At 37.9% G+C, this 116,380-nt stretch overlaps 6 protein-coding genes across 7 annotated transcripts; 4 read left to right on the forward strand and 2 right to left on the reverse strand.

The window, feature by feature from the left end:
- Positions 1–7,926: 7,926 nt before the first annotated feature.
- Positions 7,927–19,167, reverse strand: lta4h (leukotriene A4 hydrolase). Its single transcript, XM_081364390.1, has 19 exons — positions 18,954–19,167; positions 17,873–18,003; positions 16,853–16,973; positions 15,372–15,440; positions 15,114–15,218; positions 14,959–15,011; positions 14,404–14,476; positions 13,652–13,792; positions 13,279–13,302; positions 13,075–13,145; positions 12,442–12,553; positions 12,018–12,162; positions 11,672–11,775; positions 11,231–11,301; positions 10,980–11,034; positions 10,079–10,174; positions 8,737–8,819; positions 8,550–8,654; positions 7,927–8,309 (listed from the first exon to the last, which is right to left on the reverse strand). The coding sequence occupies exons 1-19, from the start codon at positions 19,107–19,109 to the stop codon at positions 8,189–8,191; spliced, it is 1,836 nt and encodes a 611-aa protein (XP_081220516.1). The 5' UTR covers positions 19,110–19,167; the 3' UTR covers positions 7,927–8,188.
- Positions 19,168–22,030: 2,863 nt separating this feature from the next.
- Positions 22,031–39,595, forward strand: elk3 (ETS transcription factor ELK3). Its single transcript, XM_081363803.1, has 5 exons — positions 22,031–22,404; positions 31,967–32,175; positions 32,472–33,239; positions 36,829–36,951; positions 38,566–39,595. The coding sequence occupies exons 2-5, from the start codon at positions 31,969–31,971 to the stop codon at positions 38,656–38,658; spliced, it is 1,191 nt and encodes a 396-aa protein (XP_081219929.1). The 5' UTR covers positions 22,031–22,404; positions 31,967–31,968; the 3' UTR covers positions 38,659–39,595.
- Positions 39,596–39,608: 13 nt separating this feature from the next.
- Positions 39,609–92,315, reverse strand: cdk17 (cyclin dependent kinase 17). 2 transcript variants are annotated; one of them, XM_081363801.1, is made up of 18 exons: positions 91,993–92,315; positions 65,223–65,371; positions 57,438–57,602; positions 53,457–53,504; positions 52,541–52,674; positions 50,257–50,382; positions 48,382–48,438; positions 47,798–47,912; positions 47,614–47,708; positions 47,463–47,525; positions 47,189–47,312; positions 46,252–46,372; positions 46,007–46,104; positions 44,312–44,417; positions 43,843–43,885; positions 43,464–43,554; positions 43,246–43,323; positions 39,609–41,382 (listed from the first exon to the last, which is right to left on the reverse strand). In XM_081363801.1, the coding sequence occupies exons 2-18, from the start codon at positions 65,347–65,349 to the stop codon at positions 41,345–41,347; spliced, it is 1,629 nt and encodes a 542-aa protein (XP_081219927.1). In that variant the 5' UTR covers positions 65,350–65,371; positions 91,993–92,315; the 3' UTR covers positions 39,609–41,344. The 2 variants fall into 2 exon arrangements, with proteins under 2 accessions (XP_081219927.1, XP_081219928.1); XM_081363802.1 differs by lacking the exon at positions 53,457–53,504 and having other exon boundaries at positions 91,993–92,283.
- Positions 92,316–100,217: 7,902 nt separating this feature from the next.
- teni.1 (thiaminase I, tandem duplicate 1) lies at positions 100,218–101,389 on the forward strand. The gene is made up of 3 exons (XM_081364271.1): positions 100,218–100,297; positions 100,406–100,709; positions 100,790–101,389. Exons 1-3 carry the CDS (start codon positions 100,254–100,256, stop codon positions 101,111–101,113), a joined length of 672 nt encoding a protein of 223 aa, XP_081220397.1. The 5' UTR covers positions 100,218–100,253; the 3' UTR covers positions 101,114–101,389.
- A 7,109-nt stretch (positions 101,390–108,498) lies between these two features.
- LOC308689399 (uncharacterized protein) lies at positions 108,499–109,669 on the forward strand. Its single transcript, XM_081363044.1, has 3 exons — positions 108,499–108,578; positions 108,687–108,990; positions 109,071–109,669. Exons 1-3 carry the CDS (start codon positions 108,535–108,537, stop codon positions 109,392–109,394), a joined length of 672 nt encoding a protein of 223 aa, XP_081219170.1. The 5' UTR covers positions 108,499–108,534; the 3' UTR covers positions 109,395–109,669.
- Positions 109,670–113,865: 4,196 nt separating this feature from the next.
- Positions 113,866–114,812, forward strand: LOC308689463 (uncharacterized protein). The gene is made up of 3 exons (XM_081363175.1): positions 113,866–113,937; positions 114,046–114,349; positions 114,430–114,812. The coding sequence occupies exons 1-3, from the start codon at positions 113,894–113,896 to the stop codon at positions 114,751–114,753; spliced, it is 672 nt and encodes a 223-aa protein (XP_081219301.1). The 5' UTR covers positions 113,866–113,893; the 3' UTR covers positions 114,754–114,812.
- Positions 114,813–116,380: the final 1,568 nt, after the last annotated feature.

The following is a 116,380-nucleotide window of genomic DNA, read 5'->3' on the forward strand; positions in this document are numbered from 1 at the left end:
GAATCGAGCGTCGCGCTATTCGCCGGTAAGTAACTGCACAAAGAGAATTTCTTCAGTAAATGAGTAGCTCTGTCAGGTCATTTAGGTTTTGTTTACATTCTGCTCTATTGCTGAACTCCCTCAGACCTTCAGAATCCTAAATCTTTGAATAGATCGCCACCAGATATTCATATTATAAAGTAGAATAATTAGGAATGGTGTTTCCCATTGTGACCCAAGCCGTCAAACCTACGTCATCAGGGAAGGTCCTCCAATGCAGAGGGGAGGGGCATTTTCAGATTTTGATTAAAGATTACAAAGCCAAAACATTTTTTTGTGTGGATTGACTTGCATGGATGAATTGTTCACCACAAAACGCTCAATTTAGGCAAACAAAGTGAATATGGTCAATTTTGATTTCATGTGGACTATTCTTAAAAGAATATTAAGAATTTAAACAAATTTACACAGCAAGAAGAAAATAACAGTCTATGAAAGAGGACAACTAAAAGAAAAAGTCTTGCTATATCAGTGCAAGTAAAAATTGTGAAGTTAGCTACAGTTTATAAAGGTATTAAGAGAATTGAACTTTTAAGCTCACATGTAATCATTTTACAGCTTAATCTTTAGATTCTAAAGCGTATTTATATTACCTTTATATATGTATTCCTTTAAACTGTGCGTAAAAATAATTAATAAACTAAAATTCTACATGTGTGATCGATTAATAGTTACATAAATAATATCTAAATCATGCAAAATTATCATTCTAAATAAGTGTTACTAAAAGCCAAACAATTTTGTCTTAAAAAATAATTTGCTGTTGTGACCTTTAATTTGTAGTAGGAGCAGGTGGAGTGACTATCGCATCAGACGTGTCACTTTGCTCACAGCTGATTGGTCCAATTTCGGTTTGAGATCTCTTACCTGGAACATAACCTGCCCCGGACCAGGTTAGCCGTGGAGTGTAAGTTACTATGGCGATGAACACTGCTAAAAGCCAAACCACTTTCATGGTGCCTAAAGCCCAGGGTTGGTGCAAACTAAACTGAAACATAGCTGGCTAGCCACCTAATCCGGCTTCATGGTATAGGCCCCAGACCTACTCTTACTGTATAGAAATGTTTTTTATTTCTACAAATGTGAAAAGCTGTTTGACATTGAAATATGCAAACTGATATTTACGCTAAATATATACGCTATAATACATTTATTATTATCATTTAAGTTATTCTTTGTATCAACTGTATCAGTAACTGTGTGAGATTTTGTTGTGTCCTATATTCCTTTTAAATCTTTTTGATACAGCATTACTATATACATATTTTAGACTATTTATAAATGCTATTTTTTTAAAGATATACAGTGTGTAATGACGTCTTTGTTTATGCCGTGACTCTACAGAATCAGTGATGTGTTGTGGAGCGTAAACTCAAATGCTAACGCAAACGCTAGTGCTACGGACACCACAGACCACTGCCAAACCAGGTGATCGCAGTTCACCATGTACACTTCTCCGAGGGAGACCGAAATCGTGAAAACCAACACCACATTCAAAACTAGCTTACCAGCAAACGCTAGTCCTGGCGCTCGCGCTTCGGACACCACCAACCACTGCCAAACCAGGTGATCGCAATCCATCATGCACCCTCCTCCAAGGCAGGACGAAAGTGCGAAAACCACCACATTCAAGACTAGCTTACCAGCAAACGCTAGTCCTGACGCCCGCGCTATGGACATCACAGACCAATGCCAAACCAAATCAAGCCCTGCACCAATTTTGACGAGTGCCGAAGTCACGCATAGCGATTTTAACTGCTATGGCATTGGCGGCAAGAGCATAACATTGAACCCCTCAATGTCCTTTAGGACTGAGCATGTCTCAAGTTTGTTACCCAAAACAGAGGCTTCGGAGATCCATCTCAACAACTTTGGCGGCAGATCAAGAATCATGAGTACACCTGAGCCAATCCACGGAGCCCGATCCAGAACCTTCTTCGCGGTGAAAGAGGCCAACTCGAGTTCGAACAGGACTGCAAAGGAAGACTTACCAAGAGGAAAGCGTCGCTCTCAGAAGCACCTGTGAGCAAATCCAACGCTCATCCACCCACTGAGACTCCAAGACCCCTGCGTCACCCAAGTCCACTGAGTCCCACCGGGTCACGGTCCCCGGCGATACGCCCCAAATCCTTGCCAAAGCCATCCTTCCGTGCTCAGGGAATAACGGTCCAGTTTTCTAGGAGAGGAGCCACAGATGAGGCCAGGCATAATGCACTAAGCAAACTAGGACTGCTGAGGGACTCATCTTAAACGCTCACATGATGCTGTGGCTCTGTGGTGTAGACAAGCATTTGAGAAGTTATAATTCAACCAGTGCTGGGTTGTTAGAAATTCTTACTGGAATTGTTGTAAGATTACTTACAATATTTAGTCTGCTACTGAACTACTTTTATTGACCTAACTCGTGAAAACAGGTAGATTTGAACAAGACAATATTATACCATATTGATGGTAAAACTCAAAGAGAAAGGACATTACATTATGTTAGGGTTTCCCAAACCAGGGTTTGTGAAGGAATTTCAGGGAGTATCTAAGTTCATGAAAAGTGTATAGTTTTTTGCAATGGGGGCTGAATAATTTCGATTGCAACTGTATACACACACACAAAACAATATTGGCATTACCTTGTTTGCAAGATGTCTAGTGTTCAGAAGGTCCAGATTTATGACCATCTGTTGGACAGCAGCAAGTCTTTTTGATTGAGTTTAGAGGAAAAAGTCACAGCTAACACTTGTTTGGACTGAGCTTGATTTGTCTGCTTAGGAGTTTTGAACCAAAATCAAGAATCCAATAAGTTCTGATATCTTTAGCAAACACAAACTCAGCATTCACATTCATCTCAGAGGTAATCGCTCAAGTTCTACATGTTGCTTTGGAAGCGCATGGCCTGGTTTCTGCCATCTTTGCTTCATGGTCACATGGTTCCACAACATTGTTTTGAGCCAATCACCAGAGTCCTAATTGTCATGTGACTAATCACTCAATATTTGAACTCCTAAAACAGGGGTCGGCAACCCGCGGCTCTAGAGCCGCATGCGGCTCTTAAGCGCCGCCCTATTGGCTCCCTGGAGCTTTTTCAAAAATATGAAAATGGAAAAAATATTTTTTCTTTTAATATAATTTCTGTAGGAGGAAAAACATGACAAACATTCTTAACCCTTTCGCACGTACGATCACATCGGTCGGTGTGATTAGAACGGTCAGTGCATGACGTGATCAACTGCTAAATTCAAATGTGCTCTCGCGTTGGCTGGCGCTGAGCCAGAGACAGGCGCGCTCGGCTCAGAGCTGTCATATATCAGTGTTTTCAACCACATAATGTTTATTTTAGGTTTCAGACATATAATACAAAAAAAAAATACATTTAGAGTTTGTAAAATACATACTGATGTTAAAGGAAGAGGCAATAATAACCATTCCCATTATAATTAGACACGTTTTATTCATATTAGATACACATTGTGTAAGTAACTTTAAAGTTTACTCTATTCTTCTCCCATTTCACCAGCCACTTACTTTTATGTATTTCGGGAGAAGTGGATGAATTCACGTGTTGTAAATCCAACAGATCCGACAGCTCAACTAACGCGATCGTTATAAAGGTGTTTAAACAACAAAACGCTTCCACTTGCATATATTTGACAATCGGAATATCAGATATTTCATGCCATATCTAACAAATTTGTGAATATTTTGAATAAAAAAGGAAAAATGACATAAAAGCAGATCATCATTCATTCAGCTCTGTTGCTGCTGCGGTGTGTCACGTGACACGCAATGACGCGTCACCATGGAAACCATAAAGTGACATTCTAAATAATGGTCGCCTTGAAAAACTCATGCAGGGGGGAATCAGTAGAATACTGAATACTGTCAGTCAGAATATTTTAAACTTACGTGTGAAAGGGTTAAAGTTTTTCAACGTTGTAAACATAATACACGAATAAATAAATCGAAACATAATACATTAAAATGATAATGGAAGTTAAACTTAAAGCACGATTGTACAGCAGATTAGTCACGTGATGCGTCATTCTCTCCAGGATGTGCTGCAGGGAAAATAAACATTTAATAATGAATGCTCATTATGTATTTGTAGCCTACTTATCATTTTGATACTAGGGGGCTAATAAAGCTAATATAGACACTTACAGCATGTGTTGCCTTCATTATAAGGCTTATAAGGCTTTTAATTTTTTGCGGCTCCAGACAGATTTTTTTTTTTTTTTTTCGGTCCAATATGGCTCTTTCAACATTTTGGGTTGCCGACCCCTGTCCTAAAACATTGTTACGATTCCTATACATCTACTATAATGTCATGATGACATATACTATTTATTATAGACTAATTTTATATCGAAAGATAAGTGCGCCAGGAGAACTATCAGAACTGAGTCGTCTTCGGTGGTTCAGTGGTAGTGGTACCGTCACTAAGATAAAAGGTTATCGGTTCTATTCCAACTTATTGTTGTTTTATACAATTTCAGACTCGGTTTCGAAAGATAAATGAACCAGTAGAATTGTCAAAACTGTGTTGTCTTCAGTGGCTCAATGGTAGTGGTACCATTGCTAAAACAAAGGGTTGTCGGTTCTATTCCAGCTTGTTGTTGTGGTTTGTCAAAAGACAAACATACCAGGAGACCTGATTTAATTGTGTGGTTAAGTGGTAGCGGTGCTGTCACTGAAGCTAAAGGTTCTGGTTCTATTCCTACTTGTTGCGGTTTTATACTCTGCTGTGATTTCAGACTCTGTTTCAAAAGATAAACGTACCAGGAGAACTGTCAAACCTGTGTTGTCTTCAGTGGCTCAATGGTAGTGGTGCTGTCACTGAAGTGAAAGGTTTCTGGTTCTATTCCTACTTGTTGCGGTTTTATACTCTGTTGTGATTTCAGACTCTGTTTAAAAAGACAAACATACCAGGAGAACTGTCAAACCTGTGATGTCTTCAGTGGCTCAATGGTAGTGGTGCTGTCACTGAAACGAAAGGTTCTGGTTCTATTCCTACTTGTTGCGGTTTTATACTCTGCTGTGATTTCAGACTCTGTTTCAAAAGATAAACGTACCAGGAGAACTGTCAAACCTGTGTTGTCTTCAGTGGCTCAATGGTAGTGGTGCTGTCACTGAGGCGAAAGGTTTCTGGTTCTATTCCTACTTGTTGCGGTTTTATACTCTGCTGTGATTTCAGACTCTGTTTCAAAAGATAAACGTACCAGGAGAACTGTCAAACCTGTGTCGTCTTCAGTGGCTCAATGGTAGTGGTGCTGTCACTGAAGCGAAAGGTTTCTGGTTCTATTCCTACTTGTTGCGGTTTTATACTCTGCTGTGATTTCAGACTCTGTTTCAAAAGATAAACATACCAGGAGAACCGGCCGAACCGTGCAGGCGCTGGTGGCGCAGTGGCGGAGTCATGGTATAACCTTCCCAAGGTCCTTGGTTCAAGCCCGGGTCTGGCGTCTGTACACCCAAAAAACCAAAGGGGGGGGTAGTGTGTGTGTGTCCCCCCCCCGAGGTTTCGGAGTGCCTGTCGCTGCGGTTATGTTGCTTCGTGCTTATTTTTGGCTACGTTTAATAATATAATAAATAAAAACCATAATTATTTAAAACCTTTATTTTTTATTTTTTTTTTTTTTTTGGGGGGGCGGGGCGGGGCGGGGCGGGGCGGGGCGGGGCGGGGCGGGGCGGGGCTTTTTTTTTGGACTTTGACTTTTTTCTTTTTTTCCTTCTTTTTGGACTTTTTGGATTTTGACTTTTTTCTTTTTCATTTTTCTTTTTTGGACTGACTTTTTTTCTGTTTCTTTTTTTTGGGGGGGGGGGACTTTTTTTCACTTTTGTTGTAACAACTACTAAGTACAACTACTAAGTACAACTACTAAGTAACAGTTACTTTTAAAAGTAACTAAGTAACAGTTACTTTTAACAAGAAACTAAGTAACAGCTACTTTTAACAACTACTAAGTAACAGTTACTTTTAAAAAGTAACTAAGTAACAGTTACTTTTAACTACTAAGTAACAGTCGTTTAACAAATACTAAGTACAACTACTAAGTACAACTACTAAGTACAACTACTAAGTAACAGTTACTTTTAAAAGTAACTAAGTAACAGTTACTTTTAACAAGTCACTAAGTAACAGCTACTTTTAACAACTACTAAGTAACAGTTACTTTTAAAAAAGTAACTAAGTAACAGTTACTTTTAACTACTAAGTAACAGTAGTTTAACAACTAATAAGTTACTTTTAACAACTACTAAGTAAGTTACTTTTAACAACTACTAAGTAACAGTTACTTTTAACAACTACTAAGTTACTTTTAAAGGTAATTAAGTAACAACTACTTTTAACAACTACTAAGTAACAGTAGTTTAACAACTACTAAGTTACTTTTAACAACTGCTAAGTAACAGTTACTTTTAACAACTACTAAGTTACAGTAGTTTAACAACTACTAAGTTACTTTTAACTACTAAGTAACAGTTACTTTTAACATATATATGTTAAGTAACAGTTACTTTTAAAAATTAACTAAGTAACAGTTACTTTTAACAACTATCAAGTAACAGTTACTTTTAAAAAGTAACTAAGTAACAGTTACTTTTAACAACTATCAAGTAACAGTTACTTTTAACAGTAACTACTAAGTAACAGTAGTAACAGTAACTACTAAGTAACAGTAGTTTAACAACTACTAAGTTACTTTTAACAACTACTAAGTAACAGTTACTTTTAACAACTACTAAGTAAGTTACTTTTAACAACTACTAAGTAACAGTTACTTTTAACAACTACTAAGTAACAGTTACTTTTAACAACTACTAAGTTACTTTTAAAGGTAATTAAGTAACAGTTACTTTTAATAACTACTAAGTAACAGTAGTTTAACAACTACTAAGTTACTTTTAACAACTACTAAGTAACAGTTACTTTTAACAACTACTAAGTAACAGTAGTTTAACAACTAAGTTACTTTTAACTACTAAGTAACAGTTACTTTTAACATATATGTTAAGTAACAGTTACTTTTAAAAAGTAACTAAGTAACAGTTACTTTTAACAACTACTAAGTAACAGTTACGTTTAACAGTAACTAAGTAACAGTTACTTTGTTACTTTTAAAAGTAACTTAGTAACAGATACTTTTAACAACTACCAAGTAACAGTTACATTTAAAAGTAACTAAGTAACAGTTACGTTTAACAACTAAGTAACTTTTTTAAAAGTAACTTTTACTTAGTAGTTGTTAAAAGTAACTGTTACTTAGTTACTTTTAAAAGTAAAAGTACTTTTAAAAGTAACTAAGTAACAGTTACTTAGTTACTTAAAAACTACTTAGCTTTTTAAAAGTTACTAACTTTTAGTTATCTAAAAGTTACTTAGATAACTCAGCTTATTAAAATTTATAAATTTATAATTCAAAATGTATTGTTTATAATTGTGTCTGTGCTTATGGATCAACTGATGGAAAGAACCCAGATCTTTAAGCAAGAAATACCTCAAGAGTTCTTTCTAGCCTCTCTTTATGATGTTTAACAGGCAGTTTATATGATAATGTTGTGTTTTATATTCTCTCGATGTTGAGTTGTGTTCTATATTCTCTCGATGTTGAGTTGTGGGTTCCCATCATTTTCTTTTTGAAAAGCAAGTGATGGGAACTTAAATGGGTGGGGAAGGGACAGGGAGTGAACATTTTTATATACAATTAATTTTAGAGAGTCCCCTGAAGAACTGTCCAAAAATGCCACTTTATGATTTGTTGAATTGTGCAACTTAAAAGAAAAAGAAAAACATACGCATGTTGAGCATGCAGTACGCATGTAGTACATCTGTTTATGTGCCATGCACCTTATTCTGTATCAAGACACAATTTTTATTGGACAATAGATAGAAACTTCTTGTACAGAGGAGTTTATTACAGAACATTACTTTTGACAAATCATATAAAGGGATATAGCAAGATATGCTGTTTTTTTAACACCAAACTGCATGATACTGAGCCCTGAGACTGAAACCTCCATCAAGACATTAAAAAGCCAAGCTTCGGCCAATGAGAAAAACGTTCTGCACATTAACCTGATATGCAGGTTTGCATCTGAGGACTAAGCTGAAGCACAGAAACACTGCCTGCGCATAAGACAGTCAGAAAGCAGCATTTTAGCCATCGATTTTCAGATCCTTGGCCACGAGCATCGCTGTGACGGGGTGCATTGCTCCACGGTGCTCCTTAAAAGTCTTCACTGCCTCGTCGCTGTACTTGGAGAAGTTGTAAACTTCCCTAAAAGGGAAAGAGAGAGAGAAGGGTCAGCAAGTGCACTTTTGAAATGGTCTTGAAGAGCTCTCGACAATTAAAAACAGAAGTTTAGGCAATGTTTTGTTGCTCATGTCAGCAAGGAAATTACAAAACTTTCTGTAACGTCCTGTTCCTTTTGGTCCATTTTTAACAACTGACCCTACTTATTGCTGTTGCTGTTTTTGGTCCAATCATGGACTTCTCAGAACAAATAAATGAATTTACTTAAAGAGCGGGCGAGTGAATTTCATTCTGCCCTGTTCGGTAGCCATCTTCAGCGCCAGGGGAACGGCTTCCTCCCAATGTGCCCTCACACAGACACGCAACCACCTGCATAAACACAAACAATTTGACATGAAATATTGAAATATGTGATAATCAGATCATTTAAAGAAACAGGTCTGCCGTTTACCTGAAGCGAACCTCTGAGTTTTTAACACTGCTCAGCTGGTAGACCTCCTGCATCTTCTTCACATGGGACAGAGGAAGAGGCTCCTACACAGAGGATACACAGAGGAAACAGACAGACACGTTACAAGACTACTTCTGCTTTCTGTTCCTCTGTCTTTTGATCTGAAGTGCTAAAATGTGTTTGATATGGTACAGCATGACTTAATCTGCAACAACATAATGGGGCATCACAGACTAAATTAGATCTTTAAATTTAATTTTTAAAAAGTTAAAAATGCAATTTAATCCATAATATACATCATAGTAAACATGTAAACAGGTTTACATTTAAAATGTAAGATTTTATGTGTGGTTTTATAGATACACTACTGGTCAAAAGTTTTTTTTATGTTTTTAAAAGAAGTATCTTCTCACCAAGGCTGCATTTAAAAAACAATAAATAAAAAAACTTAATATTGTGAAATATTATGACAATTTAAAATTACTGTTTTCTATTTTAATATATTTTAAAATGTAATTTATTCCTCAGATGAAAGCTGAATTTTTAGCATCATTACTCTAGTCTTCAGTGTCACATGATCCCTCAGAAATCATTTTAATATGCTGATTTTATGCTCAAAAAACATTATTATTTTCAGTGTTGAAAACAGTTGTGTAATTTTTTTTTTTTTTTCAACATTCTTTGATGAATGGAAAGTTCAAAAGAACAGCATTTATTTAAAATAGAATATTTTCTAACATTAGAAATGTCTTTACTGTAACTTTTGGTCAGTTTAACTCATCCTTGATTAATAAAAATATTGATTTATTTTATTTATTTCCCCCCAAAATAAAATTTAAATTCTTACTGACCCCAGAACGGTAGTGTTTAATGTTACAAAAGCTTTATATTTCAGATAAATGCTGTTCTTATGAACTTTCTATTCATCATAGCATGAAATAAAAATGTAAAAAACTGTTTTCAACATTGATAATAATCATAAATGTTTCTTGAGCATCAAATCATCATATTAGAATGATTTCTGAAGGATCATGTGACACTGAAGACTGGAGTAATGATGCTGAAAATTCAGCTTTGATCACAGGAATAAATTACACTTTACTGTATATTCACATAGAAAACAGCTGTTTTAAATTGAAAACTTTTTTTAATCAAATAAATGCAGCCTTGGTGCAGCCAAGAAGATGCTTCTTTTAAAAACATTAAAAATCTTACGATCTAAAACTTTTGACTGGTAGTGTATTTCATTTTATCTTGCAGATTCAAGACAAAACAGGATGCAAACAAGATATTCTGGTTCCTAGATATGATCAGGTCCCAGTTTTTTTAACTTATTTAGTACCTCTTGGAGTAACAGAGCCACAAACTCAATGAGTTGAGGAGAGTTTAATTGCTTCACGTCTGCCTCAGTGAAACTTGCAAGATCCCCTTCTTTTGCCTAAAATGCACGAACACACAGAGAAAGAGGAAGAGAGGGGTTTGTAATGTAATTTAATTTAGATGTAATTTAGAGAAGCTTGAAAACTTAAAGTCTTTGGTGTAGTGGGGTAGGAAATGTTTTTCATAAACACTTTTTGAATGAAAACACTGGCTGAACTTTTCACATCCTCATAGCAATCAATAATAGAAGTTGTCTAGATATATATATATATATAAAAACCTGTACATATATCTTTTGTGGAAGTCTCAGGACCAAAAAATGCAATGTTTAAATCCTACCTGCCTGCAAACATATTTCATACCTCAACACACCCTGCACTCACAGACACTGCACGTCACCAGCACGTTTCATAAGGCTATGCAGAGTTGTAGACAGTTTACAGTTCCTTCTGAACCAAAACAACAAGCTTATGCTGCATTCATGCCATAATTAATAGACTGCAACCCTTGACAGTCTACTCAGAGTTGTTCATGTCCTCAAACTCAGAATTATGCGTTTCTATGTCAACACTATCAATGGCGAAATGAATCTGCAGGAGTCAGGTGATACAAGTCAGAGCTCTAAGTTGTTTATGCTCATTATTTTGTAATGTTATGTGCTGTGAGACACGAGGTAGTTTAACGCCGTCTCTTGTGGCGCTTTGCAGACTCTGCTCTGGCTGTGTGCGTTCATGTGTTCTGGAGGAGGTCTGGCTTTGGAGACGCTCTGAAGAGAGGGTGGGATCTTATGTTTTCAAAGCTAGTTTTCTATTGCTAGCCTCTGGGAAGTTGCCTACCCTACCTTTAACAGGAGAAAGACTCACCTTCACCCATCTCTGGCACAGAGCAGTGCAGGCATCGGCCATAGTGGTGTCATACCTGTGCACAAAGAGGCCACAAACACATTTTTTGTGGACTTTCCAGAGACATAATAATTTTTAATGATTTCTGGTATTTCTATCCATGGGGGGACATTTTGTCCTCACTACATAGGGAATGCCTGAACCACACACACACACACACACACACACACACACACACACACACACATCCAAAAATGTGCTCTGGTGCTCACTGTGGTTTGACGGGGGGCATTCCTGGTGTGTGCATCCATGCATTCCAGTCCACTTTATTCAAGATGTCCACCTGACAAAGAGACAAATAGAGACATGAAGCACACAAAGAGATGGCATGAACATTAATTAAAAGAACAACAAAAAAAAAAAGCTAATGGGATTTTAATCAATTTTATAATCCAAAGTATATACTTTTTTTTTTTTTGGGAGGAAAATGTAACATCCAATAGAATCTTATTTGATTTTCACAGGATATTAGTTTTATCCCATCATGAATGTTTCTAAATGATGAGACACATTCCATTAGCAGCCTTTTTTGACAAAAAGACCTGGAACGAATATATGAGTATGTGTATTCCTACTTTACCGAGCTTTACTGGGCAACTTGCATTAAAAATGATGCATGTATATATTCAAGTACAAAGTGTATTAGTTCTCACCTTGTCTTTGAAGTAAGTGAACAGGTAGTTCTTCCATTCCTCTGTGGTTACACTGCCATAAGCAAACAGCTGAATGTAAGACTTTACGAATCCCATGAAGACCTCTATAATTAAAGGCAGAGACAGCTTGTTTTTCCTTTCATTTATTTATATATATATATATATATATATATATATATATATATATATATATATATATATATATATATATATATATATATATACACACGGTATATATTACACACAATATTAACATATAATAATTTAATAAATATAATGATATAGATTTCAATTCTGCAGCAGAATTACGAAACAACAGTCTGCGCAAAACAGCAGTGTTTTGTACCTGGACCTCCCATCAGTTCCTCCAGATGATAAAGCAGAGCGAATCCTTTCTCATAGGGCACAGAGGAGAAGGCTTCATCCGTGTTCACCTCATGCAGATTTGGGACCAGGTTTGTGAGGACATTATTCGCCCCAAACTGCTTCACCTACAAAATGATACAACAGTGTATTACTTTACCAGTAAATTGCAACAGGAATTTGCCAAATAGACATTAATCTTATGCCTCAATAACAAAATTGCAAGGTCACACAAAAATAGTCGACACACGATTTTTTTTTTTAAACGGTAAATTTCTGTGAGGATCAGACAACTATCCAGCATCTCTGCAGGGTCAGCAGATCAGAACATCATGTATGTGGGATATCTATCTGCATAAGCCAAGAACATGTTAATATTTGTCCATTTTTCTGTATGTGTGACTCACAGACTCTTGAAGTTCTTTCCATCCTCCGATGCCTTTAAACTGCCTGAGCTGTTCACTCTCCATACACCTGGCAATCATTCTCTCAATATACACCGTATGACCCTCGTTCAACCTGCAGAGAAAGCTCACTTGTTACAGATTAAAGTGGTCATATATTATAGAAAACAGGATCTATGATTAATCGAAAAGTTATTGAAACCTATATTCAGAACCTCTAACTGACGTAAAAGTCATGTCGCTGACAACGCCCTGAGGCCAGATCACTTTCACTTGGGTACTCATGAAAGTTTGTCAATTGTATGTGTTTTAAGGATTGCCAGTTTGAACATTCAAGCGAGTTTAGACCATCAGATGTGTATCATTATACTGAACTAATGTGCTGATATATTGTGGCACACAAACACTTACAGACAGTAGCTCGCACAGAGAAACATTCAGGTGTGTGTGTGAATAAGATTTTGATTTTAGGTCATATCGTCCAGCCATAGCCCTTTTAAAATAAAATAGTTCAGTGTACTTTGGAACAATGTTCTATTACAACCAAAAGAACATCACGGGAGGTGGAGACTGGGTGCATATTTAGCATATTCTGATATTTACATATGCAGGGAAAGTTTAATGTGTCGGACTGACCAGAAATGCTCCCAGGTCCTATTGGTCACCAGGTTCCCAGTCCAGCTGTGGGAAATCTCATGAGCGATGACCTGCAGCAAAACCATAAGCACAGAGCATGTTCACATTAGCAGAAGGTAAGTGACTTTATGACAAATATAACAACAAATGCTCATTAACCTAAAAATTTTTAGGTTTTAATAAAACAAAAAAAAGATGACTTACACCAGCAAGGGACCTGTCTCCAGCCTGAAAAAGAGCACAAGAATGATGTTACAAACACTTTTGTAACATTATAAATGCATTTACTTCACTTTTGATTGAATTGAATGTTTCTAATTATTTAAAAAATCTTATTGACCCCATACTTTTGAGCAATAGTGCATGTAATATTTTAATACATTTCTCTCTGCTTTATAAATTTTGCGTGCAGCTGAAGTAGAAGTAGACCACAAGTAGAACCCTTATTGACTGTGGTTGATGATCTGTTAATCTTTGATTGTGGCTTTGCATGTCTGTGTGGATGCATCTACTAACTGCAGAAGTCTACAGAGGTGCAAGTGCATACAGAACATGTATAAAGGGGAATTATACAGACCAGTAAAGTAGGGGTGACAAATGTCAGGCAAGGGTTCTCCATGCCCCCGTATGGAAAAGACGGAGGCATCACCAGGAGATCATACTGGCCCCACACATACGGCCCTGCCAGACTCTCAGCCGTCTTCAACATGGTCTCAGTCTAATGAAGCATAAGAGTAAAGAGTGTATCTTCATCTGTTAACCACATCAGATAGCAAATGTGCCTCATGTGTGTGTGGTTTCTAAGTTAAGTAGATAGTGAGCGCCTTTACACGCAAGTTCTTAATTCAATTATGCTTAGTAAGCTATGTATGCCATGTAAACGCCTTAAAAGTGCAATAAGTGATTTCTGAGAAACATCGTTGATATTTGAAATGAACCCCACACAAACACAGCCTTTCCTTCATTGCTCCGCCCCTAAAATGCACAAAGATGCAATGCAAGAGTGGATGTACTTCACAGCTTCACAGTAGAAGTGGTTCAGTCAAAACACTGCTTCTTTATTTAACATCACATCTCACAGTGGAATACCTGGGCTCAAATACACGCATGATTAGGTTTACCAGGGAATACCTTGATTTTTTTAACAAAGTCTTGTGAACGCAGTTTACTTATGTTGCCAGGTTATTGGTTTGCATGTAAACCAGGACAATGACTTAATTCAATAGGCTGATTTTTGGGAGTTATCAGCATATTGGTGTGCATGTAAACGTGTTCAAAGTATTTATCACAATCTCTTCATATGCTGAAAACCCAGAATCCTCATCTCACCTCTGAAAACTCAAACGCTGCCTCATCCATATACTCCTTCTCAGACCAAACTCTGGACCGGGGACCGATTTCCCTGAAAGCCACAAGCAATGATTATTTACACCTGATATGGAAGCCGTGCACAGAAATTTTAAATGTGAAAACCAAGAAGTTCACAAAATGAAGAAATAATGGGCTTCTGAGAAGCGGATGCTTTCTTCAGGCCACAGGCTGGTGTGATGTTCTTGGTGTGAAGTAAAATAAGTGAGACACATTTGTTTGCCCACATTGCAAATGCTTAAAGTGGCCATATTCAAGTCAATTTACAATGTAGGTCTACAATACACCAAATTCCACCCTTTTAAGGCCCTTAAAATTGCACCTTATTGTTCTTTTAAGACATCTATATCTAAATGGCCTCTTATGATTGGCTAACCTCTTTGGATGTGAAATAAGTAGCAATAGCCACAACTAAATGCTGAACACTGAATATGTAAACTTGGTGGTCATATGCAAATATAAGCATGACATACAAAAGAAAGAAGATGAGGGGAAGAACAACAGGAAAAGGATCACCTGCTTTCCAAAGCGCCAACTACAATGGCAATGAGGTAAGATGGCATGGAGACCTGCAAGAAAGAAATAGACATTTTTCATTTTTGATATATATTTTGAGATTTATTTAAATTTGGAAACCAACTCTCCATTGAAGAAGAGGAAGAGGAACTGACCGGCTGTCTGAAGCGATAGATGACCCGGCTGCTGTCGCTCGGATCTGGTTCCTGACCATCACGCAACGCACTCATCAAAGCCACCAGCTCTTTGGGGACAGACACCTGAGAAACAGTCAAATGTACCCAGTGTTACCGGCAGAACAACTGTGGATTTTAATTCGTATGATTTTCCTTTCAGTTTAGATTTTTTTTAGATTGTGGCAAGCACTTCATTGAGTGTATGAGTAGTTTTTTTTAGCTTTTCATGCATGTTACCTGGGCATAATATGTGTGCTTCACTGATGGAGTGTCCTGACAAGGCACCATGGTCCTACAGTGAGTGGCCTGTTTTCAATAGACAGAGTAAATGAAAAAGTAAGAGAAAATGGAAAACAAATCATACAATGGTTTAAAACTAAACATTTGAGATTGAGTGAATTTATATGGAACAGAAACCAAAAAAAGGGAAAATCCCATGTAGTTTGCTTATAAACTGACAACCACAACTCTAAAATATCAGACGAAAATACTGGAAAGTTTTAGGACTAAAAATATTATTATAAACAGTGTTATTTTAGTATTATTGACCCTGTTTACACCTGGTATTAAGATGCGTTTTGGTCACAAGTGACAATCCCGTTTACACATGGTGTTTTAATCCGTCTCTTCTGTCCACTTTCAACCACTTCTGTCCTGATTTCTTCGAGGGGAGGGTCTATGTAAATGTATGTTTGTTTTTTTTTCAGATCTTTCGATCTAATGAACAAAATAAGCTCACGCAATTTACATATGAACGTGGAAGGAGACGACGGAAAAACAAACAGAAAGCCGCAGCTTTAATTTCTGCTCTGAAAGCTGCAAGAACTTGCTTCCCATAATCTTTACACATTAGGTCAGTAGACGAAGTGTAGACGGTCTTTTGTGGCTGTTTGAACACATTTGACCACATGAGCGTTTACACTACCTCTGGAAGTAGTCAAAAGTAGACAAGCTCAAAACAGTTTAGAGCCCTTTTTTTTAGTAGATCAAGTTAAACAGAATGAAAATGAGAAATGTTGAAATAAACTTAAATAAAATAGTTTTAAGTTTTTATATATATATTTTTTTTGGTAACACTTTACAATAAGGTTCATTATTTAACATGAGTTAACTTCCTTAGTTAACATGAACTAAGAATGAACAATTCTTCTTCAGCATTTATTAAATCTTAGTTCATATTATTAATTAACATTAACTAATACATTATTAAAATCAAAGGTTGTATTTGTTGTATTTCAATGCACTGTGAACTAAGATGAACAAACAATGAACAGCTGTATTTTTAGAAACTAACATTATCAAAGATTAATAAATACTGTAACAACTGATTTGCTCATTGTTAGTTCATGTTAATTAATGCATTAACTAATAAACCTTATTGTAAAGTGTTACCATTTTATTTTATTTCAGTTAATATTTTTTTTATTTTATGGTTTTAGTTTTAGCACTGTACTTCAATTAAACACACACTTCTAATCAAACAAACACTTGGTAGAGATAGTTTTAAAAAGGTTTATATATATATAGTAGATCTACAAATGATAATGTCAGATGGGTTGTGTAATGGCTCTTGATAGACATTTCGTGATAAACTTGTGAAGCAGAAGAGCAATGTAACACTTTGGGTTGTACTGCAAGATTGCACAAATGAAACTGCACCAATCTTCACATGCACACACAGGGCGGTTGTGGACAGATGAGAGATGGCGAGGAGGTACCTGGCACTGGCTGAAAAGGTATGGCTGTTTCTTCCCAGCAGTCTGTATGGGGGACAGCCACTGCAGAGCTGTGGCACTAGGAGACGTCTCATATTCAATCTCCACAATCACGTGCTGCCCACTGAAACACACACACAGATAATTGCAATACAACTTAAAATAAAGAGGAAAAACTTTGCGCTGAGTTTAATAGGGCTGTCAGAGTTAATATGTGACCCTGGACCAGTCATAAGTCACACGGGTATATTTGTGGCAATAGCCAACAATACATTGTATGGGTCAAAATTATCGATTTTTCTTTTATGCCAAAAATCATTAGGATATTAAGTAAAGATCATGATCCATGATATTTAGTAAATTTCCTACCTTAAATATATAAAAAAATATATTTTTGTGAGTGAATGCAGCACAATCGTGAACAGAAATGGACAAGTTTAAAGGCGTTTTTCTCAATGTTTCGATTTTTTTGCACCCTCAGATTCCAGATGTTCAAATAGTTGTATCCCGGCCAAATATTGTCCTATCCTAACAAACCATACATCAATGGAAAAAAGCTTATTTATTCAGATTTCAGATAATATATAAATCTCAATAATAATAAAAAAAAATACCCATAAGACTGGTTTTGTGGTCCAGGGTCACATATGATAACATCTAAGATTAATTATATACATTTTAAGTCTAAAAAAAAAAACAGTCATTGACTGCAGGAAGTTGCTACAGGTTAATTGCAAATCTCTGTATATACATTTGATACACTAAATTAATTCTTTGCATTTTTTGTATTACATTTACTTAAATATTAATTACATAATAATTCAATATTTTTTCCTTAGAGGAATTTTTTTTTGTCAGATTTAGCTCACAACTTTGTTCACAAAGTATTGCGTGCATTTGCATGCATGTTTAAAGCCGCATTTATGTTGGCAGTGAAAATCATATCGGAAATAACTCGGATGTTTGAGAAAGAAAAAAAAAAACAGGAATCTCTTAAAGTACAGAACAAGTTTGTGGGTTTACCGGGACAGTTCAAAAGGCAGGGTGATCTCCAAAGGGGATCCTTTAAATTTATGCTGGGCTCCCAATGCAAACTGTGCAGCCTGGCCATTTGCAGAAACCTTAAAGATCTTCAGGTCCTTTGAGTCCAAAGTCTAGAAAGATAGCGAGAGAGAGAACATACTGTATGCCTTTATCTGTTAACAAAATATGACATTTAATGATATAATAACACAAACTGTCCATTTACTTTCTGCTTACAGAACACCTGAATAGTGTATCTGCATACAGATCACTATACAGACTGAAAGGACATTGTTTACTGAATGTTTTGGCAATGCCTTGCATGCTTTTTTGGCATTTGGTAGTAGATATACTGTACTGTGCATGTCACATCTTGTTAAAACAAGCCATGGGAATCCATTTCTTATATTTGGTTGCATCGCACAACCCTGAAATGCAAAATCCATGAAAATTCCTTTAGCAGTTATACAAGTACATATTTATCTGAAAGCTTCTGACCAGTTGCACCTGTCTGTCAAGCTCAGATAAAAAGTCCATCAATGTGATCTGACAGCTCCTGAAATCAAAGTTCAGCCATGTGAGGTGCAGTAAACCAGGTACACAGTCCGTGACTTAATACACCTCATTAATGAAGACATATATTTGACATAATTGGTCATATGACTAGCAAAGCATATTCGCAAGCATTTACAGAAGATGATGGTTGAATAAATGTATCAAATTCATAAACAAGAAACTTTGAATGCAAGTCATCAGGTTACGTGACGGATATCATCATTACTGTATCAAGTTCGGGTAAATATGTAACCTAGTCCTGATCTATTGTTACTGTATGACAGACAGTTTTGACATGTATCGCTAAATAACTAGTATCTATTTTAATTACTAGTATTACTAATTCAATAGCCACTAGCGGCTTTTTCACTTTGACTAGTAAAAATCTATTAGATATTCCACTTAATAAGAATGAATCAAAGCAACAAATGCCTAATAAAATCATATACAGCACACTGAATCTTACTCATGCAGATGTGTGATTTGCAGTGATTAAGTCAAGCAAACAGAATCATGAAAACTGTACCAGAGAAGAGAATTTATCCTCCAGAACTTCCACAGTCAGGGCGACTTTCCCTTTGAGCACATGCCTTTCAAAGTCAACATGGTAAATGAGATTTAAATGCTTGGTAGAGCACTTGGAGATGGAGGAGAACGAGCTGGGGTCTGACACAGGAGCCATGGCTGAGACAGAGAACAGTCAGCTCGCGCTGCCACTAGAGTTTTAACCATAGACAGTCACGTGATACCGGTTTAAACTGCATTGTTGGAGTTGTAGTTTTATATCCTGCTCTGCAAGAACGATGAACTACTGTCCTCTAGCGGCTGAGGGTGTTTGTACAACTTAAAAAAATAAATAAATAAAAAAAAACATTGATGTCAATCGTCAGCAGGGTAGTTGTATTATATACGGTGGATAATTTAATAAGGGTAGGCCTACTATACGGTTATCCGGACCACACGTGACCACACGTAAATGTACTATACGGTTAACCTAACCCTAACCCTACCCAAAATAGGTGTGGTCCGGATAAGTTTTTAAAAGAATGGAGTATCTGGGAAAAAAAAAAAAAAACTTAGGCAACACTTTATTTTATATTGTCCTTGTTATACGTTTCTGTAGTGATAACTACAAATTACGCATAATTGCATGCAACTAATCCCAAACTCCAATCCTAACCCTAACCCTACATGTATGTAGTTATTACACAGTAGGCCTACTTTAATGCATAATTAGGCTACACTGCAAGAGGCACAACTTAAAATAAAGTGTAACGCAATCTTACAACTGGTTACTTTTTTAAGGAAAATTATATTTTCTAGATCATAATGGCATTTTTTTATATTAGGCCTACTATTATAATTATTATTAATATCTCAACATGTATTTTAACTGTTAAAGGTTTTTTTTTTGCTTTTGCTTTTAAACAACTAAACAATACATGAACTGTTAAAGATATATATATATATATATATACATATATATATATATATATATATATATATATATATATATATATATATATATATACATATATATATATATATATATATATATATATATATACATATATATATATATATATATATATATACATATATATATATATATATATATATATATATATACATATAGAATTCAATTTACAAACATTCAGTCATCACAGTCCATAATATTTTCAGTCATCACAGTCCATACACAAATATTATACATCAAGTAATTACAAATAACGTAAAATGAATAACAAGTATGGAAATTAATAAATTAACAAAAAAGAAAACAGACTTACAAACTTCATTAATGATAAGGATAATATGATTTTTTTTTAATTGAAAAGGTTTGAGTATATATCAGTTATTAACATAGCTTTCTTTGTTTTTGTTTGTCTTTTTTTTTTTACCAAGTTAAGAGACTCAAAAATGAACTGTTAAAGATTGACGGCCGTCGGTTTTTGTAATGACGTGTACATGCGCTTGTTGTAATGTCTTCATCCTCCACTAGATGGCAGATCATGAACAGACATTTTGAAAACAGGGTACTTGCTAAGATCATAATTGTTTTCATATGCCCCTTAAAATCTCATGTGTGAACATCTCAAGTGGACAGATTCAGGCCTATTGATTAATATCAGCACTCAGCTAAATTAAAGCTTCAGTAAAAAAAAAAAAAAAAACAGATTCGTACTAAATAATTTAAAGAAGAGGTTAAGACACTGTGTGTGTGTGTGTGTGTGTGTGTGTGTGTGTGTGTGTGTGTGTGTGTGTGTGTGTGTGTGTGTGTGTGTGTGTGTTGTGTTTTGTGTTTTGAAGGATCCGGCTTCCTGTCAGTGGATATCCCTCCAGGAAATCGAAAGATGGTTCCACCCCCCTGTGGAGCCCCATGCCACTCATTTACTGAGAGAGAGAGAGAGAGAGAGAGAGAGAGAGAGAGAGAGAGAGAGAGAGAGAGAGAGAGAGAGAGAGAGAGAGAGAGAGAGAGAGAGAGAGAGAGAGATTTGTTGTACAGATATACTGTTTACTTTTATAGCCCTATGCATTTTATACATGTTATATGCTATATTCCTTATTCGCACTGTTGTAACTTGTATTAAACATCATGCTGCAGTGCATGTCTTCTGTTATGCCAATAAAGCATACTTGGCAACTGATATTTTTATATTTTTTTAGTTTGTTTAGCGGTCTGTCCACATGTCTGTTTCTAAAGTCTCCATGCTGTATAAGCAAATATGCTTAGGCTATGTTAATGCAAACTAAAAATATATATAATATACACAAAAACTGGATATTTGTGGGAAATAACCCTACGTTGCTTTTTGAAAGTGGGCTGACAGTAGGCTACAACTTCTAACCCATAACTGTTCTGCAGACATAATCATATCCCCAGGAGTAGCTACATATTAAAAGATATTAATTTAGCTTGAGATGTTTCGAGAAAAAAAAAAAAAAAAAAGATGTAAAACTTGAACACGTTTTTGCCTGACAGTATGTTTAAAGTAGGCTACAATAAAAATGTGGAAATCACTATGAAAAGTAATAAAGCCACCCATTTCATAAAATGACCTATATATTTTCTTAAAGAATTTATTATTATTTTTCTCCCAGATTTAGTTTTGAGCACCTTTTCTAGCAATTTGATCCCCAAACGTCAGAATCAGACACACACTCTCTCACTCACTCACACACACACACACACACACACACACACACACACACACACACACACACACACACACACACGTTGTGTTTTTATGTTTTATGGGGACTTGATTTTTATCCTCTTACACTAACCCTACCCCTAAACCTACCAATCACACAAAACGTTCTGCTCTTTTACATTTTCAAAAAAAAAAAAAAAACTTAATATGATTTATAAGCTGTTTTTCTCATGGGGGCCAATAAAATGTCTCCACAAGGACAAGGATTTCGAATATCGCCATCTTTGTGGGGACATAATGTAGGGTCCCCATAATGTAGGGTTTACCAGGCCCCCCAGACACACACATACACATACACACACAAAATGTGTGTGGAGGAAGGAACACGGGCTCCTCCCGGCGAGTCCCGGGCAGGAAGAGAATGACGTCAGTGTGCTCAGCTCTCAGCAGATTCAGGTTACAGTATTCTGCGTGTGCGCGCATCCGCGTCCGCGCGTGTGTGCTCGTGTTCTTGAATGTCGGATAGTGGCTGCAGGAGGAAAAGCGTGTTTACACAGACGGGCCGAGCGCCTGGGGAATAGCGCACGGCGAGAGGAAGTGAGCCGGCTCGCTGTCTGCCTGCACCAACTTCCTGCTCAGAGAGAGAGAGAGAGAGAGAGAGAGAGAGAGAAAGAGAGAGAGAGAGAGAAAACAGTCGGGATCCCATTACAGTCCGACTGAGAGCTGCCGAGACGGCCGACAGCATGGAAAAACAGCGCATTATACGGAATTCTTTTTAATAAAGTGAAAAAGGACCACAAAAAGCCCGACCATTACGCACAGGTATGTGGATAATCCATCCAAACTATCCGAATGTTTTATAAATGTATAATTACTTCACAATTACAATAAAAGGAAGAAACCTTCCAAAGTACAGGACTGAAACTTGATATCCTCAAAAAAGAATGAACCTATCCAAATGAAGGAGCTGTTTGAAATGTTCAGAAGTGATGTTTAAGACTTAAATGTATATAAGTGAACGAAATGTATGTGAAAAAAAAATCTCTTCTATCAATAATAGACACACAAGACACTTCAAGTATCCACCGTTCCCGTTACTTACGCGCAGTTTACGCACGGCTGATGAAGGTTTGAATACCTGTTGAGCTCACGAGTTCATGATGTATATCTCTAACATTTTTGTTGGTTGTACATTTGAAAGCAGGGCTGTTAGAAAGGGCTGAATTTTGGCTCCTGGCGCTTTAAACGTACTAGTAGAGTTTCTGGTTTGTCTGGAAACAGCAGCAGACTAATTGCCATGCGCTTCCGGATTGAAACTGGCAGCAGACAGCATCTTGAAAATGAGTCATTGGGGCAAACAAAGAAACTTCAGTTCAGCCCTATAGAGCTGATGTTACCCCTGCATCAGGATATGCTGAGGGTGATCGATGTTTGTGATCGCAAAAAGTCTTTGGACACGTACTGTAAGTCACTCATACACGAGTGAGACTTCATTAGATAGCAGATGATGCTAGAGCTTTCCTCAGAACTAACCCATGGTGTCCTCAAGTTCACCACAGGTTATTAACACATGAACATGCTCAACTATGACAACCAGAAAGTGTCCAAAAATACTGATACTTGAACTCTTGTTTTATCATTTAAAATAAGATATTTTGCTTTAATAGTGTGCTTGTGTCATCTTTCTTTAAAACGAATGCCACTTTCGTGGCCATTTCCTTCTGTTTTGGAGTTTTTGGTCACTGTCGCACTGTGTGTAAAGTTCCTCCTATCTACTTCCTGTATGGTTAGATTGGTAGATTTGCAGTTGTGCAGGTTTTGGTGTCTCCAGCTTACATTTAAAAACGAGTTATGTGATCAAACTATTTATGGTAATTAGTAGAACTATATCTCAGTATTTTAGCGTAATTAGACTTACTGTTCCTGAAATGGTTTAAAAGAGGAACCATCATTTCCATCAAACTGCCATTTAGATGCAAGAAGCAAACAATTTAGGAATGTTTTCCGAACCCTTTCTGACACTTTGCTATTAAATACACTGCCATTTTAAGTGTCCACACTCTTTCTGGACTACTCTTTCTCTATTTGGACACGGACACACACACAGCCAGACATTCTCAGATCTGTCTGCGTAATTTCAAGAGCTGCAGTTCTCTCTGGAGAAATGTGGTCGTGGAGAGAAGTCCTTCACGGCTCTCTTTTCTCCCTCTCTTCAGCAGGAGCTCCCTGAATTTTCCACTGCAGTCTGTGTGCGCAGGAAGAGCGCACATTTAGTCATGGCGAAGTAATGTCTGCGCACACCAACTAATCTCATTATGAGTTTCCGCTGGCGCTACAGTGGAGGGGTTTGTGAGTGTGACGGCAAGTTTGGTGTTTAAAAGCTGTCTAGGGGCCATTCAAAACACTGTGCGCTGTCTTGAAAGCTGTGAGCGTGTCACTGTGCTGGAGAGAGTCCACCTTCTCATCGTCTTCTCACCTCCTCTTTCTCCTCCCATTCACACACACACACACACACACACACACACACACACCGGCAATGTGTGAAAGTTTAAAAAACAGTTTTATCAAGCAGTAAATACTGCCTGATAAGCCACTGATTGACTAGGCTGCTGCCTTCTGCTTCGGACACACTGTGTGTAATGTCTACAGCCTCCTACTTCCTGTATAGTTAGATGGGTTGGTTAGATTTAAAGGTGTTTTTACTTGGTGTTTTCCATTTACTCTCGGAGCTTCAGTGCTGTAAAAATTAAACGATCTGTTGTGTTGAGAAAAAACTGTTGCTTGATGCAGCTCTCATTTTCAGCCACACTGAAAATAGACAATTTATTAGAAGTACATTTTGAAAAAATTACTTTGCAACATAATATTGAATAAAGTGAGTGTGTAAATCTAAAGTTAGCAGGAGTTGCGATAGTCTTTTCTTTCCTATATTCAAGTGAAACAGCTTCTCGAACAAGGAAATATGTAGACTGTCTATTGGGAATTGATTGTGGTTTGCTATTGGTCGATCTTATGTGAGTGACAGGTTGTCCCGCCCTCGTCATCAAAGAAAAGAAGAGATTGGGAAGGGATTTTAATGAAAGATTACGTGGGCACGTTCATTTTTTACATTTATAAATACTACAATATTCCATTAAAAATAACTTTAAAATATTTAATCAACTTGCAATTCTGATGTAGTTGCATTTAAAATGATATTTAAATTAGCAATGAATATTACACTGAAAAGGCTTCGGAAACGGACTACAACTACCTCAAATTTTTGGTACAGAAAACACAATTATGCTAACAATCAATGGATGATCTTTGAGCAGTAGAAAATGAACTCGAGTTGCCGGCTGCATAAACTGCTTAGACTAGTCTTAAAAGTTAGTCATCTCATTTTTTTTTCTTCGAGACTGATCCTATCTTTTTAAAATCACTTATATAAGATTGGTCTAATTTGAATCCGAAAAGTGAGACAGATTACAGTAACTCTTCTCTAACTGCTAGTTGGTCAAAGTAGTTCTTAAGACAGTCTTAACATAGAGTTTATATGTTTATGCAAAATAGGTGTAGCAAAACAAGTTACTAAACTTTACTTCAATAAAACTGTCAAAAAGTGAATAAATATTAATTCATAATTGCACATTTCATTATAGGAATTCTGAATTGTAAAGTTAAGTTTTATACCTTATTGCAAAATGGTTCTACTTTGAAATTAATATTATAATGATTATAAATTAATCAAACAAGTGAATATTTGAGTTGAATCGAGTACAAATTACTAGTCTTTTTAGTTCTGATTATTAATTCTTAATTATTATTAATTCCATAATAATTATGGGAATTCTGAATTGTAAAGTTAAGTAGATTTTACTTTTTATACCTTATTGCAAAATGGTTCTACTTTGAAACGAATACACGAGAGATTATAAATAAATCAAACAAGTGAATATTTGAGTACAAATTACTAGTCTTTTTAGTTCCGATTATTCATTGCAGATAATACTAAATATTTTCTACTAATTTCAGATATTTTTCCAGTGTATTTCCTGAGGTCCTATGGCATGAAGTCAAAATGTGAAGCTTGTCCGTGGCATCTAAGCATTTAATGTAGTAAAACAGTGTGTTTTCTGATGTGTAGGCCCAGATGGTATCTGTGGACTTTTTCACATTTTCTGCTCCATTTGATGCGGGGGGGGGGGGGGGGGGGGGGGGGAATGTTCAAACAGAACTAAGGCCAGATTTGCACTGCTGGTCTTGATGCCCAACTCCAATATGTTGACTATATGCGATATAAAAGTGACCCATATCTGATATCTGCATTTACACTTGGGAAACAACCCAAGGTATACAGTGCGTACTGACCCAGAAAGGCTTAGGTCGAAAAGGAAGTAAAAACAATGCGATCACCAATTTACACGGATCCACGTAAACAACTAAAAACTCTATATTATTCATGTGTACAGTTGGCAATGTCACTTTGCACCTATAGACTGAGCACTTAATACGTATGCGCATGACGTCACCATTTTCACAAATTCAAGTTTTTGTAGTTTTACACGGAGACTATAGCAGAATCGCTCTCAAAAACTTGCGTTTTGAAACCCGTTTTTTTTTTAAAGTTAGCATTTTCAGGCCCCCAAAACGGCACTGTCGTATAAATGAACGGAATTGTTAAAATGCTTCATAGACAAACATGATTTGCATGGGGATGTGTAGAAGTTTGTGAAAGAATCCCAAAATGTATGATTCATTAATTTAATTATGAAATGTGTAAAAACAGCCTTAAACCTAATGACCATGAAGCTGATGCATTAGACAGTGGCATAACAACAGAGTCAAGGCAGTGCAGACACACTATGTTTGAGTGTGTGTTTTTTGTTTAGCGCACACTGTCTTTTATTTATTTGTGTGTCAGGAGGTCTCCCAGCCTTTCTGCAAGCCTAAATGCATTTTTTTTTCATCAAACTGTCTTTAAAAAATTCCTGGCTGAGGATCCAAACTTTGCTTCTGCATGGTTTATTCCATTGCTCACATTGAAAGACAATAAAGAGACAAAAACCCCAGATTTGCACATGCAAATCACATTTGTACACAGCAACTGTGCTTAAAAGGGAGACATTTTTTCCCCTCTTGCAATAATCTAACAATGACTTTTACAGCCACGTTCCATGCAGGCACTTCTCCAAACGGCTTCGAGCTTTAGAAATCAGCTTCTTGTGTTTATTCCCTTTGATTAGGGCAGTAAATCTAGGAATCCATGAGTCCGTTCTTCAGGGTCTCACATGCAATATGTCAGTCTATAGACGTCCATATGGGCGAGAGCTTTGTGCCAGCACCAAAAGAGAAGAGGAAACCTCCCATTTGTGCCTTGTGTCCGTGTGGTCCCCGCGTTCCTGTGTTTGCTCCCCGCGGCAGGAATTCCTACCTTTCAGCTCGGGATCGGCATTCCCAGGAAGACGCCCTTCAAAGGAGAATTGGAGGAAGTCCTGATATAGACAGTTTTACGGTCGTTTAACGCAGATGCTCCGCTCAGAGGATGCTGGAGCAGGAAATGGTTTCATTTCGCTTCTTTGGGAGTTTGGGAAAAAAAATGAATGTGCGACAGTATGTGGCGTACGATGAGCTTTTATGTTGTGCCCAAGTGTGGAGTACGAGATCTAACTGTAAATTGCTGTATGAGCATGTATAATGAGATCTGGGTCACATATGTGGAGGAGTAATGAATGAGTGTATATATGTGTGTGTACAAGTGCACAGTACTTCCTGATTAATATCTGTATACTGAATTGGCAACGTTTTTCGAGCACTTCCTCCTTTGTCACCACAGGTTTGGCCAAATCATGCAGTTTGTGTGTGTTTACCCTCACTCTAGCTGATGTTCCAATCAAAAGCATCTGAAAAGACTAATATGAAAGTCTTGTAAAGCAAACATGAAATCAAAATGGAATTTTCTTTCTTAGGTTCTTAGGTTCAGTGTTAAAAATGACAGTGTAAACGCTAAGCAAACCAGGACTAAATGTATAATTTTCTTTTTTTTTTGGTCGAGACAAACCAAGAGTAAGTGGTTTAGGTTTGATTTAAGCCTGTCCTGTTTGCTCCTTAAGGCTCATTATTTGATCAATCCCCTGATGACTTCCAGAGCCGTCAGTTTGAGAAGCGAGAACCAGGGTGAAAGTGTATGCTTGTTCGTCTTTGTCAAAATTATGACAAAGACTTTCCCAAAATAAGGCAGTCTGCAACCAGGGAGTTCCTCTTGGCCAATAAAACATTCTCCGTGTCAGAGCTATCCACACTAGTGATTCAGCCAGCATCATTTCTCAATCTAGCGCTCCGTCTCAGGAGAGCTCTGGCTCAGACATCAGGAGGGCCGCAGTAAACGCCAACCCGCCCTGTTTGACTGACTTACAGTTACCAAAGGGTATGACGTAACGCTAGTTAAAACTGAGAAGTGTGTATAAACGTGTACACACACACACATTTGACTGCTTTGAATTGTAGTCAAACTGGTTTCCGACGGCTGTCAGACCTCAACCTGAGGTCCTTTCTGTCCTCCACCCAGGTCTTCCTGCACTGAAAATAAGAACAAATACGCAGAAACTCTATTCGACAATACAGTTAGTTTACGAAGGGTGTCTTAAATGGATAGGTCACCTAAAAATGAAAGGTCTGTGGTCATTTACTCACCCTCTTGTTATTATAAAGACAGTTAACATTCTTTCCTCTATGAAACACTAAAGGAAACATTTTGAAAGCACATGATTGCAAGCATAATTTAACACAGTAATGTTTATGTCTATTGAAACTACTGAACTATAATTGTAATTATATATAAATATTTTGATGGAAATAAATGTTGTGATGTTATTTCCATCAAGAGGTGCATACATCTTTTGGTCAAGATCTTGCATTGACAATGCAAGAGTTCAGCACTCAGTAAAGACTTGAAATGAATTTCCAACAATTCTTTCACAATTTGAGCCTAATGAATCTTGACATTGTCATCCTGGAATATGGCCACAATGTGTCAGTTCCTACATGGTTGTTGAAGAAATGAAAAGCTACAAACTGCATCAATCAGGGTTCGAAGAACCGTTGCCAAAAACATAAAACATGATAGAAACATAATAATCACTGCAATAATGATCCAATCATAGAATCTTTAGCATTTGCATATTTAAATCCAAACAACTACTTTTTTTGGCCAGGCAGCGTGTGTGTATATATATATTGTTGTTGTTTTTTCAAAAAATATGTTTCAGCCCCTGGTCAAAGTGTACAGGTTTCGTAATCGATATATAGTGGAATGGAAATATTTCCAAAAATGTAACCATGGACAAAGAGCAAAAGGTTATGAGTAAACTAAGGTTAAGTGTGTGGCTTAAAGGGCATGACGACAGCAGTCACAGGAAGCGGCCCAAGCAAGATTTAAACTTCCTGCACTGTTGGACTTTTAACATTGAACCACTTCCTGTTGGAGTCAATCCCAGACCACATACATGAAGCAACTCACTCCTGTTTACTAGAAAATCCTTATCTTACACCCAATGGATCCACTTCCATATTGACTGCAACTTTGTCTAAACTGGAGTGTGCTGGAAAAAAAAAATATTATTTTTCTTTTGGAAATATCAATGATCCAAGAAGTGTAGTGGAGGAAGATTTAACATCACTCAAATCATGTTGAGTGTCGTAACTCTGCATATGTCTAAGGTTTCTTGACGGAATAAGAGTAGATATCTTTATGCACATCCTGTTTCGTGAAATCGCAGCTTCCTGTCTGTGTCCAACCACAGCGCCACAGTATAAAGAGCACTTTTAGGCATTTTTCTGCTCTGAAATCCATTCCCAAAAACTGGATGATCTAACCATCCTTATCTGCAACATGGGCGGCCATCCAATGTGTAAAGATTGAGTATGTGTGTTTTGCATGTTGCACTACTTTGTCAGTATGAAGGTCTGATAATGACGGTTTGGGTGATTGTTCAAGGATTCAGCGGCAGATAATATAAAGGGAAGTGTTTAACTTCACGTTTTTTTCCTATGTTATTCTGGATCAGACGGTATTTTGATAAAACAGAACTCATACACTACACTACCATTCAAAAGTTTGATTTTTTTAATGTTTTTGAAAGAAGTCTCTTATGCTCACCACGGTTTTTAAATTAAAAATAGTTATAACTGTAATATTATGAAATATTATTACAATTTAAGCTGTTTTCTATTGTAATATATTTTAAAATGTAATTCATTCCTGTAACGGTGAAGCTGAATTTTCAGCATCCAGTCTTCAGTGTCACATGATCCTTCAGAAATCACTCTAATATGTTGATTGGCTGCTCAAAAAACATTTCATTTCACATTAAACTGTGATGCATTTTGCAACTTTTGAAATTTGTTCAGTCTTTACTGTAACTTTTGATAATTTAATGGATCCTTGCTGAATAAAACTGAACCCAAACTTTTAAGCGGTAGTGAAAATGATAGATCTGAATTTGGGTGACCTATACGTTTAAAAATTCCCTTAAAGCTTGTTGGTTTTTGAACTATGTTGTGCCCCCTTAACCCCCTTATCTCTACCTGGTCCCTTTAATCAATGTTCATAAACAGGGTCTTGTGTACAAACTCCATGTTTGCCTTGTTAGTAATCTCTGTTCACAAGTGGGTGTATTTGCCTGCCTTTGAACGGACACCTCCATCCCAAAGAGGGACGGTCAATGCTGGAGCACGTTGCTTGTTTTCTGTCTGATAGCCCTTTGTTGTTTATGAGCCTGTGCGTTAATGTACAACAGAACAGGAAATGCTTGCTGACTTTGTGGGAGGGCACCCAGGAATGACGTTTTTTGTTCATGCGAGAGATGAAGAGTGCAGAGGGAAAAGGGGAAATTAAAGGGAGAGGATGGATTCAGGAGCACGAACGCGCGTTCTTTAATGTGGCTGTATTTATCCGACTGATGCTCCGGCCTCTCCCATTTCACCACTTCCTGTGAGAAACCTGCATGGATGGTTAAAGGAAAGTTTTTACTAAGCAAACGCAATCACTCCTGGAAAGAGGTCTGATTATCAGATCAAGGCGCCGGTCCGAACACATCCAGACACAGACTAAATTTGGCTTTGCGGTACCACAAGATCTTCCTTCAGATACTCAAACCTTGTTAGGGTCATTAAAAAACATCCTCGTGCCACCTTTTCTTGACCAATAAACAAGCAATGCAAGTAGAGTGTAACCTTGGCTAATTTAAATTAGATAGACACTTAATGAAATTACACCACACTCTAACCTCGTTCACATTGCTTTAAATCCGTACCGGAAAAAACAGCATTGTTACAAAATCTAGCAAGCAGCATTTTAAGGTGCCATTGCGACTTTGAATACCTCATTGTGGCCAAAATTCTAAGGTAGCAAGACATCAAACTAGGTTTTGTAAAAGAATATCAGCCTGATTATGATTATTAAAATGTAATTATAAAACGGATAGTTCCAGTCCTTGATTCTTATTGGTTGAGCCACACCTGTGACCGCATTACATAAGTATTACTGCGCAACTGCCGTTTGTGATTCTTTGTTGCTGCATGTGTTGCTTAGCAACCTCTTTGGAACTACATTGTTTGGCGGAGGAATAAATGTGTTGTAACCATAGACTGTAAAAAAATATGGACGTAGTGTCCGTGATGTCACCCGTAGGTTTCTGAAGACCGTTTTTGAAGCCTAAAGTGGGAGTGGCCGACCGTCGCCATCTTGGTAGCGCGTCACTCCCGAATTTATTTATTTTTACAGTCAGACAATTAGCTGAGGTAACGTGATGGCTAACAAACAGCAGACAAACGGCTAATGATGACTAATGACCACTGCAGCGGGACTCCACCTGTCACTCAAAAGTGGATACCCTTAATTATGCAGAACTTTAAGGCTTAATATAATGTAAACGGATGAGTTCGTTGTCGGATGACCCCCCTCACAGTTGTAATGAAGTGAAAAATAAGCTATATAGACCAAAGCCACTTTTTTGCACCAGGCTGTAAACATGTTTTTTCTGCTGTAAAGTTGGGTATTTTAACATGGGGGAGATACAGATTTGACTCACTTCTGCATCCAGCCTCAAGCGGCCAGTCGTTGAATTGCCGTTGAATTCACTTCCGTGTTGGTTTCAAGAGAGAGACAGGGAGGTTGCCGCTTGGTTATAACATTATATTTTTTGTTGCTGGTGTTTATTTTATGAATAAAATAAATATTAAAATGGATATTTTTTTATGGAGTAACCGTTTTATAAAAGCAGTAAGCCTGTTGAAGCCGTGTTTTACAGTGGATTTAGAGCAGCTAAGGGGGTTTCTTCATGTAGAAGGCTTATTGCTTAAATGTATTGTTGATATTAATAATGTGACTTCTCTCGTCTAACAGATATGGAGAGTGCCATCACGCTGTGGCAGTTTCTGCTGCAGCTGCTGCTGGACCAGAGCCATAAGCACCTGATTTGCTGGACGTCCAATGACGGCGAGTTCAAGCTGCTCAAATCGGAAGAAGTCGCCAAACTTTGGGGCCTACGCAAAAACAAGACCAACATGAACTACGACAAACTTAGCCGAGCACTACGCTACTACTATGACAAGGTTACACAAGCTCACATTTCACAATTGAAATTGTCTTTCAGACGTCTGACCAATGATAATCGTCAATCCGATCTCATGAGAAAACGTAACTATTTTACATAATTTCGTGGGATTTATACAATGTAATTCGTACAGAATTGTACCATTTTTAGAAGAAACTTAAGCATTTAGGTCAACAGTTAGTGGGGCAGATCGTACTAAAACGTATGACTGAGATCGTACAGATTGGCCACCAAATGTAAAATAGTTACAAACTGCAATGAGAGTTTGTTGTAATCATCCTCTTTCTCTTGCAGAATATCATAAAGAAGGTGATTGGTCAGAAGTTTGTGTACAAGTTCGTCTCATTCCCTGATATTCTGAAGATGGATCCCCAAGCAGTGGAGCTCGGTCGGGACGGGGGTCACGTCGCAGGGGGCGTCATGTTACAGGAGGTGGAGTCTGACGGTGAGGGGGATGAGTCTCCGAAGCTGTCGCTGTCATCGCTGAGAAGTCCCGTCTGTAGGAACGAGTATCTTCACTCTGGTCTGTACTCGTCCTTCACAGTCAGTTCCCTCCAAAGCCCGCCTCCGCTACTGCGTCCAATCAAAATCGAGAAGCAGCGAGGTGGCGAACGAGAGGAGGAGGGACAAACAGTGATTCGGTTTGTCACTAATCGATCAGAGAAGGTCGTTCCCGTCGCTTCCTCACCGCCACCTGCATCCGCGGATGTTTTCTTCACTTCGAAATCCTCCCCCTGCTCGTCCCGCAGCCCCTCCCCATCTCATAGCCCTGTCTATATGCTGCGGCAGGGGCGGAGCCCGGAGGCTCGCATAGACGAATCAGAGCAGATCGCTCAGCCTCTAAATTTATCATCCGGCCACAGGGAGCGAGCCCAGAATCAGGCCACGCCTCCCGAGAGGAGGACCGGTAGCAACGGACTGCCTCCTAAAGCTCGGAAACCCAAAGGGCTGGAAATCTCCGCCCCTTCCATATTGCTTTCAGGAAGTGACTTGGGCTCCATCGCCCTCAACAGCCCAGCACTGCCCTCGGGGTCCCTTACGCCAGCCTTTTTCACTGCACAGGTATCAAACTATGTCACATGTTCTTGTATCTGTATGTTCACACAGCCTAACACGCATAATACACACATCTGTTCCAAAACGTCGTGAGCTGCCTATCTAGACAGCATTTTAAGGCATGAAAGCAAAAGCTGTTTCCAAAACATGGGCAGAATACACAGTGACTCCTTTTGGCTAATAGCTGATAAGCCCAGAATGCATTGCAACAAATGTAGACTACATAAAAACTGACACTATGTATTATGATAATGTTATCTATTTAGCTTAGCAACATGCAAATGTAAAGCTCTGTCGGAATCAATTGTTAAAAGGCAAGGTAAGCATTGTGACAATTGCTTAAAACTAAAAGATAAAATGTAAAAAAGTACTATTTAATTTAATACCAAACATTATTGATAAAGATTGTGCAAATTTAAATGAAAAGTAGATATTTTTGTGCTCGAAAGAATATAGTGTTGTTAGCCTAGCAACATGCTAATGTGAAGCTCTATTGGAATCAACTGATTATGAAAATGTGACTCCCTCTAGTACATTAGACATTTACTTATATTTACCAAAAAGTATTAGTAAAAGTAGTCTAAGTAAAGATGGACTATGTACTATATAAGTTCAAAGTATTTTTGTGCTTGGTTAAATCATGTTGTTAGCTTAGCAATATGCTAATTTTGCCCTATTTTGTGTGAGAGTGTAGAGCTTTCGAATCAGGTTTCATTTAGTTGTTGGCAGGTTTTTAGGTTTTGTAACAGAGCTACAAATTAACAAAAAAAACATTCTCTCCGGCACTTTTTATAGGCCTTCAACAGGTAACAAATAGACAGGACACACACCTATACTGGTAATACAGCTATACAGACTGGGTGTGTAGGGAGAATTGTGTGGCAGGTGGACGTTTTTTTAAAAAGAGGTAGAGTAAGACAGGACGAGGGAAAAGACAGAAAGAAGGGCACAAGCGAGAGAAGAGAAACCTGTAAGTAAAGCCATATGTCCGTAATCTCGCACACTTACAGCATAGTGACACAGGACAGAGAAAAACAGAGCGAGAACGAGAAATTGATTTCACATGCTGCCCTATAGCCACAACCTGGTGATCCAAAGTCCATGACCCATGGGACGCTACACGCTCATGTAGAATTCTCTCTCACTTTCTCTCTTAAAGGGACAGTTCACCTTAAAATGTATTTTCCGTCATCATTTTCTCACCCTCATAACTTTCCAAACCCATACAACTTCAATGCTGATGTGAACACTATCGTATGCTTACAGCCGAACGCATAATCTTTCAAATTATGCACCATTTGTTAGCGTGCGCTATTTCTCTCTAGAAGTTTTGACCCAAAAAATGTCTTTGTACTCTTATAAACTAGAGCGGGTATCCCTCAACCCCCTCACACAAGCATTTATCAATGTGGGCGTCTGTTGTTGTTGCTGTTGTGGTGAACAAATGAGTCCGAGCTTAGGACCCAAGCAATCCGATTGGTTCAAAGCACGTTTTATGGGTAATCGCTTTAGTGCCTGGTTGCAAATCATACAAAATCACTTTATTATAGAAGACGTTTGTACTACGTTATAACGAGTCATTAATGTAATGTATTTTAACTTTTACGTTTCATATACTAGTATTTAACCGAATTTATAGATTGTGAAATTAAACATTTCTCGTTGTTAGTGTGTTTTTTAGTTAGCTTAGATAGTAGCATAGCATACAGCTAATGTTATCCGATGATCGTGCTAGCTGAGCTTTACCTGAGCTTATACTGCCCTTCAACTTCCTTACCGTATTCACAACAATTCGTAATGCAATTAATGTCATTATTTTTATCGTAATAATCAGCGCAATATTGTTACAAGTACACTTTAAAAAAAAAAATTATTAAAAGAATCATAAAATAATGTTTATTTGTGTATATTACTATTTTTCTTATTAACAGTTTAGACAGCTCACGTTAGCTACAAGTTATCGCAAGAACAGATTTAGATCAGGCATACTACTGGCATACTAATGGGGTCCTAAGCTCAGACTCATCTCTTCAATAGGACTCATTTGTTCACCACACCGTCTCCAGTACTTTGTTGTTGTTCTATCGCATTCGCTTTTTTACGACTGTGAACAGGTCGGGCAATGTTGCCACCTTGTGGACCAACTAATAAGTGCAAGAAAAATCAAGGCGCATGTGCAAACTGAATTAGAAAAATGCTTGCTGTGCACAAGGCGCGTACTATGCTGATGATAAAATTCACGACACACACATTACTCATAGCCTAGCATGCGCATAAAAAGTATACTTTTTATTCAGTGGAACACCAAAGGAGAAGTTAAGCCGCTCTTTTCCTTACAACAAGTGAAAATTCATCCAAGGGTCTTAAATCTTTTGTTCCTATTGTAGGACTTCAGTCAACTTGTACTATTTATGGTGCCTTTTTGCTGTTTGACATTCCCTAGGCCCCGTTTACACCTGGTGTTAAGATGTGTTTTGGTCAAACGAATCATAAGTAGACGGCACTAAATACAGGTGTAAACGGGGTCTAAAAAGTTTTAAGCTTGTCTACTTTCGACCACTTCCAGAGGTAGTCAAAAACGCACTAGGCCGGATTGCTTTCATAGTGTAAACGCTCATGTGGTCGAATGTGTTCAAACAGCCACAAAAGACTCTCCGCCTACTGACCTAACGCCTAAACATTATGGGAATCGCTCTAGCCAGACGGGATTTAAACTTTGTCGGCTAAAGACCCAAGCTTGGCTTGAAGACGAAAAATGCACCAAACACAATGTTCTTTCGCCATTCCTGATTTCTAACACACACTCAGCATGGTCTTGTGGCTGTCAGAGCAGAAACAAATGCTACTGCTCTGTGTTTTTCTGTCATCTCCGGTCTCGTTCATATTGCGCGATCTTATTTAGTCCATTAGATCGAAGATCTAGATCTGAGAAAGCCCTTTCATAGACCCTCCCCTTGAAGAAATGGTGGTTGAAAGTTGACAAAAGAGATGGATTAAAACACCATCGTCTCCCTCGTCTACTTGTGATCCGATCAACCAAAACGCATCTTAATACCAGGTGTAAACAGGGCCCTACTGACCATCGTCTTTGTTGTATAGAAAAGAGCATTTGGGACACATTTTGTAACAAAAGTTAAACAGGTTTTGAATGCCATGAGGTTGAGCACATGACAGAAGTTTAATTGGGGGTGAACTGTTGCTTTAAACATCCTGAAACATCTACAACAGACAGTTATTTCAAAACCACAGATTGCACAAAGACTGCTCAGATATATTATTGATGTCCAGGACTGTTGGATTTAAAGAAACTGCATTTGTGCTGCATACCCTTAACGCTCCAAATTTGTCCTGTTCACGAACAAAAACTGGGAATTTTTTTTAAAGGGGTGCTCAGACTTCTTCGCATGACAGGCTTCACATGCTACAGCCTTGCCTGCTAAACGAAACACAGACTTGCATGGACATGCAGAGTCTCACAATCGTCTCTCCAAAGTTTCGGGATTTCATGATCCATGACTTCGGTGACTAATACAAACACCATCTCATGTTCCTGTTCCCCCCTTTCACAACACCATCTTTACTCCTCTTTCTTCAGACTCCCTCTGGTTTGCTGTTGACGCCCAGTCCTCTCCTGTCCTCCATTCATTTCTGGAGCAGCCTGAGTCCCGTAGCCCCTCTCAGCCCCGCCAGGCTACAAGGCCACAGTTCACTCTTTCAGGTACGCACTAAACATTCCCAAAACCTCCACCTATAAAAATAGGAATCTGAATGTGAGAATGTGGTTGTTCATTTATTTTGGTTTAGCGTTGACATGCGAGCGTGTTTTTAGAAAGGGATTTGCTTGTGTTTTGCTAGCGTGTGTTTGTGTTTGGTGTCGTGTTTCAGTTTTCATGTGAGCGAGAGGGGAAATCCTGTGGATACTTCCTGTTCTGACCCGAGGGAGAGTGTGTAGGGAGGTGTGTGTGAGCGAGCGAAAAAGACAAAGCAAACTGTATATTTATGCTCATCTTGCTTTTTAAGGGGAGCGTTCCAGTCTTTACTGTATACATCGCTAGGCATCAGGAAACCATTATGGTAATCACGGCGACTGCTTGACCCTGCCTTTACAGGAATAGTGACAGTTCTTGATGTGCACTTTTACTACCACACACACACACACACACACACGTACAGACATACACATACACTCACTCCCCCACTCTCACTTCCTCCCTGGGCGGCTGCAGTGGGAGTTTTCTGGTTGGTCACATGACTGTCGTTCCTGACGTTATTGGCTGCGGTGGAAAACTCTTGCTGGTCGTCTGTTTTTTTTTCTTTTAAAATGTCATTCTTCTCCTTTTTTTTTTTTTTTTTTACTATTTTCTATACTTGTAAAATAAAGAACTGAAAAAAGATGCTTTTAAGATGTTTTCGAGTGACTCCGGGAAACGGATTTACTGGTGTATGAGTGTGTGTGTGTGTGTATGTGTGTCTTAGGGTTTGGAAATAAGCTACAGATGTTTCCGCTCTGCATTGGATATGGGGGAAAACAGCTTCCTGTTAAAAAAGGGAGGGGGTGATAACTGAAAAAGACTCTGTCTGTGTGTATAGTCAGCTCTCACATAACAGGAAGTTCCTCTCCTAGCGCTACCATGATGCCTTATGACTACGAACGTGTTTGTTATGTGAACCACAAAGACCAGCTTTTTTTAATGGTGGGGAGAAAAATGTATTAGGGAAGATATTTAAAACTTAAAATAAAAACACTCAGGTCATATTTCACCTAAAAATCAAAAGAAATAATAAATAAAATGCTTTTTTTTTTTGCATTTTGACTTTTTTGGTAAATTTATGAAGTCCAATTGTAACTTCACAATGTGTAATAATAATAAAAGTAAGTATTTTAATCATTAAATCATCACAATGCTAAAATTGGTCCCACATGCTTAATTTTGTTTATATATATAGACACCTGGGGATTTCTTTATTAAGTTCAACCTAGTAATGTCAACATAAAATCACTACTAACTAAATAAATAAAATGAAATGTCAGTTAGTATTTAACCTCAAAATAAAATAAAAACAACAATAGTAATAATGATAATTAGAATATATTGCTTATTAGAAACTACATGGACATTTCATATCAAGATTTGCCCCTTAAGATGTGAAATTATTTGGCCCGGTCAAGTTACTATTCACCATAATACGACACATCCTGATACAATAATTTGCATGTTTTTTTTAAACACTAAAAAGCATTTGCTTCACAGTTACTAGTACATGAACACATTGTGATTGAGTATGTGTAGCATTACCTCAATGTTCTGTTTGCTTTCTGACTCTCTCACAGTTCCCCACCCTGTTGAACGGGCCGCTCCCGGTACCCCTCCCCAACCTGGACTCATCCTCCCTCCTCCTGTCCTCCAGCGCTCAGAAATCCTGATTTCTGGACAGTTCATATATCCACCCCCCAGAGTTACCCCCCTTTACTCTTACACTAAGAAGGAATTATGGACCTTCATGTCATTTTTTTGAGCCAGACTGCACTTCACCCTCTTGTGGCCACCTTCACCTATAGCACCCTTCAAGCTCTGTTGACTTTTGGACCAGCAAACTTCTGTGTTTTCTTTTTCAACTCAGGCTGCAATCCAAAAAAGCTCACCAAATTCCTCCGCAAGCTCTTAAAATAGGGAATTATTATGAGGTAATGCCAAAGAACATGAAGTGTCCTTTTGAGAAGATGGTGAGTCATTGGAAATGGAGCCTTAGAGAAAATCTGTAAGTCACATTTTATTGGAGAACATGTTGAAGACAGGTTATTTTTCAGTCTCTTCGACCGTTTCAAATCGAGACAAACGATGCTGGACGACGTGAAACGCGTTCAGACTTTCTGTACCTCCTCAAAACACGATGCTTTCCAACAGTTCTCCATTCCCAAGGTGCTTCAACTGGAAAGATCTCCCTGTTTTGTCGACCAGTCTTCAAAGAAACATTTAAACCATATTAAAGGAATCTCGTTAGCATTTAAGTCTCTTTATTTTTTATTTTTCTGAGGCTGTGAACCGGGTTTCTGTTTGTCTGATATTGTATAATTGCGTTATATGCACTGTGCTTTAAATGTACTACCGGCTGTGCCTTTTTGTGTAAGAATTGTGTATTTGTATTATTTTCCTGCTTAAATACATTTTGTAATAGACGAAATTCCATTTCAATATTGGAAAGAAAAGCTTTGTAATAGCTTCCGGTTATTTTTTTCATTAATGAATTGATTAAAAAAAAGTGTATTCTCGTATTGATTTTATATATTTTTTTGCTTTTTAAGAGTCAAGAAAATGTGCCTTGTGTTTTATAAATAAAATCAAGCATTGAATGCGACTCAACATCCTCACGTCTGATCAAACACACACAAACACAAATGTAATAAACAGACGACAGAGAGTTCGCTGTAAGAAACAGACCATGTTTACTTCACTGATTAAGAGAAATAAATATCTGCAGTACAAAGAGTTAAACGGTCAATTCAGCCGACAGCAGGTGTTCTGAGAGCGTCGGAGGCGGAGCTTACAGGACAACACGCATTCCATGCGTCACGTACACACACACACACACACACACTCGCGCACGCATTCTCCAGAAACAATCGACTCCGGTTTTACAATATTAATTAACATCTGTCAGTTCAGAAAAAATTCAAAACAGTCATTTAAAATCTGATATCTGCTGGGTTCTTCATGTTTATAAATGCTGGGAAAAGAAACATTGGTCCAACGCTGCTGTCAAAAAGGTTTTTTTTTGTGTTGTCGTTACTTTTTCTTTTTATACACACAATATCTTTCTCTTCTGAATAAAATCAAGCGCACATGTGGGACAGTCGGACTCCAACATGCCACTTTTAAGATACCATAATTCACAGAAGAGTCAATATGTAACATTTAAAAAAATCTCTTAATACTGTTAATGAAACTAGCTCATCTTCACAGCCATCACTTGCATGGAGCAATGGGCTCTGTACAGTTACTGATCTCCATATTCACACATACGCTCACACTTTCTCGCTCTTTCACAAGCGTTGCACACACTCGGAAGCTACAGAGGAGCTCTATTAATAGGAGAGAGTCATTTGCAACTGGTTTTGATGATGCATCAGGAGCTCCGACTGTAAAAGAAAGAAATTAAAAATCTGACAAACGAGCAACTTCAGTTCCGACAGGAAGTTATCACTGTGAATGAACGAATGAATGAATGCAAAAGAGGGGAAAGTTGGTTCTCAGTTCAAAATGGTGAGGTCACAAAGTTCCTGCTGGTCCAGTGTTTGCTTTTTCCGCCTTCGCTTTGCAGCTTTCTGAAGCCCACCTGTTTGAGATGGTCCCTGATTGAGCAGGCCGTTCGCGGGACGCGGCCTTTGAGGAACATATCCACTCTCTTTTTCTTGAAATGATGCTTTAAAACTTGAGGAATGAATATTTGGGAAGGAAAGGTTTTTTCAGGACGTTCGGTTTTGTCTTGAAGTGAAATCGGCATGCCAGGAAAATCGAAAAGTAAATTCGAAACACGCATTCCACCTCTATAAAACCAACATAACAAACGGACAGCTGCAATATCAACATTCAAACATAATTTGAATCGTTCTTAAAAAAAAAAGAAAGAAAAAAAGAAAAAAGGTATTGACGTGGGACTGATGTGTCCGAGACAACCAGGAGGGTCGCACGAGAGTGAGGAAGTTACGAAGAGACAGTAGTCAATTAGCAGCATAGTCAATTAGCAGCAAAACAACTCCTCCGTCAATAAATATATACATGTTCACACACCCTAAGCGTCACACGGGGGAAGGCGTCCAGACGAGGGGCCGATGGGCGTTCTGGCTCAAGGCTGCATGCTGGAGGCGGGACACTGGGTAGGGGGGTATGGGGGGGGGCAGCGGGTTCAGCCCATTCCCCTTCACCACGCATGCACACGCAACAAACACCCTCTCTCAGAGAGCGAGGGGGACTAGTCAGTTAGTCTATACAACACAGTCACGGAATAAGAGCCATCGACCTGATCCGTCCAGTGTGTGTGTGTGTTTGTTTGTGTGTGTGCTTGTGTGAGAGTGTGTGTTTGTGATGGGCAAGAGTGTAAGGGAACGCAGCTTAAAACAGCATGCTCTGCCGTCTGTTCTTGCTGTTTCCTGTGAGGGGAGAGACAGAAAGAACAGAATGAAGAGGAGGAGAGAACAAAATGTACAAAGTTACAAATTTATAAAAAATAAAAACAATTAGCATATAAAATGTTTTTTATTTAAATTTTTTAGATGAGATCTAAAATATTTTTCATACGTAATTATTTTAAAATTTATGCAGTTATATTAGTTATATTATTAGGAGAGGTACAAGGTTACAAAATAATTCTAAAATAACATGCATAAATAAATAGTTATACAATTATTTATAAAAATATTATTTAAAAAGTGATTTAAATTCTGCATTACACATTATGGGCATTACACATTATTAATCCAAATATATACACTCACCTAAAGGATTATTAGGAACACCATACACTAATACTGTGTTTGACCCCCTTTCACCTTCAGAACTGCCTTAATTCTACGTGGCATTGATTCAACAAGGTGCTGAAAGCATTCTTTAGAAATGTTGGCCCATATTGATAGGATAGCATCTTGCAGTTGATGGAGATTTGTGGGATGCACATCCAGGGCACGAAGCTCCCGTTCCACCACATCCCAAAGATGCTCTGTTGGGTTGAGATCTGGTGACTGTGGGGGCCATTTTAGTACAGTGAACTCATTGTCATGTTCAAGAAACCAATTTGAAATGATTCGAGGTTTGTGACATGGTGCATTATCCTGCTGGAAGTAGCCATCAGAGGATGGGTACATGGTGGTCATAAAGGGATGGACATGGTCAGAAACAATGCTCAGGTAGGCCGTGGCATTTAAACGATGCCCAATTGGCACTAAGGGGCTTAAATTGTGCCAAGAAAACATCCCCCACACCATTACACCACCACCACCACCAGCCTGCACAGTGGTAACAAGGCATGATGGATCCATGTTCTCATTCTGTTTACGCCAAATTCTGACTCTACCATCTGAATGTCTCAACAGAAATCGAGACTCATCAGACCAGGCAACATTTTTCCAGTCTTCAACTGTCCAATTTTGGTGAGCTCGTGCAAATTGTAGCCTCTTTTTCCTATTTGTAGTGGAGATGAGTGGTACCCGGTGGGGTCTTCTGCTGTTGTAGCCCATCCGCCTCAAGGTTGTGCATGTTGTGGCTTCACAAATGCTTTGCTGCATACCTCGGTTGTAACGAGTGGTTATTTCAGTCAAAGTTGCTCTTCTATCAGCTTGAATCAGTCGGCCCATTCTCCTCTGACCTCTAGCATCAACAAGGCATTTTCGCCCACAGGACTGCCGCATACTGGATGTTTTTCCCTTTTCACACCATTCTTTGTAAACCCTAGAAATGGTTGTGCGTGAAAATCCCAGTAACTGAGCAGATTGTGAAATACTCAGACCGGCCTGTCTGGCACCAACATCCATGCCACGCTCAAAATTGCTTAAATCACCTTTCTTTCCCATTCTGACATTCAGTTTGGAGTTCAGGAGATTGTCTTGACCAGGACCTCACCCCTAAATGCATTGAAGCAACTGCCATGCGATTGGCAATTGAGAAATTGAACAGGTGTTCCTAATAATCCTTTAGGTGAGTGTAAATAAAGAAATTTAAAGAATTAATTTTGAGAATTCTTTGTAAAAAAAAAGTTTTTATTTTATTTTATTTTATACAATAGTTATAGCTTAACTGCAAGAGGCACAGGTATCAGTTAATCGCAAATTTGAAAATAATCGCCCAAAATCATCCCCATTAATTGACCTAGTCAATCTCTATTGGTCTATTACGAACAAAGCCCCCTAGTGTCAGTTCCAGAAACTACTTAGTGTAGTGTTACCCATACTGGTTGACCACTTAAACAGAATAGAGTTTCTGAATGTGCATGCAGAGCACTGATGAAAGGAAACACACACCTGTCTCTGGGTACGAGGAGTTCCGGTAGCCGGGGTCCCTCTGAAGCTGCACTTCCTTCAGTGTAAATATAGATATGTCTGCAGAACCACAGCACATCATGAGAATGAGGACATGTGAGTGAGCAGTTTGTGATCATGCAGTGGTACATGAGCAGTGTGTGTGTGTGTGTGTGTGTGTGTGTGTGTGTGTGTGTGTGTGTGTGTGTAAGGGCACTCACTCTCTTGCAGTGTTTGCACACGCATGCCCAGACTCTTGAAGTAGGGTTGTTTCATGGATTCATCTGCAGAGATCCTCTTCTTGGACTCATACTATGGAGAAAACAAACACATAAATGAGGATGGCTCTGTCAGACTGATAAAGGGTTGTTTATTGTATTGACAGCATCCAAGATAAAGGAAAAACCTTTTAAAAAGTAGTTAAATTTGTGTGCAAAATAAATATTATTGTTACTATTACTACTACTACTGAGAGTACACATCTTAAAACAATTAATAGCTCTGAATATTTTTTTTTAAGTCACTGAGCCTTATAATTGTTTGATATAAGTGTAGGCCTATATTTGATGCAATCCATCCATAGTTCTGGCACATTCTTACCCTTAGAAAGGACAATAACAACTCTATTCCTTCAGTATCCAACCTGTTGAAGAGAAGGGAGAGAGAGAGAGAGAGAGAGAGAGAGAGAGAGAGAGAGAGAGAGAGAGAGAGAGAGAGAGAGAGAGAGAGAGAGAGAGAGAGAGAGATGTGACCATCGGCAGGTTGACAAATCAGACTGGCAAACGAAAGGAAGGAAGCACACGGCCTCAGAAATTCCAGAGGAAATCCTGCTTTACTGGCACGCACACGGATTTCTAACATACACCAGAACATACACAAACTTTCCCACAGCAGCGTCGGCACACTCACACACAGGCTTTGAGGTCATGGTCATTTGCTCTGTGTGGCAAGACAAACACACTGAAGCACAAGCACAGTCACTGAGTACACAAACTCGTAACAAACACACTGTATGAAACGGCAACGCAGCACCTGTACACACACACAGATACAGATACGATGTAGGTACCTGGGTGCATGATTGATGAAGGGCTGAGGCTTGTATTTGGGGAAGTTGTAGGATTTGAACTCTTCGATGGATGAGATGCCGGGCCAGCTGTCCTCTGTAGGTGTACCTGATCACACAAAACCAGAACAACACATTTTACTTTAGATCTTGCCTGCATTTTAGCACTCCTTGAAAAACATTAACACTTTCTAAACAGAACTGATATTTATGTTGCTATGGCCAATAATTGATATGATGGCCAAAAAATGAGTGTGAGTATATATGTGTGTGTGATAGAAAATGAGTGAGCACAGGTGGGTGTGAGTGAATTTATTATATAAATTATATAGATATATTTATTGGACAATAATATGATCACTGATATTGTGCATCCATACCAATTCATTGTTGCTGGAGATACATTTTGGATTTTACATTACTTAAATTCAGAGATCGCACACCTTTTGACTATGATCTTTCCAGTCATTTGTATATACTTTTATATGAAGGATTTATATGAAAAATATCATTTTACAGATATTGCAAAGAGCTAATCTCTAGAAAAAGAGATCTGGGATAATGGGGAAAATTGGATATTTACTAGAGAAATTTCCAGAATTTTTAAGATTGAAAACTAGGGTTGTTGTAACTTACATTAAAACTATTAAAAACATTTATTTTAATTGAATTTTTTTTAAATAAAATAAAATATAAATATTAGTTGCATTGGCAATAAACTTAAATAAGTTTAAGCTGAAGCACTAAAATTATCAACTGAAAATAACTAAAAACTAAAAAAAAAAAAAAAAAAAAAAACCCTGAAAAATAAAAATAAATTAAAGAAAAACGAATAAAATGACAAAAGCACATAAGAACTTTACTAAAAATTAAACTAAAATTAACATGAAAACTAAAAATATAAAAATAAAAGCTAATTCAAAACATTAATAAAACTATTAAAAAAAATAGAATAAAAACAAATAACACTGCTGAAAACCACTATTTTATAAATTCACTGATATTTCTAGACAGTGGGAAGCCTGTAAATTACTTGAGTGATTTATTTACATTTCTGCATTTGGCAGATGCTTTTCTCCAAAGCAGCTTACACTGCATTCAGTAAATCAAACAAATAACTATGGTATTGCTAGAGCCATTTTCTACTTGAGCTACATTTAAAAACTATAGTTTTGAAAACTACATTTAAAAAATAAAGATATATGGCTGTTAAAAACTTCTATTTCCACACCAAGATGAGCAGTGGAACGCATCAGGTGAGAGTCAGCCGGACAGCATTTCAGCTGAACTGAGGTAACCTACCATGTGATCTCACAGTTTCCATGCAATAGTGTGTGTATGTGTGTGTAAGAAGCGTGGCAGCTCAGGTGGTTGCAGTTTGTTTTTAAAGCTGGTGAGAAGCACTTCTGAGTCTCAGCACTATGACACGTCTGGTGAGTGAGTGTGTGTGTGTGTGTGTGTGTGTGTGTGTGTGTGTGTGTGTGTGTGTGTGTGTGTGTGTGTGTGTGTGTGTGTGTGTGTGTGTGTGTGTGTGTGTGTGTGTGTGTGTGTGTGTGTGTGTGTGTGTGTGTGTGTGTGTGTGTGTGTTTAGTGTCGTAATGTCTGGAGTTGAAGTGTGCGTTTCATCACACAGGCTCTGAATTGAATCATTTAGTTGGAGAACTGGATGTGAGCATGAGTGTGTGTGTTTCTGCTTACCAAGTAATCTGAAGATTAGATGCAGCTCGTCTTCAACGGTGGATCCTGGGAACAGCGGCCGACCTGCAGCCATTTCATAAAATATACATCCAACACCCCTGAGACAGATCAAGAGAGAGGATAAGACAGAGCAACCGTCTGCTGGAGAAGACTGAATGTAAATGATGAATGTAAATGAGCACTGCAACACACACACACACACACACACACACACACACACACACACACACACACACACAACCCACCACATATCGATCTGTGTGGAATACTCTGAGGATCCCAGAAGTACATCAGGAGGTCTGTACCATAAGGTCACCACCTCATTAGAGTATGTCTTTGTGGGAACAGACTTGGCTCGTGCTAGACCTACAAATACACACAAACAAAGAACAATAAATAATATTTTACTTAAATAAAAATGTTGTAAATATATATATATATATTATATGTATGTATAATATATATATACACACACACACACACACATATATACATATATATATATATATATATATATATATGTATATACACATACATACATACATACATACATACATATATATATATATATATACAAATAAAAACAAATAATATGCAAATATATAAACTTTACCAATAAATATATCTTAAATAATTGTACAAGTTAAAAAAATGTATATTACATTTAGTTTATAATAAAATAAATTAGATTACATTTTGTGTGTGTGGGGGTGTGTGTGTGTGTGTGTGTGTGTGTGTGTGTGTGTGTGTGTGTGTGTGTGTGTGTGTGTGTGTGTGTGTATGTATGTGTGTATATATATATATATATATATATATATATTTTTTTTTTATTACTATATATTAAATTAAAATGTATGCATGCATATATTTTTTGTATCACACACACATGTATACATACATACATGTATACATACATATATATATATATGTTTGTGTGTATATACACTAACATCATGCAAATTTATTTAATTGTAATATATATAATATAACATGTATATAATATATATGTAATGTACATTTGAAAAAAATTATATACGTGTAATAATTTTAAATGTATACGAATTTTGTGCATACATATTCAACTGAATATTTTAGCGCAGTCATTGAAACTCCTGAAGCATACAGGAGGGGACAAGAGACATTTAAATTTTAATTTATCTGATAGCACTGTGCTACACATACCAAAGTCCGCCAGTTTGAGTTCACCCCTCTCATTGATGAGCAGGTTCTGTGGTTTCAGGTCCCGGTGCAGAACCTTGCGTTTGTGGCAGTACGCCAGCCCTCGCAAGATCTGGAACAGGAAGATCTAGAACCACACATGGACAACAGGTTAGAAGACCACAAACACAAACTTTCATATTGTGTTGCATTGCACTAATACACAACAGTTTGTTTTGTTAAATCCATATGGGGCAAAATAAATTGCTTGATAACAGCAAACAGACATAGGACAGACCTTAACGTTGTGCATACTCATGATGTTTCCACAATCGTCCATGTACTGCTTCAGATCTTTATCCTACAGGAAAGCCATCGGAAAACAAATGAATAAACAGAACGAGAAGCGAATGGAACAGAAAGGCACACAGCAACAAACATTCGCTCACCAGATACTCAAAAACAAGAGTGAGGGATTTGTCCGTGTGGACAATATCATGAAGCGTGACGATGTTGGCGTGCTTTAAATCCTTTAATAATGACACTGAAACAGAGAAAATTGCAGGATAGATCATAGCAATATCAACATCAGTATCTTAGAGAGTGAGAGATTAAGAAAGAGAGATTCCTCACCCTCTCTAATAGCTGTGCATGGAGCGCCCTCCTCATGCTCCAACCGGATCTCCTTCAAGGCCACCAGGTTGTCCGTCAATTTGCTTCGCCCCTTGAAAACGGTGGCATACGTCCCCTATAAAACAATTACAGCAATGATTAGATTTCAAAGTACGTTCAGAGTTTTGGTTTTACACTATGGATGTAGTTAACGGATTAATAATTTACAACCAATAATTATGTCCCTACCCAAACAAATAGTACTTTGAATTGCATGTAATTTTAAGGAGTCCTTGTTGTTAGAGTGTAATTAAAGATTTAAGTACTGAGTAATATTAATTAATAACTTGTACTTACTTTAGGGTTAGGTTTTGGTTTAGGGTCAATTGCATGTAATTATGAATAATTTACTGTTATTACTATAGTAAGTACATGTAATGTGGAACAAGGACACTGTAAAATAAAGTGTACTGAACTTTGATGATATGAAGACTGTCATCTCAATAACCCCCTTATGATGAACACGTACAGTTATATGATTATCAATTATTGCACTTTTAAAAACAATTCTGACAGCTGATGAGGGTGAAATAATTAAACTGTACCTCTCCCAACTTGTCCAGTTTGATGTAGGTCTCCAGCTTCCCAAAGCCGATTTCTGACTATAAAAAAGAAAAAGAGAGAGAGAGAGATTGCTTCATTAATGAGATCTGGTTAATGCTGAACAGCCTGCATGTTCAACGGACCTTATCAGAGAGAAACACGAGTCTGGAGTGTTGCTCGCCATCTCTGATATCTGCAGCCAAAATCATTTCCCAGACAAAGCCATTAATCACACACACTCACACACACAGTATTATTCAGACTCCCACGGGCACCAGGGGGCACCAGAACAACAACATGAACCCCCTCTACTTTACACACACGGAGAGTTGGAGGTGAGGACGACATAGACGGATGACAGCTAAGAACAATGGATGCCAAGTAAACCCAGACGCTAAAGCAGGGGGCTTTTCACATGCAAAACCCCCAATGCATGCAGCCTACAAACAAAGAACATGGTATGTGTCTTTGTGCTCAACTGAGAGTACGACACAATGTTCGTAGCGACACAATGGGTTTCTCGTCAACGGGCCGGGTTTATCTGCAGCGGTCCATGTTGTTTTGAAAAGCTTGCTGTGGACTGTGTACTCATTAACTTCAGCTTAATATTCTTCAGATGTAATCTTTTACTCTTAAAAGAGCAGCTCAACCAAAAATTGATTTTACTTACCCTCATGTCATTTCAAATTCATTTGACTTTTTCCATCTATGGAATATTAAAGTTCTTCAAAATTGTATTTTGCATACAATAAAGTATGTACAATGAGATTTTAATAAATAATAAAATAAAATAAAAACACTTATGGTTTGTGCAATATATTTCAATAAGTTTTAAAAAGCATGTATATGATAGTTTTGTGCACTGTAAAAAAGTATATGATCAATAATTTGACAACATATGGTTTTAAATTGCTTTAGCTCACTAAAATGTTAACTCACCAAAATTAAGCAATTTAAACTTTTTTTGTTATACAAGATTAAACAAATAATAATAAAAAAGTCAGTTTAATGCAATTTAAGTTGAAAGGACTTAAACATCAAAGTTGATTGTACTTAATTTAAGGCAGCAACTTTTTATTTTTTACAGTGTATAAGCTGTTACTCCATGATCTCATTTGATCAGATCACATTTTGATTTTGCTTCAGAAGACTCGTAATGTAGTGCAAAAGCCTTACGGACTTCATAATAGATCAACAGAACGATAGATAGTATGACAGAACAATAGAGCGATAGATAGATAGATTGCATTGATGACTAAAACTAGCATCTTTTACATTGTTCAAAACATCTCCTGTTGTGTTCCACAGAAGAGAGAATGTCAAACTAGTTTTGTATGACATGAGGATGAGCAAATGCTGACAGAATTATCATTTTCAGATGAACCGTCCATTTAAACAGATCTAAAACACAGCATTAGAGACTTTCTCAATGTTTAAACCCATATCTCTCAGTGTGACAATGGCTTACTGTTTGACAGCCATGTAATAGTTTTAACCCGGCCAGACTGAATCATCTACATAATCCCACATTGTGTTTGAGTGTTGGAAACAATAAGGTTTATTAATCTTGAGCACCATGATCTCACAACCATTCATGTCAAATGAGAAAACTAATGTGCTTCTATGCAGTGTGGTTGCTAGATAGATGTCCCATCATGCTCTACTCCTGATATGCTCCACAAAGAGATTCACGGCATATTGTGAAACTTAAGATACGGTGATTAATTTCCTTCAGAGATGAAATGAGGAGGTTTGCATGTGTATGTGGTTCAGCACAAAAACGTACTAGAGATTAGTAGGGAGCAAATATGACATTACGTGTTAATGTTATTAAACCCTTATAAAGATGACCTAAGGGTTTACGCGCGCAAACTTACCAGCGAGGCTCTGCGTGATCGTCGGCTGAGGGGTTGGTCGAACGGCGGGCTGCTCAACTGCAGCTTTTCCAGGTAACCGTCAGGAATACGGATATCAGCAGGCAAAGACAAGCGTTTATTCAGGTCCTGAAAAACCACACACACACACACACACACACACACACACACACACACACACACACACACACACACACACACACACACACACACACACACACACACACACACACACACACACACACACACACACACACACACGTCAGTCGCAAGGGACAAAATTAGCTGGGTTCATATCAAAGTAGGAATCAGATTAAAAATGTATGCTTGGTGACTAATTTTCATTTGGTATGTGCATCTCGTCTGAAAGCATTGTGTTTGCATGTGTTTGTGTTTTAAATAAGATAGCGTGACTTCCTACAGCCGTTCTCAAACCAAAGCATTAGCATCTTCCATAAATAACCCTCCATCATGCTTTGAATCTGCTCCATTTACATCTCTCTCACGTGTCTTTTTTCTCCACCCACAGGCTACTTATAAAGATGCGTGCAGCATGAAAAACTCATCTGGCAGCACATCAGTCCAATGCTTGTGTACTAGTACAGGATGAAGAAGGGGTGAATCATTTCACCCCAAAATCAAAAGAAACATTTTTTTATTGCATTATTTTTAATAACATTAATCTTAAATAATGAATATTTCCCCCTCAATTCTTATTACTGCAATGCAAAAAACATTGTCTCTAGACAGGATGATTTTCATAACTGTCATCATAATGAGAATCTAATTAGAATCAATGATTTTGAGAATAATGAAAATCACAAACAAAAAAATAAAACATCCAGGGGAAATGACACAGAAAATTGAACAAACTTTTATGCATAAGTCTTTGTAGCTCTATTTACATGCATGTTGCATGTATTTACCATAGTAATAACAGTAAATTATGTGTAACTAATTAAATAAATACTAATTACGTAATACCGTCATTTTAATAAAAAGCAGTATAACAAATGCTATCACGACAGTAATGAGCTTTTGGGAATAAAAGGAGCTCAAATGCATGAAAATTGAATAAGCCATAATAGTAGACTATTTTCTTTATGCAATTTCTTTTATTGATGTACCTGTAAAATATGACCTGAACACCTCTTCATGAGATTCACCAGTATATATACACAACATCCTTAAAAAATATCTGACATTTGTCTAATAGTGTGCATTTAGTCGCAGTAACCCAATCCATACAGCAGGGGGCAACGTGACCCCGGAGACCGAGAGAGGAACACATGGTTAAATAACTAGTTCACACTGAGGTTTGCCATTATTAAAACCCCCGAAGAAGCAGCTTTAAATGCTGTACATGTAGCAAGAGTGTGACGTGAATGTCTTGATGTATTCAGGTTAATTATGATAGAAAAGAGACGTTTTTCTATTTTGAAATCCTCTAACAGTGGCTTTCAAACCCTCTTATTAACATTGTACTGCAGAGAAAGGAATAGAGACTGGGAATGATAAAGAAAGGAAAGAGGGAGTGAGAAAAAGAGAGGCAGAATCCATTCCTTTCAGATCCAAGTGTGCGGTACCAGAGGAAGCCAGTATTTAATATCAAACATCACCAGACAGACACAGACGCATGTGATTTGAAATTCAGTCGCAAATGCGACGCCTGTTTCAGGGATTTTCTTCTGTCCTCACAAAGTGAAAATGCCACACAATGCATCAATCACAGCCAGCATGGTAATGAGGAGATTTTGGACCAATGAGGTTTTACAGGGGGCGTGTCTACCTAGTGCTTTAGCCTAGAAAAAGAAACCAAACCATTCTGACCAAAAGAACAAAGTATCCTGTTACTTCTTGTGGCTGGTTAAGACACCAACTTGTTTTACCGTGTTATGTCTGGGTAAAGATCTCAGATCTTCAAAACTGAGGTTGGTAACTAACACCTGAGAGCTTTCAAACATGCAGAAGTTCCTCTTATACCATCTGCAACTGCCCACAAAACCTCCAGATTTCTTTAGATCATCTCATTAAAGAATCATTGCGGAGAAAGAGGAGCAGAAAAGCCGACTAACAGGGTGTGGGAGAAATATAGAAAAGGATGAGAGGGAACGAGAAAAAAAGCACAACAGAGGAATTCCTCCACCTACTCTCAAGTCCAAAAATAAAGCTCTTAGTAGTGACACATCACCCAATCTGAAGCTTTCAGGGTAACGCATGCAGAGTCCTGTGAATAAGTGAGTGTGAGGTAGGTTTGTGCTGCTGATTCATTTATGTTCTGTCTTACCTCCATGGATATGCGCCGATGATTTCTGTTGCGGAGACACACGCCGGTGGGCGACTGCACTTCGTCCGAGGACGTCCCTGAGGCCTGATCGCTCTCTCCATCCGAACCCATCTTCAGATTCTCATGAACAATGTCTGGGAGAGAGGAAGAGGAGGTAAGAAATGAAAACGTGTGATGTATATGTGTGCGAGATCGGCTGCTGCTCTGACGGAGTTATGGGAAAGTTATAGAGTTTATGGGAGGTTTTATTAGCATATACATCATAAAAATCAGACAACAATATTAATAACTGTTCTTAAATTCAAGTTTTAGGTTTTATTTGTTAACATTAGTTAACTACGAATGAGAACTACTTCTAAAGCATTTATTAATCTTAAAGTTCATGTTAATTTCAACATTTACTAATTCATTTTTAAAATCAAAAGACGTATTTGTTAACATTAGTCAATGCACTATTAACTAACATGAACAGACACTGAACAACTGGATTTCTAACTAACATTAACAGATGAATAAGTGTTGTTAGTTCATACATTAACTCATGTTAACAAATGAGACATTATCGTAAAGTAAATAATTAAATGGATATTTAAATTGGAAATTAACGGATATTTTTAATACTTAAAATGGTTTAATTCAAGTTTGAAAACTGAGTTAAAGGCACAATATGTAAGATTTTTAAATAAAAATTGGCAAAAACCACTAAAACAATGTTATGTTTTGTTGACTTGTGTACTTACATTATCACAAATGTTTACAACAATGTTTCAATCCAGAGAATTCAGCTATTTTATCCGGTGGCCGACAGCGGCATATATGCGCATAATAAAAACAGCAATGTAAAATGTCCTGAGCTCTCGGCCCCGTCCTGCTTCATACCACAGTAACGTTAATAAACTTTAATAAATTAGCTCACCCATGAACATGATATCTGCCTGAGTCCCATCAGACTGCTTTCCATCGGCTGTGGAGGTAAAGACGACACCTCCCATGATTCCACGCTCATTCACAGCGCCATCAAGCTACGTATTTGTTATTGTTTTGAATAAACGACCTCTAGCGGCAAAACTTACATACTGTGCCTTTAATTAATTATTCCTTTTAAAAATAGTTATTAAAAGAGAGCATTTACCAATTGGTTTCTTAATCCAAATGAGTCACAAAAAGTCATCAAAACAATTACACTGAAACCTTTGAATTATTTTTATTTATTTTTAGCCCCTTTGACACAAAACAGCCATCTTGAAAAGGCAAATGTTGCTGATGACTGATTTTAGGCCCCATACACACTTTACAGGCATTACTATTACATTATCTTATGGTTAATAATCAGCTCAACAAAAAAAATATACATTTGGCATACTATTTTTAGCATAATATGATTTGGGACACACTAATCTTGCATTCTACGTAGAATATTATCTAGTGATTCTGGAATCAACCTAATGTGTGTGTGTGTGTGGGTTGGAAAAGCAACATGTGATTCCTCTATTTCAGTGAAAGACCTTATTCATCCTCTTTCCCTTTAAACACACACACACCTGTATAAAGCGGAGTACACACACACAGACACACACACAGCACATTAGGCTGCACGTCTGTCAATAACTCTCCAGCAGTTCTTCATATTCATGAAAACGAGTCAAACCTGACATGAACACACATGCTCTATTCACATTTACCTATGGCCTGATTCCAGAGAAAGACATGGATTATCCAGAAAACAAGGAAACTGTGAAGAGATATGTGCTGTTCCATGTGCTTTTTGTTTATACAGTGAGTGAGTGTGAACTATGTCCTCCTCTCTTCTCTATTACATAAAAGCATGATCCAGCTTATCTGAGCTGACCTAAGGGCCAAATCATGATGTAATCGGGGGTTTAAAAATATAAAACACACACACACACACACACACACACACACACACACACACAAATTGAAAACAAGCGGCCAGGAATTAAGAATCCGATCCAGTCAACATGTACATGCAGTCTTCTGGTACCTGGAAAAGGAGCGGACTAAAAGCAATGGAAAATAAAAGCTGTTCCGGAAGGAAAGAGATTATTTTCCCGCATAAAAGAGAGCTGGAAACTAGAAAAAGAGTGTAAAGGTGCGGTCGTGGCTCTGTAGTTTTATGGCAGGCTGTTTGCTGGCTCACGGGCCCCTCCGCCCTCACCTCATAAGACGGCGTCCCCCAAGGGTGACATATCGGCCCGCTCTTTTATCTGGCCGTGGCAGTAAAAAGTACCTAACCTGAGGGCCATCCATTATGGCACACAGCTGTCTGCTGTCTCTCTGCTCTGATAGCTTCAGACGAGAGGGAGAGAGGTGAATCTTGCGGAAAAATGTCTGGAAGATTTATATTTCACTACAAAAGTAAGATGATACAAAATAAATGCAGTTTGACAATTGAGCACATTATCCCCATTAATTCCCATTATTGCAGTCTGATCAAAAGTGATCAATTAAGAACAAATGTTAGTATATGCAAAAGTAATATTTACTATACTAAATTTAATTTATTCAGAAAATATAATGAAACAATCAAATAAATATTGGGGGAATTATCTTAAAAAAAAAATGTGTTAACATTACAACAAGGTCTCATTTGTTAACATTAAACATTAATGTATTCACTAACAAACCATGAGCAATATATTTGTTACAGTATTTATTCATCTTTGTTAATGTTAGTTAATAGAAATCCAGCAGTTCATTGTTTGCTCATGTTAGTTCACAGTTCATTAACTAATGTTAACAAATAGAACTTTTGATTTTAATGTATTAGTAAACGTTGAAATGAACATTAAGATTAATAAATGCTGTAGATGTATTGTTCATTCTTATAGTTCTAGTCAACTAATGTTAGTAGTGTTACCAAAAATACTTAAAATAAAATTTGGGGAATATTCTTAATTGTCTCAATTGAAATAGTCAATGCAAAAAATATTAATGCCCCTAAAATTAGGCTTTGTGGTTTATGCCAAATATAATTTGCTTTTCATCCTTTGTCTTTGGGGTGAAATAAGACCAGGACATTTCTTACAGAGAGAGATGAGGAGAGATCCAGCTTCATGAAATGGCTATTTGACTGTTAACCTGCGGCGACATTTCTGCAGATCAAGTCTTTGAAACGGCGAGACAGTGTGTGTGTGAGAGTTTAACGGTGTGTGTCCTATTTTTTTTTTAATCGACACACCGCAAGGTAACGAGTTGCTCTGGCAGATCACCCCATTTCTCTCCGTTCACTCCCCCTTTCCTGTCTTTCATCTCGTTCTACCTCCTCCTCTCGACATCACAAGCGCTGCGCTCTTTCATTCCGTCAAGCCCGAGACAACCTCACTAGTAATTTTTAGGCATATCATCAGTCTGCCGCACCCCATCGCTCCGTCTTCCGCCGTCTTTTAACTGATGCCGTGAAAGTCTAGAAAGCGCAGTGTTCTACTTTTCCAAAATAAAAAGTGTGGCACGGAAAAATCTTGCAAGAACGAAAGTGGGTCAAACTCTAATAAACTCCAGACTGTCTTGATTCTGCGTGACATCAACCTGGAATGCATCCTGTCCAAGGGAACGCAAGCCGATCATTTATCAAACATGTTTACATGACAGCTTACAAATTCCACCATAATCTGTGCCAAATAAACAAGCGATTGCTCTCTGACATCGCTGTTGGGACATGGGAACGGACACGTCTGGGCTCGTGTCTGAGATGCTGGTAAATGATAACCTCACGTATGGGAAGCACCACGCATGAACACACACTCACTCCGAGAGCAGCCCGGACGGAACTGTTCAACTGTGACACACACTTCTTGCACGGTCGCCTCTCACTAACCTTCCTCTGACTCACTTCCTGCCAGTGTGAGCGCGTTCTGTGTGTGTGTGAACACCCACTCGCGCAGTTGCACACATGCACACCGGGGTCAGACATGACTGCTCCCATGACAACAGGGAGAAAAGGTCGAGCCATATTCATCACACATCAGGATTCTGCACATCTGAATTTTTACATGGCAGATCATTAATATAATGTGTGTTGTTTAAGAGAGAAGACACACTTTAAGAGAGAAGACATGCTTGCTGGCAGTCAAACAGAAGTAACCAATAAACTGAAAGTGGGTGGCATATTTGGGATTGGTTGAAGGCGAGTACGACCTGAGTCACGTATGCTTCATCCACACCATGTTTCACATCCACACATCATTAACAAACTCAAAGGTCTGAGGCAAATATGTGAATCATTAATACTTGTAGCTGCTATACAGCACTTCATCAGGCTGACAATTATATAAAAATGTATGTTTAATATAAATGTATTTTTTTTTGCTATGAATTGTAAATGAATGTAAATGAATTGTAAATGAATAAATGACACTTCAAAAAGTGAAGCATTAAAAGGTTTAAACGATAATTGAACAATTAAATTCTAACTAAGGAAATCAAATTTTAATCAAATTAACATTTTGTTAAAAGTAAATATAAAATTAAGTAATAAATTATAATTATTATTATTATTATTAAATAGTTGAAGTAATAATAATAATAATCATTTTAATAATGAACTAGTGAAACAAAAAAAGTTGATCAAAATTATAACTAAATAATATAATAAATATATTACAAAGATAACATTATTAAAACTTTGTAACAACTTTTAAAAATAAGAAATTAGATTATAAAAAAATCGGTTAGAAGTTAATAAAAACATACAATTTATAATATATAATTTATAATGTGTGTGTGTATGTATATACATACATACATACATACATACATACACACACACACACACACACTTATGTTTTAATTTTTAAACATTTTTAATGCTGAATTCTTGTAAACATGTCTTTAAATGGCGACTCTTCCAATCAGCCTGTACGTGTGTGTGGTCACTCACCGAGGCGGCTGCCGTTTCGAGGCATGGCCATGAAGGACCCCAGACTTCCCCCGATGACACTGTGCGGTCGGCGCAGAGGAGGCTTCTTAAAGGAGCCCGTGTACTGGTGCAAAAACGAGTGCATGCTGTGGGAGGTGGGCGGCCGGCCATTCCTCACGATGGGCTCTGAAATAACAACAAGACACACACACACACACACACAGCATCAGTATAATTGCATGAATAGATTTATATAGTGTGAGGCGGTGAATACTTCATTAAAATGAATACTTTACTACCTGAGGTTACACTGAGATCAAAGGGAAGCTACAGCAATAAAGGGAAACCGGCAACTATCCAGAAACTGGTATTGTCTTGACATTCACCTATATCTTTCACTTCTCATCAAGCCGAGTGATGCTGGGAACGCTACACCTGCTGTGCTTTTCACTTTTAATGGAAAGGCAAGCCAATCATTGCAAAGTTGTTGCTATGGCAATGTATAAACCAACAGGAAAGCAGCTGGAGTCATTTGAGCCAATCAACACAAGGCATGAAAGAGCAATCAAACAAATTCTGACAATCGACACTCAAGTATAAAAGTTAATCAAAACTGCAACATATCAACCAATAGAAGCATCGCTACCATTATAAACCAACTATTTGACACTTGACACCCATGTGAATTTTAAAAATCCACTGCATATATTAACTTTAATCAATGTTTGTAGAGGTTATATGATCATCACACTGTATGTGAGAGTGTGTGTGTCTGTGTGTGTGCACTCCGACCCCACCTGTCCCACTCCCACCTGTCTCTGCTCACACCACCTGTCCAGTCAACCAACCCCTCCTTGAGCTCACACACACACACACACACACACACACACACACACACACACACACACACACACGTAAAAAACACAGAGCAATGCATTGGTATTGCATTACACGAGGAGATAAAGTGCTGCTCTCTGGGACGTCGTAATCTACAAGTCATTCTTCTCCAGTATGCTCAGACATTCAATCACACAAATAGCGAGGCTCTCTCTGTGTCTCCAAACAACCCAAGCACCAATGCCTCTTATATTTAACTCGCCCAACGTCCTGTGAAACTGCACACGCCTAGTTCAAATTTGACCCCTGGATCATATTAAGCATTAAGATCCTGAATTCCGGATTGAAGTAAAAATTACTTAATTTTTCTTTGGCAAGTTTTTGCACATATTTTTAAAGTAAATTTCACGCATTTTTTTAAAAAGTAAATTTCACATATGGAATTAAGTAAACTCAACTAAGTTAAGTGAATGTAATAAAAGAAAATAAGTAAATTTAACTTGGCTAGTAAAAGGTTGAGTAATATCTATTTAGTTGAAGTTTCCTTTGCAATACATTTCACTCAAACAATATAACATTGAATTAAACCACACTTTTAAAGTATATGCTTTACTTAGAAACATCTAAGTAATTAATACAATAGACACTGTGTGAGACACCATATCTACATATCAGAAGATACGCATCTCGTGAACGCAGAGACCTCAATACTTGTTAGACAACACACAATGACTAACATTTGGATCGTTTTTGTGTTTGAATGTGTCATTTTGAGTAGAAAATGAACTCCAAATGTCACAAAATGGCAAGTTACTAATCCTAACAACAAAAGCAATGATAAAACAGTGTAAATACAGCTGGAAAACGGTGAAAAAAATCATCGAATTTTTCTTTATCATACAATAAAGAATTTTAATTCTTGCCTGAACTAACTTTTTCATATAAATTACATTGTTTTTTTTTCTGTAGTATTTACTTCACCACAAAATCATTTTTATCAGTGTACTAATGGCTTCCCTAAAATACATTTTAGGGCTGTCAAAAGATTAATCGCGATTAATCGCATCCAAAATAAAAGTTTGTGTTTAAATAATATGTGTGTGTACGGTGTATAATTAAATTTGTATATATAAATACACACACATGCTTGTATATATTTAAGAAAAATGTGTAATTTATATATAAAAAAATTATATTTATATATAATATAAATTATATATAAATATATACAGTATATGTATGCAAATATTTCTTAAATATATACATGCATGTGTGTGTATTTATATATACAAAATAATTATACACAGTACACACACATGTATTATGTAAACACAAACTTTTATTTTGGATGCGATTAATCGCGATTAATCTTTTGACAGCCCTAATAAATTTATTTTTTATTGTGTCCCAAAGTTAGTTTATGAAAATATTGAATATTGATTTAATTGATTAATTAAAAACATTCACAACTTAGCAAAAATTAGTGTTCCGGTTTATTTTAGTAACTTTTTTATAAAGCCTTACAGTATAATATAGAGAAAAGTATATGTAAAGTAAAGGGATCAATTAAATTGTATAACAATTCTGATTAATATATTTATGAATTTAAATAAAGACCCGATATAAAAAATGTTTTTATATAAAAACTATTTATGAATGAAAAATGAATATTTGAAATTATTATGCGTTTAAATATTGGACATGACGTGTTGTTCGGTGTAGTATAGTGTATTAAAAAAAAATCAAATATTGAAATTAAGACTAAATAAACCCATTTTACGTCTAACATGATTGAAGTGAAGTGTGAAGTGAAAATGGAAGTGTAAAGTGAATTTAAAAGTGAAGTGTAAAAAGTGAAGTGTAAAGTGTGGAGGGAAAAGTGAAATGTGAAGTGAAAGGAGGAATGAAGTGAAGTGTAAAGTCAAGTTTAAAGTCAAAGGTGAAGTGAAGTGAAGTGTGAAGAGAAGTAAAGTGAAACAAGACTTTAAAAATAGGCTAGACTTTCTCCTCTGTGATTTGACTGAATTGTGAAAACTGGTCTCTTTATAAAGTCTGGAGCGGACTGGGAGAGTTTGATGATGTCAGCATAAATGGAAAGACATTTTTATAGGCAGAGCAAGTTATTACACTGCGATGAAAGATTACGAAGGCAATCTTTTTTTCTTTGCAATAACAATGTAATGATAAATAGTTCCCAAGCAGATCAATAGGATCAATTATGTCGACTTTAAACAACGCTGTTCTCAGAGTGTCTGCACATGAAATGCTGATGGTGTATTATCTTCATTTATTCAGAGAGCGTTCTCTTTTTCGCTGTGGTCGTCCTCTCTCTCATATCTTCCCACACCACAGCTGTGTCTCTCATTACAACAGGCCTTTCAACCTGCTTACTAAGGGGAATCCAACAAAACACCAGGCTCACACACACACCTCACAAAACAGCGCAGCTCAGTGTGGCGCAGGTCTGAACCATCCGAACCCATGTGTGTAAAGTTCCACTCACAGACCAGCTGCACACCGGGACCGTATTTCCATATAAGCATCATGGAAACTCCGGAATGTTCCACAGCCAACGCCATGGTAACGCTCCACAGGTCGGGCCGTGACAATATGTCATGCTGTCGGATGCAAGAACGTCCCACCAACAGCATCAGTGGGTGTGGAGTTAAGACAAAATAGTGGAATTTGGACAGACGTGAACACCAGACATCCACTTTTCCCAATATGGAGAAAATATCATGATCATTTTTTCACATGCGTGGCACAAGTACATTAAATGTAAACTCTACGTCTATCCGGTCTTGTTGCTAAGCAACAGCACTCTTGGGGAAAATACTTCATGTCAGCAGAAGCTCCTGGGCCCAAAGCAAGGTTGGGTCTACGGTTGCTGTGCCGACAGTCTCCAGCGACGGGCTCTTTGTGCAGAACCCTAACATCCATTCCTGGTGCCAAAACCATCACAGGCACACAGAAATCCACTCTATTTCTTCATTATTGAGACAAAGGATATCTTCAGAGAGAGTTCGACATTTTTCGAGGAACTATAGAGCCCCAAAAAAAACACAAAACCACACGCATGACTAAAGCACAAGTTTAGCCCGGCAGACGGTGCAGATGACAGTCCTGTTCTGGACCAGACCACAAACAGAAAAAAAACAAAGACTGTCTGAAATTTGAGGAAGCATTACAAAACAACAACCGTCTATCCCCTTTTTCATGTAGTATTCATGTCTCTCCTTTGGGCAAAACACTAATACTATAATATAGATCATTATTAATATCAACAAACAATACAATGTATAAGGATTAACAGACCAGTAGCTGATAATTAAAGTTAGTTATGTTAGTTATGTTCATTTGACATAAATTTAGTATAATTAATAAAATAAAACAATATGTACACACACACACACACACACACACACACACACATACATACATATATATACACATACATATATATACATATACACATACATACATGTGTGTATATATATATATATATATATATATATGTATATGTATATATATATATATATGAAGAGTTCAGATGCAAAAACCTCTAAATGCCATCTGTAATTTTCCTCTAGAATGATCATTTTTATCAAGCGCGCATATTTAATTTCAATAATTTCACTTAAATGGCAATAGGTAATTTTCATTGCCATTTAAGTGAAATTTTATATATATATATATATATATATATACACACACACATACATATATATGTATATATAGTATACATATATATGTATATATACATATACACATATATATATGTATATATACATATATATGTATATAAACATATGTATATATACATATACAAATATATATATATAAAAATTCTGTTGCTGCATCTACTATTCCATATTAAAAAGTTAATCATAAAAGTTAGATCTGAAATCTAAAAGCAGTGTAATTGTTTTCCGAACAGTCTTCGACGTTAATGAGACAAAATCAACATTCGTCTACTCTCATTTCCAGATTGCATGCATATCTTTCCTGAGGCTAAAGTGAGACTATAAATCAAACGGCTCATTTAATGTATAATTAACACAGAACTTTTAAATCTTTAAATGAAATGATTATTTCAGGTGTCCTAACACACCTAGTGAAAAAAAAACAATAACTCTATAACAGGAGTTATTTTGAATTAAAGGTTGTTATTCACATAAAATACAGATAATTAAATAAAACGGACATCAGCCGACATCTAACTCCCATCACAGTGCATAATGTTCCTCTGAACGTTAATCCAGATGGGCTGCAGTGAATGAGGATTTAGCCAGAAGTTAGATGCCCTATCTAATGTGCAGATTAAAGGAAAGAGAAGAGAGTGGCATAAGATCCTTACGTAATGGGTCTTCATAAAACATTCATCAGTCTGACTAAAAAAAAAAAAAAAAACGGCTGGGTCAACAACACTGCCATTCCCCACATTCAACACACAGACCTAAAAACAGGCACACTGTGAAAGAGTGTATGCATAGCTGAGTGGGCATATCTAGACCGCTGTGCACATATCAGTGCAAGTGTACAGTGAAAGAGTGCAACATTCATGAGGAAGAATAAAAAAAAAACTGCATTCTCTGAATGTTAGTGTTAACCTGAGGATTGTGCTGTGATGGTTTAAGGGCACGATTGAAGGAGGTTGATTATGTGTGTTATGCAGGTATTATTTTCTTATTATTTATCTGGTAGCTGTTGTAAATGTGCTATATAAATACAGTGAACTTGAACTTGAACTCCTTAATTCAAAGATTTACACACAGGCTCAGTGCCAATCCTATTAAGTTGTCTCTGACTACACAGCTAGCTTCTGAGGCAGCAAAAAAATTAATTAAAAAAATGTATAAGTGACTAAATAGAAATGTGCACACTAGCATGCACAAATAAGTTTCTCAGATTTCTAATTCTCACGGTTTTGAAGAAAAGTCACTTGAGTTTAACCTCAAAGCATTCAGGGACTGCCTACACTTGAGAAGAGTGTGCAATGCTACCTTATATTTTGGTTAAAATGCGATATGAGATAATAATTTTGATGTCCTTAGTTGTGAATTAACGCACCTAATGCCTAAAAACGCTGTCTAGGAAGGGTTTTAACAACACATTCTCATGGCACTTTGTAACTTATGTTTTGGTGATTTGGTGGCTAACCTTGGACGCATGTAAACATGTGGAGACCTCCGAAACAAAATTAGGAGGAGCCTTTAAAATAGCATAATAGGGGCACTTTACAACCCTCCCTCAGGTGCTCCGATAAGGATGTGGAACGTTCATCCCGTCTTGGCCAAAAAAAACTTGGTGGCTGAATTTGTGCTTTTGATAAGTGTGGTACTGTTTTCCCTCAGTCGAGCATGCATCACGGGGCAGGGGTGCTCTGGGGACAGAAGGTAAGCAGGAACGCACTGGAACTCACACCACACTGATTTCCAGTTTACAGAGTCTCATTGTACCATCTGAAACAGTCTGTGTGATTCTAGCCCATCCTTCAGGTTTGCCTAAAGGCAACAGAGCTAATTTAGCCCATCTCTCACAAGCTGTCACATGCTCCCTTCCTCTCATTCTCCTCACAGGGGTGTCATTGCTGTTACGTAATTACTAGCTAGCTGACATACAAGAGCGAGGAGAAGAAAAAGCACTTTGAGGAAGAGGACGGGGAGTTTTGCTTGGTTCTTTTCCATTCAACTGGAATTGCATTGCTTTAGGCATTCAGACTAACTGGAGGAATGACAGCAGAGCTTTCTCAACAGGCTGAGCACTGTTTATGGTCACAAAAATGGCACAGACTTCAGTTATGACAGATCAGAATGATAGCTTGACAGCTTTTCAAGACTAGACAGCTTGGAATGGCTGTGTCAGGGTAACTAACCCGTGCTAACGTGGTCAATACAGGTGAGGCAGAGAAAATAAAATACTCTGAGTGTAAATACTGTGAACAAAAGAGAAACTACTCATTTGAAATAAAAATTCAACAAGTTAAAAACAGCATTTGTGGCATAATGTTACATCTGTCATTTCTGTTTTTCTTGAAGACACTTACAGTGGAAGTAAACGGGACAAGCAAACAATAAAATACTCATAGACAAACAATATGTGAGCTAAGGCAATTTTAAAGGGGGAATAAAAATCATTTTCTGTGTAAAGTTCAAATTTTATAACTTTGTTGACAATGTAATGCCTAAAGCCCTAAAATGACTGTAAAAAAAAAAACACCAAAAAAAAAACCCTAACATAACTTCCCCTAACATAAAAAAATTTAAAAAGAGAGAATACAGTATCCAAAGGGAATAGAGAAGTAATATAAGAGTTCACAAAAACAAAAGCATGACATTTGTGTTTTACACTCCAGAAAGACTTGACTTATATTGAACCAGAAGTAGTCATGAAACAATACACACATCAAGTTATTTTAAGAGATTCAATTAAATGCCCCGGCTTTATTCCTATAAATTTTAGAAAGAAATATAGGGGACCAGTCACTACCCAAGTGAAAATATCAGAGGTCAGGCCAAAGTAAACATGCAGCCGTCTTCACATTGCTACAAAAATGCAGAATATTTGTGGTCTTCAAATATTAGTATAGCGATATATGTTGACAAAGCAATATATAAGGGAAGCAATTCTGAAAGTGTTAAATGGATGCAAAATGAGTGCAACAAAGGTTTTCTACGCTGCAGTGTTTGACAAAAGGGTATGTTACCTTACGTAAATGAACTTTACTAAAATAGTTTAGCTACAAAATCTGATAATCAGTTTCTAGAGCCCCTGTGTCCTGATTCTTAACACAGGAGGCCCTTTTTTCCGCTCCCGTGGACCTTTTCCAGGTTTCCAGAGCTCTTATTCCACAAGCTAATCAAAACACTAATAAATCAGTCTCTAATCTGGACTGCTAACAGTGACCCTGCACATGTAATATACCGTAGACACAGCAAACAACATGAAAGGTGCAGCGCACACACTCACCGCTGTCCTTGCTGCTGTTCTCCTCGATGGTCATCTGCTCCGCCAGCTCTGAGAGAGACTCATCGATCGTCTGGCTTCCACGCAGGGTTAGTGACAAACGTCTCTTAAACCTCTTCATCCTCTCCATAGGCCTCTGTGGCAGGGGGGGCCTATGGGAACACACACACACACACACAGTGTTAATCATCATCGGCCTGCGAATATCTGCGGCATGCAGTAGGGCTGCACAATATATCGAAATTATTGAAATATCGCAAATGCATATATCTTGATATGCATATCACAACGGCTTGCAATAACTGGGGTCGTGAACAAAAGACGGAGAGAAAAATCACAGCGTTTAATAAACAATGTAGGCCTTCCTGAAACCCTAAACCCTGTGGTTAACACTTCTTACGCTACAGTAAAACACTGCTGTTCACTTTCAGAAGTTGTAGGGATGTTTTCTTGTCACAAAAAGAATGTGAAACACGTATGTAGGTTATATAATTTGAAATATATTTTAAAGTTAATTTTACACACTTTAAGCATTATCGTATTGCATATCGAATTTCGCATTATTTAATGAGTTATCGCATATCGCAATTTTCTTCAATATCGTGCAGCCCTAGCATGCAGACTTCTTTCCATTAAAAATTTACTTATTTTTGTATTAAGTTCAGTGGCATTGTGGGTTAAGCGCAGCCTAAAAAGAAGAATATGCGTCACATAGAGGGAGTAAATCATGCTTTTCACTTCGACAAAGTGCATTTGCTTTAGCTGTTCGAGTTGGTTTAGGCAAGTTCATGGAAATGACCGTTTAAATCAAAATTGGAGTTCTTGCAGCTTTAATTGCATGTCAATTAAAATTTACTGTACGTCTCTTCCAGGAACACAGACCAAAATAGTGATGACTCATCTACTACGCACAAGTGTACTCCAATAAAATGTTCACTAAAAAGAGAACATCCCATCCCCCTAATGCTGGTTTCTGGCTCGTAGCAAAAGCAAATAACAGCTTGCCAGTGCATCTTCGGCAGTAATACTTGTATTTACTTTACCAACCAACGATTTCTGGAATTAAAGTCTTTATTGCATTTTTACCAAGCTTTGACATACTGGCTACTGGCTGTTTTTCAGAGCCCTTCAATACTTCCCAACTCAACTTCCTGTTGGGGAAAAAAATGCGTGAAAAAGAGTCATATACATACTTGTATGAACATAAAAAGAACATATTTGTAAGTTCCAGTGGGATGGGTTTTGATGAACACAGCAGGACTTTAAGACTTACATGTGCCAAGTATAAATAAATAAAAAAAGCCTCATTAATAATAAAAAGCCTTTTAATCAAATATTCATGAGACTGTATTTTGTTTTTATAGGCACTTCAACACATGGTTGTGTGCATTATTAAAAACACACTCCCATATGCGCCATAATTCCCTTTACACCAATGCATTTTCTTAAAATAAATGACAGCAATGAGACATGCAATAAATTTCTTTTAAAAAAAAGATACAGTTCTGATTGAATGAGGGTTTGAAGGCAAAGGTAGTCTGAATGCAAAAATAATTAATAAATGCATTTAAAAAAATTAACTTGTCATCCTTAATTATTAAAAATATATTTAGTTATCTTAGTCTAATATTGGTGTTGCCATTTTATAAAAGCAATAAACTACTCAAGGGCATGCATAATGGTGATTTTAACAAGATTAAAGTGTGCAAAATAACACCCCTTAACCATACAATCACTCATGCATGGATTCTCTAAAGACTTAATACACCTTTAATGTGTGTGTGCTTGTGTATTTCTCTCAATACATGCTGACTTTGCAGCGTTTTAGGCAGGAAACACCTTGCTATGGGAGGCAGCGGGACTCTTGCTGTCTATTGTATTGCCACCGTCAGACTACACACACCCAAATCCACACAGGACTTGAAGTTTCGTAGCGTTCACAAAGCGAGGTACAAATTAAACTTCCAAGGTTCTTCTAGTCTAGCAAAAGTACAGCACATACTGATAACATTCGGCCCCTATGAAGAGCCGGGTCACTGTAATCATAAACAGAGACGCACAAAAGACTATCAGGTTATAGTGAGATGGCTTTTCTCGTGTGGTGTCTGATTTCAGGATGCTGCAAAGTGGGAAATGTGCATGCAAAGATCACACTGCAGGAAACGGACGGTCAGAGCATCTGTGATTGGTCCCTCTCGAATACAATCACGCATACACGCCATCTGTCCATCTGACACAGAATAAAGGAAGGGGGGGGTAACCGAGCCCCAATATGAGGGATTAGACGACGGGTACAGGCCGATATAGAACCGACAGACAGTATAATGTGCACGCTGACAGAGCACATCTTCTCAAACAGCTGGTATCTCATTCTGCTACGTAGGGCAGCAGGGTCCAGACACACCCAGAGGCCACAAGCGTGTGTTTTCATGGGCTTGTGTTTGAACAGTTGGCATTCCTGTGTCAGACCTGCTAGGACAGGGCACAACCAGTCTGAACACACACACAGACACTTTAACACTCTGCAAAATCACCATCCTGTTCATTAAAGGGATGCTTCGGAGTAATTTCAACCTAGGGTCCTTTGCACCATGACCTTGAGCCAAACACCCGCCCAGAAGCTTTTTTTCCCTTGGTCGAACATTATTAAAGTTAACGCTTATTTAGAGATATCAGCCGAATGGTTTAGTGCAGGCGCTAATGGATCCAAGGTTGTATCTCGTAAATTACCCCACTAATAATGCCCAGAATGGCACCAAACTTCTACAGTAGTACAAATAGGTTCTGTACTCATAAAACGAGGCATTGGAAAGTTAAGTACATCAGGAGTATATTTAAATAACACTTGCCTGATGGCTAATGCTACCGCTAACCCGGACGTCGAGGTCACTTCCGTGATTTGGGAAAAGCCCGTAAAAAAAGCTTCTGGGGGGGGGGTGTTTGGCTCGAGGTCATGGTGCAAAGGAACCCAAGTTGAAATTACTCCGAACCACCCCTTTAAAGACATGCAGAAGTGATTCCCCATCATGAAATGTCAGGCTTTGGCTGCGTCTACATTAATCTGGATAATGGATACATCTGAAAACTGCATTTTCATTTCAAAAGTTTAAAAAGTTTATTGTCCAGACTGAAAAAGCTTGTCATCTTAGTAAAACCTAATAAAAGCTTGTTGCAATGATACCGAGAGTCCAGACAAAGTTCTCACTGTATTCTTCAGCCATGATCATTTTATCATCAAAATATTTTGCACTCAAAATTATTCCATGTATGTTCTAAAACACAATTGCTCTCACGCTTTGATGCAGAAAGGCAATGATCGGTCATCTTTTAAGGGATGTAATTCAAGTGAACAGCACATAGCTGGCATAACAAAAGATATCTATAGGTACAATATGCAATACATGACTAAAAGTGTCATCGTTTTCAAATACCTCCGGTTTCATAGTCCGCACTACAATTCGAAAATGCTGTTTTCGTGTCTTCAAATAGCTAGGACAAAACGCAGTTTCAGTGTGGACAGAAGGCCAAAACAAGAGAAAAATATGCTTTTTTAAATTTATTCCGATTAATGTAGACGTAGCCTTTAATGTTGGCCTACAGGGACTTTACGGCGAGCCTTTTCTACTCGTCTCCAGTCTAGCTCATAAAAAACTACAAACGCATCGCTAAGTGGGCATCCAGGCCTTTTTCTTGTTTTTTTCTCTTGGATTGCACACATCCTTTTTCGGTGGAGGACACAGACACTGTTGTTTCAGTGACACACTGCATTCTTGGCCAATGATTGAAGAGCATTGAGGACAGTGTTGTCTATTGTCACCCCGCCCCCTCCCGTCATTAACCCCTCGGTTAACAGCAGCTCTCCGGGATCACGCTGATAGGAAAGTCTGGAGGGGGGAAGAGTAGGCCACAAAAATATGCAAATATGGTTACAGCTCATTTAATATGCATGTTGAGGTTGGGGCATGTGGTCTATGGTGATTTCATAAAGTGTAATCATATTTTTGTTGAAAACGATCAAGTCACAAGTCCATTTTTTATCCGCATGACACTGGCATACACCGCTGTTCAAAAGGTTGAGGTTGGTAAGATTTTTAAATGTTCTTATGCTAATCCAGTCTGCAATTATTTGGTCAAAAACACCGTAAACCGAAAAATTGTGAGATACTATCACAAATTAAATTGTTTACTATTTGAATATATTTTAAAATGTAATTTATTCCTGTGATGGAACATCAAAACTCAAGTGTCACATGATCCTTCAGAAATCATTCTAAAATGTTGATTGGCTGCTAGAGAACCATTTATTACTATTATCAATGTTGAAAACAGTTGTGCTGCTTAATATTTTGAGGAAACAGTGATAATTTCACTGGATTCCAGCATTGTAATTGAAATTTTTAAATAGAAATCTTTTAAAACATTATAAATATCTTTACTGTCACTTTTGATCAATTTAATGCATCACTGCTAAATGAAAGTATTAATCATTTTTCCTTTTTTAAAATCGTACAGATCTCAAACTTTTGAATGGTAGCATATTAAACATTATCCAACAAATCTAATAAAAATCTGGTTTTCTATATTGACGTATAAACCTGAGTCAAAGCAACGCTCACCGTCACAATGCTACAGTGTTTTGGTTGCTTACTGACCCAAGTCAAAAGAACCAAACTCCCAAGTCTCTATAAATACATGAACTTTAAATGTTAGACTAAACCAATAATTAGTCTATTCGAAGTCAATTCTTTAGTCCAAATGAAATGAGCAATAATAATAGTACTGATTGACTAATAATTCATTATTAATAATATAAATAGCAAGTTCAAGATCTACATAGAGACAAAAGTATCCATTAGTAAAGCACAGCTTGTCAGAAACGGCTGAATGTACAGGGACAGTAGCATAAACTTGTTAGACACCATGTTAAGAACTATATAGGTCTTTAAAAAATGTAGATCGGTATAATCTGAATTGGAAAAGTGAGATTGATTGCCCCTTTGTTAACTTCTAGTTTTTCAAACTAGTTCGTATGTAGGCTAACTGACTTAAAGTTATGACCAGTCTTGAAGAAAATATTTAGACGACTGGGCAGTTTATGCAATCTTTTCATCTTTCTGTGTGTTGCCATACGAGTACAGTCGTCCAATCATAAACGAGTATGTGAATCAAACGCCGGGAGAGAATCTGTTTACATCCCCCGGGCCAGGATTAGCCCACCTCTTCTGTACATGCTCCTCTTGAGAGATAAGGGGTCTTTGTGTGGCAATGAGAGGGCGCATTACCCACACCATAACAAAACCCTCATGTGCCTGGTGTGGGCTAGGGGAGGCACGGGAGAAGATAATACCTCACAAACTCACAGTGGCACACACACACACAAGTGCTCACACAAACCTGCAGAGCTTGCAAACATAAACACTTCTCACCCAATAACACACAAAACACCAGCACCGAGGACTGCTCCTGGCCTCAGCTCCAGCTGAATTCTGGGACGACCCTGCAGCCGGGTGGCACCACAGACCGAGGGCAATTAGACCAGGAAGGCCTGACATCAAACATCACACCAGCCAAGAGGCATTAAACAGCAAGCTCATTAAAACAGCCCGGAGAGACAGAAACTGGGTTAGCAAGCTAAACAGACGCACTAAGATACACAAAAGCATTAAACCGCACTGTTTGTTACAGACGCCTCAAATTAGGGGTATTGACAATAACCGTGACAAAAAATATATATATATATCGTTATCGTGTTAATTAAAGGTAGGGTTGGCAATTTCTGAGTAGCTAGCAATAGCAAGCTAGCTCTGAAAGCATAAGATCCAACCCTCCCTTCAGAGCGTTTCAAAGCCACGCCTCCTCCAAAACACAAGTGTGCTCATTCGGATAAAAACGTATGGATTATCTTCAGATATCTTTAGACCGCAGTATTCTTTTATATTTTGATCCAAAATAGGGTGATGTGAACATTATAGAGCGCAAAACTCTCAGATGTAATTGATGTTTATTCAAACTCGACACTGGAAGGCGACTCTCACGAAACAAGTCCACAAGTGAGACTCATGAGTAATAAATTCCAGGAAATCCCTAATATGGACAAAGACATCCAGCGATCGCTGTAGCTGAATAAAACGCAAAAAGACATTTCGACAGATTAAACAGAGAATTAACACACCATTACAGCCAGCAGCCATATCACCCTGTAGCCCAAGCTGGTTGCCCACTGAGGCTAAGCAGGGCTGAGCCTGGTTAGTACCTGGATGGGAGACCTCCTGAGAAAACCAGGTTGCTGCTGGAAGAGGTGTTAGTGAGGCCACCAGGGGGTGCTCACCCTGTGGTCTGTGTGGGTCCTAATGCCCCAGTATAGTGACGGGGAAACTATACTGCCAAAAGAGCACCGTCCTTCGGATGAGACGTTAAACCAAGGTCCTGACTCTCTGTGGTCATTAAAAATCCCAGGATGTCTTTTGAAAGAGTAGGGGTGTAACCCCGGCATCCTGGCCAAATTTGCCCAGTGGCCTCTGTCCATCATGGCCTCCTAATCCTCCCCATATACTGATTGGCTTCATCACTGTCTCCTCTCCACCAGTAAGCTGGTGTGTGGTGGGCGTTCTGGCGCAATATGGCTGCCATCGCATCATCCAGGTGGATGCTGCACATTGGTGGTGGTTGAGGAGATTCCCCCCTTCTATGTAAAGCGCTTTGAGTGTCGAGAAAAGCGCTATATAAATGTAATGAATTATTATTATTACAACAGTATTATTATTATTATTTTTATCTGTGTTCTTCAAGCAATCTCAGGTATTTTCATAAGGATAATGAAAATTCAACATATTACTTTATACTATAGAATTCTATACAGTGTTAAAGGCTATAATTTCTATTTAACTGATAGTATTCTATGTTTTTATTAAAAAAAAAAAATTCTATAGATATCGCAATATATTGTTATCGTGAATTCTTTTGGCCACAATGACAGTACAGTGAAACATCTGATATCATGACAGCCCTAGCTCAAATCAAACTGCTTATTGCTGAGTTTTACTTTTCTAAGCAATTGGACTCCACTCAAAAATCCACTCGGAATACATTAGCGACTGCACCGCATTGTAAATCGAGCCGGATCATTTTGTCCGTTTTACTTTTGAGCTACTTTTCAAATGTCATGTGTAGATTTTTATTTGCTATTCTTAAAAAAGAAGAAAGAAATCAATGCTTTATTAAGCAAGGATTCATTAAATTGATCAAAAGTGACCGTAAAGACATTTATAATGTTACAAAATATTTATTTTTTAAATAAATACTGCTCTTTTGAACTTAATATTTATTAAAGAATTCTGAAAAATGGTTAAAAAAGGTCAATATCATTTGGATGTTTTTTCCGTGGGTCGTTTTCAAAATGTCAAATTATGCATAAAGTGTAAAACAAATACTATTTAATTATACGTTTGTTGTATATAGCCTTTGAAAGAAAAAGTAGTCTGTCATTTTCTTTTCCATAAAACTTGGAAAAATAAGCCTTGATATTATTTGCATCGAATATCAGACTGATAATAATTATGATAATTAAAAATAAATATCAATATTTGTTCATACTGATAAGGTCATGCATCCTAAAGGAAAAATCCCCCAAATTCTAAATAAATGGTCAATATTTATGTAGTACCCTCTCCAAAATCCCCCTCCCGAATTTTTTTGAACCTTTATAATCACTAATATATCAAAAGGGAAGTCTGGAAAGCACAGCTCAAATCTTCAAATGAGCATATAGGAGGAATCTCGGGTGAGATTGGCATTTTTGATTCTCTTTCTATCTCTTCCCACATACACACAAACAAAAAGTCCATTCCCATTGCCATAGCAACAGCCTTTCCTGGGACTTCTCAGCATCTTCTTTCTCACAGATCAGAATCTGTAATTTACCCCTTCGCACGCCCAAAGACAGAGTGAGAGAAAGATGGAGCTGGTGACGGAGTGGGTGAGTAAGTACAAAACAGAAGAGAGCGAATGAGAGAGAGAGAGAGACATAAAAGAAGCAGAATGATGTCTTTGTGTTTGACTACAAAGCATGAGATCTCCACGGCAACTCTGCTCGTCTGCGCCAAACTGCAGGCAAGTGAGACTAAAATGACAAAAAAAAGGGCAAACGAGAGAGAGAAAGATAAAGAGAGACAGCTAGCAAGCTTAACAGCGAGTGAAATTAGGCATATTACACGCATGACTGTACAAGCGGCTTCATAACCATCCGTTTGAATCAAGCAGGTCTATAATACCAGGAGAAAGCCATCTGTTAACAGCAAAAATAAACGTGAACTTCACCTCTGAAAGCAAGGCTCTAGATCAGATACTGACATCAGTTTGTATCAAGGCCTGTTGTTGACGTGTTTGCCTAGACCTGTGGCGTGTTAGCATGCATTAGCACATCTGCCCTCTGTCCAACACAGGACATCAAAGATGCATCATCTCCGTCATTTACCTAGCATAACGTAATTAAGAGCCATAGAAATGGCCTGAGGTTCTTTCATCTGCCCGTCCACTCGACGACGCTTAAAGCACTTCAGGGTGTCATTAGCACGCTCTTCAAAATCACTCTCGCCCCCCCAGCAGCAAACATGAAGCATGTAAAGCCCAATGTTCATGTGATGACTGATGGGAAGATGCACGGAATAAATGCATTCATACAGAGAGGACTGCCAGCAGGTCACAATGACAAAGGCTAAAGACGTATCCGTGTTTGTGCATGAGAGAAGAAGTGCTGGTGAACATAAATTAACCATTTAATATGGAAGAAAATCTCCAGTAGTTTCGATCAGGTGTGGTTTGTTTTCACATAGTCAGACTTTATGGACTTAAAGGTAGGATTTTTATAAAAAACTTTTTTTCAAATTTGTTTAAAAACTGTCTTTATATACCAAACCATAATTAAAATGTAAGTGCTCTGAAAAAGAGAGTATAAAAATCGAGTGACTGTAGACCTTTTAATCTGCAATAAACACAGCTCATTATTTCCATTTGGGACGAAACAATTGATTGGTTTGGGCGACTGTCACTCACTCTCGCAACCATGGCTACCACCCCTGTTGCTACAAGATCTGCCCATATGCGCGCGCACATCCGTTTGATTTGAGGAGTGCAAGAGAGGCGCGGAACCTACAAAGAGTAAAATTATGGCAGAGAAAGAGCATTCAAAATTCAAAGCACCTGCATATGCAGTCAGCGAAGGCAAACAAGGCAAAAACTACTTCCTCGGATCCTGGTTGCCCGCACTCTTGAACGACCTCCTCTGCTTCGCCCTCGACGAACGAACCGACGAAGCGGCTACCTGTTTTTAGATTTGCCTTATAAATATAGCTCATTACCTATAAATATAGCTTGTTACCGAATCAAACAAAATATATTTTAAAAGTTACCAGTATCGATATGCTAGCTTGATAGTGAGTACTAAAAGAAATCTTATTTGTTTATATTTATAGTGATAAAGTTAGGTATTTTATTACATGTGATTCTGACATGATGTCACTGCATGCACTGCGCTCCTTCCTCTCCACTCGTCTCAGGTAAATAAATGCGTCCTCCAGCTGAGCCTGAGCGTTTGGCATCGCGCGTTCATGTGTTTTGGGGGCGTGGCTTTGGAAGGAGCCCAGAAGGGAGGGGGTGGAGTGAATGGAAATAATTAGCTGTGTTTACAACAGTCGTGAGAGGTCTACAGACACTCGATTTTTATACTCTCTTTTTCAGAGTACTTACATTTTAATTATGTATTGGTATATAAAGACAGTTTAAACAAATTTGGAATGTTTTTTTTTTTTTTTGAAAAATCCTACCTATCCTGCCTTTAACATAGCATATTAAGGTGGAAGTGTTTTAACATTTTAAAAAAAGACATCAGAAACTAAAATTTTGGGATCAATAAGGCCCTGTTTACACCTGGTGTTAAGATGCATTTTCGTCGATCGTATCACAAGTGGACAACGCTAAATACAGGGTCTAAAACGTTCTGTTCTCTCGCTATCCCTGATTGCTATCACACACTCAGTGTTAGTCGTGGTCGCGGCTTTCAAAGCAGAAATGAAAGCTGTTGCTCTGCATGTTTTTCCCGTCATCTCCTGCCGTGTTCATATGTAAATTGCGTGAGCTTATGTCGTCCATTAGATCGAAAGATCTGAAAAAGTCCATAGATTCACCCAACCACAGACCCTCCCCTCGAAGAAATCAGGACAGAAGTGGTTGAAAGTGGACAAAAGAGACCAGGTGACAAAACACCAGGTGTAAACGGATAGCCTATGTGTCTCCCTCGTTGTGATCTGATAGGCTAAAAATGCATCTTAATACCAGTGTAAACAAGGCCTAAGATTTGAACTTTTATTCAGAAAGGATGCATTAAATTGATCAAGAATGACAGTAAAGACATTTAAAATATTACAAGAGATTTTTAGTTCATACTCTTCCTTTGAACTGCCTACTCAAAGAATTCAGCAAAAAGTGTATCATGGTTTACATAAAAATATTAAGCAACTGTTTTCAACATTGATGATAATAATAATAATAATAATAATTAGAATGATTTCTGAAGGATCATGTGACACTGAAGACTGGAGCAAAGATGCTGCAAATTCAGCTTTGCCATCACAGGAATAAATTACAGTTTATAATATATTAAAATAGAAAACGGTTATTTTAAATTGTAATAATATTTCACAATATTACTGTTTTGACTGTATTTTTGATAAAATAAACGGAACCTTGGTGAACATAATCGTTAAAAAATCTATAAAAAAAACATCTTAACAACCCCAAAGTTTGAACAGTAGTGTAATTTTACATTTTCAAGCCATACATTTTGTAACCTTTGCCAAGTAAATGTACATTATTCTAAAAAGGGCTAATATGCTGAGTCGCAGTTTATTAAATGAAACACTCAAGCGCATTAGTCAGCTTACAGCATCAACCACAACGGATTATGTGTATCTTAAATAAACTCACATCAACACAAGCACTGAAATATTCAGCAGGGAAATCTCAAAGCAAGCCATCCATCAGGTCAGACCCCAAATCAAGATTAAACTGTCATGGAGACGGGGTCCTGACACAGACGTCTTCTCAAATTCTGTGCATCACCGGCCTCGGCTCTCTCCAGAAGCTCAAACACCTTCATGAATTTAAATGTCATCAGAAGATCTTCAGCATGCAAACTTAATCAACTCTCAAAAAGAGAAAAACAAACAATCATTAAGAGCAACTCTGTGTGAAGTACCATCCTCCTTTCCGGCCGCTTCTTTTCTCACACAAACACAAACAAAAATCCTTGAGACAGGAATGTGGCGATACACAGATAATGCTGTCTGTCAGCCTAAAGCAAACACAAACATATACCATCTCTAAAATCAGGACCGAACGAGAAGAGACTCAGAGGTCAGAGAAAGTGATGAAGCTTCACGACAACAGATGATCTTTCTACGTTTGTCAGTAAATACTTAGATAAAAACCACCACACAGAATAGAAAGCAAGCGTAAAAACTCGAGAAAAGGATTATATAAAATTAGAATGATTTTCAACTAACACTAACTTATGACTACCGGGCAAATATAGGAGATTGTGTACATAAACATGAATGAAAATACACACAGGCTTCCCACAACACCCACTCACAGCAGTCTAGAAAGTATTGCCATGTTCTTCTTACGCTCATAAGTGTGTGTCTGCATGTGTTTGTGTCTGCAAGAGATAAGAGGATGATCACACACACAATCCCCCGTGACGAATGAAGCACCAAGCAGCACTGACTCCAGAAGGGAACTGCCTGTTCTCTGATACACACACACACACACACACACACACACACACACACACACACACACACACACACACACACACACACACACACACACACACACACACACACACACACACACACACGTGTCAATGGAAGGTCAGACTGATATTACAGTCTGTGCACACATTACCAACAGAGATGAAAGTTTGAAAGGAGCATGTACAGGTGTAATACCATGGTGTCAATGACATATTCATAGTTTTTTGCACATTACTCAAAGCTACTTCACAGAATCCCATGCCGTTTCTATGTTGTGTTTGCGCTTAAAGTCAAATACACAAAATTCTGTCAAAAAGCCCATCTTGGCAAGTATTCACGTTACACAGTCGGTTATGTCTACAGTAAACAGTTGGGAAAGAAAACGCATGTGTAACAGTATATTGGATGCAGTCACTCTTAAATTGAAAGCAGCCTGATAAACCAGCGGATGTCTCCATTAAGCAAAGAACAAAAGAAAAAGAGAAATCACTCACTGCTCTTGACTAACTAACTTCTGTAACTATAATTGTAAGGATTATTCCTCATGATGTCGCATGGCTATTGATCCTTGCATAAATATTTTTAGATGTATTTAAGCGTGTATTCATATATCCCACAGCTCAAATGATCCAGAAGCAGATCATCCAACTAAGCAGAAACTCTTACATGAATTAGGGCGGTCAAAACCACTTTACTGGACAAAAAAATTAACTGAATCATCATATTTAAATGTATGCCTATCATATTGTGCTGTAATAGCCAACTAGCATGGTACTTTTGGTTATTAACCTGGTGAGCGAGGAAGTAGTTTGAAGGGGTGGTTGATTATGATTTCACTTTTCTAACTCTAGTTACTGTGTAATGTTGCTGTTTGAGCATAAACAACATCTGTAAAGTTACAACGCTCAAAGTTCAAAGCAAAGTGAAATTTTCTTTTAAAGAAATTGCTTTTTAAGGACTACAACAAACGGCTGGTAGGGATTACAAGACATTCCTCCCGGGTTAGTGACATCACTAACCCTAAAATTTACATAATCCCCTCCCCCGGGAACGCGATTTATAGATTATCATGACAGAATATGCTAATCAATGACTAGAAGATAGTTAACTCCACATCAGATACTTAATTTTAAGCATAAAACGTTTTTGAAACTTTCAGGACACAAGCTGTTGTAGCTCCGCCCCTGTGCTGGGAGCAGCAGCTCATTTGCATTTAAAGGGACACACAATGCATTTTTGCTCACTCTCAAAAATCAGTCGATATCGATAATTATCATGATAAAAGTCAAATCTTTATTTCTTTCAAGTTTAAAGGCAGATTTTTGCTCCTTAGTGAAAGTTGTAGAAACCAGAGCGTTAATTGTGGTTTTAAACTACTCTTTATTGTCAGAACATATGAGGACAAACACTTGCCAGACTGGTGAACATTTCACAAATCTGAGGTAGAACATTGAAACATTTGTCATTTTTCCTTAACAAAATAAATATCTTTATTGGACAATTAATTTCTTAGTTTCTGCATGTGCTAATTTTTATTTGGTAAAATGTAATATTCTGACTGTTTGAGTTTTATTAAACTTAACCATTGGTCATCCAGTATCATGCATTTAGATCATGATAACCTCACTATCATGGCAGAATGTAACTTTATGATTTCTATGTTATTTGTATGAAAAACAGTAGCCTAAATACATTATTAAATACTGTAATTATATTCCATCAGTCCTTTAATACATCGTCTACATTAATAATATAATACAATTCAATATGAATATCCCACATTTCATGGTGCAGTTAATATTACTGGGCTAACGTTACAGTAAATCCATGGTAAATGATGGGAATTTGTAGACGGAAAAGCCTTCTGCGCACAGTGTTTCTCCTGTTTGTCAGCGCTGTTTCATCTGCCTTTAAACTGGTTTAACTCTGGCGATCAGAGTAAACGCTGCTCTAGTGAGCTCGCGCTCGCGCTGCGGTTTGGACTTTGAGCCGAGCGGATAAATGGTCCGTGTGGCGCGCGGTTCAAATGAGTTTCGTTCCGCTTTTGGCGCATAAACATTATCGAACATTTATCTTGATATCGTTTTATCGAGAAAAATTATATCGCGATAATTATCGTTATCGCCCAGCCCTACATGCTATATAAAAATATCTGTGGGGTATTTTGAGCCAAAACTTCATATACACGCTCAAAGACTTATTTTACATCTTGTGATATTATACCACCCCTTTAAGAAGGGCGAGTACTAGCAGGTCAATGAATAAGAACACCCGTCCCTCCGTGTCCCAGAATCATCTGCAATGTCCCACATTTAGTCTCTCTCTCCATTACTTCACTTAGCCTTATATTTTTAGCCCGTTGCACAGGCCAGCTTCCCTCCATCACCCAGATGTGTCACTTCACCACTCCATCAGATCAGCTTCTGCCACAACAAACCTTTCAGCAAAATACGCTGAAAGACGCAGAGGTCAAAATCGACATCACTGCAACAGGGAAGGACACATTTGGCACTTCGACAGAGCTGTTAGCTGATATCGAGCAACTCCAGATATAGGGCAGCAGTTTATCTGTGGCTGATCGTCCTGACACCTGACTGGCAGGAGGGCTGCTAATCCCACGATCCTCTTTAACAGCGTGAAGCCATGATGACCGCAAACTTCCTGTCATTGTCCCCACAGCAGGTGAGTGGCATTCCCGAGCAGGATCACAAACAAACACCACGATAGGGGCAACAAAAGCATGTGGTGAGATATGTACTGCTAAAAATTATTTTGCTACATCTTTAGAGCTAATGTTCTGGAGAATAAAAATAACATGCAACAATAAATGTACAGCTGAAAAAAAACAAAACAAAAAAAAAAACCTACAAATATTGGTTTGAGGCTATACATTAGGAACTGGGAAAAATCAGTGCATGTGGGAATAAAAAGTAGGTCAGTTTATGTAGAATAGCGTACTGCAATGCGCTAGCTGGTTTCAGCATGTGATGTAACCCAACCAAACTTTGGACAGGGAGTTTAACGCCCATCTGACTCAAAGTTAATCATTCCCTACTTTCTCCTGCTCAGATAATCACCAGATTAGTGTGCATCTAATCCACTGCCAATAACAAACAGGTTTAGTTGGCAAAGATCTGAAATATCAACTCAAATAACACATTTTATCAAATTTACTATTACTAATGAACTATTTATAATAGTTTTACAATAAACAATAACAGCACTGTACAACATACATTATGAATTAAGATTGTATCTTTATTACATATTAACATTTATAGAGATTTTAGTCTGCTCTGAATATGACTAAAAACTGATATTCACCACTGTCCTCTAGATAGCATTTCAAGTGCTTAGCTTTTAGATCCTATGTCTAATGTACGCCAAGAAAGTTTAAAGACCCCTGTGGTGAAAATCAAGTGTTTAATGTTGTTTATATGTCTATGTGATGTTTTTAATATGCTTTTAAGACCAACAAAATTCATCAGTCAACACCACTGCAGAGTATTTCCTCTTTAAAAATGCAGTGAACCAAAACAGTCTCAAAAACGTGGTCTGAAACCACCCGTTTCCTACAGTCACACTCATTTCTCCACTGACTTTATGTTGTTAAAAGCATTTCCAATAATACTGATTTTCAGAAGGCTGCTATTTGACACTGAGACGGCGAACGGGAACATGGTTTGTGTAACATTAACATGATAACAGTCAAGCCAAAGGCTAATCATATCAATTAACATTATGTGTCCGACATTAAGTGTGATAAATAAACTGTATAATTTGCTCTCCTGCTTCTTCTTCTGAATCAGTTTCTGGTTCAAATATATATGGTTGAATTAAACCAATATTTCCACTTGGCATAGAGTGGAGGTGGGCTAATTTGCATATTCATGGCTCCACCTAAATGAAGCCAGGAAAACGCATTTAAATAAGCCATTTTGATTATCCAAGAGTTTTTTTGTGTGTGTTTGTGTGTGTGTGTGTGTGGGGGGGGGTACTTTTAGATAGTCTATACACATTTAAATTGCACAGTCCTTCTCTTTTTGGAAATATTGTGTTCTGATCTTGTACTACAGTTTTTGTCCAATCAAATTCTCTCTATCATGACAAGCAAAGTACCAAATGCATAACAAATAATGGTTTTGACAAGCTGGGCTATTAAAAAAAAGCTTTGATGTGTCACATCTCAACTTCCTGTTTCAATAGAAAATGCATTTGTCCCCATTTTCAAAAGTGACCCACACTGACCCACTAATGGGGATGTATCCAATGATCTGTATCCACTGACCTACTCTTTACAGTACAACAGCCTACTTTACAAACCACACTGCCAACTAATCAATTATAGCTTTGGACTCGATGTGACCTGGTATTAACATGAAGCCTTAAAGACACATCGCCGTGCTAAAACCCCCACAGCCCTTCCCGTTCCCATGACTGATCATGTGACCAGATATTTCCAGACATCAGCTAAATCACTCGAGACCTGGGGAATAAAACAAAAATGAACTACTGTGATCGATCACAGCTGAAGGAAACTGAGAGGACAGCCCAGGGTAAACAGAATATGCTTTAAAAGCACACCTTGCACAAAAAGGGAATTATGGGATTGAGATATTAAAAATGGGACGGGGGAGTAAAAAAAAAATAAAAAAAAAAATCACAAATTAAGCATGCATGTTTTTCCAAAGGAAAATTTTGAAATAAAATAAAAGTATCCATCTAAACAGTTTAACTCAAATAGCAACTTTTTAATAAATGGAGCAAAGGTTATAATGAACTAAATCTGAAAGTAAAACCATTAAAAAATTAAATCCTCACTTAAAAAAATAAATAAACTTTAACTGAAATAAAATAAAATATTTAGGCCAAGTAATTTCAAATTATTTTAACTAGTTCCCAAGGCAACATCTCTTATTTTCATTTAGTTTAACTAAATGTACTAAAATTACTAAAACTGAAATATATGTATATATTAACCAAATTACTATTAGAAAATATAAAAACAGAAACATTCAAAATATTAATAAAATTTACAATAGTACTCAATGATACTAAACTAACACTGAATAGAATGATCTATCTGTTCTCCAAATCACTTGTCCTCTGTAGCGTTGTGGACAAATAGAATCAATATAAAATAAAATAATAATATATAAAGCACAAAGACCAAAGCACTTTCTGTGACAGCACGTCAGAAAACCGTGACATTCCTTTAACACAGATTTAAAATAATATCTTTTCTTTATTGAAACATGAGATGTTTGAGATCACAGATGGCGCACAATCACTCATACCAGTGAAAAATGAACTCTGACTCACAGTTGACAAACCCCAGGTAACTTTATCACTCTCCATCCACAAGTACACAGTGTGCTTCACTGCAGAAAAATGAAGCAAAAAAGACGAGTGCAGAGATCTGTGACGCTCCGCTGTCGCTTAGAGACGCTGGAATGTAAACACCATGTGAGAGGCAATGAGATCACTGTGGGCAACACACACACACACACACACACTCCTTCAGACGAATGTGAGTGACACCAAAGTGTCTGTTCCCTATCGATGTGCCTCCCCATAAATAATTCAAAGGTAGAAGGATGAAAGACGTCTCAAAAGACACACTCTCACTCAGTCTGAGTTTTTGGAAGCGTGTCCTTAGGGAGCCGTTCACACAGGACGCGTTCTTGCGCTCCAAAACAACTAGAAAATGAAAGAGCACAGGGGTGTAAAAAAAAAAACCTTTTTATGACAGGGTGGCTTAAAAATGGCACAATCATGGTGCAAGATGTTGAAAAAAAAAAATACAACCCAACAATTAAAGACAGCCATCTGATGTCTGTGCATGTGGCAGTGCTTCCCCAATCTACAAGCTATTTATAACGTATAAAGTAGAGCCCGTTTCACACAGAGATTCCGGAAAATACATTGAAAATGTGATTTGAACTGGGATTGCTGATTCCCACTGCCAGTGATTTTCTGGAATCTGTGTGTGCGTTCACACACACACCCTGCAAAGATCCCGTAAAGACGTTCGACATAATGTCTTGTCTCGCAACGTTTGCTTATGATCAGCGATTATTATTTATTTATTTTTTCGCCCTTAATTGCAGAATCCTACCAGTCCACTGAAATGTTCGCTCCTTAAAAAGTCCCACAATGCACCATGAAAACCAGGACGCATCGATCCTCACTGTTTTCTTAACGGACGTTCTGAAGAGCGAAACAAATCAAGTAAGCCACACATACTGACATACGATTTGTATTTTTAAAATACAAACCATTTTTTATACATTGCTAGTCAGGTAATAAATAATCTAGCTAGCATTTATCATTTATTTACGGCTGAAATGTTGCACGTACGTAACAAGCAAAGTATTTATCATACTGTACTTTAAATAAAAGATATCAGTTCTGCTGTTGTTCATAAATAACAGAAGTTGTTGTACAATGAGGACGTTGTCATGTCACCGGAAATAGAGTCATCAGTGTCCCAGTGTGTAGTGAGTCAGCGGCCTTACTAGGTCTGTCCCAACTAAACGTTAGTCGATAAGAAGAGGCTTAGTCAATCAAATTTTAATTTATCAGTTAGTCGCATGAAGTGCCGAAGTCACGTAGTCCATGACACGGCTGGTACATGTGGGAGGAAATCCAAATCATTCACTGACATCAAATATGTAATGTGTATTATTGTAATGTGGAAGAATGATAGCAATGTGTCCTGTGTGAATGCCTGATGCAGACTGAAAGGGATTATCAGCCAATCAGAGCATCACACACAAACAGACTGACACTCATGGCACAAATGGTGTCAAAGCAAGGAAAGTATACAGGCCACTCTGAGATGCACAGAGAGCAAATGTAGCACAGTTGGACCAAATGTGAGATGGGCACTGGATGGTACTGTAGGAATTTTGTGTGTGTGTGTATTTGTGGGATGTAGAAGCAGTCTGGCTGAGTGCGGCACTAGCCTATACAAAGAAACCTTTCAGTGTGTGGAGTTTGGTTAGAGAGAGCGCAGAACCAGGAACAGGCTTACACACACAGACAAGAAACATACACTCACATTACATGCTAAATGTCCTGCTACATTTACATTACATTTACACGGGCAGACACCAAATAAACCCATGCTCTTGCTATTGCTAGCACCAGGAGTTAGCTATTAGAAGAGATCAACAGATCTTGCTTTATCATGACCATGCTTTATTATACTCAAGCTACTCTTGTTTTTTATTCTATAAATGACAGATCCAAATTGTAATGTAGTATTTTATAAGTAGAAGTAGCAGGAGTATCAAACCATCATCAAAATAATAATAACACTTTAGAGACATAAAAGTGGCTTTTATCTGTATATTTATTAACAACCAAGTAGAGAAGTCAGAATATCAGATAAAAATATGAGTCAAATTGATCTAGTCTTGTTCTGGAAACCAAACCGGGGCTTGAGGGGAATGACAAGCACACACAAACACAAACACACACACACATTCCTTGCATGTTTGAAATATCTTTCATTGTGAGGGGTGCAGGGTCCAGGGATACAGTCAATAGCTTTCCTCCCTTATTAACACTCCATCACACACCGACAGAGTTTGCCCTCATTTAGGTCCCGCACTACACACCTCTCTTCCTGTGTTTGGTAACTGGTTGTTCTTCCTGAAAGGTTAACATTGTTCAAATAGCCAACGGCAGTTTACAGAACTGTTTGAGGACTAAGTTTCCGCATGACTTGGCGAAAGCTTAATGTCAGTCACAGAGTCCTGAATCCCAATCAGCACAACATGATGTCATTACAGTGACGAGAGGCACATGCGTGAACTCTCTAATTAGGTCATTTCCTGTTAGATTCGCCACTTCCTCTTAAAGGAAGGCAGAAGAGAAGGTTCTGAACGATCCGTGCTCACCTCCAATACGATCGATGATGTAAATGCTGAACAACAACAAAAAGAGTGAGGATAAATCACAACTGGAGCAATCACTGTCATACAGAAAATGTGATGGCACCTGATGGGGGTCGCATCCGTGAGAATGAGAACGGACCACTTGAACTGAGCTTTATGACGCACTTCCGTTTGGAAACAGTACGTCTCACTTATTTCTAGGGGTGTCCATGGTTAACCGATTAACCGATTAACCGTTAAAAATTGCGTAACCGAGTGAAACATTTTGCTCGGTTAAGTGGCGTCAATGGCGTGCATTGAATTTAGTTGTAATACATTTTTGCACCACCAGAGACCGCTAGACCAGTTTTCTAATATGAAGCGGGCAAAGAAAGCGCGCGTCCGAGAGTGAAGGCTGTGCACGAGCCAGAAACAAACATAGTATCCGCGCCACTGATCGCAGCACAATAACATCTGTCTGCAGAGCTTTACCACAGCAGTTTTACCCCGCGCATGCGCAGTTTCATCACCACAGTTTTACCCGCAGAGTCCGTTTACCGTTACATTAACCCATACAATTTGTATTATGCATTTCCTAAACATGTACTTGCTAATCAAACACTTTATATGAACAAACTACTAATCTATAAAACACAATCGGTCTTCCGACCTTTTACTATTGTGTTGATATTTTACTGTCTATGGTTGATATGCGCGAGGGAGAGAGAGCAATGCAGCGCTCGTGTTGTTTGAAGGCGGTGAGAGTGCGCGCACGCGCGGCCGGGGCTCTCTCACTGTTTGTTCTTATCTAAATAATTAGTTGTTACGACAACTTATTTGTTCCCTTGTTTTAATAAATCGTGGACACGTTGAACTAATTCCCTCCCTCATTTTGATTTAAGAATTACAACGTGGCCAAAAACAGTTTTATAGTTTTAATTAGTGAATGCTAAAGACCTATTTTTTGTGAATTGGTGAATATTCAGGTGAATTATTTCGTGGCCACGAATTAGGCTAATAATAATTATTAAACTGTTTTTCTTACCTGTGAAGATAGCTCTTCAGTGAAGGCCGACTATTCTCGTACAGCTTTTTATTCATTTTTTTTTGTATGTGAATTGGTGAATATTCAGGTGAATTGTTTCGTGGCCACGAATTAATAATACCTAGCACGTTTTACAAGACCCTTCTCGATCGCAGCGGCAACGAGCACTTTGATCACTTGATTTAAAAAACAAAATATTTCAGCGCTAGATCGCCTAAAAAAAAAAAACGAACGAAATGAATTCTCTTCTAGTTAACTGGAGATGTTTTGTTTATTTATTGGTATTCGTGCCGCGAGATGTTTCAAAAGTGGTGGGGACAATATCGACCTTAGAAAATAGTGGTGGGGACATGTCCCGCCCACAAATTACGCCTATCTCTGGGTTGCGGCGCGCACATAATGGTTAACCGAGTATTAACCGCTAAGGGCCTCGGTTAACGGTTAATGAAAAACTTGAAAACGTGCAGCCCGACTTATTTCTGTTTACTTTCAATGAATTGTGGGTCAATCAGTTGAACAAACGCCACCTAAAATGAGTGTCCACAATAAGATGAAAAAAATGTGCCAATTTTTATTGACAGAAGGTAACTTTACTGTGTGTAGAGTTTTCCAAACTCATCGGAACATGAAGTTCTAAGCCCAATCCCAATTCTATTTTATACCCCTTCGCCTACCCCTAACCCTTCGCCTACCCCTAACCCTTGCCCCTTGAAACAGAGTGGCAAGGCGTAGTGATGAAAATGTTCCCCTAAGAAATGGGACACCACTACTACACCGTTACACGTCATTATACGTCGTCGCTAGCGCCTACGTCACAGGAGACGCCCCCATGTTTATCACAAACTTCCAAGATGCCGTCGTCAGCTGTAGTTCTCAATTGCGTGGGTTACCGCTATTATTTTGCATTTTTCTTCTGAAGCTCGCAGAAAACAACAGAGATGACGATTTCTTCGACGCCTAAGTATTTTTGTATATACTATTACTGTGTAAGCACTATTCGTTTATATCGTGTTCACATTTAACCACAAGAAAACAATGCGTTCATAGCAGACGCACGGAAAAGATAGGCTAAGCCAATCCCCTGCCGCAATTACATTCACCAGTGATCAGACATGAAAATATGTTGCGGGACTATCGTTAACAAACTTCAGCGATTTTTTTTGCAAACGTTTCTTTGAAGAACATGACCGTAAATATGAACACAAGATTGAATGTGACATAAAGAAAATGATTATTGGCAGCCATGTTGCCGGTGTATGCAGGTACATTTCTCATACCCCTTCGTTTGAAGTGTGGTCCCGAAAAATCTTCGTTTCAAGGGCTATCTGGCCCTTCCCCCTACCCCTCCCCCTCCAACCAAAAGAGAATCGAGACAACCCAACCCCTTCACGGGAATGCGCAATGAAGGGGTAAGGGGTAGAATTGGGATTGGGCCTTAATCCAACCCAAGCCGATCTGAGAAAGCAGCGGGTAATAAAAATATGCCCTTATTTCACCACAGGGTGTCAGTGTTCATCTAAACTAGTGACCGCGACGCTGAAGTGTGTGAGAACAGATGAATAACATCAGTACGAACCACCAAAATTAATTTATTTGGATTAAAAATTAATCATTCTGTGCCATTTTTCAATGTCAATCTTTTCACCATTTACATGTTTATACCCAAAATGCTATAATATTCAAAGTAGTTGACTGTAGCCTATTTAAACTAGCCTAGTAGCCTAGCCTATTTAACATCGTTACAAGCACCTCGCGAGCATTCATTCATTCATTCAACTATTTTAAAAGACTGGAATAAACACCGGCGCACACAAGCAATCCTTTTAATAGTCAATTTCATTTAAAAATGTAAACCCGACAGGTATGAAATGTCAGCTGTTACTGAGAAGACGAGCATATAGGACTGTGGCTGCTTAGTGGTTAAATATATTTAGCCTAGGCTATTTATTATTCAGATTGCACAGTTGGAAAGAAAATATAATTATAGGAATATTTCATCAGGCTCAAGATAATTAATACTGAGAGCATTATTCATTGTTTTGATCATTTGGCAGCCATAAAACATAGTGATAATCTGCCATTCTCATGTATGTAGGTGCGCTGAACGCTCCATCCGGAAACTCCCGATATGTACTAACTAGAACGCGTTTAAGTAGTTGTGTAAGTAGTCCATTAGAGAGAGAGAACCAGACTTCTGGTTGCCAACAGCAACATGCCCTTTCTAGAAGACATCTACATTGCTAACAGGGTCCAGCGTGAACCACTTCAAGAATGTGAATTACATTCAGCATGGAGGAAATTACATGTCACTTTCATATCACGGTCTCAACTGTTTACACCTCTACCAAAAATATACTATTAATAACCACAATAATATATTGTAATAATACACTAATAATAATATTTATTTAAATTACATACTTTTGTAGCTGTATTATTTACTTTGCATATTTTGCTCCATTTGAATTAGTGTGCTGAGAGTGTACCGTAGATATACAGTTTGTACATTAAACCCTTCTTGGAAAAGTTGGGTTGTTTTGTATTGGTTTTTTTTTGCACCCACAAACACAAGAACCAAGAAACAAATACCAAGAACAAAGAGCAGAGAGCAACACGGACTTTTGTATCTGGTTTGTGTGACTAGGCTTCTATGTAAAGTGTGTGGTGGGAGGAAGCAAGTGGGTGTGCAGTCAGAGGTGTGTGTACACTGTATGCAGAACATCAGCTGCTCTTCAACACATTAACGGTATCCCATCATGCCCTTGACCTACTGAATGATCAAGAACCCCACTGCAAAGAGAACAAGAGACATTGGTTCTCATATAACAACTCACTGCGAGCAGCTTTGCATAGGTTGAGTTACATCAATGCCTGCAACAATGCGATTCCTTCGTCTCACTTACCTTATACCACAAACACACAAGAAAGCATGAGCAATCGCTCTGCAAAAACACCAAATCAATGATCGAATCAAAGAAACACGCTGGCTTACTTCTGTCTCTCACTTTTACATCCAAGTCATTTCTTGCATAATTGTGTCTCTTTCCCACATACCCTTTACATGTTTATTTCAACGGATTGAGTATCAGTGAGTTTTACTGCAACATCATAAAAATGATCTGCCGGTAAAAGCAGAATATCTAATGCTAAAAAATAACAAATAGCATAGAAAAAAAGAAGCCCAATGATCTGGAGACTAGTTCATGATGACTATTAGGGTGCGTTTACATCACAACGATGTACTAAAAACGGAAAAGTTTTTAATTTGCATTTTTCGACACAATTCTCAAAATGATCCCCTTTCACATGTTCACTAGAAACGCTGTATTATTCATGCCAGTAGTCAGCAACGTTACTTTCTAAAGAAACATTACGTGATTAGACTGTAATAAGCATGCGCATGGTGTCATCGTCTTCACAAATTCTCGTTTTTGTAAGTTTAAATTGAGGTTTTTAAGTGGTGTTGTGTAAACAACACACCCTAAAAGTGGTATCATCATGTGGTTACCACAAATAAATAGCATCCGTTTTGTGTGCTCGAATTATAGAACCTAAATTTTAACCATTTATTCTCAAATATGGGCTGGTCTTTGTAATCACGTTCACAGGTGACTATGATTTGTTTGCATGATAGCTCAATGATACTTCAAATGCGGCTAGGCGTACTATTAGGTATATTTAAAAGAAGTCAGACCTTAAATCTTTCACCTGATGGTCTAGAAAACAGGCTATACAGAACTACTTTGAAGGAGCGACCAGACTTTTGATGAACACTTATGACTTTAGACAGTAAGCAACCCCTTAGAAACCACATAGCAACACCTTGGTAACAATCAACAACACCCTATAGAGCTTATGCGCCAGAGAAACGAGGGCGCCGCCATCTTTAGAATATTGTCTTCGAACTTCCGTTAGTGGCGGGGCGGGGCTACATAAGGTCTATAGCACATCACAGGAATGGGTTCTTCAACTGCCTTTTACTGAAAATGTAAAGATCTAGTTGATTAGTCCAAAGCAGTTCACTATAATTCAATAAACTAGCAGTTTGTCAATCTAAAAACCAACAATGTGCAGTTTCTAAGGATCGTCTCACTTCCATTCTAGATTTCCAGAGGAACACTTTCAACATGTTTTGAAATTCCAAAACACCCAATTACCAACCAAACAACAAAGCATCTCATCCGTATAAAAAGACAGTTGCACTTCACGCCATCAGAAAACGCATTACACAACCACACATACCCAGAAGAAGCTAGAGGGAGGGTTGAAATATGAAGAACGGTTTATTAAGACGACAAAAATAAAAGCGTAAAGTGCGCGTGGGTGTGTGAGAAAGCGAGGATAAGAGTGAGAGACGCTTATTTTGTGACGCCTTTTTATGGGCCAAGCACAATCAGCATGATCCGCCACCACAATAAAGACAGTGAAGTACAAAGGACCCAGAAGCGACAAAGGCCATGTAACCCGGCTCCTCTGTCACAACACACTAACACAACGTGAAACTGTATCATGAGCTTCATCTGGGTGAGGCATGGACCCATTGTCCTCATGTTACATTGACTATCATCATCAAAAGCACAACTAGAGCACATATGTAACAATGGCATGCCTATATTTTATATACCCAACATTCATTATCATCATCACCATGTGGGTCACATTACATGCAGCCTCCCCAGACTGAGAACAGCCAAGCCACAATCCCCAATTTGGATCATCCATGCAACAGCTGCATGCCAGGCTGTGGAACGCACCCTCATTTCCATCTCAAGAGCCCCTGATTGAGAAATAGGCATCATCCCTGGGCTGGCAAACCCCTAAATTGGCCACCGGCCCATAATTTGATCCAAACAAGGCACATGTATTCATATCCATGCATAGATGTCTGCTCATTTGCGGCATTCAATGCACGCACATTTTCATCCGCTGCATTTGCCTGACTCGCATAAATAGCCCAGGCATAACGGAGGGCATATGAAGTTGGCACCACACTGGCGTTCTCTACACTCAAGTATTTTAACGCAACACCCTTTGCTCTGCTGGAGGGCAGGAATACATTTGTCCACGTTCACGATTCATTAAACCCATCAACGCATTTCCCAGCGTTACGAAGTCACCTGTTGTTTGCCTTGAGAATGTGTGGATGAGGGCTGAATCACTATTAACTCGAAAAAGTGAATAATAATGTTAAATATTGACATTAATAAGAGTCTAAAAGTGCATTTTACACAGATTGTCAAGTATAAATAGCCTTCATACTGTCATTTCATTTGTATGTCATGTTACAGATGAAACATCTGCAATAATATTTAAAGGTTCTGATGTTAATTACTATTCTTAGACATTCTCATAAATCATGAGAGTACAGAGTAAACATGCCATTGATCATTCTTATTACCTTTCTTTTAAGAAAGTTATTTTAAAATAAAAAGTAAAATAAAAAAAGTGTGTGTGTCCAAATTATGCGAAGTTTCACCAAAAATAACAAGTAATCACTAACTTTTACCAGGGAAGAAAATGAAATTTAAAATGGACAAAAATGGGATTAAATGGGTTAAGGTATTCTACCAGTCTTGGTAATGCATTGACACGCATAACAACTGGTTTAAATAAATGTTTATTCAACACAACAATTGAGAATATTTCAGTATTATAATTCTACTCGTAGAGAAACAGAAGTAAAACAAAACTACAAAAACAAATCTACAAAGACTGTCAAGACTGTTATTTAACCAGGTGGTGGAATTCGGTACTAGTCAAAGCTTGAATAAACACTTATAAACAACGGGTTTGCCTTCCTTTTATAGCTAAACCAACAACAACAACATTTAAACAAGACATATAGTTCGTGTTGACAAAACAACCGTCGATTAAACAACATTTAATCAGATTACTCGACCGAAACACTCCTCAAAACATGGCAGTTTTGTTTGATAAACACAAGTGACAAACATCGTATTAGCGTCACGTCTAACGTTACCTTCCGTTTAAGCGAAAATGCCCGTTGCAAGAAACGCAACGCCACACTTACTTACCAGAGACGGTAAACGTTGTTCGGACGCGAGTCCCTGCCCTCGCCTGCTTCTCGGAGGCCGGATGCCGTGTTTCCACTCTCCGCCAACACACAAGCCGCCTTTCCGACGAAAAACACACAGCCTCACCCGAGCTATATCGGTCAAACTTGAGCTAAAATCCTCAGCAGAACGGGTCGGAGGAGCTTCGCTTGTGGTTCAGAATGGCGAGCGTTTGTGTCCCTGGAGCGTACAGTGCTCGAGGCCGGGAGGGGTGCTGCTGCTGCCCGTCTACTGACGCCTCCGCCTAGGGGTGACATCGGAGGAAGAGGAAAACCTTCTTGCACAATTATTTGAACATCGCACTGATATGTAACTTGACGAACAGCGCCACCTGCAGTATAATAGGCGCTATGAAACATCTGCTCTCGTGTTGTTCGTGGTTAAAGAGATACCGGTAGTTCACCATGGGCGTATGGCAAGCCGTTTTAACATTTAAATCTTAAAACCTACTAGTATCTATTTTCATGCTACTAGTACTTATTTTTTAGATACTAGTATCTTTTCCATTAAGTACTAGTACTTATTCATTAGCTACTAGTGCTTATTCTTTAGGTAGGCTACTAGTGCCTATTAGTAAATTCTTTTGGTACTAGTACCTTTTTAAAGATACTAGTACTCATTCATTAGATATAGCTAGGATGCAATTCATGAAAATTGGGCACTTCTGGAAAAGTTTTTGATTTTTGGCAGGGTGTTAGGTATACACAGTAGCGTACCGTGGGGTTTCAGTCAGGGCCTTCAGTAACGATCTAATTCCCCCCCCCCCCCCCCCCCCCAATGCAAAATACAATCATGCACTGTATGCACTGCGTAACATCAACGACGAGACAGCTGATCTTCAACCTCAGCGCACACTCACACCACTGTACATTATAAAAGCTGAGCTGAAACATCTCGCGCACGGATGTAAGTTACCTAATACAAATAAATAAAACATCTCCGGTTAACTAGCAGGACATTCATTTTCGTTTGTTGAATTAGATGCATTCTAGCGCTGAAATGTGTTCAAGCTGAGTGCTCGTTGCCGCTGTTATCAGTGGCGCGGATAGAGTGTTCTCTTGTGGCTCGCGCACAGTTTTCACTTAGATGCGCGCTTCAATCTATCGCCGTTGCGGAGACTTTCTATTCGTTGAAATCTTACAAAACAAAATGCACACAAACGCCCTGCTTGATATACAACCACTGATGAACATATTCGGTAAAATAAAAATAAAAAAAATATACGAGCGTGGATTCGAACCCAGAACCACTGACACGCTTGGCAAAAGTTCTACCACTAGACCATCGTAGAATACAAAATGTACATAGTTATCAATGCATTTACTCACGTGGAAATTCTCTGTACTAACAAAATTAGTAAATCTAGAATGACAGATGTGCCCAAAATGACCCAATGTACTAATGAAACTTATTTCTGGACATCGTAATGTTATTTTTCCTGAAAATTGTTATTGTACACAAACATGTATTGTATCTGCCCACCCATGTCGATGACATCAGCGCGGGCTAGCCGTCGACACATCGCTGGGCCTCTGGGGCGTTCTGTCATACGCATCACAATTTGATTGGCTGATAAAACTAGCTATACTATTAGTGCTGGTCCACGGAGCTGCGTTTAGCTCAGACTCACAAAAAATAACCATATTCTTTCTGGAAATATAATCGTAACGTACTGACAGACAGTAATTGAATTTAGACATGTTCAGACACACATTAATTTAATTTTAGAAAAAAAAAATATTTTTCTATTTTGACAGGGCCAGCAGAGAAGGCCCTGCTGGCTCTGACGGCACACCACTGGGTATACATGGATATCCTGTGACGTCACACATTAAAGACGGCGCCATCTTTAGGACCTCTCAGAGCTGTGGATTGGATTTGGATCAGGGAAGGCATATAAAGATATTCCAATCCACCACATCTCAGAAATGTTGGGATCTCAAAAATGCCAAGCACTGCCCCTCTTCCACGCATTCACAGGATGTGACGTTGTATCAGCAATGAATGGAATTGGCAAAAAAACTGCATGGAATGCGTGGGCAGCTTACCCAGAAGTCACCGACACCCTCATTGTGATCACCCAAGACCCAACCAGCCTCACACTGGAATCAGTGCACATGCGAGTTCTCGAACGCTGGACTGTACTCATGTATAGTAAGAACTGCGGTGTCAAGTCAGTCAATGAAGCCCGGAAGCTTCTTTTCACTCATGGCCTCAAGTCCCTGGATTCAATCCCCCCGACCCAGCATGCCTTATTCCAGCATGGGAAGCGTGCCCTGCACACTGCAGCTTTTGTCTGGAAGCAGTCCCTCTCCAAAACTCCAGAGATTCCAGTCCCCAGTGAGTGGGGTTGGGAATGGAATGACAGAACCAAAGTCTGGGTGCCATATTGGACAGATTTGGAAGATGTCAGCAAGGGATGCTCACTCCTCCTCAACTGTGGCTGTGTGGTTGCCTGTAAGGGCAACTGTAAGTGCCAACGAGCTGGACTTCGCTGTACCACATTGTGCAAGTGTGAGGGAGGCTGTACTAATAATGATGAAGAGTGAAACACATTTTTTTTTTATAAATACATGATGGTTAAGTATGTATTGTTTTTTGTGTTATTTGACTAAAATGTAATATTGATTCTTAACGTGGTGAAAAGCCTAATACAACTTTTCACTGTGGCATAGTTCTGAAGTTGTGTTAATTTAAAGCCTCAACAATGGTCCTTTTGGTCACAACATGCGATTTTTGACACTATAGTGATAGTGACCTGTCCAATCAACAAAGAAAAGCATACCCAGAGGTAAAAATATGGGTCTAGGGCCCTGAGTAATATTTCAATGTGACTTTTTCAGAGATATTGACAGTTTATTTGTGCTAAATATGACTATGATAATAGATTTAACATGGAAATGGACTTAAAATAAGAAGACTATATCAGAATTGGATTCCTTGTAACAAACAAAGCAGAAAAAATACATTATACAACAATTTAAGACTAAAGGAATCTGAGATATAACCTTTTCTCCTTTCGGCGGGGCCCAATTTGGATTTTATGGATAACTGCCACTAGGGGGGCCACCCCAACTTGTATCCATGGATTTTTAAAAACCTTAGGCCCATACCTAACACCCTGCCAAAAATCAAAAACTTTTCCAGAAGTGCCCAATCTTCATGATTTTTCACGTATTTATTCCCAGCTAATACTAGTTCCTTTTTATTAGATACTAGTAAAATACACTAGTACTTATTCATTCGATACTAGTGCCTATTAAATTGGTACTAGTACTTATTCATTAGATACTAGTACTTATTCAGTACTTATATGGGCATCCGTTTGGTTTGAAATGTGCTGGGGACAGAGGCGCAATCTTTTTTTCTTTTTTTTTTCTCTTTCGCGCAGTAAATAAATAAAAATGTTTAATAAAAAGCGTTGCTAACATAATGCTAAATCATAAATGTACATTTATGTACAATAATAACATTACGATGTCCAGCAATCAATTTAAATAGTACATTGGGTTTAATTTGTCTTTTAATGAGGTCTAATATGTTGAGTTAGTGGTGAGAATTTTCACGTGAATAAATGCATAGATCCCACTATTTGAATCGTGTATTTAAATGGTCCAATGGTAGAACTTTTGCCAAGCGTGTCAGCTGGTTCTGGGTTCAATCCGCACTCGTAATTTTTTTTTTTTATATCAAAACCGATTATGTTTATCAGTGGTTGTATATCAGGCAGGGACACGTTTGTGTGCATTTTGTTTTGTAATTTCACCGGAACGAAAAGAGTCTCCACTCTCCACAACGGATTGAAGCGCGCGTCCGAGTGAAGACTGTGCGCGAGCCACAAGTATCCGCGCCATTGATCGCAGTGGCAACGATTTCAAAAACAACATATTTCAGCATTTCTTATTTAACAAACGAACTAAATGAATTCTCTGCTAGTTAACTGGAGATGTTTTATTTATTTGTATTAGTACATTCGTGCCGCGAGATGTTTCAAAAGTTTTTATAAAATAAAAATTACGCAAATTACGCCTATGTAGTTCACCCAAAAATTCAAATTTTGTCATAATTTACTCATCCACAAGTTGCTCCAAACCTGTATGAGTTTCTTTGTTCTGTTGAACACAAAAGAAGATTCGTTGAAGAATGTTGGTAACCAGACAGTTGAGGGGACTCACTGACTTCCACATAGTATTTTCTTTTCCTACTATGGAAGCCAGTGGGTGCTGTTAACTGGTTACCAACATTCTTTAAAATAACTTATTTTGTGTTCAGCAGAAGAAAGAAACTCATACAGGTTTGGAACAACTTGAGGGTGAGTAAGTAATGACAGATTTTTCATTTTTGGGTGAACTATCCCTTTAATGATTGATTTGGTAACCAAAATGTTGTATGTTTGATCCTCATAAACTTGATTTAAAAACAATTAATTTACTTAATTTTGGGTTCATTGGTGTTTTATTTTTCATCTCTGGTAACTGATTGTGTTTCCTATGTCCTGATAGTTTTGGGTAACAACAGCTTTCAGTTAATAACAAAGAGTATTACTTTATGGGGCAAGTTGTCACCTTTTTACTTCAGTGAATATTTCTCACCTGTTGGCTAATTTCTGTATGCCTTAAGGATGGAATTTTTTAAAGATTTGTTAATACTTTAAGGCTTAAAGTATTAACAAATCTTTAAAAAAAATTCCATCCCTGTTGCATGATGTCATGGAGAAATGTATATGGGGAAAGTTGGGGAACTGCTTATGATCGTGTCCAATTGTGTAACTGGACTTCTGACTCACACCTTAGTTGCTAAGATACCTATAGCCAGAGTGGAAATTTCCTTAGCAGAGTAATAGCACAGCTGTACGTAAAATATCACAATCCACGCAACATAATGTTAGAAATATCAGAGTTCAAAAGAGGACAAATTGCTGGTGCGTGTGTCTCATCAGGCTCTTCATATGCTGATTTATTATCAGTGTTGGAAACGGTTGTGCTGCTTAATTTTTTTTATAACCTGTGATACTTTTTCAGTTTTCATTGATGAATAAAAGTTTAAAAAAAAGAACAGCATTTATTTAAAATAGAAATAAATAAAAAAGTTGGGGGTCAGTCGTTTTTTCTTTCTTTTTTTGAAAGAAATTAATACTTGTATTTAGCAAGGATGTGTTAAAGGTGCCATATGTAACAATTGAGGTAAAAATATCCCAAAAATGAGCTACACACATCAAAAGAATGAGAAGAAATAAGGGCGATGATGTCATTAAAAAAATGTCAAGTTATAGTGCTGCAGAGATATCAACCTTAATTAGCATTAGCATTACTAGCCACGGCCCGACAGGTGTCGTAATACCAGTTTCGGCCATGGGAGGCGGTATACGGGCAACATAACCACCAGCCAAACATGCAATACACGAATAACTCGCACGGCTTGTGGGCGTACTTGAACCTGATGTGGAAAGTACAGCCCACTACTACATTTCAGTTCAGGGAAGAGAGCGGAAGGATGGCTGAAGCCCTTGGCAAGAGACCCCTACCACCACCCGCTGCAGGGAAAAAAACGCGCTCTGAAGCACAAATAAAATCTCAAAAAGCTATCCGCCACACTGGCGGGTGAACGATCATACCAAAATATGACATTTTAAGCGCGCACGCGCTCTTCTGCCTCTAAGAACTAGCAGAGAGAGAGAGCGAGCCCCGGCCGCGCGCGCGCGCACTCACTCACTATATTCAGAGCGGTCAAGTTTCCCCGTACTTTTTGACAAGCGTCCTTGACAGGGCGGCCAGAGCTTCTTTGCAGCTCAAGTCGGCGGCGGTGTATACAGTTTTAGTAACGCTCTATCTGTTGACGGCGCTGAGGAAAAAGCTCCCGCCACTGGAAGAAGCTGTCGCCGCCCATTTGTGTCCTCCTGCGCACCCATCAAAGCCGTGCAGAACGTCTTCAGCACTCACGGATCGCGCATACTCCGCCGCTGGCCAGGCTGCTTCTGCTTTACACACCCTGGACGCACGAAACGTAACGGAAAACATTGCAAGGTGTAATGAGACCGAATGTTTTTTGGTGACTAATGATAACTTAGCTAGAAGTGGTATTGCTAATGAAAATCAAACTTGATATATGCTGCTAAATTAGCTTCAGGCGGGCAGCGTAACACTCTAAATAGATGTTGTCCCTATTTTAACTTGTATATGTGCAGCTAAGAAGGTAGGGGCGGAGCATAGACCAATTCACTTTCTGGAGGTATACTGCCCCCATCTGGTATGGAATGTGGAGTATGACTTGATTTTTTTTTGCCAGACATGACATATGGCACCTTTAAATAGATAAAAAGTAATCTTAAAGATTTATATTGTTTTAGCTGGAGGTCCTGAACATTGTTCTTGTTCATGGTATCATGGATTTGAGCAAATACCAACAGATAAAAAATCTAAACCTGACGGCCTCTGCTAGAAATCTTCTAATGGGCCGTGGTTGGATCTTCCATCAGGACAATGATCCAAAACAAACACAAAAATGTGTCACTGAGCACACAATGAAGCTTCTACCACGACCATCCCAGTTCCCTGACCTGAACCCTAAAAACTGAAGAGAAGAAGCACCAGCATGGAGCTGGGAATCTGAAGGATCTGGAGAGATGGTCTCTGATCTCTTGTCAGGTGTTCTCCAAACTCAGGCATTATAGGAGAAAACTCAGAGCTGATATCTTGGCAAAAGGAGATTGCAAAAAGTATTTAATGAAAGGGTGCCAAAAGTTATGGCCAATGTGTTTTGGAGAAAAGCATTTATTTCAAAATGTGATTTTCCCCCACTTTAAATTCTTTTACTTCAATGAAAGGTTAGATTTTTGTGATTTTTTTAATGAAATATCAAAAGGATAAACAATACAGATTTATTTTTACAGCCAACTTTGGTTATATTTACCAGGGGTGCCAATATATATATATATTGACTCGTGTATGTCATGTACATGACTTGAGGACATACTATGTTAATGTAGATGTTCTGGAAATTATTTAGTCATTTCCTTTGTTATTTGAGAATACAGTAATTGAAATTTAAACTTGTGCATGCAATGAGAAGCTCACATTGCAATTGATATACTGTTATATTTTATTTATTTAAACTGCACGTGTGACAAGGAGCAACACAAACCGCACAAAACATGCTCACAATCACACACTGACACCACAGACCGAGAATTTTTATGCAAGACAGAAATTTTTGTTCATGTACTCGTGACGTCACTGTGTGACTCATTTGCCTGATTGCAATTTTGCAAAGATTAATGAAATATCTTTTCAAAATGAGACTGTTTAATAGCCTACTTACAGGAATTCATAGCCAAAAAAGAAGAAGAAAGACAGAAAGAAGAAATCTTTCTGCAATGTCTTACAAAAGATAATTACCACATATACATTACTGTAACTAAGGCACTGGTGAATGTGGGGTAACTCACACTTTCAGTTTATGTCAGAAACCCACAAATCATAAGACATATAAGCTTTATGTGAGGAAATATGAAATATCACAGACAAAGTAAAGAAGGGGAAAAAAAAGTAGTGTTAAATTAGGTATTAAATAGGCCTATATTTGGTATTTAAAACTGTTTTGTTTAATTAATATTGATAAACATTTACAAAAATGACTTTGTATTGAATAGTGCAAACACAAAACAGCATGAAAAATGACACATGATGTGTTTAGAATTTCAAAGCTTTTTTGATTATTTTTCAAAGAGGCATGAACTACTGAACCATTGTTGTGTAATACAACATACATTCTTAAGACAATGAAAAAAAAAGATAGATAGTTTTTAGATGAATGAAAAAGTAACTGTACTACATAAATATTATTTAAAGGCATTTTTAGAATTGCTAAACAACACAAAACAATGGCAGACAGTAAGACAGATAGACAGATAGACAGATAGATAGATAGATAGATAGATAGATAGATAGATAGATAGATAGATAGATAGATAGATAGATAGATAGATAGATAGATAGATAGATAGATAGATGGGCAGGAAGTCAACAGGGTTGATAGGGAAGTTCATAAGATTCGATATGAGCTCTGCCATCCACACCCACTGCTCTCCCAAAATGATGATGTTATTGCTAGCCTCAATTGATGCAATTCAGCATTAGCTCATAAACTGCCACTATAAAAGAACTGTAGAAATAACAGATTACAGATCAGAGCTGAAGACAAGTGCACTACAAGATCCAAGAAAGATGAAGACCGCGACCCTCCTGTGTCTCTGTTTCTTAGGTTTCAGGTGAGTCCTTCCATTTTCATGATACCGGGGTATAAATGAATGTATAATGTTGTAATGAAAAGTCTTCAGTGATGACTTGTGCAAATCTGAGACACAGTTTGCTTTTAGTTACAGTTTGGCAGCCAGCTCTGTGGAAGATGTGTACGAATATCTGTGGGAGAAGAATAAAGACATCGCCAATAAGACAATCGGGACTGACTTCCTGATACAGATGCAGAACGGCAGCCTTCAGGCGGAGCGATACGTCAGCTTCACCATACAGGACATCGGCTATCTACTGAGAGTGACCAAAATGCTGAAGAGATTGAGTGGAAAAGAAACTCAGCCCACTGAACTCAGGGACTTCATGAAAGGCAGATACTCAAGCTACAAAATCTTTGCAGACTCCATGCTCAAACAATATTTTTTCAAGGTAAGAACAGAAACACAGACTTTAAACTTTCAAGCTAGTTCTGAATCCACTGAAGATGCTTTATATTCTCATTTCTCCAGGGTGAGCCTCCCATCCAGCAGACTCCAGCTATGAGGAAGTATCTGTCGTTCTACAGAAACCTGATGGAAAAAGAAGATCCGCTGTACTTTGCTGTGGGTCTCCTGCCCTGCGCTAGACTCTGGCTGTGGTTGGGTAATAATCTCAGCACACCTCCAACCAATGCCTACTACACTTGGAAGGTGGAGAATATGGGCGGCCATCCCGAGAAACACTACAGAGCTCTGCTGAACAAGTCTCTGAACACACCTGAAAAAGTGGCCAAGGCTAATACTATATTCCGTACACAGATGCAGAATGAGCATGATTTCTTCTTCTCATCTTGAGTAGATGATGACTGGTTGTTAGATAAGTGTTGCAAATACTGTCAACATTTCATGAGAAAATGATTTGAAATGCTTTCAAAATATTTATGGATATATTTTACACCTTTTAAGATTATATAGTAAAAATTATTTAATCATTTTAAAATATTTTCATATTTCTAAGTCTAATGTAAGCATGAAAAACTGCATGTTCACAACCAATTTAAACAAAAATGTAAACTTGTCTATTGTGTCTGGATATTCAGTGTCACCCAACAACAATAAAAAATATCCTCTAATATGTCTGATATGTCATTACTTTTGAGAATCTTAAATTCTGAAAAACATTTATGGTTTTATTTTATTTATAATTTTTTTTATATTAAAGAAAGAAAGAAAACTCACAATACTAAAATAAAGCAATAAACATTATAACAACATAAGACCTTAACATAATTGATAAAACAAATAGGAAAGAAACATAATTAATTAAATAAAAAAGTTAAGTGTTACACATGCTGTCAATTAATAGTTTGCCACTGTGCATTATAAGATGGCATTCTGTACAATTAACAGTATTTCATGACAATTCTCTGAAAAGTTTTAGCATGTTCTTGAAAATGGCAATGTTAATGTATTTGGTCTTGGCGGACTAGATATGATTATTGCTGCTGCAGAGCAAGTATGGACTTGCTATGCTAATAGATACACAGACACGCTGCTGTGAACAAGTAAGATATACTGCTGCTGCATAAAGAGACATACATAAATCCCATTGCAGATTTAGGCAGGTGGAGGGTTTCAGAAGAACTCTGAGCTGCAGGACTAGCTTACAGCAGACAATTTAAATGAGCAAGCAATCTCATTGGCTGCAGGATTAGCAGAGGCCAATCAGCTTGTGCCATGCGGTAATGATATGATTGCCTGCTAATTGCACGTAAAGGACAGATCAGCCTGGGCCCAGAGTTTCATGACTGAACTAGACATTTTACTGTAAAATTACATGAAATGTTCCATTAGATCTATTAGTTCAAAATCTCATTCAAAATCTCATCCTCTACCAGTCCCAAGAGAACATTTCGGATAGTGGAGGCCTTCACCTCTCAACACTTGGGTCTAGCGGACCACTCCTACCCCATCGCCAGCTTGAAGAGGAAGTACAAGCACCTGGCAGATCTTCCCCTCGAGACATTCGCTCACGTTAAGCCGCTCGTGCTGACTACCCCCATCTACAGGAGGAGGGCATACCTTCTTGCCACAGGCAAAGCCTCTTCCAGGCTACCAGAGAGTCCAAATTTGGTCATTTCCTGTAACTCACAAAGATGGGTCTTCAGTCTTGTGAGGGCAGTGGCCTTCCCAATTCTGTACAAACTGCTTGTGGTGTCGCAACCCGTGAGGGCGTGGCATTCAGGTAAACACTCACAAAACACTGCTCCAAGCTTCTGAGCAATCAAACAGATAGGGACGAATCTTTCCTTAACCCTCTATTGCATAGCGTTGCCATATGGCAACAATTACTTTATCTTAATTTTTTTTTAAAGCTGTGATATAAAATCTATGTTTTTACAGTTAGTTGTGAAAAGGGGGCTTTAACTTTTAAGAAAATACAATTTATGAGGTCACATGACCAGGATATCCTGTTTGCCAGTCCTTTTTGCTCATGGACATTGACATGCAAACATCACTGTCTGGGGCTCCTGAAGATAGCCTTTTATTCAGAATTTTGGAAAATTTTCATCAAATAAAAAAATTAAATCAGTATCTGGGGTAAGTAAACTTTAATTTTTTAACATTAAATTCAGTTTTGATTTTATAAGTTTTTTGTAATATGCTAAAATACATTTGTTGCCATATGGCAACTATATGCAAATATGGAAACGTCCTGGTGCATTCAACCTAATGGAGTCCCATTGACTTACATAGCATGAAACTACTCTGAGTCTATGTTTACAACTTTTGCTTATATTTTAAAGGTAAAAACATTAGACCTTCACAAGCTGTTGTGGTGGGGAAAAATAAAAGAGGGCCCCAAAGCTTTGTCCCGCCAGATCCTGTCCGCAGAGACCGCACAGACCACTGGCCCTTGCATGCATCTGAGAAGGGCAGATGCAAAATGCCAGGATGCAAGGGCATTGTAAGAAGCAAGTGCTCCAAGTGTTTAGTTTTCCTCTGCTTCACTGACTTTCACAAGTCATGAAGAGAATTAAATGAAATGAAACAGCAAAAAAAATGACTAAATGAAATGAAACGAATGAATAGTGTATTTCAGTGAGACAGGTTCCAGGTTCCTGGTTATTATTACCAGACATTTCAGATAACTGTTGAAATTATATAATGTTTTTACTGTATAAATGTTTGTTTAAACATTTCACTAAGTATGAGATGGATTTGTTGAGTCTTGTTTTAAATAAAATTAGTTTTTTTAATTTTTTTTTTATTTTATGGTACTTTCCACGATTGCATATTGTTGCCATATGGCAACAATTTACCAACGACCCCCCTTTAAACTTTTTTTTAGATTTTTTTTATATATATCTGTTATTTACCTCATGTTAAGTAATAAAAACATGCAAAACATTTTTTACAATGTCTAATTAATAATGCGTGCAATAGAGGGTGTTAAGGCCATGTCCAGAGTGCATAAACACTGCTGAGGATCCAAACATCCCTTTGCTTGAATAGTACAGAAGCAAAACTAGTTCATCTGTATCATCACATTTGACAATTAGACGAGAATGTGACTGTACAATGTGTTAGGTGCAAGGAACAATTCCATGTTCAGCGACTCCAGTGAGGCCAGTTGGGATGTAGACACCACTCTCTGTCCTTGATATCTGGTCTGCAGGGGCGTGGCATATCTGTGGACGCCTGCAACCTGTACTCACCTTGTCTTGGCCTCTAGGAGCTCCACCGCTTCCTTATCCTGCTTCGACCTCATCGCCAGTTTACCGCTCTTGTATGGCAGTATGTCCATCTTCCAAAGCTTCTCCACATTCTGCATCAGCTCCGTCGTCTGGGGTGAGACTCTAGTGAAGATACACTGCTGGGTGCTCAGTGCCCACTTGGTAAGGTGTGTGGGTCCTTAAAGCGTCCATCCCAGTCTTGTGCGAATGGCTGCTGGACCTCCAGGAGGGCCCATTTTCACCGGTTCGATAGGGTTGAGTATATGGCCAAAATAAAAAGGTGGATGGGCATCCTTGCACCAACCTGGATGAGCTGAGGTTCACAATAGCATCTACCACAGATTTGTCAGCAGCAAATCTTCTCCAAACAGAAGACGCCTTCCAGCAACATGTGCTGAGAGCCTTGTACCAAACAGCAGTGTGGCGTCACAGCCACCAGGCCAAACCTCTTCTTTGGAACCCAGTTGGTAGAGGATGGAGGCTCACTGGCTCAGAGAAGATGGGTGCATTGAACCAGATGTTCCAGAAGGCACCAGCACCTAAAGAAGTTAGAGACATCACCCACCTCTACTGTAAAGACGGAAACTGCAACGATGCCACCAAATGCCAGTGTCTTTCAGTGGGCTTCACCTGCACAGAGTTTTGCTCTTGCCCTTTCCCAGACTGTCCAAACATGACCCACTTTGTCACTGATGACAATGTGGATGAGTGACAGTGGTGTGTTGCAGTTGTAACATCATGGGGGGCTGACCTCAGAATGGCTACCAAATGCAGTTCATGTTCCAAATGGTTGCAGCTAGAAAAAAAAAACAGCATTAGAAGAGAGGGCTCATTCCCCCTCAGAGTGTTTGTTTTGTTAGATTGCCATTTGTTTGATTTAAGACAGTAATTTCATTTGTATTGTGTGAAGTTAGGTTATAGTTTTATTAAAAGGGTCATTAAGGTCAAACTGCAATCCTGACTCCTGGTCTCCTGTTTGTGCTATGGTAAGGTGTTATCTTTCGATTTCAATATTTGTTTCCATATAGTACAAGGTGCCATTATGAAATGATTCATTATTAAATGTATCTTATAATTGAATTTCTCACCACTGATAATGGACTTTGGACTAATTTATGTCAGTGTTCCATTTTCTTTCATTTTAGACACTTCATGCATTGAGGGACAGAACACCCTGGTTCCTGATTTGTCATGCTATATTTACATATTTGGTATTGCTGGATTCAGCACAACCCCGCCTTTCCAAGGCATGTTTCTATGATAATCCCTGGCAAAGCAACCACAAAGTAAATGAAAACATTCTGCATAGATATTCAATTTGTGCATGTCCGCTTATTTTAGGTATGTGTTTGTGTGTCTCTATTTATTCCATACATCAAGATATTCACATCCAGTCTTTTCTAGTAGTTAAAGGCACTTCCTGACTACAAACATGTCAAGTTTCAAAGCTCTCAGAGCTTATGTGATTGATCTGCACTAGTTTATATGCCTTAACTCCCATACGGACAGGCTATATTTTAGTCCTTTTTTGGTTTTGGGGTGTATAACAATATCTGAAATTTAACAATCTTAGCAGTAAAATATTTTGAGCCAAGAATCCAATTCATATATGGGAGACCTTAGAGATGAGAAAAAACATTGTTGGGTTTAGTTCTACCTCCAGTAGGGGTATCTCAAAAACTAAAGCAGTTTTTGACCATTTGTCACTATAGCCTAAATCAGCTTCAGTGGCTGGGATAGTGAGAAGGGTCTGGAGAGAGATGAGAAAGTGTAGAGCCTGTGGTAAGCAGAACTACTTTCAAAACACTTAGGCTATGTCATGAGTGTAGGAACCCATTACCCAGTTACGCATTATTTCCCCATCTGCATATAGTTGATGATTACAGCAATTTACTAGAAACTTAATGAGAGGCGTTTGTAAACCATGTTTTCCACCAAAATAAAAGCTTTATGCAGTTTCCATAAAAAATAAAAGATCATGTGCTTATCTCTTTCAAGTATAGAAATGAGTACAAAACTAACTATGAAAGTTGTCTTTATTTTTCAGCGCATTTGTTTTACAATATATGGCTATTACTGTCATGGGATTAATATTATAACTATAATTATGTAGTAGTGTAATGTAGACAGACACTAACTAAAAGAGGTTTGAATTTTCTTTGTTTAATTTGCACACTGAATATGAGTTGGAGCTTTTAATTTTGAACTCTCAAAGTATACCATATAGATTAATTTAACATTAAAATGCACAAAATTTTCTTACATTTGGGGGCATAAACCCCCATAGAAGGCCAGAGGTCCACCCACCACAGTTTTACCAAAAATCCTGTGAGAAACACTGGCATTGCTATGCCAATGCAGCTTACATCTTGTTTTTTGGATTCATCACTGTGGAGTATAGTTCAATTGTATTAATAAATGACAATTTTGTACTTATTTAATCTGTTAACATTCCTACTCACTCATTACATGGCATTAGTGATTTTAAGGAGTTGGTATACATATTTAAGGGCGTGCAAAGATGGGTGGTGTTTATGATCATATGTGGGCCAGTCTGGGCCAAAATGCCAGGGCCTATTTTTTGTCTCAGTCCAGCCCTGCTTAGGGATGGAATTAAAAAAAAATTGTTAATACTTTAAGGCTTAAAGTATTAACAAATCTTTAACAAATTCCATCCCTGTTGCATGATGTCACATGGGGAAATGTATATGGGGAAATTTGGGGAACTGGACTTCTGACTTCTGACTCCTTATAGCTGCTAAGACACTTATAGCCCAAGTAGAAATTTCCTTTTGTGTGAAATTTCCTTAGCGGAGTAATAGCACAGCTGTACGTAAAATATTACAATGCACGCAACATAATGTTAGACGTATCAGAGTTCAAAAGAGGACAAATTGTTGGCGCGTGCGGCTCATCAAGCCTGGATTTATTTGATCAAAATCTATGTGGAGAAAAATCCTGAAATGTTTTCCTCAAAAAAATTCATTTCTTTTCCACTGAAGAAAGAAAGAAATGAACATCTTGGATGGCATTGCGGTGAGTAAATTATCAGGAAATTTTTATTTTGAGGTGAACTAATCCTTTAACTACAAGCATGCCAAACACGTCTACGTCAGCTAATATGCATTCATCCCACTTATGAGCCAAACCCATGTCAGTTAAGGCAGGACTCACTGACTGTACACCAGGTCTACCCTATATGTGCTTAACCTGCTCACTCATTGTGTCATTGTCATCTATCCTCACATGCTTATCGGCAATCGTCCTCAAACAAAGCTAAGGAGATCCATTCCCTCTAGAGGCCGCAAAGGAAGCCCTGCACAGTCCACTGCACTATTCAACTCAAATTTCTACAACTTGTGAATGTTCATGTAAAGGCTGACTCCTCCTTCTGATGTTGATATCTGCATACCATTGATAATAAATCAGTTAAAACTGATATTTCACTCTGTGGTGTTCTGACCGACACGCCTGGTTCACTGCGATCAAAACTAGCCCTAACAGCTTCAGGTAGCCCTTTGCTACAATATAGATGTTCTGGAAATGATTTAGTCATCAGATTGCAATTATGCTTGTTCTTTTCAAAATGAGACTGTTTAATACTTATTACAGGAATTTATAGCCAAAAAAGAAGAAGAAAGACAGAAAGAAAGAAGAAATCTTTCTGCAATGTCTTACAAAAGATAATTACCACATATACATCACTGTAACTAAGGCACTGGTGAATGTGGGGTAACTCACACTTTCAGTTTATGTCAGAAACCCACAAATAACTTTAAGACATAAGCTTTATGTGAGGAAATATGAAATATCACAGACAAAGTAAAAAAAACTGTTTTGTTTAATTAATATTGATAAACATTTACTATTGTTCATGATAAAAATTACTTTGTATTTAATAGTACAAACACAAAACAGCATGAAAAATGACACATGATGTGTTTAGAATTTCAAAGCTTTTTTGATTATTTTTCAAAGAGGCATGAACTACTGAATCTCTGTTGTGTAATACAACATACATTCTTAAGACAATGAAAAAAAAGATAGTTTTTAGATAAATGAAAAAGTAATTGTACTACATAAATATTATTTATAAGGCATAAATAAGGCATTTTTAGAATTGCTAAACAACACAAAACAATGGCAGACAGAAATATAGACAGACAAGATAGATAGATAGATAGATAGATAGATAGATAGATAGATAGATAGATAGATAGATAGATAGATAGATAGATAGATAGATAGATAGATAGATAGATAGATAGATAGATAGATAGATAGATAGATAGATAGATAGATAGATAGATAGATAGATAGATAGAAGACAGGAAGTCAACAGGGTTGATAAGGAAGTTCACAAGATTCGATATGAGCTCTGCCATCCACACCCACTGCTCTCCCAAAATGATGATGTTATTGCCAGCCTCAATTGATGCAATTCAGCATTAGCTCATAAACTGCCACTATAAAAGAACTGTAGAAATAACAGATTACAGATCAGAGCTGAAGACAAGTGCACTACAAGATCCAAGAAAGATGAAGACCGCGACCCTCCTGTGTCTCTGTTTCTTAGGTTTCAGGTGAGTCCTTCCATTTTCATGATACCGGGGTATAAATGAATGTATAATGTTGTAATGAAAAGTCTTCAGTGATGACTTGTGCAAATCTGAGACACAGTTTGCTTTTAGTTACAGTTTGGCAGCCAGCTCTGTGGAAGATGTGTACGAATATCTGTGGGAGAAGAATAAAGACATCGCCAATAAGACAATCGGGACTGACTTCCTGATACAGATGCAGAACGGCAGCCTTCAGGCGGAGCGATACGTCAACTTCACCATACAGGACATCGGCTATCTACTGAGAGTGACCAAAATGCTGAAGAGATTGAGTGGAAAAGAAACTCAGCCCACTGAACTCAGGTACTTCATGAAAGGCAGATACTCAAGCTACAAAATCTTTGCAGACTCCATGCTCAAACAATATTTTTTCAAGGTAAGAACAGAAACACAGACTTTAAACTTTCAAGCTAGTTCTGAATCCACTGAAGATGCTTTATATTCTCATTTCTCCAGGGTGAGCCTCCCATCCAGCAGACTCCAGCTATGAGGAAGTATCTGTCGTTCTACAGAAACCTGATGGAAAAAGAAGATCCGCTGTACTTTGCTGTGGGTCTCCTGCCCTGCGCTAGACTCTGGCTGTGGTTGGGTAATAATCTCAGCACACCTCCAACCAATGCCTACTACACTTGGAAGGTGGAGAATATGGGCGGCCATCCCGAGAAACACTACAGAGCTCTGCTGAACAAGTCTCTGAACACACCTGAAAAAGTGGCCAAGGCTAATACTATATTCCGTACACAGATGCAGAATGAGCATGATTTCTTCTTCTCATCTTGAGTAGATGATGACTGGTTGTTAGATAAGTGTTGCAAATACTGTCAACATTTCATGAGAAAATGATTTGAAATGCTTTCAAAATATTTATGGATATATTTTACACCTTTTAAGATTATATAGTAAAAATTATTTAATCATTTTAAAATATTTTCATATTTCTAAGTCTAATGTAAGCATGAAAAACTGCATGTTCACAACCAATTTAAACAAAATGTAAACTTGTCTATTGTGTCTGGATATTCAGTGTCACCCAACAACAATAAAAAATATCCTCTAATATGTCTGATATGTCATTACTTTTGAGAATCTTAAATTCTGAAAAACATTTATGGTTTTATTTTGTTATTTATTATATTTTTTTATTAAAGAAAGCAAGAAAACTCACAATACTAAAATAAAGCAATAAACATTATGTTAACAACATAAGACCTTAACATAATTGATAAAACAAATAGGAAAGAAACATAATTAATAATAAAAAAATAAAAATAAGTGTTACAAATGGGAATGTCAATTAATAGTTTGCCACTGTGCATTATAAGATGGCATTCTGTACAATTAACAGTATTTCATGACAATTCTCTGAAAAGTTTTAGCATGTTCTTGAAAATGGCAATGTTAATGTATTTGGTCTTGGAGCAATCTCATTGGCTGCAGGATTAGCAGAGGCCAATCAGCTTGTGCCATGCGGTAATGATATGATGGCATGCTAATTGCATGTAAAGGACAGATCAGCCTGGGCCCAGAGTTTTGAGACTGAACTAGACATTTTACTGTAAAATTACATGAAATGTTCCATTAGATCTATTATTTTTTTTTGCCTTGGGAAAATCCAACCAATGTAAGGGGCATCAGTTTAACGTCTCTTCTTGCTTCACCCAAATACGAAAAAGAAAATCTGAGCGAAATGTTAAAATAAATTGCACATTGCTTATATGAGAAAATATTTAATGTATTTTACACACAACGTTTTAATACACAACACTAAAATGTTTTTCGATGGAATCACTGGTGTATCACATTCTGTATTTCTGCTTCCACCAGTTTGGACAAAGCAGCAGACTTGGGTTATCTACTGTCTGTAGAAGTTCCTTAAAACTTGACCTCAGAATTTAGTCTGCAACTTTCACTTATAAACATGAAAACACTACGCTGGCGTACATCCTTATTACCCAATAAATGTGAATGACTGTGTGAAAGTGGCTGTTCCTAGAAACTGTAGTGCTTGGATTGGAGAGTGAGGAAGTTGAAGTAGAGTTGAAGACCGGACATCATAACGCAAGAAACATGAAGATGGTGGCTTTTCTCTATTTTTGTTTCTTTATAAGGTCTTTGGCATGGAAGCAATGTTGCCATGATTACTGAATGATGTTTTTACACTCACTCATAAATTGGACAAACCAATTTAAAGGGGTCACCGGATGCCAATTTTCCACAAGTTGGTATGATTCTTCAGGGTCTTCATGTAAAGTTTGTAACATACTTTGGTTAAAATTCTTCAGTGGTTGTGTAAAACAACACCCTTTTTCCTCCTCAAAAAACAACTCTGTTCACAGCGACCCGTTTCGGTGCATGTCTCTTTAAATGATAATGAGCAACTGCTCACCCCACCCCTCTCTTCCGTGGGGCGTGTCGACATGTAAAGTGCTGCCTTGGTGGACAGTATACAAATGGATGAGGGCGGAAATATGCTAATACGGGACAGTCCGCCAGCGGATAAATATGACATCATATTGCAAATCCAAACGGCTTGATTATTGAGAGTGTTTAGGCTTTTTGAGGATAAAAAAAAGGAGTGAATGGATTTGTTCATTGTATGGAGTATTTAGAGAATTACCGACCTGTCTCTCTCCTACCATTCATTGCGAAAACACTTGAACAAGTTGCTTTCAACCAAGTAACATCCTTCTTGTCTCTGAATAACCAGCTGGATGTCAACCAATCTGGCTTCAAGAAAGGGCATTTAACCGAGACTGCATTACTGTCGGTCACAGAAGCCAAATCTTCAGTTCTCATTCTCCTGGATCTGTCTGCTGCCTTCGACACTGTGAATCATTAGATCCTTCTGTCCACCCTCTCATCACTGGGCATCACAGGTACTCCTCTCCACTGGTTTGAGTCCTTTCTCACAAGTAGGACCTTCAGGGTCGCATGGAGAGGCAAGGTATCCAAAGCACATCAACTGACCACAGGAGTTCCTCAGGGTTCAGTTCTTGGACCGCTCCTCTTCTCCATTTACACCACATCACTGGGACACATCATACAGGCACATGGTTTCTCTTACCATTGCTGATGACCAGCTGACCTTCACAGACCACATTTCAAAGACAGCTCTATCATGCAGGTTTGCAATGCACAACATCAGGAAGATCAGGCCTTTCCTAACTGAGCATGCAACACAACTTCTCGTCCAGGCCCTAGTCATTTCTAGGCTTGACTACTGCCATGATGTGCTCTTCTGGCTGGACTTCCATCATGTGCAACTAAACCTCTACAGATGATCCAGAATGCTGCAGCTCGTCTTGTCTGTAACGAGCCAAAAAGGGCCCACTTCACTCCTCTGTACATCTCTCAGCACTGGCTACCACTCGCTGCTCGCATCAAGTTCAAGGCATAGACGCTAGCTTACAGATCTATCACAGGGTCAGCTCCCTCCTACTTTCACTCGCTCCTACGAGTCTACATCCCTACCAGAAGCCTACGATCGGTCAACGAGCGACGGCTCGTGGTTCCATCACAGAGAGCCACAAAATTACTTTCCAGAACATTCTCATTTACGGTTCCATGCTGGTGGAATGTTCTCCCGACCCTCATCCGGAATGCAGAATCCCTGACAACATTCAAAAGACAACTGAAAACTCATCACTTCTGTGAGCACTCAACCTCATAAAAAAAATAAAAAAATAAAAATATAGATATCTTTCCTTTTCCTTTAATCCTCCCTTATCGGGCTTATGCTACTATGAGCAATGCCTGAACTTTGTGTTTTGAGCACTTCTTGCATTATTTTTGCCTCTTCACGATGACTTGCTTAATTTAGTTCTAAACTGTAAGTCGCTTTGGACAAAGCGTCTGCTAAATGACTAAATGTAAATGTAAATGTATGGTGGTTGTGTCCACACACTGCAAAGACACATTTATAGGCAAATATCATATAAAAGTGAATGACACCTTTAAAACCCCTTTTCATTTCTATAATAAATGGGGGATCTTAACATAATGGCTCTTTATTAATCTTTTTTGCTAATCAGAAATACATGAGAGGATGTATTGAACATTCTCATAGTAACAAAAATAATCCTCTTGTCTTGTCCAAGAGTTCAGTTTAATAATGGTTTGTAACAGGTGCACAATTGGTAACTGTCCCAGTAACAGTTTGGAAATTAAATCTGTAGAGGACGTTTATTAATTTTTATTGGATAAAAATATTGACATTGATTATGAGACGATCCGGGTGGACTTCCTTATAAAATTACAGAACAGCAGCCTTCAGGTGGAGCAGTACGTCAACTTCACCATACAGAACATCAGCTATCTACTGAAATTTAAAAAATTACTACTCATACTTTCAATTTATGGCAGAAGCCCACAAATAACTATAAGACATAATATAAGACAATTTAAGCTTTTTTGAGAGGAAAATTTATGTGAGTTACAAATATCACAGACAAAGTTAAAAATAAAGTAGTATTACATTAGGTATAAAACATATTTAATATTTAAAACTGTTTTGTTTAATGCGTTTTAATAAACATTTACCATTCTTCATGAAAAAATTACTTTGTATTGAATATTAGTAAAAACATAAAACACCATGAAAGTTTCAAAGCTTTTTGGATTATTTTTGAACTACTGAACCAATATTGCTAATACCACATACATTTTTAAGACAATGCAAAAAAATGTATAATATATATTATTAACTGTAAATAATTAAGATGTTTTTCAGGTAATTTATTTTAAATCTGTGAGATTTAAATTGTTGAAGTTAAATTTGTTGAAATGTTTTTAGATACATGAAAGAGTCATTTTCCATAAATATTATTTAAAGGCATTTTTATTGTTAAAGAACACAAAACACAGACAGACAGATAGATAGATAGATAGATAGATAGATAGATAGATAGATAGATAGATAGATAGATAGATAGATAGAAAGATTTTGATTTACAAAATAGGAATATATATATATATATATATATATATATATATATATATATATATATATATATATATATATATATATATATATATATATATAGGAAGTTCGCAAGATTCGATATGAGCATCAGATTCCAAAAAAACGTACGATGTTATTCTCAGAATCTATTGCCGCAATTGATGTACAATCAGATTTTAAGAAAAAAATGACTAAGTTATTCACAGAATCTATTGACGCAATTCAGCATTAGCTCATAAACTGCCACTATAAAAGAACTGTAGAAACAACAGATTACAGATCAGAGCTGAAGACAAGTGCACTACAAGATCCAAGAAAGATGAAGACCGCGACCCTCCTGTGTCTCTGTTTCTTAGGTTTCAGGTGAGTCCTTCCATTTTCATGATACCGGGGCATAAATGAATGTATAATGTTGTAATGAAAAGTCTTCAGTGATGACTTGTGCAAATCTGAGACACAGTTTGCTTTTAGTTACAGTTTGGCAGCCAGCTCTGTGGAAGATGTGTACGAATATCTGTGGGAGAAGAATAAAGACATCGCCAATAAGACAATCGGGACTGACTTCCTGATACAGATGCAGAACGGCAGCCTTCAGGCGGAGCGATACGTCAACTTCACCATACAGGACATCGGCTATCTACTGAGAGTGACCAAAATGCTGAAGAGATTGAGTGGAAAAGAAACTCAGCCCACTGAACTCAGGTACTTCATGAAAGGCAGATACTCAAGCTACAAAATCTTTGCAGACTCCATGCTCAAACAATATTTTTTCAAGGTAAGAACAGAAACACAGACTTTAAACTTTCAAGCTAGTTCTGAATCCACTGAAGATGCTTTATATTCTCATTTCTCCAGGGTGAGCCTCCCATCCAGCAGACTCCAGCTATGAGGAAGTATCTGTCGTTCTACAGAAACCTGCTGGAAAAAGAAGATCCGCTGTACTTTGCTGTGGGTCTCCTGCCCTGCGCTAGACTCTGGCTGTGGTTGGGTAATAATCTCAGCACACCTCCAACCAATGCCTACTACACTTGGAAGGTGGAGAATATGGGCGGCCATCCCGAGAAACACTACAGAGCTCTGCTGAACAAGTCTCTGAACACACCTGAAAAAGTGGCCAAGGCTAATACTATATTCCGTACACAGATGCAGAATGAGCATGATTTCTTCTTCTCATCTTGAGTAGATGATGACTGGTTGTTAGATAAGTGTTGCAAATACTGTCAACATTTCATGAGAAAATGATTTGAAATGCTTTCAAAATATTTATGGATATATTTTACACCTTTTAAGATTATATAGTAAAAATTATTTAATCATTTTAAAATATTTTCATATTTCTAAGTCTAATGTAAGAATGAAAAACTGCATGTTCACAACCAATTTAAACAAAATGTAAACTTGTCTATTGTGTCTGGATATTCAGTGTCACCCAACAACAATAAAAAATATCCTCTAATATGTCTGATATGTCATTACTTTTGAGAATCTTAAATTCTGAAAAACATTTATGGTTTTATTTTGTTATTTATAATTTTTTTTATTAAAGAAAGAAAGAAAACTCACAATACTAAAATAAAGCAATAAACATTATGTTAACAACATAAGACCTTAACATAATTGATAAAACAAATAGGAAAGAAACATAATTAATAATAAAAAAATAAAAATAAGTGTTACAAATGGGAATGTCAATTAATAGTTTGCCACTGTGCATTATAAGATGGCATTCTGTACAATTAACAGTATTTGACAATCATGACAATTCTCTGAAAAGTTTTAGCATGTTCTTGAAAATGGCAATGTTAATGTATTTGGTCTTGGAGCAATCTCATTGGCTGCAGGATTAGCAGAGGCCAATCAGCTTGTGCCATGCGGTAATGATATGATGGCATGCTAATTGCATGTAAAGGACAGATCAGCCTGGGCCCAGAGTTTTGAGACTGAACTAGACATTTTACTGTAAAATTACATGAAATGTTCCATTAGATCTATTATTTTTTTTTGCCTTGGGAAAATCCAACCAATGTAAGGGGCATCAGTTTAACGTCTCTTCTTGCTTCACCCAAATACGAAAAAGAAAATCTGAGCGAAATGTTAAAATAAATTGCACATTGCTTATATGAGAAAATATTTAATGTATTTTACACACAACGTTTTAATACACAACACTAAAATGTTTTTCGATGGAATCACTGGTGTATCACATTCTGTATTTCTGCTTCCACCAGTTTGGACAAAGCAGCAGACTTGGGTTATCTACTGTCTGTAGAAGTTCCTTAAAACTTGACCTCAGAATTTAGTCTGCAACTTTCACTTATAAACATGAAAACACTACGCTGGCGTACATCCTTATTACCCAATAAATGTGAATGACTGTGTGAAAGTGGCTGTTCCTAGAAACTGTAGTGCTTGGATTGGAGAGTGAGGAAGTTGAAGTAGAGTTGAAGACCGGACATCAAGACGCAAGAAACATGAAGATGGTGGCTTTTCTCTATTTTTGTTTCTTTATAAGGTCTTTGGCATGGAAGCAATGTTGCCATGATTACTGAATGTTGTTTTTACACTCACTCATAAATTGGACAAACCAATTTAAAGGGGTCACTGGATGCCAATTTTCCACAAGTTGGTATGATTCTTCAGGGTCTTCATGTAAAGTTTGTAACATACTTTGGTTAAAATTCTTCAGTGGTTGTGTAAAACAACACCCTTTTTCCTCCTCAAAAAACAACTCTGTTCACAGCGACCCGTTTCGGTGCATGTCTCTTTAAATGATAATGAGCAACTGCTCACCCCACCCCTCTCTTCC

Source organism: Scardinius erythrophthalmus, assembly GCF_964197995.2.
Source record: "Scardinius erythrophthalmus genome assembly, chromosome: 4".
In the NCBI taxonomy this organism is placed as follows: domain Eukaryota; kingdom Metazoa; phylum Chordata; class Actinopteri; order Cypriniformes; family Leuciscidae; genus Scardinius; species Scardinius erythrophthalmus.

Bases quoted from the DNA above. Each gene is read 5' to 3' on its own strand.
- cdk17 (XM_081363801.1), bottom strand. From the start codon at position 65,349: ATGGAGAGGATGAAGAGGTTTAAGAGACGTTTGTCACTAACCCTGCGT. The intron at 53,505-57,437 runs GTGAGTGACCAC...TTACCTCCACAG, and splicing joins TCGAAACGGCAGCCGCCTCG to CCGATGGAAAGCAGTCTGAT. The intron at 48,439-50,256 runs GTAAGTTTGCGC...TCTTTTTTATAG, and splicing joins GATCACGCAGAGCCTCGCTG to TCAGAAATCGGCTTTGGGAA.
- teni.1 (XM_081364271.1), top strand. From the start codon at position 100,254: ATGAAGACCGCGACCCTCCTGTGTCTCTGTTTCTTAGGTTTCAG. The intron at 100,298-100,405 runs GTGAGTCCTTCC...GTTTGCTTTTAG, and splicing joins CTCTGTTTCTTAGGTTTCAG to TTACAGTTTGGCAGCCAGCT. The intron at 100,710-100,789 runs GTAAGAACAGAA...TCATTTCTCCAG, and splicing joins TCAAACAATATTTTTTCAAG to GGTGAGCCTCCCATCCAGCA.
- elk3 (XM_081363803.1), top strand. From the start codon at position 31,969: ATGGAGAGTGCCATCACGCTGTGGCAGTTTCTGCTGCAGCTGCTGCTG. The intron at 33,240-36,828 runs GTATCAAACTAT...CTCTTTCTTCAG, and splicing joins CAGCCTTTTTCACTGCACAG to ACTCCCTCTGGTTTGCTGTT. The intron at 36,952-38,565 runs GTACGCACTAAA...ACTCTCTCACAG, and splicing joins GCCACAGTTCACTCTTTCAG to TTCCCCACCCTGTTGAACGG.
- lta4h (XM_081364390.1), bottom strand. From the start codon at position 19,109: ATGGCTCCTGTGTCAGACCCCAGCTCGTTCTCCTCCATCTCCAAGTGC. The intron at 12,554-13,074 runs GTCAGTCCGACA...CTTTCTCTGCAG, and splicing joins AGGACCTGGGAGCATTTCTG to GTTGAACGAGGGTCATACGG. The intron at 8,310-8,549 runs GTAAATTCATTT...TTTCCCTTTTAG, and splicing joins TTCACTCGCCCGCTCTTTAA to GGAAGTTTACAACTTCTCCA.
- LOC308689463 (XM_081363175.1), top strand. From the start codon at position 113,894: ATGAAGACCGCGACCCTCCTGTGTCTCTGTTTCTTAGGTTTCAG. The intron at 113,938-114,045 runs GTGAGTCCTTCC...GTTTGCTTTTAG, and splicing joins CTCTGTTTCTTAGGTTTCAG to TTACAGTTTGGCAGCCAGCT. The intron at 114,350-114,429 runs GTAAGAACAGAA...TCATTTCTCCAG, and splicing joins TCAAACAATATTTTTTCAAG to GGTGAGCCTCCCATCCAGCA.
- LOC308689399 (XM_081363044.1), top strand. From the start codon at position 108,535: ATGAAGACCGCGACCCTCCTGTGTCTCTGTTTCTTAGGTTTCAG. The intron at 108,579-108,686 runs GTGAGTCCTTCC...GTTTGCTTTTAG, and splicing joins CTCTGTTTCTTAGGTTTCAG to TTACAGTTTGGCAGCCAGCT. The intron at 108,991-109,070 runs GTAAGAACAGAA...TCATTTCTCCAG, and splicing joins TCAAACAATATTTTTTCAAG to GGTGAGCCTCCCATCCAGCA.